This window comes from Dermochelys coriacea, chromosome 1, assembly GCF_009764565.3.
Source record: "Dermochelys coriacea isolate rDerCor1 chromosome 1, rDerCor1.pri.v4, whole genome shotgun sequence".
In the NCBI taxonomy this organism is placed as follows: Eukaryota; Metazoa; Chordata; order Testudines; family Dermochelyidae; genus Dermochelys; species Dermochelys coriacea.
Window position 1 is genome coordinate 314,887,700 of NC_050068.2, and position 104,931 is coordinate 314,992,630.

At 40.9% G+C, this 104,931-nt stretch overlaps 3 protein-coding genes and 2 long non-coding RNA genes across 9 annotated transcripts; 3 read left to right on the forward strand and 2 right to left on the reverse strand.

The window, feature by feature from the left end:
* Window positions 1–687: 687 nt before the first annotated feature.
* On the forward strand, window positions 688–5,209 carry LOC119859514 (secreted frizzled-related protein 2-like). The gene is made up of 4 exons (XM_038411772.2): window positions 688–917; window positions 1,527–1,696; window positions 2,637–2,729; window positions 4,766–5,209. Exons 1-4 carry the CDS (start codon window positions 688–690, stop codon window positions 5,074–5,076), a joined length of 804 nt encoding a protein of 267 aa, XP_038267700.1. The 3' UTR covers window positions 5,077–5,209.
* A 3,884-nt stretch (window positions 5,210–9,093) lies between these two features.
* On the forward strand, window positions 9,094–47,355 carry HDAC10 (histone deacetylase 10). Of its 4 annotated transcripts, none has more exons than XM_038386682.2 (21): window positions 9,095–9,242; window positions 10,534–10,600; window positions 11,182–11,316; window positions 13,635–13,731; window positions 14,270–14,367; window positions 14,625–14,729; window positions 14,933–15,001; window positions 18,739–18,865; window positions 21,864–21,929; window positions 22,298–22,357; window positions 22,719–22,808; window positions 24,600–24,706; window positions 26,757–26,824; window positions 31,785–32,073; window positions 32,790–32,880; window positions 34,605–34,690; window positions 35,341–35,394; window positions 41,743–41,827; window positions 42,403–42,588; window positions 43,150–43,309; window positions 44,625–47,355. In XM_038386682.2, the coding sequence occupies exons 2-21, from the start codon at window positions 10,536–10,538 to the stop codon at window positions 44,648–44,650; spliced, it is 2,064 nt and encodes a 687-aa protein (XP_038242610.1). In that variant the 5' UTR covers window positions 9,095–9,242; window positions 10,534–10,535; the 3' UTR covers window positions 44,651–47,355. The 4 variants fall into 4 exon arrangements, with proteins under 4 accessions (XP_043351861.1, XP_038242610.1, XP_043351864.1 ...); XM_043495929.1 differs by having other exon boundaries at window positions 9,155–9,242; window positions 13,640–13,731; XM_043495926.1 differs by lacking the exon at window positions 35,341–35,394 and having other exon boundaries at window positions 9,094–9,242.
* Window positions 14,889–19,077, reverse strand: LOC122456517. The gene is made up of 2 exons (XR_006275442.1): window positions 18,525–19,077; window positions 14,889–15,448 (listed from the first exon to the last, which is right to left on the reverse strand). It is a non-coding gene; the product is annotated as an uncharacterized LOC122456517 (long non-coding RNA).
* LOC122456516 lies at window positions 46,477–49,056 on the reverse strand. The gene is made up of 2 exons (XR_006275441.1): window positions 47,937–49,056; window positions 46,477–47,801 (listed from the first exon to the last, which is right to left on the reverse strand). It is a non-coding gene; the product is annotated as an uncharacterized LOC122456516 (long non-coding RNA).
* Window positions 49,057–50,306: 1,250 nt separating this feature from the next.
* On the forward strand, window positions 50,307–80,043 carry TUBGCP6 (tubulin gamma complex associated protein 6). 2 transcript variants are annotated; one of them, XM_038386744.2, is made up of 26 exons: window positions 50,307–50,617; window positions 51,591–52,413; window positions 54,452–54,615; window positions 58,073–58,283; window positions 58,833–59,006; window positions 59,753–59,874; window positions 60,454–60,529; window positions 61,748–61,857; window positions 64,082–64,173; window positions 64,271–64,410; window positions 65,322–65,471; window positions 66,101–66,182; window positions 66,273–66,361; window positions 66,865–66,980; window positions 69,085–69,223; window positions 69,312–69,428; window positions 69,674–71,081; window positions 71,616–71,671; window positions 71,756–71,951; window positions 72,220–72,388; window positions 73,309–73,450; window positions 75,143–75,337; window positions 75,680–75,812; window positions 76,057–76,270; window positions 77,478–77,677; window positions 79,566–80,043. In XM_038386744.2, exons 2-26 carry the CDS (start codon window positions 51,667–51,669, stop codon window positions 79,655–79,657), a joined length of 5,334 nt encoding a protein of 1,777 aa, XP_038242672.1. In that variant the 5' UTR covers window positions 50,307–50,617; window positions 51,591–51,666; the 3' UTR covers window positions 79,658–80,043. The 2 variants fall into 2 exon arrangements, with proteins under 2 accessions (XP_038242672.1, XP_043351888.1); XM_043495953.1 differs by lacking the exon at window positions 50,307–50,617 and having other exon boundaries at window positions 51,946–52,082.
* Window positions 80,044–104,931: the final 24,888 nt, after the last annotated feature.

Sequence of the window (104,931 nt, forward strand, 5' to 3'; positions counted from 1 at the left end):
GTAGTTGTGGTGCACTTAACGCTTCATGGGATTGGGAGAATCCCTAACAGAAGTTTCCAGACAGAATATTCTTTTACTAACAGAAAGCTGTCTCCTTTGTAGTACTTGACCACATAAAGAAAGTGCCTCTTGAAGTTGTAAAACAGTGCAAGAGACGTGGTGCAATTACCAAAAGCAAAACATTTTCACTTGATAAGTGAACCTGGGCTGTTTTTTTCTGCCAAATCAGCAATGTCTGACAACAAAAGAGACACACCAACCCCAGGAGACAGCCTGTCTGTCAAGTACTTTTCTAGGGGGTCGCTTAATTCGATTTAGCAGGCACATAGCAAAACTACCATGTGTCACAATTTAATATGCCACATAGCATGCTGCAGCACTGACATTTTCAGACTCATGAAATCCCATATGTAAATTTTTGCATTTAAAGTCATCGTCTCCACCTCCCTGGTTATCACAACAATCACTTGAATGGGCAATAAGCCCAGGTCTTGTCTTGAGTGTTTTGATAAGCTGTTGATAACGAATGGGGCAGTGAGCTCATGGTGTATATAAACCACAAGGCTTGTGTGTCTGAACACTGCGGAAGGACTTGACAACCCCATATTTAGCAACTCCAGGAGTCACACAAAGATGTTTCCTGAAGCACAGATGCTCTTTGCTCTGAGTGGCTTCCTAAGATTGACAATGGGTTTTGACATCGGATTATCCACTAAATGTGTAGCAATACCAATGGAGATGGGCATGTGCCACAGCATTGGTTATTCTGAAATGAGGCTTCCCAACCTGATGGGACACACAAGTATGGCAGAGGTTATTCCAAAATCTGCCGAATGGCAGCACTTTGTGCAAACTGGCTGCCACCCTCATGCAAGGACATTTCTGTGCTCTCTGTTTGCGCCAGTCTGTTTAGATACGTAAGTACCATGTCACGTTCTAAAATTCTGCCTTGTGTACCTGAATAGATATCAGTCTGAATGTATGTTGTTAAATCTTAAAATGAAGATAATTCTCAGCCCAATTGTTTCGCTTTTGCTGAAGAATATTTATTAACTTTTCTTTTGCCTGCCTGTTCCAGGAAAAAATTCCACACAAGAAGTGTTCTACTTAAATGTTGGTCATGATGTAAAAAAAGACAGTTGTGATCAAACAACGTTGAGTTTTATTTCGTTTGATTGCAGTGTTATTCGTTTTAATAATTTAGGGCCCAACCCAATTACTGCTGAAATCACTTATTGGACATAGAAGTAGGCCCTTATTGAGTGCCTATTAAAAATGACATACAGCTATTTTTCTTAAAACAATGCATGAATTCTAAAAGCCAGCACAAGGCCCAGATACAGAACTTTCAGCAGCACCCTCTGTCTGTGTGGAGTTGCATCATTGATGAAGACCGAGGATGTTAAACCCTGACATATAAGAAAGACTTTCACAACTCTGTACAGAATTTACTGTAGGAATAATCACTATTGTCACTGACTTCCAATAAATTTAACTGATTGGACCTGATTTTTATTTTTTCACAGCTTCATCCATCCTTGTAGGAGTATGTGTGTTGCTGTTCGTGACAGCTGTGCTCCTGTGCTCCTCTGCCATGGACTGTCTTGGCCTGACAGTTTGGACTGTGACCGTTTCCCTGCTGATGAGGATATGTGTTTAGCATCTCTTAGCAAAGAATACAAACATATTCACAAAGGTAGGTGGAATAGATGGGTGGGATTGGCTGTGAGCTCTTTTAAAATCAAGTGTACAGAATCAATCAAATACAACTTGAGGGACAAATTTCAAAAAGTCTCTTTTATAAACAGTCATTTCCATGGGTGCACATTTATTGTGCATGCATTCAGATCCATTTTGCACCCGATCCTGTGAAGTGCTGAACACCTTCAGTGTAAACTGGGCCAGATTTTAATTGGTATAATCAGTATAACTGCACTGAAGTCAAGGAAGGATGGTCAGATGGCAGGAGGAAGGCTAATACAATCATGCATATATGCAGCATAATCACCACTGTATCAATAGAGCTCAATGTATTTTATTTATTTACTGATAGGAGTGTCTATGGTCCTCACCACCATGTATTTGAGTACTTCATATACACAATAAATTTGTCCTCACAACAGCTCTATGAGATAGGGAAGGATTCCCATTTTAGTGCTGGGAAACTGAGGCACACAGAGATTAATGCCCAGATTTTAGCACCCAGCAGCTCCTATTGAAGTCACCTTTGGAAATCTGGCCATAAATGACTTGCCCAAGCTCAGACAGGAAGCCTGTGGCAGAACCAATACTATTTCCTGAGCCCTAGTCCAATGCCTTAACCACAAGATCTTCCTTCTCGTGAATTTAGCATAGCATCACCAATAGAATTGCTCCAACACACGTACCATAAATGGTAAAAATTGATACCCTTGTCACTCTTAGCAAGGACTGAAAGGGCATGGAAAATGAAACCCCTTTTCATCCATTGAAGGGGCCCATTTTCAGAGCACTGTCTGGAAGCTTGCCTATGTCACACCTGTTCTGTAGTTAAGTAGAGAATGTTACTCTTCAGGCCTGTCACTCTCGCACCTTTCATTGGCACTAAATTCAGACAAAGGACAAAACAATAACGAGACTTTAATATTTCTTATCAGAATTGCCAAAGCCTATATGCCAGACCTGCCCAACAGTGGAGGAATTCTTTACACAGAAAAGAGTACTTGATGTTTTCTGTGCCAACAATTTTGGTAAGTTTTTGTTAATAAATGTATGATTAGAGACACCAGTATTTTGATTCCTGAATAGTGGACACACTTTGTCGCTTCAGATGTATTCAAAAACTATCTCTAATATAATTGGCAGTTTGTGAGGGGACATCAAGGGCTAAATCCTGATCCCACTAAAGTCAATAGAGTTTGGTCACCGATTTCAAGGTGTGTGTGTGGATTTAGCCCCAAGCCAATATTTTCTGGAAATTCTTTCCTCTATAAACAATATACAAATAGGCCCCATGCTGATTTCTTTTGAATGATGAGGTTACCTTATTGTCTATTTTATAACCAAGTGGCTTTTTTGTTCTTGTCTAATTTGCTGTACTACAGTGTACTTTATGGATAACATCTGTGGCAAAAAGGAGTACTTGTGGCATCTTAGACTAACAAATTTATTTGAGCATAAGCTTTCGTGAGCTACAGCTCACTTTATTGGAAGCATTATGCGCAAATAAATTTGTGAGTCTCTAAGGTGCAACAAGTGCTCCTTTTCTTTTTGCGAATACAGACTAACACGGCTGCTACTCTGAAATCTGTGGCAAAGGAGTGAAGTGGCTTTTATTGGCAGTTAAAACCAAAAGAAAGCTGAGGCACTTGGCTGTTTGACATTAAAAGAGGAAAGTTCCTTACTGATTTTGTACATGTGCATTATTCCTGTTAACCACACAAAGCAAGATTCAGTAAATGCTAACATTAAAAAAAAAGGTTTCAGAGTAGCAGCCGTGTTAGTCTGTATTCGCAAAAAGAAAAAAGAGTACTTGTGGCACCTTAGAGACTAACAAATTTATTTGAGAATAAGCTTTCGTGAGCTACAGCTCACTTCATCGGATGCATTCAGTGGAAAATACAGTGGGGAGATTTCTATACATAGAGAACATGAAACAACGGGTGTTACCATACACACTGTAACGAGAGTGATCACTTAAGGTGAGCCATTACCAGCAGGAGAAAGGGGGGGAACCTCCTGTAGTGAAAATCTGAGGAACAGTTCCTCAGACGTTCTTGTCAACTGCTGGAAATGGCCCACCTTGATTTTCCTCAGACGTTCTTGTCAACTGCTGGAAATGGCCCACCTTGATTATCACTACAGGAGGTACCTCCCGCCCAGCCCCCGCTCTCCTGCTGGTAATGGCTCATCTTAAGTGATCACTCTCCTTACAGTGTGTACGGTAACACCCATTGTTTCACGTTCTCTATGTATAGAAATCTCCCCACTGTATTTTCCACTGAATGCATCCGATGAAGTGAGCTGTAGCTCATGAAAGCTTATGCTCAAATAAATTTGTTAGTCTCTAAGGTGCCACAAGTATGCCTTTTCTTTTTATTAAAAAAAAAAGTCTTATCTGATGAGGATTTGAAAGTTCTGGCTGCTGCCTCAGTGGGCTTCCACTGACAATACTTTGAGATTACAGCTAGAAGCCTCTTCCAGAACCCACAGAAGTCAATGCTAAAACTTTCATTGACTTCAGTTGACTTTGGACCAGGCCTTAGGAGAAGCGGGTGTGGAAACGCAATGATGCAGTTAGATTTGGGGAAAGAGCTGGATGGGAAGCTTTACTGAGAAAGGGAAGAACTAAAGAAGGTGGAGCAAAGAGCAGGCAGCAGTAGTCAGATATTTTGCTGGTTGATTCTGCTAAAACATGGACAAAGTCACAATTTCAATAGGACCTGCTGGGATACCTGGACTGCCTTACAAAGCTAGAATGATACCAGGGTGCTAGAACATCTGATCACCCTAGTAGTTGGACACATGTAGTGTCACTAACAATATATGACAGTGATCTTTGTGAGAATGTTACATTTTCCTGGTTGTGTGATTCAGTGAAAAACTTCTCTTATCTATCTCCCTCTTTAAAAAAATACTACCATAATCTATGGCAATGACCCAAACCAAAGGTATGGCCTATTACTTATACTGTAGAATTCACTATGGATTCCTCCACTGCTCATTAGGCAGTATTCCTTGCTACACTTAAATAGTTAAAAGAACTTATGTGTTTTTTTCTCCCTAGCGGTAAAGGTAAAGCTGTCCAAAAAGAGAACAGTTTCTGGTGATCAGGAGTATAATATTGAATGCCAAGTGGAATTCATCAACCAGGGTTTGCTCTTGCCTTATGATACTCGGAACATGATACAACAGTGGTTGCTTATGAATGAAAATTGTACTCAGAGGATGGCCCAGACCTACCGCCCCATGGTGTATCTCATTGTGGGGAATATTGAGGAAGGTACCATTTTAGTAAATCAAATTTACCGCTGGCAGAGGAGGGACTCCCAGCTGACTTTGGCCACCCGGAAGTGGAAACACCATAAATGTTTATAAATATTTATCTTATGGTCCCTGATACATGTAAAAGGTGACTACACTCCTCATACCAATGCAGTCTTGTAAATATAAATGTATTATAAATGCAATGTAAAGTCTTAATGTAATTTTTTTTAAATATGTTATAATAGGTTGAATTCAACCTGGGTGTAAGTGGACATAATTTCTGTGTGGTAAATGGTGTTCCAGCCACTTTGGCCCAGCATGTATAAATGTGTATCCTCAAATTGTTGTGAAAAATCTCGCATAATATGTATAACACTGTCATAAAACACTTTCTTATGCAAATCCTAACAATGAATGCTTCTAATGCTGTTTGAGGTGCTCGGCCCCTGTGCATCCGATGAGGTGAGCTGTAGCTCACGAAAGCTTATGCTCTAATAAATTTGTTAGTCTGTATTCGCAAAAAGAAAAGGAGTACTTGTGGCACCTTAGAGACTAACACGGCTGCTATTCTGAAACCTGTCTGTCTACAGTTTAAGTTTTCTGTATTGCCCATCACTGTACTATCTCAGTATTGACTTTTACATGCCCTAACTGCGGTTTTAGGTGCCTAATTTTAGGCACCTGCTTTGATAAAATTTGGCCTACATCTACACTAATCTACTTAATTTCTTACATTGATGGAGTGTTTTAAAAGAAGGTGGCCCTCTACTGGACATTTCTATATGGACAAAATGGTTTCCTTTTCTGTCCACTAGACATCAGTTTGAGTGCCTCAGAAGGACATGGTTGGGGTGGCTAGTTTTATTTTATAATGGGTATCACTTACAATACCATAGTATTAATATTTTAAAGCATAAGACAAGTACAGTTTTTGAAAAAGTACTTTCTTGATTGTGTGTGATCATTTTGAAAGTTCCTACTGGAATCTGAATCAGAACTCTACTGAATGTATCTAATCTGTTTTCATTTTATTAATTCAAATAAAACATTGGTTACTTTAAAAAAATCAACCCAGGTGCTTTGCCAGCTGTCTCTGGGAATTACATGGGACTAAAACAACTGCAAAAGACACTGGTAATATTCAAGAAATGTAAAACATTATACTGGCCAAATTACTGTAATTAGCCTCTTCAGTTGTAGTATGCCTGTGCTGATCTTAAAACACAGTGGTGATGGATTGGGCTCAGTTTAATTTCAAACACATAAGAACTAATTTCATAAAGATGTATAATCAGCACAAAAGCATGTAATAGGTACTGCATAAATTATCAGCTACACCAGTAATATGCTACCTGTTGTCTCTGTATATTTCAAAGGTTTAAAAAGGAATCTGGAATTTTAAAGCAAGGTCCTGTCTAAGGTCCCAACTACACCAACTAGGACATGATTCTCTACCATGCTCCAGGGCATCCTTATTAAAACTAAGCAAATAATTTTTTAGTGATTCATTAATCACTCACATGCAAAAATTTAAAAATCTAGCTTACACTTAGCTAATATATACAACTTTGTGTTCCTATCACTGTTACCCCTGGCTTCTCTCCTCCCACCATTATATCCTATCCTCACCTGTCACATCTTGTCCTTAGTTAGATCTCAATCCTTTAATAAACTCTTTGAGTCTACTCTTGCAGAGCTCATTGCGAACTGTAAGCTCTCGGGGGCAGGGACTGTTTTCTATTCCATATTGTTCAGTTCCCAGCACCATGGAGTCCCACTCTTTGCCTAAGGCCAATAGTAACAACATGGCTTCTTCTTACCAATGAGGACAAGAATATACGGGACTGAATCAGATCTTAATATATTTTAGAGCTGTTTTCCCATCCATACTGGCAATAAAAAACTATATTTAAAATGGTTATAACAGTGTCCCCTATTCATAGCAGAGAGTTGTGTACAAACATGTGTACAAGTAGTGCAGATAGACCCCAATATGAATCTTTTCTAATAATTAAAATCCATATGGCGTAGAGGTTTCTGTATATATATTGTGGAACTCTTGTTATGAATTGAGTAGTATTGTTACTGGGACAAATCCCCTTCATTAGATAGGTGGCCACAATTCCCATTGACATTAATTAAATGTAAATCATTTGCCAGAGGATGTTGTGAAGGCCAAGACTATAACGGGTCAAAAAAGAACAAGATAAATTCATGGAGGGTAGGTCCATCAGTGCCTATTAGCCAGGATGGACAGGGATGGTATCCCTAGCCTCTTTTTCCCAGAAGCTGGGAATGGGCAACGGAATGGATCACTTGATGATTACCTGTTATGTTCATTCCCTCTGGGGCACCTGGCATTGGCCACTGTTGGAAGACAAGATACTTGGCTAGATGGACCTTTGGTTTGACCCAGTATGGCTGTTCTTATGTTCTTATATACAAGCATCTGAACCAGAGGTAGCCCGTAGTTTGCTATTATGTACTGGAAAACTAATACAGATTGAGAAATATCCAGAAACTGAAACAACCTATTTTAAAGCTGTGTTGTATAATGAAGCAACTGCTTAAAAAAGCATGTCATTGAAAAGCTCAGGTCATTCTGTCCTGTGGCTTGTGTGTCAATCTCTGGTAAAATGGTAAATATTTAAAGAACTCTGTCAGTGCTTATACAAGTACCAACTCTCCCAAAAAGCTCACATTAAAAGGCTCTCTTCAATGTAACATTCACACCCAGCAGTGGGTGACCCATTTTAGAAGCAAATACCTCTCAGAATGGTCAGCAACATCACTAACCTGGTTTTGATCATACTAAAAGGTACATTTTGAGTATGATCCACAGGGAATTAGATTCATGGTTCTTTATAAAAATAAAAGGAGTTATTTCCTTAGTTTAGTTTTATTTACCTTTATATTGGGGGATTTAGTCAGGATTTAGGTTGAAAGGTTTTGTTGGATTATGGCAAAAGTTTAATAAAATACTCCTGTTTTAAACTGTCCCTGACTGGGAGTGTAACAAAGACTGGCCCAGAAAACACATTCAAAACAATCCCTGACAAAGGGGCTGATACCAATTTGCACTAACAATATGTTAGTGGGGGAGGGATAGCTCAGTGGTTTGAGCATTGGCCTGCTAAACCCAGGATTGGGAGTTCAATCCTTGAGGGGGCCATTTAGGGATCTGGGGCAAAAATTGGGGATTGGGCCTGCTTTGAGCAGGGGGTTGGACTAGATGACCTCCTGAGGTTCCTTCCAACCCTGATATTCTATGATTCTATGTCTACACTAAAAGAAAAGGAGTACTTGTGGCACCTTAGAGACTACCAAATTTATTAGAGCATAAGCTTTCGTGAGCTACAGCTCACTTCATCGTTTGTTAGTCTCTAAGGTGCCACAAGTACTCCTTTTCTTTTTGCGAATACAGACTAACACGGCTGCTACTCTGAAACCTATGTCTACACTACAAGTGCTACAGCGGAATAGCTGCAGTGTGGCAACTGTGCCACTGTAGTGCTAGAGCACAGACACTTGCTACAGCGATGGAAGGGATTTTACCTTGAAGAGCTGGTAGCTAGGTCCAAGCGAGAATTCTTCTGTTGACTTACCAGCGTCTATACTGGGTTTTAGGTCAGCGGACAGTCTCTGAGGATGTGAATTTTTCACACCCCTGGGCGACGTAGCTAGGTTTCAGGTGCAGACCAGGACCAAGTCTGTTTTACACAGTTCAGGCAACGTAAAGGGCCCTCAGAATGGATATACTTTACATAGGTTTCAGAGTAGCAGCCGTGTTAGTCTGTAGTCTCTAAGGTGCCACAAGTACTCCTTTTCTTTATACTTTACATATGTACCCACCATAAGACCTCTTTACACACGAGAGAGGTGCAATGTGGCCTTAGTGTAATGAGAACCAGGCCCTTCAAGTTTCCTCAGCGAGGTTCACACGTAGGGCCCAGCCAGCCTTGTCCCTTACACACACACACACACACACACACACACACACACACACACACACACACACACACACACTGCCCTGTCCCTCACACGCAGAGTTCCCTGCCCCGAGTGCCCAGCCACCCCAGCTCACACTCACGCACGTGCGCGCCCTACCCTTTGACTCTTCCCTCAGAGATCGGTCACGTGAGCCGCTTAAATGGCAAGGACGGAGGCGGGAGGCGGAGCAGGTGCGGGGGTTTCACTCCGGGTTCGCGGGCTGACAAAGGGAACCGGAAGTGAAGACAAAGCGGCCGCGCCGTAGCCGTGGTACAGAGACAACCCAGGTAAGGGACGCAAGGCCCCAGCTCCGAGCAAAGATACAGTAACGCCCCCGCTTCTCCTTTGCACCCGCCCCTCCCTTCCCCCGAGGGCCGCTAGCGTGAAGCCCTTTATCACCCCCACCGCCCAGGGAGGGAATGAGAAGTGCATGGCCTCCCCCGCCCGCAATTGGCACCGTTTTTTATTCCTCCCCTCCCCCCCCCCCCCCCGCGCGCCTTTATTCCGCCCCCGTGCTGGTGGGCTGCCTACAGGACTGATGCGTTCTCACCCCCTCCCCCCCCACTCCCTTTGATGTGTTTGCACTGCTGAGCCAAGGGGTCTCGCGGCCTTTCGCGGGGTGCCACTGACCTCGGGATGCTAGTGAAGCGCCAGCGCTCTCCCACCGTAACCCAAGTGTTCAGGCAACTCGCTCTTCGGATTATTTTTACTGGTGAGGGTGGGGTGACTGGATGATTTGATTTTGCAGTGGGTCCTGTTGCACACACGCGATCTGTTTAAATAATAGGGAAACCCCTTTGTAATTTACAAGTTATAAAATAAACTGATATGAGTCTGAACTGGAAAGCTGAGTTGATATGGGGAGTTCCAGGTTACATATTAACATCCCACTGGCTGATCTCTGGTCCTTGACTTTGATGACACCAGTTTATTGTTTTGCATGTGAGTGTGCTTTTGTCACTTTATATCCGTTTTTAAAATGAATTTCTTTTTATATCCGTAAGACCCATCCTTCTAAAAGTAAACCTTATAAAGGTTAATGTGATCAATTTTATTATAACTGTAATGACTATGGTCCGATGAAGTGAGCTGTAGCTCACGAAAGCTTATGCTCTAATAAATTTGTTAGTCTCTAAGGTGCCACAAGTCCTCCTTTTCTTTTTGCGAATACAGACTAACACGGCTGCTACTGTGAAACCTGGTATAAATAATAACACTTTGGTTTCACCAGTCTGAGGATTACCCAGTACTGCACAAACATACATTCAGACCAGCCCTGACAGATAGGTATGTAGCGCAATGTTACAGTTTGGATAACAGAGTGATTCTAGTGCTCTCATGGCCAACAATATCAGCTTGCTGCGTATTCAGACGATTGCAGGGCCCCCTTTGTGCTCCAGTTTCTGGATCACTGCCTCTGCTTTGTATTGTTGACTCTGTAATGTGGGCATTCACCCCCAAAATAGATTACACAGGGTAAGATGACATATGAACAGTTAAATCCTTTTTTTGTAATTTTTGTTTTCTGCCTGAATATGCAGAAATGTATCTTGGGATGTCTGTTTTGTTTTGTTTTAGCAATGGCTTCAGGAACAGCTTTGATTTACGATGATGAAATGACAAGTCACAAACTACTTTGGGATAAGTAAGTCAGCTACAGGTTTGCTGCATTTTCTATGAACAAACCATTTTTAGAGCATTTTTAGAAATGCCGTATACTAGAGTTGATGGGTGGCCCTGATTTTCATTTTGTGAACTGCATTTTCTTGGGACTCAGAGAGTTTTTTGATTTTTACGGCTTTTGATCAAAGTAGAATCCTGCTGTAAATCCCCTTTTTCTTTGCTGGCCTTGAGCATTATTTATCTCTGATACTCTTTTCATTTGAGTACTCCTGCCTTCTTTATTTTAGGGCTCGATCTCTGTTGGGTTTTTTTTTTTTTTTTTGGCTTCGTTCTTTGTTGGTTGCACTCCTGATGTTTTTAAAGAGCCACATAAAATTTCTTTTTACTCATGTATTTTTATAACCAAAAAATGTTTGTTGTTCCCCCACCTCCCCAAGTCCACAAACTGGAAAGTTTTCAAGGATCTTTTTCCTTCATTCACCCCCTACAAGAAAAATGAATCTTCTCACAACGAAATATTTAAGTCTAAGCATCCCTGAAGAGGATTTATAATCAGACTTGTTGATATTGTATTGTAACAAGATAATTATTGTTTATTTGTAGCCCTGAGTGTGATATTGAAGTGCCGGAAAGATTGTTATCCACCTATGAGCAACTTAAACATTATCATCTTTTGGAAAGATGTGTCCATGTACCTGTCAGGGAAGGAACTGAAGAAGAGATCATGTTGGTTCACAGGTTTGATATCAAGTATAATGTTAATTTAATCACCTGGATCCTATTTGATCTTTACAAAAAATGTTTATATATTTTGCTGCTATGAAAGGTCCTGACTCAAAGCTCAGTGAGGTCAATTGAAGGATTCCCCCTGATATCAGTGGGCAATGGATCAGGCCCAAAATGAAAGACTGGCTAGATTTAGGTGTAGTGGCAGCAGGTGCTGAACAAACTTCCCTGCACAAGTCTGTAATGCGCCTAAATCCTGTCTGACAATTTTCTTGCTTTTCCTATTCTGGGCTTCTTTTGAGCAGAGATTGCCAATTGTATCCAGCGCTAACTGCATACAACTGAGGCTCTGTACTTCTAAAACTTTAAAAATAATCTTTAAACAAAACTGGTCCAACTTTGCCAGAAAAAATGAACTCAGGAAAAATGGGGATTTGTATAAATCAAATAGGAAGAGATGTTGAGGGGAAGTTATCTATCTAAGATAAATTGAATCAAATAGAAAGGCATTGTACTTAATTCTGCAGAAGGCCCTGGGCCCAGAGGGACTGTGGCATACATACTCAGAGAGGGTGCCCCAGAGATGGGATTCCTGAAATCAGAAGTCCCTGGCTGTAGCCTTGGCCCAGACTTAATTGTGGCATGTTGTGTAGTGGTTTTTCTGTATGGGCAAATGTTGATTGTACATTAGGATGAAACTACCAAGTTCAATTTTATTTGTGATCTGGATCAGTGTCCACGCATGTAGAAAAGCAGGCCCCAAAGAGATCCCATGCCAACATGGTGACCCACTCTGCCACCTGCCTCCCTCAAAAGACATGTAAAGTTCTTACTCTTCCTAGAGGGTACCGCAATGGATTGGGACTCAAGAGACCTGGGTTCTGTTCCTAGCTCTGCCATTGGCCTGCTGGGTGTCCTTGAGCAAGTCACTTCACTTCCCTGTGCCTCACTGGGACAAGGATACTGACCTCCTTTATAAAGGTGCTGTATAAGAGCTAGTTAATATTTATTATGTTGAAATGTTTTGTATGTGTTGTTCACACCTGGTGCCTATGAGCTTAGGCTAGCTCTTTTTTTTTTCTTTTTCTTTTTCTTTTGTTAAATACAGTGAATTTGGATCCTGCTCCTTAGTTCTTGTGAACCCCTTCATTTTGGAGCCACTCTTTTACATCTGTCCCTATTAGGCAGCTGCCATTACTGTGTCTGTCTTCTAGCTGGAGTGAGACTGTGGCTTGTGTTGCATGACCCCACATGAGTGTAAGTGGGGAGGGTGTAAGATGCATCATATCCTAAGTCACAGAGTGGAGGACAGAACAGGTTCCACTGGGATGCCACTCCCATGCAGTTGGACAAAGAGGGGCAGGGACAGACAATGGGTAGAGCATTGATTTTGCCCTTCCAATGCACTTCCAATGCCAGCACAATTGAACCAGTGTGGAGATGCAAAAAATATAAACCTGATAAAGGGCTGATTCAAATTACTTCTTCCATGGAGCAAGGGGAGAATTTGGGACTGAACTGTGACTCTCAGAATCCTAATATCATTCCCTCATCAACTCTTGAGGCAGAGCATCTCTGCATTGTTCTTTACTCAGGGCAGATTGCAAAGGGACAATCTCCTTTGGACAGTAAGGGTGTAGAGTACAGCATGTAGAGTACAGATGTTGCATGCCCAGCTAGCACAGATGTAAACACAACTGGAAACAATGAGGTATGGCTTCGGTGAGTAGAGTGGAATGGAATGCCCAACACACCTGAACCCCAAGGTGCATGCCCTATACAGGCTCTCTATACCCAAGCAGTGCCTCCCAGTGTCCCCCACCTGCTACACTGCTATTGTTAGCAGTGTAGGATCCCACTGCCTCCTCACTGCCAGAGCCTTTCACCACTGCCTTCCCCTGCCAGAACCTTTCACTGCGATGTGTGGTTACACACCACGGTGACAAGTGTGGATGTAGCCTGTCTTTTACTGCAGCATGTAGCTACACAGGTACACGCCACTGTAAGTGTACACAGCCTAAATGAGTGGCCTTCTTGGGGGCCGATAGCAGTCTCCAAACTGAACAACACTGCAAACCACGCTTGGTTCTGCTCAGACAGGTTGCTAGCAGAAATGATAGTTGTCACGCTCTCATATGACCCAACTTCTCGGTTTTGATCCCCTGAACACCACCAGATATGTGGGATTGACATTCTGAAGCTAGGTCTCACATGCTACCACCAACCTCTCATATTATCACATAGTCTTTTGTTTTCTCTTTGCATTAGTAGAGTTTTTCAGGCCATATCTGAGCTCAGTTAACCTGCTTTCTCTTTTTTTTTAATTAAAGTTCAGAATACTTGGAAGTTGTAAAGAGCACCCAGACAATGAATGAAGAAGAACTCCGAAGAGTCTCAGAAAATTATGATGCTGTTTACTTTCATCCGGTATGTGGGCATGGCCATTTATATAAGTGTTGTTGTGTTAGAAGCTCATTTTTTATAGCTGGAATTAAGGTAGCCAACTTTTTTTCTTTTGTTTAAATATACTTGTCATTTTTTTCATGAGGTACTTTCGTTTGTTAGTTAAAACTACTACACTGATACTTGTAACAGCTCCACAGCTTCTGCTCTCTAACCACACCACACGATTGAAATATAGTTCTGGATTTTAACTTAAACTAATAAAACTAAGGAGACTGATAGTTAAGGCCAACACTTTCCTCCCATAATTCTTCCCATTTTTGCCTGTGTATTGCTCATGCTTCAGAACAGTGCATGATATACACAAATATTTCTAGTAAAAGTCACACTTGAATTTCCATTGTCAAATTCTGCTGTCAGTTACGTTCATGCAGCTCCAACTTCACTGGGGAGGAAACGCTTCAAATAATTTGTTATAGTGATGCAAAACATGTCAGTTATATTTAGTTTAAACCAGCTGGTGGGTGGCTGATGATGATAATGAGATTTTTTTTTTTCTTAGAATACTTACCGCTGTGCTAAACTAGCAGTAGGAGCAACTTTGCAACTGGTGGACTCTGTGATGTCAGGAAAAGTGTGCAATGGAATGGCATTAGTAAGGTAATGAAGTACTTAGGAGTTCTGTTAAGGGCTACTGGCAGCAGGAATCAAACATGGGACCTCTTGAGCTAAATATATGAGCTTCTACTGCTTGAGCTAAAAGATGTCTCAGCCATGGCTGTAGCCCGGTCATCAATCTGTAGCTGGCCTAGCCACCACTAGAGGGTGACAGAGTGCCACTCTAACCAGGAAGGAGTTACGTTACTTTTCAACCAAAGTTCATTCATAGTGAGTAACCATGTCAAGCTTTGTTTCAGGCCTCCAGGTCATCACAGCCAGCAAAATGCAGCCAATGGATTCTGTGTGTTTAATAACGTTGCTATTGCAGCTCAGTATGCCAAAAGAAGATACGGTCTTCAGAGGTTAGTGTATATTTGTCTCTGGGGTAGGTTTTCAAAGGCACAAATGTCAGTTAGGTGCCTAACTTACATTGAAAGTCCATAGGTGTTCGGCACCAAATTTCCTTTGTGCCTTTAACAATCTTCTCCTCTGTCTGTTACTTACTATCCTCTTGACTTGGGTTGCTGTGGTTCTTCTAGTGAATATTTCTTTTTGATTCATACAGAATTCTCATTGTTGACTGGGATGTGCACCATGGACAAGGAATTCAATATGTATTTGAAGAGGATCCCAGGTTTGTAAACTTTTTTTTTTTGCATGTCAAGTTGGTTTAATTTGGTCACCTCTCTGTAGAATAAAACCCTTCTTACTTTGAAAATGGAAATTCCTACAAAATGTCTCTCATTCTTTTAGGTACTTCATTCTCTCTGAAACTGTATTTATTTATTCTCATTTGTCAAACAAAGTGAAACAAACCTTTAAACCTAATTAAAAGTAATTTCTAAGTCTACTCTAGAAAAACTGACACAATATGAGCCCTGTGACTACCTTTGTTTGCTGATAGAAAGCTCTCTCCGCACCACTATCCAAATATTCAGTGAACAGTTGGTCTAGGCAAATGTGTTCTACGCGGTTTTCTGAAAGCTACAAACTTTGAGCCCATCAGCAAAACCCCTCTTTTGAAAATTCCTTTTCTCTGGCCCTAGAGGAGTCTATGCCAGAAACTTACAGCAAAAGTGCCCTAGCTGAATTTGCAAAAAGAAAAGGAGTACTTATGGCACCTTAGAGACTAACAAATTTATTTGAGCATAAGCTTTTGTGAGCTACAGCTCACTTCATCGGATGCATTTGGTGGAAAATACAGAGGGGAGATTTCTATACACAGAGAACATGAAACAATGGGTGTTACCATAAACACTATAAAGAGAGTGATCACTGAAGGTAAAAAATCCATTACAATCTACATACCACACAGACTACGCTGACAGCTTGTGCCACACGCTCTCAAAGAAACTGCGGAACCACCTGATCAACATCCTCTACAGCAAACAGGGAAAGATTAAGAATGAGCTCTCAAAACTAGATACTCTCATAAAAAAACAACCTTCCACACAAACTTCCTCGTGGCTGGACTTTACAAAAACTAGACAAGCCATTTACAACACACACTTTGCTTCTCTACAGAAGAAAAAGGACACTAAACTATCTAAACTACTACATGCCACAAGTGGCCACAACAGTGGTTCCCTTAACCCACCCAGCAAAATTGTTAATCTATCCAACTATACTCTTAGGACAGATTCTTCTGCTGGGCTATCTCGGGGCCCCTCCTTCTGTCCCTCCACCCCCACAAACATGATACAGCTCTGTGTGACCTAGAATCCTATTTTCGACGTCTCCCAACTCAAGGAATATTTCCAACACACCTTTGAACAACATACTAACCCACAGAGACCTTCCTACCAAGACTACAAAAAGGAGGATTCTGGGTGAACTCCTCCTGAAAGTCGAAATAACAGACTGGACTTCTACATAGAATGCTTCCGCTGACGTGCACGGGCTGAAATTGTGGAAAAGCAGCATCACTTGCCCCATAACCTCAGCTGTGCAGAACACAATGCTATCCACAGCCTCAGAAACAACTCTGACATCATAATCAAAAAGGCTGACAAAGAAGGTGCTGTCGTCATCATGAATAGGTCAGAATATGAACAAGAGGCTGCTAGGCAGCTCTCCAACACCACTTTCTATAAGCCATTACCCTCTGATCCCACTGAGGGTTACCAAAAAACTATAGCATTTGCTCAAGAAACTCCCTGAAAAAGCACAAGAACAAATCTGCACTGACACACCCCTGGAACCCCAACCTGGGGTATTCTATCTGCTACCCAAGATCCATAAACCTGGGAATCCTGGTCGCCCCATCATCTCAGGCATTGGCACCCAGCCAGACAATCCTGCTGTCAATGTAGACTCCCTCCTCAGGCCCTACGCTACCAGCACTCCCAGCTATCTTTGAGACAACACTGACTTCCTGAGGAAACTACAATCCATCGGTGATCTTCCTGAAAACACCATCCTGGCCGCTATGGATGTAGAAGCCCTCTACACCCACATTTCACACAAAGATGGACTACAAGCCGTCAGGAACAGTATCCCCGATAATGTCACGGCAAACCTGGTGGCTGAACTTTGACTTTGTCCTCACCCATAACTATTTCACATTTGGGGACAACATATACCTTCAAATCAGCGGCACTGCTATGGGTACCCGCATGGCCCCACAGCAAGCCAACATTTTTATGGCTGACTTAGAACAACGCTTCCTCAGCTCTCACCCCCAATGCCCCTACTCTACTTGTGCTACATTGATGACATCTTCATCATCTGGACCCATGGAGAAGAAGCCTTTGAGGAATTCCACCAGGATTTCAACAATTTCCATCCCACCATCAACCTCAGCCTGGACCAGTACACACAAGAGATCCACTTCCTGGACACTACGGTGCTAATATGCGATGGTCACATAAACACCATCCTATATCGGAAACCTATTGACCGCTGTTCCTACCTACATGCCTCCAGCTTTCATCCAGACCACACCACATGATCCATTGTCTACAGCCAAGCTCTACGATACAACCGCATTTGCTCCAACCCCTCAGAGAGAGACAAACACCTACAAGATCTCTATCAAGCATTCCTACAACTACAATACCCACCTGCTGAAGTGAAGAAACAGATTGACAGAGCCAAAAGAGTACCCAGAAGTCACCTACTACAGGACAGGCCCAACAAAGAAAATAACAGAATGCCACTAGCCATCACCTTCAGCCCCCAACTAAAACCGCTCCAACGTATCATCAAGGATCTACAACCTATCCTGAAGGACAACCCATCACTCTCACAGATCTTGGGAGACAGGCCAGTCCTTGCTTACAGACAGCCCCCCAATCTGAAGCAAATACTCACCAGCAACCACACACCACACAACAGAACCACTAACCCAGGAACCTATCCTTGCAACAAAGCCCATTGCCAACTGTGCCCACATATCTATTCAGGGGATACCATCATAGGGCACAATCACATCAGCCACAATATCAGAGGCTCGTTCACCTGCACATCTGCCAATGTGATATATGCCATCATGTGCCAGCAATGCCCCTCTGCCATGTGCATTGGTCAAACTGGACAGTCTCTATGTAAAAGAATAAATGGACACAAATCAGACGTCAAGAATTATAACATTCAAAAACCAGTTGGAGAACACTTCTGTCTCTCTCCTCACTCGATTACATACCTAAAGGTGGCAATACTTCAACAAAAAGACTTCAGAAACAGATTCCAACGAGAGACTGCTGAATTGGAATTTAATTTGCAAACTGGATACAATTAACTTAGTTTTACTTTGTGTAACGACCCATCCACTCCCAGTCTCTATGCAAGACTATTTCCCCATGTTTATCCCCCACCCCCCAATGTTCCTCAGACGTTCTTGTCAACTGCTGGAAATGGCCCACCTTGATTACCACTACAAAAAGCTCCCTCTCCCTCCTGCCCCCCCCAGCCGCTCTCCTGCTGGTAATAGTTCACCTTAAGTGATCACTCTCTTTACAGTGTGTATGGTAACACCCATTGTTTCATGTTCTCTGTGTATATAAATCTCCCCACTGAATTTTCCACTGAATGCATTCGATGAAGTGAGCTGTAGCTCACGAAAGTTTATGCTCTAATAAATTTGTTAGTCTCTAAGGTGCCACAAGTACTCCTTTTCTTTTTGCGAATACAGACTAACATGGCTGCTACTCTGAAACCTAGCTGAATTTGACTGTTGTGCTAGAGTATGCAGAGCTTTTCAAGTAAGTGGATGCCAGTTTGTTCAGAGATATTAGTGGAGAGAAAGATGAGGAATATTTGCTACTTAAGGCCTATTTTCATGCTTTCTGTGAAATGAGCCAGAGAGGATCAGATATGAAAAGATCCTTCATAACTTTTGTTTCAGTTGGGTTTGTTTCTTCTTTCTTGCAGTGTTCTCTATTACTCCTGGCATCGCTATGAACATCAGCAGTTCTGGCCCTTGCTCAGAGAATCTGATTATGATGCTGTTGGTCAGGGAAAAGGAAAAGGATTCAATTTAAATGTACCTTGGAATAAGGTAAATGTTGCTTGACAGCATAACAGAGGAAATTCAATAACTTTGTCATGCATTCAGGGCAATGTCGTCTTAGCAATTTTAGAAGTAATACTTTTTATGAGAAATGCATTGACTTGATTACTTGGCAGAGGTCACTCATTCTGGTGAATGGAATCTCTGCTGAGAAAATGACTTCCAGTGTGATGATTTAAACAATCTATCACCAATTCACATGTTCCTCTTCCTTTTCCTGTATGTTATTTAGTTAGACCCCAGTACAGCACAGCATTTGAGCACATGATGAAATCCATCCCTCTTCAGCAAAGAACTTAAGCACGTGCTTAAGACCCATTGAAGTTGGATGCTTGCATACTTTGCTGAATAGGGATGGATGGCTGTACTGGGGCCTTAAAAGCTACGGCTCCAGCTTTGTATTCTGTTCCTCCTGTTTAACTGTTGCCCCTGGCTTTCCCTAAAATCTTGAAGGAACTGAGACCTGGATCCACAAAGGGACTTAGGCATTGCAATGTTGAGCACTGCAATGCTTAACTTTTAGGCACCTTGAAAACCACAAAGCCTGAGTTAGGATGCTAGCCCCTTTGTACAATACTTGGGGAGAGAGAGGCACCTGAGAATGGGATCCATAAAAGCCAGCACTTTAGGTGGGCCAATGGGAGATGCTGACAAGAGGGGGATGTCCTAAGTCCCTCTGCTCTTATAGAGTTAGGCACCTAAGTCCAGCCTGCAGAGAGGCACCTGTCTCTGCTTGTGGAAACCCTTTTCTTGGAGTCAGGTGACTTCGGTGCCTAAACTATTTCTTAGGGCCTGTCTCACTCCACACAAGATGGCAGGGAAGGGAAGAGGAGGAAAGCTCCCTAATAACCTTTAGCCCTATGATTATCCCTTTTCAAATCCCTTCTCTACATCAGGTAGAGGAAGGAATTGAACCAGGGTCTCCCATATCCCAGGTGAGTGCTCCAACCACTGGGCTAAAGGTTATCGTCCTCACTGCCTATTTTGTTAGTGTTAGGCATGCTCTGAGCTTGCGTGCTGGACTTGGGTAAGATAAGCATTCCTCCATCTATCTTCTTCTCCTGGTTTGAGCATCGGGCTGGGGCTTAGCCATGAGATAGGCATCCAGATGCCTGTCTTAGGCAGCAGTGCGCATGCTTAGAGGCAGAAACTTACCTGCCTATGGGACTTTTACAGCAAAAGTTTAGGTACTGAGTGAATTTAGGTACCTGTGGGGTTAGGTGGCAGCCAGGTGGGGGTTTTGCAGATTGCAGTGGTTCCTAAAACTGGGACATAGGCATCTGTCATGGGGTTCAGGATGCAATCCAGACCAGTGAGCGGTTGTGTCACCATTTTCCCTGAAACCTTGCATGCCTTATAGTGCTTTGCTGCTGTAGCTCCCAGCCTGGGATGTTCACAACCTACAAACATGCAGCCTACAAGCATGCACGTCACACCCTGAAGTGTCTGTGCGCTAGACAGTCCTGGTTCAGCAGCTCTGACCCCAGCAGCCTGTCTATAGCCCCACTGTGTTTTCCACCAGCCTTGATTACAACTAGCAAGGTGACCCCAACACGCTCCCAATCCCAAATTTTCTCAAAGCCTGTGTGCTCTGCAATGTCCAGTCCTCACCTGGACAGTGCAGAGAAATAATACATTTCATTTGTTTCTCTAAAGACACACAAGCACATTATAGCTTATTAACTTAACTTGAGGAAATGCAACTTTCCCTTTAAACACAGCACTGAGTTGATTTATAGTAAAAAATAAAACAATTTAATTAACAACAAGACATCGGTTCAGAGATGCCAAGTAGAAGGAAGACACTTAGAAAGGGCTACAAGCAAATAAAAGTGAAAAACACACATCTAAAATTCAATCTAGCAAGGTACAAGCTTTGTTCAAGATGGTTTCTCACCTACATTCAGTTTCCAGAGACTTCAACCTCTCCTTGGTTGAAGGACCCATCTTTCTCAGCTTGCAAGAACTCTGTTCCCTTGTGTCCATCCAGTGATGGATGCTGAATATAGCTTCTATCTTTGCTTATATCTTCCAAAGTTCAATGACTTTGTTTCAAGAGGCGGGATAATCTCATGCTGTTTTCCGCTTCCTGTGGGCTTCCCACCAACCTGCATGTAAATGGGCTTCCATTGTTTTGATTCAACATGCTTAATTTACAGGAGAATAGTTTACAGGTAAATAGTTGCATTCTATCCTGTCTGGGAGGGAATCTGTTTCAACTTGTTTGGCCACAGACTTTAAAGCATAATATCATTTAAGTATCCATATTTCCTCAGATAGTGTTAGTAAATACCTTTCCCAATTATATTAATCACCAGTGTGTCATTAGCTTCCAGAAAAGACCTCTGTACACTGTATACAATATTAGTCTTATAAAACTCAGTTGATTCAGTTGCTTATCACTTGAGGTTTGCCACTCTGTGCTTATAGACCATTAAAACTTTGAAACAGATTCTTCTGAGGGTCCCCTCAAAGTAAAGTTTATTCAAGCTGTGAAGAAATCAACATGGAATCTGGTGATGAAGGAAGCTCTGTGCTCTTTTTCCCCCTCTCTTCCCCCACTTGTTAGCTTTGTTATCTAATATTTAAAAGTGGACCGTCATTGTCTTTAACTGAATACTGGGCTGGTCAGAGAATCAAATACACATTGCTTTGTGTAAGTCATTCCTGTTTACCAGCTTTCCCCCGACATACCTAATTTCAACACACTTTAGTCATAATTCTACCGTATATCCATAACTCTAAATATACACTGCATACATATATCATACAAGAATATAAATAGTCAGTGAGTTATTAATTTTTAAATTATACCTCACAAGGCATATTTTGTACAAAGATTATTACAATAGTGTGCAGGGTGTGAATACAGGCATACTTAGGATCACAGCAGCTAAAATGTTTTGAGAATCTGGCCCCTAGAAAATAAACACATTACTTTCTCAGAAAAAAGAGCTGCTTCATATCTCATGCATTGGTTTTGCAGGTTGGAATGGGAAATTCAGATTATCTAGCTGCATTTTTCCATGTGTTGCTTCCAGTGGCTTTTGAGGTAATGTTTTTGTTCTGATTTTTGAATAAAAATAATAAAAAAAGAACCTGTTACCTTTTCTAAATACTTTTTAAAGTGGTGTTTTTCTAAATATCTGTAGGTATAGGAATGCTGTATGCATTTGAAATGCAATCGGTCCATTGTTTCTACTGAAAAGAGTATCTGAATGATTGATGCCTGACTAGTGAAATATTGAAATGAGTGAGGTTTTTATTTTTACATATTCAATGTAAAAGGCTGTAATGAAAACAATACAAAGGCTAAGTCTTTACTCAGGAAAATTCTTTATTCATGTGTGTAGTCCAGTTGACAGGACTGGGCCCAGGGATTGCAAAAATGCCATATAACATATCTTTATTTTATCTTAGTTTGTTCCAGAACTTATTCTGGTCTCTTCTGGATATGATTCAGGAATTGGTGACCCGGAAGTAAGCAATTTTACAGGATTTTGCATCTTTTTTTCATTTATAATTTTATTTTAAAAGTATATTTATATTTTAAATGTCATCATTGTCCAGCTATTGATAGATATATTTCACTTTGACAAAGAATAAAACCTCATGTTTCAGGCCTTAAACTTGAACTTTTAGGAATTAGGCTGAGACGTTTATGGGTTGGTGGGGGGAGGTACAGATTTTTCCACATATTGCACATTAGTCTGAAATATCTGGTGCTGGAACCAGGATACTGGGCTACATGGACCATGGGTGAGCCACTATAGCAGTTCTTATGTTACCAGCTTTATTGACCAAGGCTTCTATTTCTTTCTAACATTTTCCTGGTTTTTAGGGTCAGATGAATGCTACTCCGGAGTGTTTTGCCCACCTTACACATTTCCTAATGCAGTTAGCTAATGGAAGGCTGTGTGCAGTTCTAGAGGTAAAGCTTTAAACGTGTCATTTTTTTGTACATTTTGGAGGGGAGAGTCTCTGTATAAGAGCCTGAAACTAGAAATAAAAAGCTCAGCAAAATAAATTCTTTACCTATGCATGTGAAACTTTTCTAGAATGTCTTTTTTGAGAACCAGGAATGCAAGAATGGTTAAGATTTTTAAGTGCTTTTGTGAGTGTGTAGAAAAACTGCATCTCTTTTTTAAACTAACATTTTGTAGTCTATACTTTTGTGGAAGAGAGAATTTATATGATGATTTTATATTCTGATTTAAAAAATATAAATATAAATAAAAAATAAAGCTTTCAATGTGCGTTCATAGTGGACATTTTTGCAAGTAAACCTTGCCCCAAAAGAGCTTTTTAAAGGCATCTGCCCAAGTACATATTTACCCAGTAATGGAGTCCTTACTGATTTCTCATTGTATTTATTAAAAAACCTCTACACGACCTACTGCCATTGAAAGCTTTCTTTTTAACTAAGAAAATATTTTATCTTTCTGAACATTTCATGGTGCATCCTTCACACTCACCCTCTCGACAGCATCCTAAAGAACTGATGGCTCTTGTGGGCATGTTGAGTTTGTAGAGATATTACTACTCACTCAAGGCATCCAAGCCTGGTTTCTTTCCTAAGACGAACCCATTTCTCATCCTCATTCTCCATGTAATTATTCCCTTTAAACCTCCTCTCTTCTCCTTGTTACAAAGTTACAGTTGCAGTCCCTTCTTTCTAGCTAAAACAGAAGCAAGCATTGTCCTCTGAGGCTAATGCCATGGCTGCTCCATAAGCAGGCTGCAGGAAACACTTTACCAGCTACCACCCAAGTACCTCACTCCTGATGGGCCACCTGGCCAGCCACATCTCATAATTTTAACAAATTCTATTTGTGATATTGCCTGGCCCTAGTTACAATCCATTAGTCTTAGCAGAGAGGCCAAGAACTGAAAGGGCATGGAAAGTAAAACACCTGGAAAAGGCTCTTGTACATCAAAATTAATGTACATTGGTCTTTTACCATTCTATACCTGTCAATGGATGAATAGGGGGTTTCAGTCTCCAGAGGTGTCAGGGTTGCAACCTTTGAGCACTAAGGTGTATATCAGAATAGATACTTGCAGATGAAAATGAGTTTAATAGAGCTCCTCACCCCCCATTCTGACCCTTTTATGTTGCGTAAGAGGGCCGGAGCAGTATAAAGGGGCCCTAAAATTCCTTGTTCCAGCTGGGTGAGGAGTCCCCTTGTGAAAGCACTCTAGGATCCTGCGAGGTGGGAGGGTCCCAGAGCTTAGGCTAAAGCCCGAGCCCAAACATCTACACTGCAATTAAACAGCCCCTTAGCCTGAGCCCTGTGAGCCTGAGGCAGGGGCCAGCTGTGCGTTTTTAATTGCAGTGTAGATGTACCTTTAGTGGCTCAGTACGGAATCTCACCCCAAGTTTCACAATTTTTTTTAATTTTTTTTTGTAAGATCATAACTGATTTCCAGTAATGCAGTCAAACCATATTATGCTCATTCGTGTCATTTCACAATGACATATTTTAACAAGTTGCTTCTAAGTGTTTTCAGACTGAAACAGAAACAGCGGACTATTTGTTTCCATAGCCCTAGCCATTAGATCCTGCTTTCCATTTAGCTAACATGCAGGCATATTTCAAAAGGTGGATGTAGAGTATTTTTAAATAAAAAAATATACTTTTCTACAAGCATGTTTTACAGATAGTTTATTTAGTATGTATTTGTTCTTTGCATTGCACAAAACATAGTTTAATTTTCCTAGGGTGGATACCATTTGAAGTCATTGTCTGAATCAGTCTGCATGACTGTAAAAACTTTGCTTAGAGACCCTCTCCCCCAGATCTCGGGAGAAATGGCGCCGTGCTTAAGGTATGGATCAAGAAATATTTTGTTTCATGCTATATGTGTCTGTTCTTATTGTTTATGGAAGACACTGATTGTACATTGAACTGGAGCTATTGGAGTGTGAGCTAGAAGTCGAGTCACATGGGCATTTCATACTATTTTTCTACTTTTATCATCAAGCCTAAAAGCGTAAAGAAAACTACCTTAACCTGTATATGGGAAACAGAACATTTCATTAAAAATGCTACAATTTCCAGAAAATAATAAAAATGCTCATTCTTTACATTTTTAATCCTGATGCTCAAAAATATTAAACAATATGATGATGATATTGATAAATGCAAATTAAGAAGTTAGGCCCCAGTTCAGAAAGATACTTAAACACGTGCCTAGCCTTAAGCACATGAATAGTTTCATCAATGGGACAGTTAAGCATGTTCTTATAATACCTTGCTGAGTCAGGGCTTTAATACGCTGCTACAATGCATTATTTTTCTGACTCTGATCACTCCCACTTCAAAGTGATCCATGTATTTCTGGTTTTGTTTTTCTTTTCTGGGATTATTTCCAATTAAGATTAAAATGTGAGTGAACTCAGGACGGGAATTTTTTTTACTATTTCTATCCTTAAGCCTCATTTCTCTATAGACATCCACCTCAGTCAAAGCTGAACTCCTAATGCCGTGACTGGCAATACCAGATGATAACAATCAGTGGGGGTGAACTATGAATGCACACAACATCTTGTCATGAATCTAGATTGTAATATCTTTGGGGCAGCGACTCTCTCTTTACTTACTGTTTGTACAACACCCAGTCAAGGGCGCTGGAGCAGGGGGGACCAGGGGCCGCATCACTTAAAAGTGGGAGGGCTGTGCCCTTCCACCTTTTTCCGACTGTAAGGGCAAGTGACGGGGAGGGGGCAGAGAGGAGCGAGCAGGAGGTGGGGCCTCGGGGGAAGAGGCAGTGTGGGGGCAAGGCCTTGGGGGAAGGGACGGTGAGAGGGCAGGGGAGAAGGGGCGACACAAGGGCAGAGGCTTACAGGGAAGAGGTGGGGCCACGGTTCAGGTGCTGGTGGCCCCCCCACTTTTAGGGACCTTCTATCACCCTTTGACCCAGCACAATAGGGCCCTGGGCCCTGGATGAGGCTTGTAGATGCTACTGTAATGTACTTGCATAGCAATAATAATATGAAAAAAAGACCTATTGCTTCCAACACAATGAAATAGCAAAGGATATATCACTATTTTCTTAGGTCCCAAAACTGTGTTGCATCTGCTCCTTGTACCTGCACAGAGCCCCACTGATTTCAAGAAGGGCTCCACAAGTATGTGCATGGATAGATGTAATTGCAGGATTGGTGTCTTAATCTGCTGAAGAAATGGAAAGATGCAAGACAATAGGTGAAATCCGGGCCTCATTGAAGTCAGTGGCAGTTTTGCCACTGACATCTTGAGGGCCAGGATTTCACTCAACATTGTACAAGTGTATACACTTCTAAGGTACCGAAAGATATGGAAAGCAATGTGTTCATGTAATGACAGGTTTCAGAGTAGCAGCCATGTTAGTCTGTATTTGCAAAAAGAAAGGAGTACTTGTGGCACCTTTAGAGACTAATAAATTTATTTGAGCATAAGCTTTGCTGTAGCTCACAAAGTCTTATGCTCAAATAAATTTGTTAGTCTCTAAGGTGCCACAAGTACTCTTGTTCATGTAATGGAACACTAAACTATATTATACTGTTCAGCCTCTAGGTTGCACTATGTGAGAAATACCTTATTCAAGCTCATCTCAGCTGTACCTGCGGGCAGAGCATTAAAGGATGATATAGTGAGCGCATCTGGTGTGTCTCTTGCTCACAAACAAGCTCTGTACCCAGTCGATAGCTGGTACAGGACTACAACACTACACATTCTCTGTGGCTGACACTTGCAAGTAATCATTCCAAGTAATATGCCCTTCTCTTTGTTTTTTCTAGAAAGACTTCAGAAACGGAGTCTTATGTTCAGCTTGGCAAGTAACCTTTCCTATATTTTCATCTGAACTGATGATGCTAATCACTTATCTTTTGTAGTGCTGTTGAGTCTATACAAAACGTGAGAGCTGCACATAAACCATACTGGAAATGTTTGATGTATGAAGGTAATTGGTCTTCTGTTTCTTTTTGCTGATGTGATTGAGAAATGTGATACATACTTGAACTCCAGAAAAGATTTATAATTAATATCCATAGGTTCAAATAACCTACCTACTTCATGGAAGTATTGTGAGGGATCACTATTTAGGGCCAAATTCTTTGCTGGTGTAATTTGGCATAGCTCATAAGAACATGGGCACGGCCATTTGGGGTCAAACCAATGGTCTATCTAGTTCAATATCCTGTCTTCCAACGGTGGCCAGTGCCAGATGCTTCAGTGGGAATGGATAAAACAGGGCAATTCTCAAGTGATGCATCCCTTGTGGTTCAGTCCCAGCATCTGGCAGTCAGAAACTTAGGGACACCCTAAGCATGGAGTTGCATCCTTGACCATCTTGGCTAATAGCCATTGATGGACCTATCCTCCATGAACTTATCTAATTCTTTTTTGAACCTTGTTATAGTTTTGGCCTTCACAACATCCTGTTTCACAGGTTGACTGTACATTGTGTGGAAAAAGTACTTTCATTTGTTTGTTTTAAACCTGATGCCTATTAATTTCATTGGATGACTCCTTATTCTTGTGTTATGTGAAGGGGTAAATAACACTCCCTTGCTCACTTTCTCCACACCAGTTATGATTTTATAGACCTCTATCATATTCCCCCTTTTCCAAGCTGAAAAATCCCAGTCTTATTAATCTCTCCTCATACGGAAGTCGTTCTATACCCCTAATCATTTTTGTTGCCCTTCTCTGTACCTTTTCCAATTCCAATATATCTTTTTTGAGATGGGGTGATCAGAACTGTATTTAGTATTCAAGGTGGAGGTGTACCTTGGATTTATATAGTGGCATTATGATATTTACTGTCTTATTAGTAAGGCTGGGAGTCTGTCATGGAAATCACGGATTCCATGACTTTCCGTGATCTCTGTGACTTCTGCAGCGGCCAGTGCTGACTTACGGGCTGCTCAAGTTGGGCAGCCCCTGGGTCAGCAGCAGCAGGGCAGGGGGCTGGGCAGTGTGTGTGGGTGCTTACCTCAGGATGGGGGGCTCCCCGGTTCCCACTGGCATGGCCCTGCAGCTCCTAGGCAGCAGAAGGACCAGAGGGCTCCATGTGCTGCCCGTGCCCATAGGCCCCTGCCCCGCAGCTCCCATTGGCTGCGGTTCCCAGCCAATGGGAGCTGCGCAGCCGGAGCTTGTGGCAGGAGCAGCGCACAAAGCCCCTATGTTTCCTCTGCCACCTAGGAGCTGCAGGGACATACGGAGCCGGGTAGTGAGCCTCTGCCAGCCCTGCCAACCATCCAACTTCCCCCAGCATCAGCGGAGGTCCTGGGCCATCTCCCCCAGCATCTGCGGCCCCCTGCCCAAGTTTTAGTTAGGGATATATAGTACAAGTCATGGACAGGTCATGGGCTGTGAATTTTTGTTTCTGCCCGTGACCTGTCCATGACTTTTTCACTAGAAATACCCAGGACTAAAACGTAGCCTTACTTATTAGCTATCCCTTTCCTAATGGTTCCTAACCTTCTGTTAGCCTTTTTGACTGTTGCTGCACATTGAGTGGATGTTTTCAGAGAACTATCCATAATGACTCCAAGATCTCTTTCTTGAGTGATAACATCAAATTTAGATCATATCATTTTGGGATTAGTTGGGATTATGTTGTCAAATGTGCATTACTTTTTATTTATCAACATTTGAATTTCATCTGCCATTTTGTTGCTCAGTCACCCAGTTTTGTTAGATCTCTTTGTAATGCTTCTCAGTCAGCTTTGGACTTACAAAATTACTCAAGATAATTAAGTTATCATCTGCACGCTTTGTCACCTCACTGTTTACCCCTGTTTCAAATAATTTATGAATATGTTGAACATTTATGAATATGTCCCAGTACAGATCCCTGGGGGATACCACTATTTACCTCTCTCTATTCTGAAAACTGACCATTTATTCCTTGCCAGAGTTTCTGCTCCTTTCTATTTTTTGCTTTTAACCACCATTTTTACTCTGTTTTTTAGCCATGGTGGCACTTTTTGGTCATCTTACTATTTTTTTAAAATTTGGGGTATACATTTAATTTGAGCCTCTATTACGGTGTTTTTTAAAGTTTACCTGCAGCTTGCAGTCATTTCACTCTTGTAACTGTTCCTTTTAATTTCCTCATTTTTGTGTAGTTCCCCTTTCTGAAGTTATATGTTACTGTGGTGGGCTTCTCTGGTATTTCCCCCCACCCTGAAGGATGTTTAGTTTAATTATATTATGGTTACTATTACCAAGTGGTTCAGCTATATTCACCTCTTGCAACAGATCCTGTGCCCCGCTTAGGACTAAATCAAGAATTGCCTCTCCCCTTGTGGGTTCCAGGGCTAGGTGCTCCAAGAAGGTATCTAGAAACTTCATCTCTGCATCCTGTCCTGTATCTAGTCAATATGGGGATAATTGAAATCCACCATTATTATTGAGTTTTCTATTTTTATAGCTCCACGGATTTACTTACTCCAGCTGAAAATCTGGTCCTCAGTGCCTCAAAAATGCTGTGACATCCTTGGTTGGAAGTGCTAATATGTACGACAGGATGCACAATCAGTATTTGGTCCCCAGTGAGCAAAGGGTTAACCTTTGCTCAGCTTCCTCCTCCCTTTGTATGCTTGCTCAGATTGGCTGCTTGAGAGACAGAGGGGCAGAGGATGCTTTTGTGAGGGTTTGGCACCAGTGTCATAAATCTGGGTTAAATCTCATGCTGAGGAGTATTGTGTGTTCTTTTTCTGTTTGTTAATTTATTTTGCTTTCTTCTTACAACTACTAGTGATATTCTTTGAGACACAAACCTTGCTAACTGCAACGGGTTTTCTTTCTGCTGAATCATTCCACCAATTCAGAGTATAAAAGCGGTACATGTTCTGAAAAATATTCCTTCCATGTTGTTTATTTTGTTCCTTCTACTGTGGTCCATCCCAGCTAATGGTACACATTGTAGGCTTTTTCAAATTGAGATTATTGGGTAAAAGCATCATATTTAGGATTCTAATCTCTTGAGATTTACAGATATTCCAGTAATGTTTATGGCTTTTATTCAAGGATGAGTATACCTTTAGGCCCCAATCCTGCAAACACTTACACATGTGCATAACTTTATGTACATGAAGAAAAGGAGTACTTGTGGCACCTTAGAGACTAACAAATTTATTAGAGCATAAGCTTTCGTGAGCTACAGCTCACTTCATCGGATACATTTGGTGGAAAAAACAGAGGAGAGATTTATATACACACACACACAGAACATGAAACAATGGGTTTATCATACACACTGTAAGGAGATTTCAGAGTAGCAGCCGTGTTAGTCTGTATTCGCAAAAAGAAAAGGAGTACTTGTGGCACCTTAGAGACTAACAAATTTATTAGAGCATAAGCTTTCGTGAGCTACAGCTCACTTCATCGGATGCCAATGCATAGGCATCCGATGAAGTGAGCTGTAGCTCACGAAAGCTTATGCTCTAATAAATTTGTTAGTCTCTAAGGTGCCACAAGTACTCCTTTTCTTTTTACTGTAAGGAGAGTGATCACTTAAGATAAGCCATCACCAACAGCAGGGGGGGGAAGGAGGAAAACCTTTCATGGTGACAAGCAGGTAGGCTAATTCCAGCAGTTAACAAGAACACCATACAAAGCAAAGCTGCAGCGATTAGCAAAAGATCTTCTAAAGCAGTTCCAAGTAAAGAATATCAGAGGAACAGTGGGGGGTGGGGTGGGAGGGAGAAATACCATGGGGAAATAGTTTTACTTTGTGTAATGACTCATCCATTCCCAGTCTCTATTCAAGCCTAAGTTAATTGTATCCAGTTTGCAAATTAATTCCAATTCAGCGGTCTCTCGTTGGAGTCTGTTTTTGAAGCTTTTTTGTTGAAGTATAGCCGCTCTTAGGTCTGTGATCGAGTGACCAGAGAGATTGAAGTGTTCTCCAACTGGTTTTTGAATGTTAAAATTCTTGACATCTGACTTGTGTCCATTCATTCTTTTACGTAGAGACTGTCCAGTTTGGCCAATGTACATGGCAGAGGGGCATTGCTGGCACATGATGGCATATATCACATTGGTAGATGCACAGGTGAACGAGCCTCTGATAGTGTGGCTGATGTGATGTGATGTGGCTGGGAATGGATGAGTCATTACACAAAGTAAAACTATTTCCCCATGGTATTTCTCCCCCCCACCCCACCCCCCACTGTTCCTCTGATATTCTTGTTAACTGCTGGAATTAGCTACCTTGCTTGTCACCATGAAAGGTTTTCCTCCTTCCCCCCCCTGCTGCTGGTGATGGCTTATCTTAAGTGATCACTCTCCTTACAATGTGTATGATAAACCCATTCTTTCATGTTCTCTGTGTGTGTGTATATAAATCTCTCCTCTGTTTTTTCCACCAAATGCATCCAATGAAGTGAGCTGTAGCTCACGAAAGCTTATGCTCTAATAAATTTGTTAGTCTCTAAGGTGCCACAAGTACTCCTTTTCTTTTTGCGAATACAGACTAACACGGCTGCTACTCTGAAACCTGTCTTTATGTACATGAGTTGTTCTGATGAACTCAGTGCAATTAATTCAGTTAAGCACCTGCAGGATTGGGGCCTCAAAGAATACAGAACAATTTATTTTACACTGTAAATAAAACTTTTAGAAACAGCTTTATTTGCTTGTCTTTCATATTAACCAAAGGAAGGTTGAAGCCATATTATTATGAAAACAAGAATGCCAAATATTACTTCTGAAAATTACATATTTCTTTGTAGCATAAATATGTTGAAATCGGCACCTAAAAATATATATTTGCACCAGCCAGGCAAATGCACGCCTCTGTGGTAAATAAATGCAATTACTGTACATGTTAATATATAACATTTTTAGTGCCTAGGAATTACACTTGTGTTTTATACTTATGAAACCAAAAAATGCATTTTTTTTTCTAGAAGCAACTCCTTTACACAATCTCATTACCAAGTCACAACAGATGATGGAGGCTGAGCTAATTCAAACTAGTACACATCCCACAGCAAAGCAAGAGGTTGGGAAGACTAACAGTGATGAAGCTATCAAAACAGACAGGTTTTTGGAATCACACATGAAAAAAATTCTCTTTCCAGTGCCTCCTGTTAAAACAGCAGCAGCAATTGTCTCTAAAGCTGATGCACATTTTCTACCAATATCTGTTCAAGTGGAGATGGAAATGAATGCACAAGAACTGAAAACTCTTTTCAGGTTGATCTTATTTATGTGGCTGTCAACTTAATGTTGCGGAGTGGGCATGGTATAGTGATTTGACCACTGGACTGGAAACCAGTGACTCTTGTCTTCTAATCCTAGTTCTCTGATACTAACTTTCTCTTTGGCCTTGGCCTTCCTTAACCTCTGCCTCAGTTTCTCTATCTGCAAAATGGGGTAAATGATATATATCTCCCATGTCAGCAAAGCTCTTTGTAGAGCTTGTCAGAACATTTGTGACTAAAAGTAATTTAATCAAATATACTGTTTTGTTTTGTTTTTTCAAAACTATAAAACATTTTGCAGAAACATACCGATTTCAATAAAGTTTGCAGAAGGAAGTTTTCTGAGGGCCAGGGCTCTCTGTTCACTTCTGACCAGAGAGAGGTAGAGGGGGACCTGAATTGAAAACCTGAGCTTTTCAATCCATAAACAACTGTTTCAACACAATTCTGTTTTGGAAAGTGTCCCATAGGGTTTTGTGAAGTGAAAACAAACTTCAAGATCTCAAAAATTGTCATGAAACAAAATTGTCATCCTCTGACCACCTCTAGTTCTTTGAGGACAAATGTGCAGCACTTACAAAATGCTTTAGAAACATTTATTAATTAACAATACTACTGAAAAGCACCCTATAACTATACTATTTAGAATATAACAGATTATTATTCATAACCCAATTTTTAATTAGTTTTAAAAAACTTATTTTACAGTGCATTTGATGCAGAACTTGTGAAGGAAGAGAGAGCTTTACTCTCTCTTCAGAATGTGGTGGCTGTCCTAGATAAAATACTAAAGAAGGAGGTAATATTAACTGCCTAGATTGTTTTCTGTTTCTTCTGCTCTTTGATTGTTTGTTTTTTTTAGTGTTAGCTCAGTATTAGTTATGTCTTTTCCTATCCTGCTAGTCTCCGTCAGATTGTATCTGTGTTAAAATTGTGACTACTTGCTAGAGTAAATGGGAAAGATGAGAGAAAATATATATGAACAGCAGCTTACTTCAGTAATTTTTTTTTATTGTGTTTGATCAAGATTGTGCCCTGCCTTTATGTGAGGGAGCAAGAATCCCCCAGATCATTGCTTTGACTCTTAAGGGAGTGCAGAGGGCTGTGCACTTGATGCTTCTTGCAAAACTGGGAGGGGAGAAGGTAGAGCCATGGCGATGCAAATGGAGTATGTTGCACCCCATAAAGGAGCGTCTCAAATAATTCCTTCCCCAGTCCACATTGGGAGTAATTTTGCCTTTTGGTCCTACCATTAGGGCAGTGCAGTTACGCATCCTCCCATATTATGGATTGCATGTTAAATGTACAATTTAGCCCTTTTATTATTATTTCTGTTGATGTCTGAATAACAGTTTACTCAGAACTGAGCTTTTCTCTATGTTTAACTCTCCAGCGAAGCAATAATCCTCTTTGTTTTGTTTAAAACATCCCAATGTATTGCCATGAAAATTAATGTGATACCCCAAATTCAGTGTGATGATTTCACTGCAGGATCAGGAACTAAGGAAAGATGGGCTTTGAAGTATCAAGACTATATTTAAACACAACTGTCATCAATAATTAGCAGAAGTGACCAGAAGAATTACAAATAACAAGCAAAACATAAATGAGTTTGTATTTTGTCATTGTATAGTTGCAAACTTTCTCTCTGAATGAACATCTCATTCTAAAGTGTAGTACTTGTCAGAAAAGTAACTATGTCAAAATGACTCCTTCATACTCGACAGGTCTGCTTCCTGCTATTGATATTTAGAGTCATATTTGCAGACGTTGTGGCAAAAGCAAGGTTTTTTTTTTATGTCTGCTAACATTACCAACCCCATGCAGCTCTGGGAGAGGGAGCTGGATTGTACAACAGTCAAGAGAATTAATAACTAAATTGCAACCTTTTTATTGTTCAAAATCCAAAAAGTTCCCATTTTGACTTTCAGATTCTAGGCTGAGCTTCCCGTGCTGGGAATTGGGAAATCCTTGTTTTACTCCATATTTATGTAGCATCTGAAGACATGACACAGACATTAGCTAATTTAATCTTTGCAGGGGGTAGGTATTGTACAGATAGGGAGATGGGAAGGTGAAGTGACTTGGCCAAGATCACAATGACAGTGACGGTTAGAACTCAGCACAGCCTGATTCCCAGTCCAGTATTTGTTCCTCTTGAGCAGTGCCTACTTGTAAACTGAACAAATTGATCTGTAAGTCATTTAGTGACAATAAACATGGAATCCCATGGTGCCATTTTTACAGAGTCACTTTTCAGCATAGAACAACACTTTTAAATAAGTTGCCAAACAGAGCAACTATGTAGCATAACAACCAAACACATCCTCTTTGCAGGTAGTGGGCCACGAGGACTTTTACCAATCTTGTTAGGCTACATCATTAATGTTCCTTTCGCACAGCTGTAGCTTTGTTTGCATTTATATATACTATATAGACAAAAACAGGTTCAACTGGTACAAATTAAAAAACGGTATGATATAGGATTTATTAGGATTTATTAATGCAAATTTTTATTTTTAGGTGTGCAATGGAATTGCAGAATCATCTCTGGCTTCTGTTTCTATGACCTTTGCACTAAAACACTGCTTTGATTTTGGATTACAAAGGTGAGCTATGCTCATTGGATATGGTACTCGCTTATAAAATTTGAAAATGTGATGCGAGTTCATAAACTACAATGGGCTGCCTTAAAAACATTCAGTTTGCCTCTGTAATGAAACATCACCTCAATATGTGTAACATTGCTTATACTAAATATAGGCAATCCTGTAAATGTGACCATAAAGCTATCTAGTTACCAAAGGCAAAACTCAACATTAAGAGTTATTGTTAAATAATAGTTTTTCTAACTCTGTTTTTTGATTGCTTAAGTCCCCATTATTTTTATCAGCCTGTTGTTTTCTTTGTTTTTTGTCCTGAACTGCCATGAACCCGTATGCTATCCCATTGTTTTTATATTGCTAATAGGTCAAATTCAGAGAAGACCCACGGTTGTTTATAATTTTTTCTGGATTGAATTCTCTTCCACACATGTAAACCCCTTAGCCAAATGGCCACATTTTCAGATTTTCTCTTGTACTGATTACTTAATTGCACTGCATGTTTTTAAAAGAAACTTATAAATGAAAGGTTTTGTGTGTGTTTTTTTTATATGTGTGTGTGTGTGTGTGTGTGTGTGTGTGTGTGTGTGTGTATATATGTATGTATATATACACACACCCACACACACATATAATTTATTCTTTGTGTTCTGTAGAGTGCTCTGCATAGTTGTTGGAGACATGGATCTTGAACTCGATTTAGATGATGGGTAAGACTTTCCATTCATTTCAGGTGATTAAATCCCAGAGGATCATTTATAAATGATTCTACGTGCACATATGTCTGAGGAAACTTGCATTAAATGACTACCCAAACGCCCAACAAACATGAGTTGTTTAATGGAGTTGATACCTAATAAAGTTGGGGCAGAATTGTACTCAGTATGTTTAGGTATATTTTGGGATGGCCTCTAAAGACAGAAGGTTGTCTTATAAGGGTTGTCTCAGGTAGGTTTGTTGTAGGTTTAAAGTATAATCCTTTTCGATATTACTGAAAATTGAGATTGAAATGACAGACTATTTAAAAAAAGGGATCTAAAAAAGAGCAATATGTGATAAAATGTATTGCTGTTAATCACAGATGCTTCATTTTAAGTCACTAAGAGCCCAGCACAGGTGAATGTGATGGTGGGGAGAAGGCACAAAATATCTTCTGCCTTCACATTCATGTGCCCGCTACAGAGGCGCCAGATACGTTCCCAGTCATTGTCTGAGGTAATGCAAGCTCCAGGCTAGAACAACAGTGAAACCAGCCTCAACTAAGGGTCAGACCATGGTCATACCCTCTTGAACAGCCAATAGAACTGGCAGCATGATTAGGAACTGTATGATGCATGCTGTAAAAGGGTTAGCGGGGGGTCATCTTGCCCAAGCTCATCTAGAACCCTAGACTCAGTGGGTCTCTATGTTGTTCTCTAGATCTGTATTGGGAGAGGAAGAAGCAGGACTGGGCAGATAGCAAGGAGAGGGCATGCATACATCATTTCCCACCCAACTCTGCAGTTTATCTATAAAATGGCTATATTATCTTTTCCATAGGGGTCTCTCCATAGCTAGGACCCCTCATTGAGGGGGTTCTCTAGCCAGCCATGGGGAATGGAAAGCTACCAGGGGCACAGAACGGCTGCAGAGACACAAGACCTCCCTGATGCTGGCCTCAGTCCACAACTGTTCCTCCAGGATCCATGTGGGTCACAGGGGACACAAGATTTCCTCCATTTGAGTCATCTCCAACGGGTGTTACCATGGGGGCTGGAGGCTTTCTTGGCAATCCCAGCAGAGCAATGGCTCAGATTCTCAAAGGTGTTTAGACTTCCACTGAAATCAATGGTTGAAATTCAGTTGATTTCAGCGGAAGCTAGGAACCTAAGTATCTTTGAGGATCTGGGCTAATATGACTACACATGCTCATCACAGAACTGTGCCTTGAAGACACAGTCTATTCCAAAATATATACAAAATACCATGTAGGACTTGAATTTGCTAAATGATATCAAACTATCTCAGTATTAGAACCTAACATGGAAGGCAAGCTTCTTGTTATTTGTACCGATGTAGGCATATTGTGTGTGTACAGCACCTAGCACAATGAGGTCCTAATTAATAATAATGCTGTGTAGAGGTTTGTGGGGCAAGCCAATTGTGACATTAGACTCAAACGTTACATGATCTTGATGGTTCCCCTCGCCCACCCACTCCTGTAATAGATCCCTAACCTCTGGCTGAGTTATTGAAGTCCTCAAATCAGAGTTTAAAGACTTCAAAATTACAGAGAATTCACTATTTACACTAGTTTAAACCTGCAAGTGACCCATGCCCCATGCTGCAGAGGAAGGCGAAATACCCCCAGGGTCTCTGCCAATCTGACCTAGGGGAAAATTCCTTCCTGACCCCAAATATGGCAATCAATTAGTCTTTGAGCATATGGACAAGACCCACCAGGCAGATCCCTGGGAAAGAATTCTCTGTAGTAACTCAGAGCCCTTCCCATCTAGTGTCCTGTCTCTGGCCATTGGGGATTTTTGCTACTGGCAGTCACCAATGGGCCACATGCCATCACAGGCAGTCCCATCATGTCATCTCTTCCATACATTTATCAAGCTCAGTCTTGAAGCCAGTTTGGTTTTTTGCCCCACTGCTCCCCTTGGAAGACTGTTCCACAACTTCTCTCCTCTGATGGTTAGAAACCTTTGCCTAATTTTGAGCCTAAACTTATTGATCAGTTTCTATGCATTTGTTCTTATGTCAACATTGGGGCTTAACTTAAATAATTCTTCCCCCTCCCTGATATTTATAACCTCTGATGTATTTATAGAGAGCAATCAAATCTCCCCCTAGCCTTCTTTTGGTTAGGCTAAACAAGCCATGCTCTTTGAGTCTCCTCTTATAAGGTAGGTTTTCCATTCCTTATTATCCTAGTAGCCCTTCTCTGTACCTGTTTCAATTTGAATTCATCTTTCTTAAACCCTGGAGACCTGAATTGCACAAAGTATTCCAGATGAAGTCTCAACAGTGCCTTATACATCTCTACCCTGATATAACATGGTCCTCGGGAGACAAAAAAAATCTCACCATGTTATAGGTGAGACTGCGTTATATTGAACTTGCTTTGGCCCCCCCCGTTCTTTGTTCCCTGTCCCCTGACTGCTCTGACCCCTCTCCACACCCCCAGCCCTATGACAGGCACTCACTGGCGGAAAGCGGAGCAACACGGCCCCAGCCTGCTCCAGTCCGCCACCTCCCAGCCACAGCGCTCCGCTTCCCGCCATCGGTGAGTACAGGGGGTGTCTTTCCCCAACCTCCCCTCGCTCACCGGTGGTGGGAAGCGTTGGGGGAAGGATCCCCCCCACACTCACCAGCGGCAGGAAGTGGAGCACCGCGGCTGGGAGCTGGTGGAGTAGAGCAGGCTGGGGTCGGGCTGCTCCACTTCCAACCGCTGGTGAGTGTGGGGGGGATCCTTCCCCCAAACCCCCTCCCCTGAGCGACATGGCTGGGGCCGGGGTGAGGGAAGCGGAGTGGGCTGCTCCCGGCCCCCCGCTAATCCCCCGGGCCACTCTGGGACTGTGGGGCCCCCAAAAGTGCCCCTCCACAGCCCCCGCCTCCCAGACCCTGAGGGGTGGGGAGGAGCCCCTGATCACCCCCGAAACCCTCTGCCCTTTATCCAACCCCTCGGCCCCGGCCCAGCCCCCTTAACATGTTGCTCAGAGCAGCATGTCAGAGCTTTACCGCGTTGTATGCAAACCCCCGTTATATCGGGTCGCGTTATATCAGGTTAGAGGTGTATAATGATACTAACACTTCCATGCTTCTACTGGAAATACCTCACCTGATGCATCCTAGGACTGCATTAGCTTTTTTCACAGCCACATCAAACTCATGGTTCGTAGTCATCCTGTGATCAACCAATACATCCAGGTCTTTCTCCTCCTCTGTCACTTCCAACTGGTAAGTCCCCAGCTTATAGCAAAAATTCTTGTTGTTAGTCCCTAAATACATGATCTTGCACTTTGCACTATTCAATTTCATCCTGTTTCTATTACTCCTGTTTACAAGTTCATCCAGATCTTCTTTTAGGATATTCTGGTCCTCCTCCATATTGGCAATATCTCCCAACTTTGTGTCATCCACAAATCTTATTAGCTCACAATCACTTTTTGTGCCAAGGTCAGTCATAAAAAGATTAAATAAGATTGGTCCCAAAACCAATCCCTGAGGAACTCCACTAGTAACCTCCCTCAAGCCTGACAGTTCACTTGTCAATATGAACTGTGTTGTAGTCCCCCCCTTAAACCAGTTCCTTATCTACTTTTCAATGCTCCATATGAATTCCCATCTTCTCCAATTTAACTAATAATTTCTCATGTGGAACTGTATCAAATGCCTTACTGAAATCCAGGTAGATTAGATCTACTGCATTTCCTTTGTCTAAAAAAACCAGTTATCTTTTCGAAGAAGGAGATCTGGTTGGTCTGGCACAATCCACCTTTTGTAAAACTATAATGTATTTTATCCCAGTTACCGTTCACCTCTGTCCTTAATTACTTTCTCTTTCAAAATTTGTTCCAAAGACTTTGCATACAATTAAGGTCAAACTAACAGGTCTGTAGTATCCAGGATCACTTCCCCCCCTTTCTTAAAAATAGGAACTATATTAGCAATTCTCTAGTCTAAGGTACAACCCCCGAGTTTACAGATTCATTAAAAATCCTTGTTATTGGACTTGCAGTTTCATGTGCCAGCTCCTTTGATATTCTTGGATGGAGATTATCCATGCTCCCCGATTTAGTCCCATTAAGATGTATGAGTTTTGACTTCCACCTCGGATGCTGTAATTTCTTCCTCCATATCCTCATTGCCATTAGCCACTCTGCCACTACCCCTAAGCTCTTCATTACCCTTATTAAAAACTGAGGGAAACTATTTGTTTAGGTGTTGGGCTACGCCTAGATAATATTTACTCTCCATCCCCATCCTCAGTGTTTAGCAGTCCCACTTCTACTTTCCTTCTTTTCTTCTTATTTATATGGCTATAGAACCTTTTACTGTTGTTTTTTTATTTCCTTTGCAAGATCCAACTCTGGTTGGCTTTTGGGAGTTCTCACTTTATCCCTACACTTTCTTATCTCCAAGAGGCTAGCTTTCCTTTCTGATCCCTCCCTTCTTCCATTCCTTGTAGGCTTTTCCGCTTTCTCTTAATCACCTGTTTTGAAATGCTTGCTCATCCAGCTTGCTCTGCCACTCTTCCCTACAAATGTTTTCCCCTTGCTAGGGATGCAGGCTTCAGATAGTTTCTGCAACTATGACTTAAAGTAATTCCAAGCCTCCTTCATCTTCAGATCCTTGAGTTCTTCAGTTCAGTCCATCTCCCTCACTAATTCCCTTAATTGTTGAAAGTTAGTTCTTGAAATCAAGGGCCCTTGTTGCAGATCTATTTTTGTTTATCCTTGCATTTAAACTGAACTAGCTCATGATCATTCAAACCAAGGCTGTCCTCTACAACCAGTTCTTCTATGAGGTCCTCACTACTCACGAATACCAAATCTAAAATGGCATCACCTCTTGTTGCTTCAGCGACTAGTTGGAGAAGAAATCAGTCAGCTATCACATCCAGGAAAATCTGGGCCCTATTATTATTGGATTGTCCTCCAATCTATATTTGGGAAGTTAAAGTCTCCCAAAATCACACAATTTCCAGTACTATTTATTTCATTAAAAACATTAAAGAGGTTCATATCCATATCCAGATTGGATCCTGGTGGTCTGTAGCACATCCCAAGCACTATGTCAGGGGAACTTCTAGAAGCTTTCTTCCCCAAAGTGATTTTGGCACAGACAGACTCTTATCTTATCCATTCCATCACTTCTAATTTCTTTACGTTTATCTTATCATTAATATACAATGCTACTCTACCACCTTTGCCTTTATTTGTCTTTCCTGAACAGCACACACTCTCTTCAATACCTGTACTCCAGTCCATGTCTATGATTCCACTATGTTTCTGTTATCCCTATAATATCTGGTTTCACTTCCTGCACTAATAGTACTAGTTCCTCCATTTTGTTACCCGGGCTCCCTGCATTGGTGAACAAATGTCTTAATTGTTGCTGCTTGGCCTCCCCGACGTTCCTTGCCCGATTGGGTACAGTCATTCTACTGCCAGTGTCACCACTATTCTTCCTCTTAAAGTACATTGTTGTACCCATTGCTGTTCCTTTCTCCATTCCTGTATCCTTTCTTACTTGATTTTCCTTCCTCTCAATGTTAAAATCAAGTGTGGAAATTACATGAGCATCTCCCCTAAGTTTCTAGTTTAAAGCTCTTTTAATGAGTTGTGCTGACCTCCATCCTAGAAGTCTGTGTTCCTCCCTACTCAGGTGGAGTCCATCCCACAAGAACTGTCCTCTGTCCATGAACGCCTCCCAGTGGTCAAACATCCCAAAGCCCTCCTTATAGCACCACTGCCTGAGCCATCTGTTGATCATCAGAATCTTGTCTCACCTTCATTCTCCTCCTCTAGTAATAGGCAGAATCCCACTGAAGATCACCTGAGCCTCCATTTTCTTAAGCTTCTTCCCCAGCCTGGCATAGTCTCCCAATTTTGGTATTGTGAAAGTAGTTATTTCTTTATTGCATACTATGAAAATGTGCTTGCTAATCATATGTGGGGTTGGGGGGAAGAAGAGTCAAATGGACAATTCTTTATCGAAGGCCAGCTTTACATATCAATATCCAACTTCTCCAGCTCCTCTTTCCACTAAAAGTGGCTTGACCATTATTTTCTTAAAAACTTTAATACAAAAAATTTACTTTATTGAGATTTCAGTTTTAACTGTATTGACCTTTTTTAATCTTACTTTTCATAATTTAAACAAGGGACTACAATGATTCAGAAGTGTTTTGCTGCTGAGATAAATTTTGAGATCAAATTTATATAAGGGGCCACGAATATCATCCAAAGAATAATTTTTAATATCCTCTTTCACTAATTTCACTAGTATTATTTATTATCTCATTAGAAGTTGTTGATGAAATAGTGAAATGTATTTTTTATCTACAGAAAAATACTTTTGATGAACATTTGCCAGAAACAACAAACTGAAAAGGCCAACTCCAAATATCATATTTCTCTGAACTGGAAAGAGGTACATTAAAAAATTCTGGAAACCAAATAAGATAAAGGACTTCTTTTTTTGTTTGTTTTTTTTAAACTAAGTTAGGATAGAATCAAGTATATTTACTAGTTCATAAAACTGACAATAGTGTCTAAGATTATCAGTTTGATTCAAGTTTTTACTAATGAAATTTGGGGGGAAATTTCAAAGATACAAATGGGAGTTAGACATCTAACTGCCGTTGGGCCTTTAAAAATCTCCCCTTTTATTTTTTTTTTTCTCCATTTGTGTACAGTGCATCTTAAGCACCAAAGTTGTGACAGCTTGAAGAAGGTTAAAATGGCCTCTGACACTAGTCCTGGAGGGGTGGAGTTGTAATAAAAGGGGAGATGAATAATGCATGATGTGTAATTAATACAAGTAATGATTCATATGAAAATAGGAACACTACATGGGATCAGACAAGTATCCTGTTTCCAACAGTGATCTATTCTAAAAGTTTTTTTAGTTGTTCTCCTTTATTTCTGTGTTTTGTTTATTTTTTTAATAAAATTTCTTGTTTTTTGGTACATAAATGTTAAATTGTTTTCTGTTTCTTGTTAAAGGATGCTGAAAGAAACAATTTCTTTTGTGCTGTACTTGGATTCATTCTTCCTGTAGCGTATAGCTATCAACCTGACTTAATGATAATAGTAATTGGACCAAACAGGAGCCTTGGTGTAAATGGGATTTCTCTGCTTACTTGTTTACTGCAAGGATTAGCTGAGTCTCGAATTCTTGTGGTAATTCAGGTAAGAAGTGGTGCTAATTGTGATTACCCTAAAATCCTTTTAGCTGACAAAGAGAAACTATTCTATTTAAGCACCATTGTCTTGAGTAGAAGTAGCAGTAGGCTGTCAGCATCCTCATTTATCAGTGACTTTACAACATTGATTTAAACTGTTAGAAGATCCCAGAAAATTTTTATAATGACATTATTGGTCAAAGCAAAATAAATCACTGTTTATTAGTGATGGAAAATTCAGTGATCTATGAAGTAAATAAGACCTACTTTTCTCTATTTTTCCATCTTTAATTCTGTGCTATTTCTTTTGTCTCATAAAAGAGTAACTGAGAGGTCATTTGTATTTGAGATAAATTAGTTTTATAGGAGTTCACAGTATGAATTCCTTCATTATCTGCTTCAGCTCCTCCATTGGTAGTACTTTCAGACTTTGAAAACTGAAAGTTACTCCATTATTACTACTGATACTGCCAACTTCATTTCAATAGATTATTATAAAATATTGCATTCTCTTGCTGAAACAAATAAAAGTTTGCTTTACCGCTAATATATATATTTTTTAAAATAGGACACAGAAATAAAACTAGTGCAAAGTGTAGCCAAAGCCTTATCAGGTGTTCCTGCACCTGACTTTGGAGCCTATGCACCTGCTTCCCAAGAAAATGTACTTGAAATAAAACGATTAAGAAACCAACTTCAACAGGAATGGAAAATGCTTCGATGTTCAGGTAAGTAATCTGTTTGTCGTTCCGCTTCAAATGGGAGTTTTTCCATTGACTTGAACGGGAGCAGGATTGAGCCCTTAAATGCCTGGTGAGATGTGTCTTCCTGGGGTTCCCATCACTGAAGTAAGAAAGCGCTGAATTCAGTACCACTGTGGCTGTATAGAACATGGAATGCAGCCACTTCAAGTACTTAACGTTAAGCACTCACACTGAAAAGTAGTTTTCATATCAAAATATTGTATATTCAGTGAACAATTCAGAGATACACAGGCTCTGAATCTGTTAATCTTTTTCAGAATGTGGCTCAGAGTCATCTATCATTTACTCACTTGCTTACTATTCTTGCATGAGTAGTCCCATTGAACTTCATAGGGTTTACTCATGTACTGAAAGTTAAGCACATATATAAGTATTTGCAGAATCAGGATCTGGGTTGGTACAGGACTCTGATTTTAGCAGGGAAATAGGCTTTCAAACTTTTGTATCCAGAAAGCTTCCTCTTAGCCAATACATGTATGTTAGGGATAGGGCACACCATAATAACATTGTGTTTATATCCAGCAAGTGGGTGGTTATGTTAACACTTTTGCTTATTTATGTCAAGATAGAGAGATCCCACAATTGTCTGCAAAGCAAAACATAGCTTTTGGCAGTAGTGAATATAAAACCTGCCACAAGCAAGACACATGAATATTTGTCTTGGTACGAGCTTAGGAAGTGCCTTCCCACCTATTGGTACCTGGAATGTGGTAAACCAGAGATAAGGAAAGGTACAGAACAAGAAGTTAAGGAACTGGTGGGTTGGATTTTAGGTAACATATAAAGTGCTTTAACTTGTAAAAAGCCATGACATAAAGGTAGTTTTGGGGAAATGTCTTTTGAAGAGCACTTACTGGGTAAGGTGAATATGCTGTGAGATAAAAATTGCTTCCTGAAATGTCTTTTGCATATTATACAATCTTGCTTTAGGCATTAAACTGGCTGAGCTTGGTTATTTGGTCTCTTGAATATTTTTAATATGAAACCCAACTGTAGTCAATCAATTGGCTATATACTTTAAACACTCTCTACTATATAACTTTTTGTTTTGGAAGGGAGGGGAAAGGGAACAAGTTTAGACAAACAAAATTAAAAATGGGGATACAAACACCCCTCACCCCCGCCACACACATACACTCAAAAAAACCTGCAGCTGTTTATGGAAGTGGGTTGAGATAATCTGACCAGTTCCTATAGATGGTAAAAATGTAATCTGGATTTTTGGGATTCTGCTGTGCAGCTGGACTAAAAATTGTGCTTTTGTTTTTTCTCTTTGTAGTAAGGGACTGGATTTCTGGAAGCTGAGGTCACTTGACTACCTTTGGGCTCCATCATTTAACACATTTCATCATCACAGAAGGAAAAAGTGTGTTGTCACTTTTTTGGTTGTTTTCTTTTAAATCAATGAACAAAGATTATCAAGACATGGCCACAGCAAGAGCCATTCACAATTGTTTTATGACTTTATTAAATATTTTTGTTCAAAAGAGCCACATTTTCAGCTAAGAGCTCTTGCTGCGTGTCCACAAAAGCATTCATGTATCAAGTTGTGCATGCAAAACCTGCATTTGCTTGTAACTGCCTGCCAAATTATGGACCCAGTCCTGCAAACATGTATAGAATTGTAGAAGTGGAAGGGACCTTGAGAGGTCATCTAGTCCAGTCTCCTGCACTCAAGGCAGGACTAAGTATTATCTAGACAAGGAGTAGTCAATAGGTGGACCGTGGGCCAAATCCGGATCACCAGATGCTTTTGAGCATACCCCGAAATCTTTTTTATGTACTTATTATTATTACTTTCTCTGGAGTCTGGACCCTGACTATATCTTGACCACGAAATTTGGACCTTGACAAAAAATAATGGACTACCCCAATCTAGACCATCCCTGACAGGTGTTTGTCTAAAACTTCTTAAAAACCTCCAATGAGAGAGATTCCACATGAATGGTCCTATTTAACTCAATGAGACTGCTCATGTGTATAAGTGTTTGCAGGATTGTGCCTATATGTTTTATGAGTGCAAAGATGGGTTTTGCACATTCAGTAAGCTGAGTGTATATGAATTGTGAAGCTGATTGGAAACTTGGGCCCAAATGGAGAGCAGGGAGAAAATGAGTGGTCATAATACAGTAATTGAGGAGTTTTCTGAATTACTCCAAAGTATGAACAAATGCTCTGCAGTGCCTTCCAGCAACATGCATCAAACCCATTTAATTCTGAATTAAACTTTTAATTGACAGTCCTCTAGCCTCCTTTTCTATCATCCACTAATCTCCTATTGCAAACTTCCATCTTACTTTCCATGGACCAGATGCTGGTACCCAGGTTGAATTGCAAAATAATTTCACTTAGGTCAATGGGACTACTCATGGCGTAAGGTTATCAGAACCTGACCATATGTTAGTAGTCACCATTCCCTACAACTCCTCCCACACAAACATAGCCACACTTTCTCTTGTTTCTTAATTTTTTTTGATCAACAGTTATCTGCCTAGCTGTTTCCAGGAAAGAATTTTAAAAGAAAAACACTTGGGGGCATATTATATTTTGAAAATATGCATCTGGTGTTGATGTTTAATATTCTGGCATATACAGCATTCTTTTCATCTTTATATTACTTTATTCAATTTATTAAGGCAAGGAGCCAGAAACTCCTGAGTTATCTTCCGTTTGTTAGTGGCTTCTTCTGTGGCTTTTGATAGTCCTCTGACCAGTCTCTGCCTCAGTTTCTCCAGCTGTAAAATGTAATAGTCCTCCCCTCCCAGGATTAAATAGTTCATTTCTATGAAGTGCTTTGTAGCTGAAAAGCACAATATAAGCACTAAGCAGTATTATTAAATGGAGTGGTTTGAATAGCTAACACTGAAGGTAGGATCTGTTTTTTGTTTCATTTGGGATATTTACATACGTGGTAGCTAGGTGAGCTGAGAAGTGTTTTGATTTGTTGATGTACTTCATTTTGCATGACAGATTTCTATAGTAGGAGGGATGAGCTGGAGTGCCAATGAGAAGCGCAATCAGGAAAGTAACAAATACTTTCCTCATGATTGTATTTTCTAAATGGACAACTATTCTGATTCTCAATTACTGGGGGACAGTCTCCACTCATTGGCATATTTTTGCTTTCCACAACCAAATCTCTGCACAACTTTTCATGAGTGATGTACCCGAGTATTCGGACTCTAGATTTTAACAATACAGTTGAGATATTATTCACCTAAATCTGGGTTATTGCTGATCATGTACTCTATGTATCATATGACTTTTAAAAAAATAATTTTGTATTTGTGGATAATCTAAGCATTATAACCAGATGTACAGACACTCTTTCCCCACCTATGTATTATATAACTTTTTTTAACATTAGCTTTTTTGGTGCTGTTAAGGCTCAGTAAGGATTGACTAGGCATAGAGACTGGACTGAACCTACTCTGCAGTTCGTGCAGATGCACCTATGCTAGGTGTAATCTAACTAGCTTGCTAAAATGAGCAGTGAGGACACACCAGTGCAAGTTTCAGGTGGGCTACCAATGCGAGTACGTACCCAGTGGGGCCAGGTGGGCTTGTACAGCCTGCACTGAAGCTCATGCCACCAAGTCCTCACTGCTATTTTAGCTATATTACAGCTAGTGCTGGTACATCTACGTGAGCTGCAAATTACACCCCTGGATATCAATGTAGATGTAGCCTTAAAAGCAGTCCTGTCCAGGTCAGGCTTGAAGCACTGCTCTGCAAGTGTCATACATGTTCAGTGGACTTTTCAGGCCAGCCTCTTTCATGAACAGAAAGTTCCCCATACAACAAAGTTTAAAAATAAAGAAAATTTAAAAAAAAAAAAGGCAGGGAGTGTAGCAGTACTAGAGTAATATGCCATCCCTAATGTAACTAAAATTAATGTATAGATTCTGAAGCCAGAAGGGACCACTGAGATTATGTAGTATGTCCCCAGCACTCGCACACATAACGAGGCAACAAAATAATCCCTGTTTGAACGGAAGTGTATTTTTCAGCAAAACATCCAATCTTGATTTTATGATTTCCAATGATGGAGAATCCACTACAATCTTTGGTAAATTGTTCCAATTATTAACTACCCTCACTATTAAAAATTTATATTTTATTTCTAGTGAAGGCCTAGGGCACTGGGATTAATAGCTTTGTTGCTTCTGAACATTCCAGGAATGTTTTGGCAGAATACACCTGCTGTGTTGTTAAATGTGGCTACCAGCCTTGCATTCCACTGTTTTCAATGAAATGTTAATGGGCAAATCCCTGCATAGCAGGGAACAATCCGCTACAACAGTAATGCTTCTTGATCAGCATTGGTAGGGAATTTAGTCCCAGATACAGCATTGTTTTTGCTTATTATTTTGTTGCTTTTAAATGCATGTTCTGCTAGGGATGTCATTTACCATATGAATTCTCTTGCTATGCCCAGCAACTTTCTACATGAATTCTAAGATTTGAATACTGTGAAGTGAGCTGTAGCTCACGAAAGCTTATGCTCTAATAAATTTGTTAGTCTCTAAGGTGCCACAAGTACTCCTTTTCTTTTTGCGAATACAGACTAACACGGCTGCTACTCTGAAACCTGTAAAATCTTTGTAGCTAGCTCATATTGAAACATGCATAATTTTAAAAGTACTTTATTCACAGGGAATTTATGTTCTTCACTCTCCCAACTAATACTGGAAATTAGTAGGGTCTGTAAATGTTAAATGCAAGAAGTAATTAAAAGAAGAAATATCATATTTAAAAATAGAGCACTTTAACTGCTAAGATCAATTTTAAATGTTCCAAGCAACGGAGAGATTGTATATTTCCTGTATATAGGAATATTAATATTTTATCATGATAAAGCGAGATGAACAAGGTGAACATTTGAAAATAAATAAGAATAGCATACTTGTTTATCTGGTGACATAGTTCAGTTCTCAGCTTCAAAAGTAATGCTTCTAGCACAATGAGATCAGAGTATTAATTCCAGGTTCTAATATAAAACAGTGTCTTTTTACTTTTCTCTACCAAGTCCATTCCTGTCACTTTGATTGAAATAAATGGTAGATATCGTTATACATGATCTTCATCCTTAAAACACATATACTTACATGGTTAACTTGCTCAAGTCAAAGGTGAAGTTATCAAAAGCACCTAAGATGAGCCACAGAAGGAGGAGCCTAGCCAGCCATGGGAGCCCCAGCAAGTTTGGTCCCTGCTAAGGAGAAGGGAGCCTAACAGCCCCCAGAGATCCAGCTCTAGCTGTGTGTTATAAAAGTTTTGCCAAATCTGCAGCAGATTTAAGAAAATATTTTGGTCCAGTGGCTCGACCTTTACTGAAAATTTCTGACTAGCTCTGCTCGTGAGTTACTTAGGCTCCTCCATCCTATTTAAAGTCAGTGGGACTGAGGCTTCTAAGTGACTTTAGGTAAAATTTTCAAAAACATCTAAAGTGACTACTTGCATGCTTAAAATTTAAGCATATCATGTGTTTGCAAGATTGGGGCCCATATGGGGATATATCACGTAACAGTATTTATGTCCTAAACAATCTGAATATCACAACTTTAAATTGTAGTAGTATTCTAGTAAGATAGGGCTTATATGACCGCTGCCGCCTGCTTCTCTGCCCTCCCAGGCTTCCTGCGCAAACAGCTGATTTGTGGGAAACCGGGGGCGGAGAAGCAGAGCGGAATGGTGCGTTCAGGGGAGGAGGCAGAGAGGAGGTGAGGTGAGGTGAGCTGGGGCCGGGCAGGGAGCTGCTGGTGGGTGCTCTGCACCCACCAAATTTTCCCCTTGGGTGCTCCAGCCCCGGAGCACCCACAGAGTCGGTGCCTAAGGCGCCACTTTTGGCCAGTTGTTAAATTTAGAAGCCCTTTTAGAACCGGTTGTCCCTCAGGGGACAACCGGTTCTAAAAGGGCTTCTAAATTTAACAACCGGTTCCAGCAAACCAGTGCAAACTGGCTGTAGCTCACCACTGCCTCTCCTCCACCCTGCCCCACTCACCCCTCTGCCCCTGGAGCATACCTGCCCCAGTCTCCCAACTACTCCTGCAGCCCCGGCTCACAGGCAGGGGGAGGGAGGTGGGGAGAGCAGTGGGAAGGGGGGGGCAGGGCCTCAAGAGAAAGAGGCGGAGCAAGGGGAGATTCTGGTGCTCGTATCTGGTTTTCACACGCTAAAACCGGCCTCCCTGTGCTAGAGCCTCCACATTTATTTATTGACAAATAACATTTGCAGACTCCTGCAGAATTTTAAAATAGCGTGGGCAGAAATCTTTTTTCTGGCACAGAATTCCCTCGGGATGGAGCAAACACCAAGTTGATCTGGAACGGCCCTGTCAATGCAAAGCCATCCCGCCTTTCGCAGCGACCTTAAATACTCCCCACAATTACCAGCAACCAGAAACCACCCAGCCCCAACAGGTGGCTTTATGAGCCCCTTCCCACGCTGCCCCCCTTAACCCCTTCTTCTCTCCCTCCCAGTGCACCCACAATGCGAGCCCCTCCCCTTCTGCTACCCCCTCCCCCTTCTATGAGCCCTCCCCCCTCTGCCAGTCCCTCCCTGAGCCTCTCCCCCTTGTGACCCCTCTGCTATCCCCTCTGCCAGCCCCTCCCCTTCTGTGAGCCCCCCCCGCCAGCCCCTCCCCCTTCTGTGAGCCCTCCCCCCTCTGCCAGCCCCTCCCCTTCTGGGACCTCTCTGCCCTCCCCTCCCCCTGCTGTGAGCCCTCCCCCCTCTGCCAGCCCCTCCCCTTCTGGGACCTCTCTGCCCTCCCCTCCCCTCCCCCTTCTGTGAGCCCTCCCCCTCTGCCATCTCCTTCCCCCCTTCTGTGAGCCCTCCCCCCTCTGCCAGCCCCTCCCCTTCTGGGACCTCTCTGCCCTCCCCTCCCCCTGCTGTGAGCCCTCCCCCCTCTGCCAGCCCCTCCCCTTCTGAGACCTCTCTGCCCTCCCCTCCCCCTTCTGTGAGCCCTCCCCCTCTGCCATCTCCTTCCCCCCTTCTGGGAGCCCCTCCTCGCCCGCCCCACAGCAGCCCCAGCCCCCTCTCCCGGTTCCCACGCGCACGCGCACAAGCCGAATCCCCCCGCCCCTGGCGGCCGGGCCCCGTCGCTCTCCCGTGACGTCCCAACGGCGGCGCCGCCGCCCCCGCCCCCGCGCTCTTGCTGGGCGCTGGAGCCGGAGCGCGGGTCGCGGGGCCGGTGGCTGCCCTCGGGCTGGAGCGGCCGGTGGGGCCGCAGGAGCGAGCAGCCCTGAGAGGCGCCGGGGGCTGCTCAGCGCGGGGTAGGGGATCGACCCCTGGGCACTGGGATGGGCGACCCCAGGCCCGGGGAGCGGGGGGCTGCCGGCTGTCTCGGGTATTGTGGAGGGGCGAGGGGGGTCACCCCAGTCGCTGGGTGAGTGCGGGCGTGCTCGAGTGGGACAGGTTACAGTCTCTATATGTTCTGAAGGGGAGGCGGACTGGTGCACAGCTTTTGGTGGGGACCGGGTGGACTCGGCCCCGCCCCTGCTTTTAGCCGCTCTTGACCACTTGCCCTGTCTACACTAGCACTCGAGCTATTACTATCGCCAGAATAATTTTGCTCTCACGCTCTTTTTACACTGCGTTGTTTGAACTCCTACTGTAGATATAGCTGAGTTGGCAGCTGAAAGTTATTTTTGTTAATCAAGTTGTTAGTGGGAAATATCCTGAAAAAAGTTAGTATTGACAAGACACTTGGATGTGTTTGACGGTGAAACACTCCTCTACCATGGTAACCTGTGTTCATTCATGTACCACGGCAGGCTTTTTATCTATGGTGTAACCTGTCCTCTTTTAATTAAAAAAAAAAAAAAAAGTGTGAGATCAAGTATGTGTGTGTGTGTGTATATATATATATGAAACAGAGGTTATGATAAAAAGAAAAGGAGTACTTGTGGCACCTTAGAGACTAACAAATTTATTTGAGCATAAGCTTTCGTGAGCTACAGTGAATGCATCCGATGAAGTGAGCTGTAGCTCACGAAAGCTTATGCTCTAATAAATTTGTTAGTCTCTAAGGTGCCACAAGTACTCCTTTTCTTTTTGCGAATACAGACCAACACGGCTGCTACTCTGAAACCAGAGGTTATGATGTAGCGGTTTGGCTTTATCTGTAACCCAGCACATATTGGGCTAACTCTCTTTTAAATTTAAGTACATTAACACATACTTCCAGAGGTTCTACATGTGTAATTAGTCACTAATGTCTCTTTTTTTTTTCTTTGTATTTTCCAGATCTTGAAATGGAATCAAAGACCAAACATACAGTTATATTTTCAATGAATTGACTTTACCACTTATTTGTGTTGAAATGGAGAGCATTACACAGTTGTTTAGTGACTTGTGTGAAGCGCACATGACAGGTTTGTCATGGAAGGTCCATCTGGGCAGACAGAAGATCAGCAAGAAAAGGGCTAAGCAAAATCTAAAAAGGGTTGCGTATAATGCCCTGTTCATGAATCTTTTTCAGGAGGAGGCCCGTAAAGTGCAGTCAAACATTTCCAGACTTCCAGTGAAAAACAAAATTTTAATGCTGTCCTTCAACTTGAGAGTTGGCGGAATGGGCACTCAAGCAGATAGGCTGGAGAAACTCGTGGAGGAACTGGAAACATCTGATTGCTTACCATTTACGGAAATTAATTCTATTCTGGATCTTCTAGTACAGCTTGTAGGAACTGGTCCTCCTCAGCTTCTACCACAAAAAAAGGACTATTTTCTGAACAACAAGTATGTTGGGAGAAATGTTAAATATCAGGGTTATGATTATTATGATGTGAGTGTATTTGAAGCTGATATACAGACTTTAATTACAAATGAAGAGTATCAGTTTAATGACACAATTCGAAAGACAGTTCAGATAATGGAGGCTGCGCCTGGCACTGGGCTTCCTGCCATCGGATTATTTTCACAGAACTACCCTGTTGGTGACAAATTTGAGAAGGAAACACGTGTCTCACTCTTTGGTGCTCTTGTCCATAGCCGTACATATGACATGGACATCAGGTTGGATCTGCCACCAGTACCTGACAATGCGGATTTGTCTGGACTTGCGATTAAAGTATGGTGTCAATTTATTTTCATTATACTTATTATTTTACTTCAGAGTATATACATAGTTCCAATATGCCTTTTTGAATTTTTTTTTTTTTAATAAACAGCCATTTCTTGTAGTAGTATCAACATTACAAAGGTGTGGATTTAAAACATTTGCTTACATCATTCCCTGCTCATAATATTTAATTTGCATGTGAGCATCCCTCTTTACATATCTGTTCTAGTATACAGTTGATCAGGTTGCAGGTTTTTTTATTTGGAGCCCTTCTTGAGATGGATTTATGTAGCTCCCCGCTACATGCAACCTTTCATTAAGCAAAGTTTCCACTATCTCTTTTTTGGTATCATTTTTCTCTTTCGTCCTGTATTGTTGTATAGCACTGATAGGCACTGCAGAAGAAGCTAGATTAACAGATTTGATTTTTTTTTTTCTTTCTGTGGATGGGTATCCTTTGCTTCTTCTGTTTTTAATCTTTCTTTTTTCTTATTTTACTGTTGCCCCTGTAATTCTCCCATTTAATAGAGAAGGCTACATGCTACTTAGGGTGAAGTTGGTCCAGTAGCACAGGGGTAGGCAACCTATGGCACGCATGCCAAAGGCGTCAGACGAGCTGATTTTCAGTAGCATTCAGGGGGGCTCTGCATTTTTATTTAATTTTAAATGAGCTTCTTAAACGTTTTAAAAACCTTATTTACTTTACATACAACAACAGTTTAGTTATATATTAAAGACTTCGAGAAAGAGACCTAAAAACGTTAAAATATATTACTGGCATGCAAAACCTTAAATTAGAGTGAATAAATGAAGACTCAGCACACCACTTCTGAAAGGTTGCTGACCCCTGCAGTAGCAGTTTCTTTTGCCTTGGATGTGTATGCTTTTGCTACTGAGCTGAGTTTGGTGGGAGCAGAGGCATGGGCTAGCACAGTGGAGGGCAACCTGTGGCCCATTAGAGTAATCTGCTGGTGAGCTGCGAGACAGTTTGTTTACATTTGCGGGAAGCGGCACGGGCCGCAGGGACGCTCTGGCCGCTGCTTCCCACAGCTCTCGTTGGTCGGGAACGGCGAACCACGGCCACTGGGAACTGCGGGTGGCTGTGCAAATGTAAACAAATGGTCTTGTGGCCCACCAGCGGATTACCCTGATGGGGCTGCAGCTTGCCCACCACTGGGGTAGCAGGTTGCTGCCTGAAACTGCAGCCCTATACACTGTAATTGCAGATTCAGCTTTCATTAGGGTTTATGACAGGAACATGGAAGGAAGGCTGGCATGCTTAAAGAAGCTGCATGCCACTTTACCTGGAGCTGTGGGTGCACGTTGTAGTTAAAGGGGTGAGTCAGATCCTGGGTCAAGGAAGCAACTCTTTTTCTTTACATGCCTGTACCCCTTCTCTCAGGTTGGAAAACACCGTATTAAATGTTCTTAGGAGCAATCTGCGTCCAATCAATTTGACCTGTTACACAAAGTTGGGGTATTACCCTGCACACTCAAGCTCCCAACAAAGTCAGTGGAGTTCCATGGTTGGGATGTTTAGAGGCCCTGATCCTGCAAACCTGTGCCTGATTTTATGCACATAAGTAGTCTCAGTGAAAACAATGGAACTGGTCATGGATACTTTAATCACATGTGTAAGAATTTGTGGGATCGGGGCCTTATTATAAGTCACTTATTTTGTGAAAAAGAAAAACAAAACAGGTTTATTGTTCTGGAGCATTATGTATTATTGGACATCTAGTTTCTGAACTGACGTTATATTCAGAGTAAAATATTTCCACTTCTAATACTAACATAGTTAATATTTTAGTTTGATTATTCCATTGGCTACCCAAAAAAAGGCTTGTCAGAAATTGAAGTGGATTTTATTGTTTTTGTTACAAATAGCAAAGTTTCAGTTTCTATAAATAATAAAGCCTGAGCACTTAAAATGCATATCTTCGATTAATTGTTAAATTGAGGCCAACAATTAAATGGCATTAGCGTAATATTCCGCAATAAATGTTGCATATATGTATACAGTTTGAACTCTCATGGTTATTTACAGGTTCCTCAAAGTATAGATCAATCAGAAGATGAGGGATTCCAGTCAGCATCCAATCTGACTCCTGATTCACAATCGGAACCCAGCATGACTCCAGACATAGACCTCTGGGATGCCGTACTTACTTATGGACCCAGCAAACGAAGATGCTGGGAAAGAATTGGATGGTATGTGTCTGATGTTAAGATGAAAAAGAATTGTATGCTTATGTATTGTTTGTATGTATTTTAGTTGGAAGTGACCTTAATTAGAATAAACAAGCTAGGAATATACCATCTGATTTGAAACATGGAGTTCAATATCTTGAGGCTCAGAAGCTTATTTCTGTTCCCTCCGAGCTATGTTTTTGCCAGATAACAGTGTAGTGCTCTATGGCATTTTTCAAGGGGTGGGACAGTTTTCCTTGCTGCCATTTAGATTTTGAGTTTTTAGTGGCATGGACTGTGTCTTCATATGTGTGTGACAGAGACTAGCACATAGTGGGTGCTATCATAATAGAAATCAATAACACTTTAGGTCGAGGGAGTATTTCTCATTTTATGAACAGCTATTCTTGTTCTAAGGGAGGAGAGGATTTGCAAGTACAAGTACTTAGTTACAAGTACTTACTTACTTAATACAAGTACTTGGACCTTATAGGATCCCATTTCCTCTTCAAAGCAATTAACAAACATTAACCACAAATTAGATAAATATTGTCCTCATTTTGCTGATGAGGAAACTGCAACATTTTCAGGGCTATGGAGGAAGCTGGTAACTCCAGTCCAGTGTTCTTTTTGTTTGTGAACAGTTGACACAAATAATCTATCAATGGGAACTCTTGACATGTATATAATCCCCTTGACCCTATTGACTGATTTCAACCAATAAAATGGCATCATGCAAATTAACAGTAGCATGCTAATTAACAGTTTTAGTTGATTGATTGGTTATGATGGTTGTCATTTTGTCAAATGACAGCATTTAAGAATGACTTGAGCTTTAACATGGCCTTGACTACCCATAATTTAGCTAATTTCAACCTATTTTCTTCAAAAGGAACCTTTGCACAAGGATTTAATATGAATTATATGGAAAATGTTAAGAGCCTGTTTTTGTTCCATTATTCAGATCATTTGGGTGAAAAAAAAGACAGGGAACACTGAATTTCAAAAAAATGATTATTTTTAAAATATTTGCGCAAGGGAATATAAGGAAGTACTTAATTCGACATTGATCTAGAATATTCACTTGTCCTGTGAAAAGCAATTATGCCAAGTCTTGAAACAAAATTCATTATTTACACTGGAAAATAGACTAAACATTAGCTGGACTTGCCTATCACGTCCATAATAACTATGTACCCACCGAACCGCTGTGCTGTGGTGGCATTCACAAAACTGTGTAGTCTGGAGGGAGTACTGGTTAGAATGGTAAATATAGATTTCCTTCTTACATGAATAAGTAAAAGAACATGGTTGTCAAAATAAACATCCAAACTGAGGTTCACTAGGTCCCGCAGGTTTGAAGGTATTGGAATCTTAGCAAAACAAGATGTGCGTGTCATTTCCTAAATAAGAGCAAATGCTTATTTTGAGGTCATGTCCAAATAATACTTTTGGATGTCTATCTAAAGAAGAATTGGTGAGATAGCATTAATCATTTTTCCTTTCAAAGGATGCATCATATTGTGAAAGGTCTAGGTTTAAGTATGTTATGTTTTCAACATGCGTATTGTGCACTTTTAAATTTAGACAAAACATCAGTGATGTCTTAGCACATTTATATGAACATGTAAGCTGAACCCGGGGTGTGAGAGATTGCATTTAGGAGGAAGTGGTTACAGAGGCACTTACGAAAATGAAAAAAGAAGAAAAGACTTGGGCCGGTGAAGTACCAATGCATGTGAAGAAGTTGTTGGGAAGGGAAGGCATTAAGTATCTTAAAGTTTGTTCAATTATATTCTTAAGAAAGAGAAAATGCCGGATGAATGGCATAGAAGATTAGTAGTGCCTATTTTTAAATATACAGGAGATATTACACTGTGTGCTAATTATCACCCAATTAAGCTGACATCACATGTTCTAAAAGTATGAGTGAAGATAATTGAAAAGTGTCTGCATGGAGTAGTTGAGATTTGGAAGAGTCAGTATGGCTTCATGCCAAGAAGGAGCAGAACTGATGCATATTTGCACTACAAATCCTCATGAAAGAGTTCAGAGAAAAGAAATGGCAATTGGGTATGGTCTTTGTGGACCCATAGAAGGTGTATGATGACGTACCATGAGAACTATTTTGGTGGATTTTATGATGGAGAGGTGTCCCAGAATGGTATGTCCATCTTATCGAAGATATGTACGATGGAGTGACTACCGTAGTCAAAACTAAATGGGGCTACGTTAGAGAATTTCCTGTAAGTATTGGCCTACATCAGGAATCAGCACTGATCCTCTTTTTGTTTGCAGTTATCGTGGATGTGGAAAGTGAGAATATACAAAGAACTGCTTTGGAAAATGCTGTTCACTGGTGACCTAGTGATATGTGCAGAAGATTGTGAGAGCCTGCAAGTCAATATTGAATAGTAGCAACATAGTTTTGAGCAGGCAGGATTTAAAGTGAACATTGGTTAGACTGTGGCTATGATAACTGAGGGAGAAGGACTCTCCATAAAGGATATCACAGGCAGAAAGCTTAGAAGAGTAAATAGTTTAAATACTAGGATCAGTGGTTGCAGATGATGGTGTCCTCCTGAGTGATATCCAGCATAATATTAAAGCTCTGTGATGCAAATGGCAGGAGCAGATCCCAGTTCACTGTGACAAAATGATGCCAGTAAAGTTAAAAGATAGACTATATTAAACTGTAAGACATAATTAAAAGATGCATCCTAGAATATTGGAAAAATCTAGTTCCTTTGCTGTATAAGATATGCTGACTTGTGAATGAACTTGTGCTTAAGTGTTGTGGGGCTAGGTCATGTGTGATTGTTTTCTAATGGCTTCTCAATGCCATTTAGCAATAGTGATTTTTATAATTGTTATTACTGGAAGCTGTGGGTAATATATGAACAGTATTTTGAATGTTTTGTTTCTGTGTTTAGATTTCAGATTCTTTTATGCAGGGACATGCCTTTCTGTTCGTTCTGTATAATCTCTAGAACACATCTGGTGCTGTAAAAATTATTGTAATTAAGAATGGGTTGGTAGTGGAGAGATTTTTAGGTTGTAGTTCAAAATTGGCTCTTGGCAGTTGCAACACTTGCGCTGCAGAACTTCACTTACTATTTTAACAAACATTATTTGTAACTTCAGCAGTTAATTTGCGTAGGTAATTTTGTGTAAGCAGTGGTAATCTTCTTCCCTTCCTCTTTGGGAACCCAACCTGGTCTTTTCACTCTTCCTGTCAGGAGCTAGTGTAGACAGGATCTTGGGGTCAAATACATCTATCGCTTTCTTCAAGAATGCCATTTCCTGCATGTTTTTGACAGTTGTCCACACAGCCTCCTTATGCAAATGTTGCATTGTAGATAATCCATGGGGGTAAAACATTTTAATGATTGTGTAAAGTTCTGAAATGTCTTTATTTTAAAGGAAAGCAGTTGATTTATTCTTGGCTTTTATTGTTTTTGTATTTTTTCTGACACAGCCCACCTGGTAAAAAAGAGGAACCATATCTTACTGAAGCTGGAAGAGAAGCTTTTGACAATTTTTATAGGCTTCGAGAAGGGGAATTAGAACTATTTAGTAATACCATTCTCCAGCTTCCACAGCTTGTGCTAATGAAAGAATTTGAACTGGTTAAAGATGTTTTGAATGTCCTTATTGGTGTGGTATCTGCTACATTTTCACTTAATCAGGTATGAAAAACTTTTCGAAGAATGATTATGTTCAGTCACATCAGATTTCATGATTTTTGGTAGAGATTTTTGCAAGAGAAATAATTTTTTTGCATTTGAAGTTTTGTGATTCCTATTAGTATAACTTAAAATAATCAGAGAACTCTTTTACTGCAGTTTAAATGTCCAAAACAGTCTCCAGAGATCTGTACAAGAAAACATGTGAGGAAGTAAATTAATGGATTCCATGAATGCTTTAAAGTGATTAAAATAATGTATAGAGAACTGTTTGGTTAAAAGATTAAGTAACAAGAATTTTAATCTACGCTTTAATATAATTATGATTTAATTTTCCTCCTAAAATTGTGCTACCTTTTATATTTATTTATCTTTTTGTCTCAGGTATTTAACTCCAGTCACCATAATATCTAAACTGTAAATCTGTGTGCCATTATTTTATGGGGATTTTGTTTTCAGGCAGTTTGGGGTGAGGTTGTGTAATTATATAGCACTGAATATATAGTTCTGAAATAAATAACTGGTACTGTCTCCCTTTCTGCACAATTCTAGGCAGCTCAGACATTTGTGATAAAGCAGGGGATATATGTATCTGGAACATCACCTGAGAGCATGAACAATCTCCTGTCAGAAGTTGCTGAATATGGAACATATTACGCACGATTGAGTCGCTTCTCTCTTCAGCCAGTCTTAGACTCCTTGTACAACAAAGGGCTTGTATTTCAGGTAATGTATTTGAATGGTGCTAGCCTGCTCAATAGTGTGTTTATTCTTTCTGTAGAGGAATGATCTTGACATGCTGTTTTATTGGGAAGTAAAGGGTGACTGTTTCTCAAGTTCTGCAGTATTGCTAAATATTTGTATAATAAATATATTAAAAATATAATAGCTCTTTTTTGTAAGTGTAAATGCACTTCACAATGTATAAGAAATAAAATGAGGGAACAGTCCACTTTAATACCTTTTCTTAGCTCATGTCAGTTTGAAATTGCATACTGCTTCCTTGTAGATATTAGTTCTCCAAATGTGACTTGGATTAAGCAATGCGCTGAATCTTCTTTGCGTGGTGAGGTGTAATTAATTTTGTTACTGTCAAATAAGTATTCTTTTTTAACCAGAGGGGCAAAGGGAATCTTCTTTGTTTGTAATACCCTATTAAAATTAGGTCATTTTTATTTTCATAGTTGTGATACATTCTCTTTTTTAAATACTCAGTGTAATTCACATTAATGTTAATAGGTGTTGTCCATATGCATGAAAAGGAAAAAATCCTGTTATCTTTCAAATACACATCTTTTCTTGTCTTGCCATTGAAACTGGACTTTTTTTCTTTTTTTTTTTTTTAGATATCTTACCCAAATTAGAATGCAGTAAATGTGTTTTAATGTTAATGTACTGTAATCAGTGTGAAAGTAAACTGAGCACTAACAGTTTTAAAAGCAGGGTGTTCTCAATGTTTTTTCTTCTACTAGGCATTCACAAGTGGATTGAGGAAGTACCTTCAGTATTACCGAGCATGTGTTTTGTCAACACCTCCCACTTTAAGCCTTCTAACAATCAGTTTTCTCTTCAGAAAATTAGGGCGACAGTTAAGGTAATATTATAATATTAAAGCATTATAGGACTGAAAAAATGAAATCCAGTCCCTTCTTTATGAACACTAAAAAGACACTACTAGAAAACCCTTCCTATTCAATCTCTGGTGTTCTTTTTGTAATATTTTCACAGAAAAAAATCTTTATTAGAGCTAGGTAGTATTATTACTACCACCAGCCTCTGGAATTTAGAGTCGTCTTCATCAGTAGATCTCAAAGCACTTTACAGATAAGCTCCTATTATATCTCCCCACTTTTTACATATGCAGAAATTGTGGCACAAGGAGGTGAAGTGAGTAAGGATATAAGGATGATAGACTAGATAACTTTAGTATAGATAGTTAGACCTAGAGTCCTGGCCAAATTCCAACTTGAGTCACCATCTGCTTATCTAAATACTTCCTATAGCTTGAATTGGAGAAATGTTCTCCACCTCCCCTCCCTATATCTGTTATAGTTTGATGCTGCAAAATGGTAGCCTCATGCCACGTAAGTGTGGCACATTTCATTGATTGCTGTAAATGCCCTGGGATACTTCTATCTGAAAGATGCTACATAAATGTAATTTTTTTGTTTAGGTATTTAGCTGAGCTCTGTGGCATAGGAACAACTGTATTGGGGATCAGCAGAGGTGCTGGTGCTTCATTTCCTACGGTGATTATTGATCTTTTTTGGAAACCTATTGTTTTAGTTTTAATATCAGTATATCCGCTTCAAATAAATTGAGTAGGATAAATAAATGCTCAGCATTGGCCTCTGTTCCCAATGAAGTCAATGGGAGTTTTAGCAAAGAACACTATTAGATCAGTGCTGAATGCTTTTGAAAATTCCACGTAAGTGTTGCATTAAATGAGAGAGAGAGAGAGAATTCATATACTGATTATAAATTGTTAAATTAGTGTTGGATATCTGTCACTGTTCTGCAAGTGTGTATACAATAGAAACTTTTATAATATAACACATACAATTTTAAGTATTTTTCTGTTGTATTAACAAAATAATCCAAGCATTAAAAGCAATGCTCAACAGAAGACAGCCTGCTACAATCCTTCCTATTTAGCTTTGCCCTCTGAAAAGTTTCAGTGAATAGATAAGACCTGAAGGTGAACATACGGGCTCAGTCAGACCAAAGAGGAAATGTGAACTTCAGCGTCTGTGGCTTTCCAATGCGAATGCTGTGCCAGCCCCAAATATTTAAATATTGGGACTTTACCCTAGTGATTTCAATGGATGAGGTAAAGCTCAAAAAAGGTGGACCCTAAGATATTCAGGACCCAAATTAAAGCCTTTTATTAGAGTTCAAAACTGACCCCTTGAATTGTCCCTGGAAACTGGTTGGAAAATAGTGCAGTCTCTCGAGCACTGATGTAATATGCTGTATGCTTGAAACTCTGCTATGTGCGTGGGCTGTTTACACTAATGAAGTTTCTATGGTAAAGAGATATGGCCCCATGTAGAGTATTGCAGAAATTCAGTATATAGAGGTGGTAAATGCAGGGACAATGGTGGTAATGTGTACATCTGGTAGGTAAGATTACAATCTCGTATTCATTAAAAGATGAGAAAAGTACTCATGGCTACAGTTGCTATCTGGGTATCCAGAAGCAATCCAGGATCCAGAAAGAATCCTGAAGATTCCAATAAAACTTTGTCAGTTGAAGGGGCATATGTCACCTCTACCATTTCCTCTGGTTGTTATTGACCCATTCCACCAATATCGTTTGTTTTATCCAGACTGAGCCATAACCAAATTTTCTCTGTCTAATAAATAGATGTAAAGATGTGTGTATTATTATGAATCTTTTTTTTACTAATACTACAATGGATTTTACAGTTTTGAAATGTAGTTGTTTCTTTTATTTTTTCTTCCAGGGAGTAAGATTGCTTTCGTACTTGTACAAAGAGGCTCTCAATAACTGTAGTAATGAACATTACCCAGTTCTTCTGTCATTGTTAAAAACCAGCTGTGAACCATATACCAGGTGGGTTGCAGACTATTTGGTTTATAATTGTGCTTAGCAGTGACTCTGTAATAATAACCTACTGGTTTTCCATTTGGGCATTTTTAATGTAATAACCACTTTGAAGAAGTGGATAACTAGGCTGGTTTAAGAGTAGCAGCCATGTTAGTCTGTATTCGCAAAAAGAAAAGGAGTACTTGTGGCACCTTAGAGACTAACAAATTTATTAGTGAGCTGTAGCTCATGAAAGCTTATGCTCTAATAAATTTGTTAGTCTCTAAGGTGCCACAAGTACTTCTTTTCTTTTAGGCTGGTTTAGTTTATATAGGGCAGACCATTAGCTTGAAGATTTTCAGAGTGGATGTGAATTATTTTTAATGATTTAAGGTGTGGTTTGGCTCTGAAAAGTGACTTCAAAAGTGGCATTGTGTGGTTCCGTATTTGCTTTCCAATAACTTCTGTATCAAAACCTTTTTTTTTTTTAACAAATAAAAGGATATTTTTTTCCTAACTGCCAACCCAACAAATTCACTCAGGGATCTGAGACTCAACCAGGGTTCAGTTTCTCTCCTTCTTGTACATCATCACCACCAGTAATAAAGATCCTGCAGCTGATATTTAATTACACACCAAAACAGGAGAGATCCCACCTCACTCTCTCATACCTGTGTTGGCTTTTCAATGTGTTAATAGAAGTTCAAAAGTAGTAAAAAAATCTTTTATATTACTAACATAAGCGTAGCTGTTGCGTAAGAAGTTGTTATCTTTAATAGAGTCCCTTGGATGTACCAGTTTCTTTAATCAATATCCACAGAACTTTGGAAATTGCTTATCTACTTCTATAGCAATGCTAAGGAGTGTATAAAATATTAGACATTTTTAGGAGCTACAATAGTAATTAAAAAAAATCAATAACAATGTGGTAAGTATAATAAAATTAAACAGGACAAAACAAACTCATCAAGATATTCTGAACTGAAGACTCCACTCACTGCCACCCTTTCCCTATGTTCAGTTCCCAGTCAAATTTTGGGCCTCGGACCTTCTCAGCTGTAAACCTGTTGAAATACTTAATTGTGGCTTCAGTTCTGCAACTTATACCTTGACAGACCGTTGGGTCTTCATTGTGTTTATTGCAGGAGTAGGACAGTAAAGTTTTAAGTACATGCATAAAAATTTGCAGGATTAAGTCCTAAGTGTGTTTGTAACAAGTCACTATGAGAACATCAATTGTTTAAGCAATAATGGTTGCCATAGAGGTCATTTCCTGCCAGCTAATATCTGTCTTGAGGATGTTAACCCAGTCATTAAATCATTAACTTCTAGGAAATGTACCACCTGGAAGTTGTTGTTGCTGTTATAAATCATAAAAATATAAGGATATTAACACACACAAGGCCTTATTTTTAATTAGGTTAAAGTTGAACTGCGGTTGCTATGGATACATTTTTCTGTTTACAGTACCAGTCTGTTCCTAGGCATTAGACCTTTACAGTAACCAGTCGAAAAGAAGGACTGGGCTGATGCTGCTATGGGACCCTGAGTTTCAGTATCTGTAATTTATGATAATTTTGTTTCCTCTGTGCGTATAGGGAGGATAACCTTTGATTCACACTGGGGTCAAGATAGTGTTTTCATAAATATATGAAAGAAGGAATATTTTCTCCCAAAATAAGAGTTCACGTTTCTCCAGATATATCAAAAGCTGCTTAAGCTCAAAGGAAAAGTTGTCTGAATTTGTATCCTAGAGTTCTATAGCCTCTCTTCTCCTTCTAAACAAGTTGCATCTAATTAAAATTCTTTCTTCCTACCCCCTTACCCATAAAATGTATTCTATCAATATGTCAGTGCAAAGGTTTTTATGCATGTCCAGATCAGTAAAAAAGATTGTTACTTGAATTAGAATGATTTTAAACTAAATGTTTGCACTTAAGATTCTCTAAAAAAGATGCTTCTTATGCCAAAAATGAGGTTTTATACTTTTGGGGAGTTAACTGTCGATGTGATTATGCTTAACTTTTATATTTATCCTCAACATGACTTGAAGATTTACCTTTTTGTCATGACTTTGACAAATATGCTGCTGATATAATATTTACAGTGTGTGCATGCATGCTCACATGTGCATCCATACTGATTGAGATATATATATGTCAAAGAAAATCTGTTGTGTATTTGGTTCAAATAAAGTAATTTTAGAAAGTAAAGAGGGACTTAACTCAGTTGTATAATCTTCATTTTTTAGGTTTATCTATGATTGGGTGTACAGTGGTGTATTCAGGGATGTTTATGGCGAATTCATGATTCAAGTGAATGAGGATTATCTTAGCTTCAGAGGTACAGTACGTATATGTAGAACTTCTAGTTCAGTTTGCATTCTTGTTATCTTTATTAAATACAATATACTTTGATCTTTCTTGTCTTTGATCTATAGATAAACATTACTGGACCCATGGATATATTTTGATTTCAAAAGAAGTAGAAGATTGTGTGCCTGTGTTTCTGAAGCATATTGCTAATGATGTATACATTTGTGGGAAAACCATAAACTTATTGAAATTGTGTTGTCCCAGGGCAAGTACTTGCTTGGTTCTTTCATGCTGCACTACAAAAACAAATTCTTAGCGTATGTTGACTGGTTCGGTGGCGAGTAAATTTAAATTTATGCTTTTATTGATAAGGGGCCCTGCCAAGGACGGATGTTGAAGAATGTTATTTAGCTGTTTACATTCAAGTATTCATGACCTCAATATTCCAGTGTAACACAGATCTTGATATCTAATTGATAAACTATGAATGTGCAGAAGCAAGTTTAAAGTACCCTTTATACAACTTCAGGTTTCATATTTTCCTTTGTGTAAACCCTGAATGTTTTAGGCCTCTAAGCAATTGTTCTCCAAGACCCAGACAACACTGATCAAAGCAGATGGCCTCCTCTCCCTAAAGACCTGAGTTTAGCCGATCTGGAGATCATACCTCCCCCCCTCCCGTCATTTTGGCTTTTTTTGCTGCACCCTTATTCAGACACACTGTAATAGTTCCACTGTACACATTTTTTGCAAAACAGATCTCTTGTGGTAGGAAGAATGCTTGAAATAATAAATTTAAAGTTCCCTTTCATTTATACTTTGATCTTTTCATCTGATTTCTAAGATCTTGTCTTTATAAACCTTTCAGGTCTCAGTCACAGGGTGTAGAAACATGAACTGATATAACAGGATCCATTTTCATATCTGGATGTATGTGTTGTACCTAAAGGCAAGCAGTGGCCGTTATTGGACACTTAATGCCATAAGCTATTCAAGAAAGTAATATGATTTAAAATAGATATTTAAACATCTGCAGAATGGCTCAGAACAAGACTCCTCATAGAAAGTATCTCAAACAGTTGAGATATGCATATACAATCATAAAGCCTGATTAGTCATTTAAATTCACAGACTTTTTTCCCCACTATGTAACTGTATAATATTTCTTATTTGTAGCATTACATATGCTGGTCAGATATCCCTGTTCCTCGGATTTCTGTTATTTTTTCCCTCGAGGAGCTGAAAGAGATTGAGAGAGACTGTGCAGTATATGTGGGTCGAATGGAAAGAATTGCCCGTTACAGTTCTATTAGCAAGGAAGAAAAGGTAAATGAATATTAAAGAAGAAATAATTTTATATAATTAGTATATTTAAAGAGAGCTCAGATTTCTCATTTGATTGTGTATGTAAAAGTACTGACATTCATGACTATAGTTTTCCTGTGGTGGTCTGCTTGCTTTGTATTGCTATCTCAGGGGAAAAAAAGACTAACATAATTACTTTCTTAGTTTTGTTTAACTGGCATGTCATTGTTGACATTTTCATGATTTTTGGAAATAGTTTTGGAGGACGTTCGGCCAGGAATTTGTTGCGTCTGCTTTAATCTATTAGGGAAGGTAATCAAGACCAAACTAGTATACTATCAGAGTCTAACTTGTTTATTAACTAATCAAATTGTTCCATTTGTTAAGTCCTTTAAATAATTTGCATGGCTAATTTGTTTTAGTAGAACTTCATTACTGTGAGCAGATCATTGTGTTAATAAATTTTACTATAACTTTGGATTTTGCGTTCAGTGATTTGCCTAATTAAGTGTCCCATTTATTAAGTGGGTATAAATCCTGGAAGCCAGCTACCTGAGGACATTATTGCTATGTGTACAGGGAATGAAAGTGTGCCCTTTAAATCGCAATGTCTGAAAAGCATAATAAAACTATATATATTTATCTCCTAGGATTTGCGCATGGAGATTGCAAAACAGGAATTAATTGTTCATGCTCGAGAAACAGCTAGTAAAGTACTAAAAGCCATTAGTGGTAAGTTTCAGTGGGGTTGTCATCTAGTGAATTTTCTCTGTTTTTTCAGTATGTTGATGTAAAGTAACAGTATTTTCAATTTAAATACAGATCAACAAATATCAGAAAGAATGACTTTGGATGCAAGGAAACGGGAACAGTTTCAGAAATTAAAAGAACAGTTTGCAAAAGATCAAGAGGTATTTCTGTTGTTTCATTGCATTGAGAATTATATTATGTGCTAAAGAAAAACAAAGCAATTACAGTTTTACAGTGAAACATCAATTATTATGAAATCTAATCTTAGGAACAACCAGTTATACAAACCATTTTTCCTGAAGGAAGGGAAAAATCCCTATGCAATAGTGATGTCTATGAAGAAAAAGGCAACTTCCCTTCACGTTCCGATGTTTTCAGTGCATTGGAAATCACCTTGCAGTGGTTTGATGGACAAGAAGAAAGTAATGCAGTGCACCATACTACAGTTTATGCACAGTACCTACTGTAATTTTGAAATGTTTAATGTTATGACCTCCTCAATCCCCAATTAGCTTATAAAATAAGGGGTTTACTACACATTCTGAAATCGCTCAAACACCTAATGACATATAGTTTTAAAAGCTCTTTAAAATGTGTACATCTATTTGACTGACTGGGTTGGTGTTGAGAGTGATTTTTTTAAGAGTTCTAAATGTTTATGTAGCGTCGACTTACGATGAAACAGGAAGAGATTGATGATGATTTCAGCTATGCCCGAGAGCTCAGGGAGAGAGAGAAAAGACTGAAAGCCTTAGAAGAGGAACTGGAAAAAAAGGCAAGGTAATGCATAAAGAAACAATATTTGTATTTAGTCTCCCAAAGGTTTCAGATCACATTTTCCCATAAGTTCTGGTTTTAAAAAACAAATAAAATACTGCTCTTCATTTTGGAATCCTAGCAATGCTCTAGAGAACAGACAGTCTACACCAATGACGAACAGACTGTTTTGTTTTTTTCATAATCATGGCTTTAGCAAAACTTTAACAAGAAAATTTGTGATCAAAAGCTGCCCCCACAGCAAAAGAATTGGATGTGTCAAATCAGATTAAAAACTGGTATGAGGGAATTAACATAGACTTCTTTTTGTTTTGTTTTACTGCTAATGTTAAATGTGGGTTATGATACTTTCTTCTGAGTCTACATGGACCCCGATCTTACTTCAGTGGGGCTCTACTTGGGCCTAGTGTCCACCAAAGTGGATCTGATTGTATGGTCAGAGCCACAGTTTATACATTGGTGAATGCTATTCGATTTTATTTGGACTATGAATAGCTGTCAGAGGTTAAGGGCTGCATTTTAATCTAAGGGCACACATTGATGGTGTCTGAGTATGTAAGTTGAAATGTATATCTCAGTCAGATCCTTTTAATTTGATATATAATCAGCACTCAGATGCAGGTTAGGTATTTCTTGGTAGTTAGTCATTAGCAGGGATTGAGCCTTGGGCTTCACCAAATACCTTCAAAATCTCCAGATGGAAGTGGTGGATTCTCTGTCTCTTGATGTCTTCAGCTCAAGACTGGATGCCTTTGTGGAAGATACGTGTTAGCCAAACACAAGGTACATGGCTCAATACTGGGTAACTGGTTTAAGTGTGTGTGTGTGTGTGATCAGACTAGATGATCACTCCAGGACATACTGTAGCCAGAAGTCATTACTGCTCCCATTAACCATCAAAAGGACAAATAAAAGATATTTATGTGATTAAAAATTAAATTGATGAGGACAGTGCCATGGGTGTGGTGTGCTATTTCTAATTGTTTTTCCTTATGAAGTAGACTTAAACAGTAATGAGCAGGAAACAAACACTTTTTCAGTGTTAAAATTGGTTCTAATTAAGGCTGCATGTCTGTCACAGAGGTCACGGAAGTCATGGATTCCATGACTTTCCGTGACATTCGCAGCGGCTGGTGTGGCTGGCTCAGGGGTTTCCCGAGCACTCGGGTAGCCCCGGGGCCAGCAGCAGCAGTTTGTGTGTGGGAGGGGGCTCAGGGCTGGGTCAGGGGCTTGGGGCATAGGGCGGCACTTACCCCCGTGGTGGAGGGCAGGGGCTCCTTGGAAGCAGCTGGCATGTCCCTGCAGCTCCTAGGCAGAAGACCAGCTTGCAGGCACCGCCTCCACAGCTCTCATTGGCTGCAGTTCCCGGCCAATGGGAGCTGCAGAGATGGAGCTTGTGGTGGGGACAGCGCATGGAGCTCCCCCAGCCTTCCCTCCCCCCGGAGCTGCAGGGACATGCTGGATGCTTCCAGGGAACTGCGCGGAGCCTGGTAGGGAGCTTGCCAGCCCCTCCAACCCCGCCCCTCACCCCAGCAGGAGTCTCAGGCCACGTGCTGCCGCCTGGTTCCCCAGCACCAGCGGGGGTCCTGGGCCGCCCAAGTTTTAGTCAGGATTATATAATACAAGTCATGAACAGGTCACGGGCTGTGAATTTTTGTTTACTGCCTGTGACCTGTCCATGACTTTTACTAAAAATACCTGTGACTAAAACGCAGCCTTAATTATAATTGATATAAGTTCTGCATAGTAATTATAGCAATTACAGCAATTACAAGCTTTGACATTACTTATCAATATATACAACTAATTGTAATTTTTCTTTTTCTATCATATTTAAGTACATTTGTTATGAAAAATTAGTCTCCTAATAACATGGTTCTACAAAAACCTATTGACAAAAAATACCATCCTATTTTCATTACATTTTCTCACCTGGCTTCTCTACTGTGGATGAAACCTCTGGTTTTTAATTTTAAAAATATATAATCTGAGAGATCCATCATTTCCTTGCTCTTCTACACCAGCATATGGTCTCAATGTACAGAGTGCAAGATGGAAAAATAAGCAGGTGGAGTGTCTGTAATACAGTATCTTTACTTTCCTTCAGGCAAGAAATAATTGACCATTATAGCAAACTTTCTGATGATGCAGCCCGTAGGGAGCAAAGAGCTTTATGGAAAATCCAGCGGCACAAACTGGAAACAGCCCGTCTCAACTTTCTATTAGAAGATCAAAAACACATTGAGGTATCTTAAATTTAAAAAAAAAATCATTTGTAGCATTTTAACATTTGATATATTAAAAGCTTTTTGGTTTTGCTATTTTGATTTTTAGGAGATGCTTGAAAAACTTCCTGATGGGAAGTACAGGAGGAAATTAGACATTATTCCGCATAAGCAATGCCAAACAGTTTCAGTTATGGGCGCAGCTGTAGAAGAACCAAGCTCTCAGGTTAGTTTATTTTCTTACAGAAGCATTGCATGACAATTCCAAGTTTTCTAATGTGAATTTTGTAAATGTTTGATCACTAAACAGAAGACTTACCATGGCAGAAATGTGAATGAGTATTACAGTATTGTGGTGCTGGCAATAAAAGGGCAGGACTGGAAATAAAATCTTGTTGTGGAAAAATAGTTTAAAATACATACAACCTGTATGTAAATAGCTGAAGAATGCAATAATTATTTGTGTTTTAGGTATCTTCTGTGGAACCTGTGCATTCTGACAATAATGTTGTCAGAGGTGATTCTGAATCTGGACTGAAGAGTGTTACTTCTGCTGAAAAATCATTGGGTTTGCCCCGGCCAGTAAATACTCATATTAATCAACATCCTGAGCAAGATGCAGCAGGAACTGAATCTCAGTTACTAAGTACAGAACAAACATGGGATCCATCGCAAAGTGCTAAGTCTCTGCCTGAATCCAGTCTAAATATTGAGGATTTCCGACCAGAATCGCAGGAAGAACAACCTGCTGCCGTTGGCTCTTTACTAGATGGAGGATCTTTATTAGATGAAGCATTTCAAAATATTAGCTCAGAACTTCCTGAAACTACTCAAATAAGTGAAAATCAGCCTCTTTTGATAGGAGCACTGCAAGGAGAAGGTAATACACAGTTACATCAGCAAAGTGAATATGATTTTAATACAATTCTCAGGCCAGCTGCTATTTCACAAGGACATGGCAGAGTTGGAGAAAATGTGTTGGTGGAGAGTAGGAGACTTCAGTGGAATATTCATGGACATGTATCCAATGCCAGCTTTAATGTAGGGGAATATGTGCCTCGTGCAGAGACTTCCCAGTCACATTCAAATCCATATGGACATTCTTCAGATTCGCACATAAAGATTGGGGAATATACCTCTGAAGTTGAATCTAGTCGGCCTCGCTGGAATATTCATGGGCATATTTCTGCAGCTCATATTAAAATTGGGGAATATATGTCAGAGGTAGAGTCCTCAAGGCCCAGATGGAATGTTCATGGACATGCCTCAGAAGCCAATATTAAGATTGGTGAGTATGTGTCAAACATAGAGCCTACGAGGCCTCGGTGGAACATCCATGGCCATGCATCTGATGCCAGTATCAAGATTGGAGAGAAAATGTCTGAGCCTGTACCATCTAGAGCTCGGTGGAACATCCATGGCCATGTATCTGATGCCAATATCAAGATTGGGGAAAATGTGTCTCAGGCTGTACCATCCAGACCTCGGTGGAATATCCATGGACATGCTTCACAATCACATATTAAAATGGGAGAGCTAGTTTCAGACACTGAACTTTCAAAACCTCGTTGGAGCCCTTTTGGACATGCATCTCAGTCAAACATTAAAATAGGGGAATGGTCTCCATCCACAGAAAGTGATCCAATACCTCATAATAAAACCATCTCTGGTCACACATCAGACTCTACAGTTCAGACATTTCAGTGCAATGGAGAGTTTTCTCCCTCTGTTGAAAGTAAAAGAGACAATAAATCATCAGAAGGCCAGGAAGAGGTCTTACCCCAATCACAGTCCTCAGACAGTGTTCCAGTCCTTTCAGGTTCTAATATTGAAGGTGAAAAGCAAGAAAACATCACAGAAGAGAGAGAGAAACAAGAAGGTGAGAATAAGACAATCAAACTGAATTCAGTTGGTCAGTAGTTTTTTAGGACCTTATAAAAATTACTATCAAGTGTGTTTGTTCTATCTGGATACTTATGAGTTAATTCATTGAGTATATGGCTAAACACTATTAGAATTTAGAGGTGAGAATTTGCATGTAGTCTTGTCTCCTGTATGAAAAGGGTGAAATATTTGTTAAAATTTTCCACTGGTTTGAAACTTTGCAGACCACTTATAATTCTAGTGTGGTTTTAAATAGCTACTTTGCACTCTGAAATTGAAGAATGTTCTGATAGTACTTTAAATATATTAATGCTAATAGTGTCACTGTGTAATGTATACAAGCATGTGAACCTAAAGTTCCCTGTTTTTCAAGTGCAGTGTAATGGTGGTTTTGTTACAGATTTTGCATTCTTTTGGAATTATGATCAGGTCTGAGATACGATCCAATGACTATAGGCAGTCAGCTGTATTTTGTATGTTCATGGGTTGGTTTTTTTTTCTGATACTGTTTCAATTTGTGTTGTTACAGTAATTGCAAAAGATGTCAGCAAAGATCTCCCTCCAGAGCTTCCTCAGAGTTCACAGGTAAGGAACACATCATTTGTGCATGGGATTTATGAGATGATCAGCTCTGAGAGAAGGTGTTACTTATTGTCTGCATTTTCTTAGACAGAGGAACCTGAAAAATCGATTGCCCTGACTGTTACACCTCAAGAAACTTTACTTTCTGAGGCGTGTGCTTCTGAGACTAAAGAGAAGGAAGATGATGATGATGATGATACGTGGAGGAAAGAACAAGCTTATCTGAAAGCCTTATCAGACCAGTATTGCCTTGAAAAGTACCAAGACAGCTATGATTTAATGTGTGAGTAGAACTCTTGAAATGGTAGTTCAGCAAGAATATGTAATTATCTTGAGTGAGAAATCAGGAGTTTAGCATAAGGAAAAGTTCTTAAATGATCTTTATCATCAAAATTATTAAGTACAGGAGCAAAACTATTTTTCTTTGCATAAAAATCTGAAGTCTACTGTAGCATGTTTTGACTTTTCTAATCTGGAATGACTTTCAGGAGATTAATTGAAATAGCTTAAGTATAACAGCATACAATTTTTATATATGTTCTTCAATTTAGCAGAGTTGCCAGTTTCCCATCTCTTGCATCATGTGATACCCAGGTCATACACTTTCCCAGTGGATCCTTTGGTACAGTCAGCAACAGATGAAACAGCTGTACAACTAAGTGAGCTTTTATCTTTGCCAGTGCTGATGAAACACTCTATTACTGCTCCACTCGTGTCTCAGTAAGTACTAATTAGGAATAACAAATCCACTTTTATTAACTCAGTTATTTTTTCTTTGATGGTTATTTTCCATTGAGACGGAGCTGCACGAAAATCTACTTACTACTTCTTCGAGTGCTGGTCCGGTCCCTGTGTGTATTCCACACATGTGTACGCATGCATGCCATGTGCCTGAGTCTGGAAGTTCTTCAAAGCAGTGTCCATTTACTCACACATACGCATTAGCTTCCCTCATGTTCCCGACCAAGGGTATAATAGGCGGCATGGGTTGATGCCTCTCCAGTTCCTTCTTAACACTGCATGGCTTTGGTTGGAATTGTGTCTTTCAGTGTATAACCTGTAAACTAAACTTGTTGTAAATTGGTTTTATATCTAGTTTAGTAAGTATAGGGTATAGGATAATTTCCTCCCGCCCTGCCTTTGGGGAAAGTCTTCCCCGGTCTCGGGACTATCCCCAGAGTTCCAGGGTTCAAGAATTGCATCTCCTGCCCTCTCTCCTTCTCTGTCAGTGACTAGCATCAAAGGTGCCTGTATTGCTTGGGTGAAGTACACATCTCTGCAAAGATACAGACATGACACTTGCTTAACCAGTCTGGATCCCACCAGATGAAAGCTTCATAAAGGGAGGTTACTGCTACTGTGTTTTCTTATGATCCATGTAGTGTCAGTCTTCAGATATGCTGGCAATTCCAATCAAACTATAGTTCTCAGTAGTGGTAGGTTTTAGTTCTGGCTCATCCTGGATACTATCTGTATATAAGGTTTTTTTCCCATTTTCTTTTGTGCATGTGAATGTCATACAAGCTTGTACATTATGCTAGATATTGAAACGTTAATTTGATAGTAATATCCATGACTGCATTTTAATAGCAAGGAAAGAATTGTTCTTAAGAGTGATTGTCACTTCATGTTTTTATTAGTGTTTCCCTTGTGAACAAAGCGATAGTCGATTACTACTTTGTGGAACTGAACATAGAGAAGCATTTTGAAGCACTAAGACATTTTTTGTTAATGGAAGATGGAGAGTTCGCTCAGTCACTTAGTGACCTACTATTTGAGAAGGTATTTTTGCTGGCTTGTTTTATAACTCTATTTGGTCATTTGCAATAGGCATGATGTCTGTGAACCTCTAATATCTCATAAAGTGATATTAAGGACCGTTCCCTATGTTGACATTTAGCTAAAAAAAACAATATGAGTAAGGATGGTAGAGAGGTGTGGGTTAAAATCCTATCTGCTATTTTGCCCCTTATCCATTTTGTATCCCCTTGTGCCAAGGCAATAAATTCTGTAACAGAGGCCCTGGTGAGGCCTTAATGACCGTGGGCCAAAATGCACCCTCTTAGAAATGCCCATGAGAGGGGCTACACGAGGCCTAAGAAACTCTGTAAGAGCAGTATATTTGGCTGATATTCTCCTGAGGAATGGGGTGGTGGGATTTGGCAGACTGCAGAGGACGCCAGGTGTATGACCTCTAAACTAAGCAGAAACTGGAGATCTTCAGGGAAGAAAACCCCCTGTCCTGTGAAAGGCTAGATTGTTTGCACTATTGCTCTGGCCCCTGCTGCCTATTGGCTGCACAGCTGAAGGACACTGTTGCCACTGGTTGAGTCCCACCACTCCCCTCCATCACGCTGCAGGGGCCCATGCTGTGAAAAGTTGGTCTACACTCCCACTTCAAAAATCCCACAGTGCACTGCTGAAGGAGAATTAAGGAGGAGAATGTTGAAATCTGCTGCAGAGGTGGCACTTATATGCCCTATTTTTGTGTCCCTGGATGAGGTTCACCTGAATAAGGTCACAGGAAGGATGGTCTGGGCTTATGTCTAGCTATCAGGACATGCATGGGCACAGGACAGTTAGCACCAACTCTCTAGAACCTGAGAGCATTTTGGTCACGATCGAGAAAAGTAATTTAGCACCTGCTTAATTTTGAGCATATGTGAGAAGTCCTGCTGAAGTCAAAGGGGCTGCTTGTGCTTAAATGTTTTGAATCCGAGTCTTATGCTCAGTACTGTCATTTTAATAGTTGCAGGGGGATCAAGATAACATAAATGAAATGTTTAAAACAACATGATTGTTGTTGTTTTTCTTTATTCATTTTGAGACCTGACACCTGCAATTCTGAATTTGCTATGTACTTCTATTTTATATTTTCTATAACAGCAGTTAAGTCTTTATATTTGTATTTTGAAAAGTGAATTAGCAAGTTCTCATTTGGATTTTCAACAAATATATTAATTTCATTAGTAAACATGTCAGAAAACACATTAAAATTGTTTTAAAGTGCTAAAGGTGAAAATTGAGAGGTTTATATCACAGTATTGATTTTGATTCTGTCACATTAATTTGTTACAGAGTAGCAACCTTGTTAGTCTGTATTCGCAAAAAAGAAAATGAGTATTTGTGGCACCTTAGAGACTAACAAATTTATTTGAGCATAAGCATATGCATCCGATGAAGTGAGCTGTAGCTCACGAAAGCTTATGCTCAAATAAATTTATTAATTTGTTAATTAGGTTGTTCTGACGTTGATCATCATGGTACTGAGCCAAAAGACTAAGGGTAAAAATTTCAAAAGCAGCCAAGTCCCATTTTCAAAAATGAATAAAACACTTGTGCCTAAGCCACTTTTGAAAATGGGACTTAGGCCCCTAGGTCATTTAGGTGCTTTTGAAAAATTTACCTTTAAAGCAAGAACATGACTTGTATGTCTCTAAAAATTGTGTGTAATTAAGATTTCTTTTTTTCAAGCTTGGTTCAGGGCAAACTCCTGGTGAACTTCTGAATCCACTGGTTCTCAATTCTATCTTAAATAAAGCATTACAGTATAGCCTTCATGGAGATACCCAGCTTGCTTCCAACCTTTCTTTTGCACTCAAGTACCTTCCAGAAATGTTCAAACCCAATGCTCCTGATGCTCTGAACTGCTTGGAGCTACGGTACAAGGTAAGAAAGCATGTAGAAAAGATTATTTGAAAGTTTCATACTTTTCTCTTATACCATAATCATTTGAGCATCCATGTTTCTTGTTTCTTGTTCTTTGATGTATAGTAATTGATGATTTACTACCTCCTAGAGGAAAAGAGTCAAGAAATTAGGCTAATCTAAATGAATTCATAGGGTTCACTCATCCTGGCCATTCTATGATACCATTTATAAATTCATTCAGTTATGTTTCAGCAGCCTATAGTACCTGTGACTGAAAGGGCTGTAAAATATTCTGAAATGATCAAATATGACATGGACAGGTAATGTTAACGCACTTGGTTTTATATATATATATTTTAGGTTGATTGGCCTCTAAACATTGTCATTACCGAGAGCTGCATGAATAAATACAACAAGATCTTCTCCTTTTTGCTGCAGTTGAAGCACATGGTGTGGACTCTCAAGGATATTTGGTTCCACTTAAAACGTACTGGTAAGATAAATTAGAAAAGGTACTGCATAAAAATGTGTTTAGCTCCATGTGCCAGACAAAAGATTGTAAACATACCATTTAAAACATTTAAAACAGGTACTTTGGTCCTTAAAAGTCAAAATTTATTCAAGTAAACTTGTTTGGAATTTGAGACAGGTTTCTGCTAATAATTTTGTCAAACCATGATTTTTATGGGAACACTCTCTAAGTGTCAACAATAATATCTTTCTGTTTTTATTTTCAGCATTAGTGAGTCGTGCATCAAATTCTGTTCAATTTCGACAGCTTCAGCTGTATAAACATGAAATGCAGCACTTTGTTAAAGTTATTCAGGGTTACATTGCTAACCAAATATTGCATGTAACATGGTGTGAATTTGGAAACAAACTGTCTTCTGTAGGAAACCTGGAAGAAATTCACAGAACACATGCAGAATACCTCAACAAAGCAATTTTCAGGTAAGCAAAGCAGAGAAACACTTGAAGTCAACTGAGCTGTTTCAGCTTACTCCAGCAGAGGATTTTGCCCACTCTTGTGTAAATATGGTATATAGCACACACACAGTCTCTGTGTGTGTGTATGTATGTGTACATGTGCATGCGTATGTATATATATTTATACACATAAAATGATTTCAACAAACATACACAGTAGTAATTATACCAAAAAAAAAATTGTGAAAACTTTGCATAGGTACAACAGAAGCATCCAGAATATTAGTGCTGTGATGAAAGGGAAGTTCATGATTTGTAGTTAATACAAATGAGTTAGGGAAATGAGTATTTGTCTGTCTGAATAAGTAGTATGTAAAAATAATCCAAATTCAAGGATTGCACAAGGGCTGTCTCTATACATTGTTTATACTTTTAATACTTATGCAGAGCTAATTTCAGGCTGCAGGATCATACCTTGGCAGAGCAGTTGTCATCTGATGTACACAAACATTGTCTCTTAAGAAAGACCACCACCAGGGTTCATGAATAGTGGAAGTAATACTACTTGCTTTATGAATCAGAGGCTGCTAACACTTTGAGCCTCATACACTACAGTTGTTACTAACACCAAACTGTAGAGGCCCTGAGATGTTGTGATAGAGAGCAAAGAGGGGAGTAATAGGATAAGGAGAATGGAGTTGAGAGGTAAGTAGATATGGGAGTGGTGGGATAAGAAAGGAAGAAATAGAGAGGAAAAAAAAAAGGTCAGAAATGACAAGGGAGGAAAAGAAGATGGCGAACAGGAGGAGTAGATAAAAGAAAAGGCAAAAAGAGTGTGTCCCACTAGAAGTGGCATCTCTTGTTAGTTACAGACAAGAACAGGTGCATCCAGAAAGACCAGTGCAGGCATTGGGAAGTGGCAGAAATGATGACGGATGCTTAATTACCTGGCAAAGTTAAGAACCAGAACATGGTACTTAAAATTTTATCTCACCACCGTAAAAGTAAAGGGCAAGTGTCTGGACTGAGTTCTTCATATGTAAATGTCAGCAACCTTGAAGAGTAGGCAAATCATACTGGACTCAAGAGTTACATAAATTCACTCCTGTAGGGTCCCATGTTTTGTTTTGAAATGATTAGAGAGGGAACCCAAAGGATTCTCTCTGCCTTCTAACCGCTCAAATAAACAATGTCTCTTTAGTTTTTTTAAAGTCTATTTTTCTTTTGCTAGAGGACTATTGACTGAGAAGGCCACCCCTGTGATGAACATTATTCACAGCATCTTCAGTCTCATTTTGAAGTTCCGCAGCCAGTTAATCTCTCAGTCATGGAACTTTGATGCTGGCAAGCAAATGGCTGTTCATCCCAACTTTGGTTTGATGCAACAATCTTATAATACTTTCAAATATTACTCTCACTTCTTATTCAAAGGTAGGAACTGGTATACATTATTGGGCTAATTTATATTGCCTCAGTCAACTGACACCTGAAAAACCATCAGTTCTTGCAGTTGTCTCTGATAGTACAGCCTAAAATCAGGAGAAATATTGAACTCATTTTGCTTAGTGCATTGCTTCTGGGAAAGCTAATCTGATGCTTTACATTAGTGGACATGGAGAGAAGTTTGAATTTCTTGGCATGTGTCCCAGAGCTGACAATAAGTATCACATTGGTGATTTACGGGGAGTAACTCCATGGTAAATAATTGCTTCTTAGGCTGATATATGCTTATATTTACCATTTATCTGCAATGTAGTCTTTGAAACCATATGACAGACAAAAGTATCTAAAATGGCAACACACAAAAAGTTCTTTGAACTGTATTTTACATCTCCCTACAAGACAAATACTACATCTTACTGAGATTGAATTTCCTGGCTCCTGCAAGGGGTTAAGAGACTAAGGCCCACAGTCCGCTTACCTGCTGCAAGATGTAGTTAAATCTAGTGCTGCAGGCAAGAACTTTGCCACTGTGCAGATTTCTTGCCATGTAGTTCATGTTCTTTTTCACAATAGAATTTCTCGTGGCTGTCACCTCAGCTTGCAGGGTTTGTAAGTTGGAGAGACCCTATCTAATCTTCTACATTTCCCAAATAATACTGGTCTTACAGACCCTTCCCGTATTTCTACCAAAAAAAAATTCACCTTTCCACGTGAATACGGGCAGCTCCTCACTTTCCTTTGTTAGCAGACCCAACATCCAAAGGAAGTGCCACTTTTTTCTTTAAATATCAGTCATTAAATACTGTTTCCACCAGATTGTATCCTTTAGGAAATGAGATGAGCTTTTTATTCATTAAGAGTGTCAAAAAGTGGTATCAAAGGACAAAAAACAACAAAAGCAGATATTTCAGGATGAGTTAGAATGGCTGCTTCCAAGGCCTATGGGAAGTCAAAACATTACTGGGCGCTATCTAAGCCAACCCTACAAGATCTATGGTTGCTTCATGGACAGAGATTAATAGAGCCTCCTGTAAGGAAATATGCAGAGTGACTTGGTCCTTTGCACTTCCCCGTATTAATCACCACAAAACAGATGTGTATGTACACATGTCCCTGTAATCTACAAGATTCTGTCTCTCACAAAGGGTGTGATCCAAAGCCTACTGAAGCCAGTGGAGAGTCTCCTGTTGATTTGAGTGGGCTTTGGATCAGGCTCTAATCCTGTATATTCTACACCTTTCCTTCTTACTTGCATGCTGTTACTGCTTGCTAATCCCCTTGGTGTATGAGATGTTTATGAAGCCAGGGCAATTTTTATTTCTTTGATTTAAGGCCATATATTGGAAAGATCCCTTCTTTATTGTGAATGATGGTTATCATTAGTAAGTTTATTATTCAGTTTATAGTTAAGATTTGCAATCATCCCAGGTGTTTGTCTCATGGTCCCTTCTGTAACAGTGGTCTTGGCATAAGAAAACTAGCAGAGCTGCTTTGTTTTACAGAGGTCAGACAGCTCAGTAGTGCCTGCCCACTGGTTAATATGATGTTATGGGAACTTAAAATTGTCCTTTTAAAAATAGTTTGGATAAAGTGTACGTGTAATTAGAAGAATAAAATTTCATTTATATGCACACTGTCTAGGATTGACTCTTCTATTCCTTGCCTTTCATCTGATTTGTTGTACAGACAGCTAATGAGAGTACTTTGTAATTCCACAAATAGAGGCAGGGGCTCTTTTATACAATATTACTGATTTGTTTCCATCTACATCAGACATCTGCAACAGGCTTTTTCCATGATAGTATTCGTACATTTAATCAACAGATAGACTTGTTAGAGGTTTAAATTAAGATTTGTGTATTTGTTTTTCCTACAGTGGTAACCAAACTTGTAAATAGGGGATACCAACCTCACCTGGAGGACTTCCTGCTGCGAATCAACTTTAACAACTACTACAAAGATAATTGAGCTCTAGTATAGTGTAAGGAATACTGCTAGCATGTAAAGAAAATACAGCTACAACTTTATGCTTACTATTTATGGAAATTGATGCTAATAACAGAGGCTTATTTTAAGAAATAATCCATTGTTCAAAACAACTTTGAAGAGGTTCCACACAGCACTTAGAAAATGATGCCATTTAGAATCTGTACAATTTACCACTTCATCAGTACATTGAGAATTGATCCCGTAATTACAGATATAGGGAAGAATGGGGCCTAGTGTTATCATGGGAAAGGGCATACATGTAAATCGGTAAATGTATAGTATACATTTTTCCTTTCAGTGTTGTGAATTGATGTTCAATGTAAATATGTTTGTGAAATAAATAAACAAAAAGATATGTTTTAAAACTTCTTGGTGTTCAGTATGCTCAAATTTGGTCCATTTAATTTATTTACAAACTGATGTACATTCTCAGTCTAAATCACATTTACATTTACTATTCTGTAATTATTACTACAAGGCTGCTATTCACAAGGAATGAATAATATGGCTGAAATATGACACTTTGAGTACAATATCTCAGCTGCTGGAAAGTGAGACTGGATTTGGAATATCTGTGAGAAACAGGGAGTCATTGGATCACATAACACAAAGCAGTTATTTAAAAAAGCGAACAGTTTGGTTGAAGATGTACATAAAATGAAATTGCTATGTAAAATGGCAAACAAGAAAGTTTAGTATCCCTAACACAAATCAAAGCTCTAACTATGAATAACCTCAAATCAGTGATTTTTTTTTTAACCAGTAGAACTAGAAATCCCGTATACTTATAAACTATTAAGTTGCAAAGATAAATCATATATTCATATTTAGTAGAGCTGGTAGAAACTCAGAATTTCCAGTTCTCAAAAATTGATTTTGTTCTGATTCACATGGTGGGGCTATCCCAAAGCCACAGACCCCGGAAATGTAGGGTTCCCAGCAGTGGGGCAGTGTGCATAGTGGGGCAGTTTTGAAAATTTGAGCCAAATGTATTTATTCTTTCAGAGTTGCATCAGGATTTTTTTTTTTGGAGTTAGTTTCTTTCCCCCTCCCCCCCCCCAGTACATTACTGAATTTTGAATGTTCACAGTCCGCATGGAATTACAGTTCAGGGAAGTGTAATGCCTATACTAGGTTTGAAATATTTTGGTTTTGAGTTACAATTTTTTACAATGTCGCTTTGTGCATGCACAGTAGAAAGACCCTAATAAAGCCTACAAGTGGGTGCTTAGCTGAACATGTGTGTTCACTATATATGCATTCTTCACACGTGTCTATGCACCTGTGTACATGCTCAGTTGATCACAAGAGATACCAGAGGGGTGTGTTAGCTGGTGAAATGGCAACCTTCTTTTCTTTCTGTGTTTCTAAAACATACCTGAGGACTTTAATGCAAAAACTTAATATTTCATTGTCACTAGGTTGTGAAATCATACATTTCAGTCAGAAAATCCCAAGTATAAAGTTGGCTACCGTGGGAGCTGAGGCTGCTCAGTTCCCTGTAGGGGCAATGCCATATTTTATATTAAAGGATTGCAGTGTTCAAATAAGGCAATGTGTATCTCTGACTGTTTCACATCTGTGTCTGTAATATACGTACTTAGTGTCTTTCTTTGTCCTCAGTGGGAGGGTGAATTCACACCTGTAGAGTTGTTATATAAATTATATAGGTTTATGCCCCCAAAATTTAGCCAGTTAATAATAAATAACTGGCTAAATTTGGAGGGAGTTAAACCTAGTCACAACAGCAATACTTTGGAGGGGAAAAATGGCAACAAAACAGCAAATTTCTGATTTTTGTCTGTCCTGGCACACAAGCCTCCACTAGAGGTCAGCCAAACAACTTTGAAAGAGAATAGTGGACCATTAGAAAAAGAGTTGCCTGAACCACACGTCTTTTTCTATAATAAAATTTCAGAAGCAAGGTGTTAACTTTCCTATGGGTTCAATCCACTTAACTCTGAGTCAGTGGAAAGATTCCCACTGATTTCAGTGGGAGTTAGATTAAGTGCTATGTTATGAAGGGAAGATAGTAATGATAGGAGAAAATTAGACATGGAAGGCACCTATAGCTTACCTAGTTCTTCTCCCAAGAGACTCTTTGCTAGTAGTTGATCTAGTTAGTTTTTAAATTTCTTGAGCACTTTTTGAGAATGATTATTCCACAGTTTAATATACTATTCAATGGCAAAAACTACATCAAAGCAGAGTTGAAGTTGCTTGGTGATAGAATCATAGAATATCAGGGTTGGAAGGGATCTCAGGAGGTCATCTAGTCAAAGCAGGACCAATCCCCAACTAAATCATCCCAGCCAAGGCTTTGTCAAGCCTGACCTTAAAAACTTCTAAGGAAGAAGGAGATTCCACCAACTCCCTAGGTAACGCATTTCAGTGTTTCACCACCCTCCTAGTGAAAAAGTTTTTCCTAATATCCAACCTAAACCTCCCCCACTGCAATTTGAGACCATTACTCCTTGTTCTGTCATCTGCTACCACTGAGAACAGTGTAGATCCATCCTCTTTGGAACCCCATTTCAGGCTATCAAATCCCCCCTCATTCTTCTCTTCCTCAGACTAAACAATCCCAGTTCCCTCAGTCTCTCCTCATAAGTCGTGTTCCAGTCCCCTAATCATTTTTGTTGCCCTCCGCTGGACTCTTTCCAATTTTTCCACATCCTTCTTGTAGTGTGGGGCCCAATACTGGACACAGTACTCCAGATGAGGTCTCACCAATGTCGAATAGAGGGGAACGATCACGTCCCTCGATCTGCTGGCAATGCCCCTACTTATACAGCCCAAAATGCCATTGGCCTTTTTGGCAACAACGGCACACTGTTGACTCATATCCAGCTTCTTGTCCACTGTAACCCCTAGGTCCTTTTCTGCAGATCAAGCCATTCAGTCCCTAGTCTGTAGCGGTGCATGGGATTTTTCCGTCCTAAGTGCAGGACTCTGCACTTGTCCTTGTTGAACCTCATCAGATTTCTTTTGGCCCAATCTTCTAATTTGTCTAGGTCCCTCTGTATCCTATCCCCACCCTCCAGCATATCTACCTCTCTTCCCAGTTTAGTGTCATCTGCAAACTTGCTGAGGGTGCAAGCCACGCCATCCTCCAGATCATTTATGTTGAACATAAGATGTTGAACAAAACCGGCCCGAGGACTGACCCTTGGGGCACTCCACTTGATACTGGCTGCCAACGAGACATAGAGCTATTGATCACTACCCGTTGAGCCCGACAATCTAGCCAACTTTCTATCCACCTTATAGTCCATTCATCCAGCCCACAGTTTTTTAACTTGCTGGCAAGAATACTGTGAGAGACTGTGTCAAAAGCTTTGCTAAAGTCAAGGAACAACATGCCCACTGCTTTCCCCTCATCCTCAGAGCCAGTTATCTCTTAGAAGGCAATTGATTAGTCAGGCATGACTTGCCCTTGGTGAATCCATGCTGACTGTTCCTGATCACTTTCCTCTCCTCTAAGATATTGAGCTGATACAGAACACTGACCTGAGTAACACAAGGAAATGCACAGTAAAGGTTGCCCATGCAACATTAACTCTGCCCTGCTTCAGCATAGCCCCAGTTTGCCCTGTTAATATACATACCTTTACTCTGCCAGCCACACAGCTGCTGAAATGTACAAGCTGTTTATTTCATTTTAAAACCCATTCACTCTCACCCACAGCATTCCATCTAACACTAGTAAACGCTATTAAAGGACAAAAAGAAAAAAAGTTTCCCACTAATCAATTGCTAATACGTGGCAGCAAAGTCCACGCAGTTGCCCTGACCAAAGCCCAAAACTGTCCATTTTTTTAACAGTGATTGTGCCCTGAATTATGCATAATGTTGCCATGACAAAATGTATCCATAACTATTTTACAGTGGAATAGTGTTGGGGTGCACTGGCAGTGCATGCCTTCCTCACCTGAGCTCCCACTGTCATCTCCCCTGCCATGCATCCCCATTTATTCCACTCCCCCTAACTCCCCTCTCCTTACTGACAGGTTTCAGAGTAGCAGCCGTGTTAGTCTGTATTCGCAAAAAGAAAAGGAGTACTTGTGGCACCTTAGAGACTAACAAATTTATTAGAGCATAAGCTTTCGTGAGCTACAGCTCTCCTTACTGCAGCCCCAAGCCCCTGACTTCCTATTCCCTCACTCCTCTGCCCCCTAATAGCCCTCCCCAGAAGCCTTCACATGTCTAATTATTTTCCCCCAAAGACTTTGATTATATTCCCCCCAAAATAAAATTGTCACCTGTAACTCCCAGCCATTGAGTTCAAAACTCCTTTTGCCTTAAAGAGAAGCTCCCAGATAATTTAGCCTTAGTTATGTTAGCTGAAAGGGGAATTTAGGGTATGTCTACACTATGAAATTAGGTCAAATTTATAGAAGTCGGTTTTGTAGAAAGCATTTTTATACAGTCAAGTGTGTGTCCCCCCACACAAATGCTCTAAGTGCACGTAGTTGGCGGACTGTGTCCACAGTACCGAGGCAACAGTCGACTTCCGAAGCTTTGCACTGGGGGTAGCTATCCCACAGTTCCCGCAATCTACACCACCCATTTGAATTCTGGGTAGAAATCCCAGTGCCTGATGGGGCTAAAACATTGTCACGGGTGGTTCTGGGTACATATCGTCAGGCCCCCCGTTCCCTCCCTCCCTCCGTAAAAGCAAGGGCAGACAATCGTTTTGCACCTTTTTTCTTGAGTTACGTGTGCAGACGCCATACCACAGCAAGCATGGAGCCTGCTCAGCTAACCATCACCGTATGTCTCCTGGGTGCTGGCAGACGTGGTACTGCATTGCTACACAGCAGCAGTTTATTGCCTTCTGGCAGCAGACAGTGCAGCATGACTGGTAGTCGTCGTCAACGTATTCCTGGGTGCTCTTTTAACCGGGCGCCTGGGCAAACATGGGAGTGACTCAGCCAGGTCATTTACCTTGTTTCGTCTCATGGCGATTGAGTCCTACCGGAAGTGCACTGTCTTTTAATTTGCAGCCAGCAGAAGATGATGGCCAGTAGTCATACTGCACTGTCTTCTGCCGAGCACTCAGGAGGTGACGATGGCTAGTGGTCATACTGCACAGTCTGCTGCTAGCATGATGTATAAAGATAGATGAAGTGGCTCAAAATAAGAAATAGACTAGATTTGTTTTGTATTCATTTTCTCCTCCCTCCCTCTGGGAAATCGATGGCCTGCTAAACCCAGTTTTGATTTTTATCCTTGAGGTTTTGAGTTCTGTCCTTGAGGCGGCCATTCAGTTTCTCGCAAAGCCACCCCCTTTGTTGATTTTAATTCCCTGTAAGCCATGTCATCAGTCGCCCCTCCCTCCCTCCCTCAGGGCAACAGCAGACAATCTTCCAAGCCTTTTTTCTGTGCAGACGCCATACCACGGCAAGCATGGAGCCCGCTCAGATCGCTTTGGCAATTAGGAGCACATTAAACATCACATGCATTATCCAGTAGTATATGCAGCACCAGAACCTGGCAAAGCGAAACTGGGCAAGTAGGCGACATCAGCGCGGTGACAAGCGTGATGAGGACATGGACACAGACTTCTCTCAAAGCATGGGCCCTGCCAATGTGGACATCATGGTGCTAATGGGGCAAGTTCATGCGGTGGAAAGCTGATTCTGGGCTCAGGAAACAAGTACAGACTGGTGGGACCGCATAGTGTTACAGGTCTGGGACAATTCCTAGTGGCTGCGAAACTTTTGCATGCATAAGGGCACTTTCATGGAACTTTGTGACTTGCTTTCCCCTGCCCCAGGCGCAAGAATACCCAGATGAGAGCAGCCCTCACAGTTGAGAAGCAAGTGGCAATAGCCCTGTGGAAGCTTGCAACGCCAGACAGGTACCGGTCAGTCGGGAATCAATGGTCAAATCTACTGTGGGGGCTGCTGTGATGCAAGTAGCCAACACAATCAAAGATCTGCTGATATCAACGGTAGTGACCCTGGGAAATGTGCAGGTCATAGTGGATGGCTTTGCTGCAATGGAATTCCCTAACTGTGGTGGGGCCATAGACGGAACCCATATCCCTATCGTGGCACCGGAGTACCAAGCCAGCGAGTACATAAACCGCAAGGGGTACTTTTCAATAGTGCTGCAAGCACTGGTGGATCACAAGGGACGTTTCACCAACATCAATGTGGGATGGCCGGGAAAGGTACATGATGCTCGCATCTTCAGGAACTCTGGTCTGTTTCAAAAGCTGCAGGAAGGGACTTTCTTCCCAGACCAGAAAATAACCGTTGGGGATGTTGAAATGCCTATAGTAATCCTTGGGGATCCAGCCTACCCCTTAATGCCATGGCTCATGAAGCCATACATAGGCAGCATGGAGAGTAGTCAGGAGCTGTTCAGCTATAGGCTGAGCAAATGCAGAATGGTGGTAGAATGTGCATTTGGACGTTTAAAAGCGTGCTGGTGCAGTTTACTGACTCAGTTAGATCTCAGCGAAACCAATATTCCCACTGTTATTACTGCTTGCTGTGCGCTCCACAATATCTGTGAGAATAAGGGGGAGACATTTATGGCAGGGTGGGAGGTTGAGGCAAATTGCCTGGCTGCTGGTTACACACAGCCAGACACCAGGACGGTTAGAAAATCACAGGAGGGTGCGGTGCACATCAGAGAAGCTTTGAAAACCAGTGTCATGACTGGCCAGGCTACGGTGTGAAAGTTCTGTTTGTTTCTCCTTGATGAAATCCCCCGCCCCTTGGTTCACTCTACTTCCCTGTAAGCTAACCACCCTCCCCACCTCCCTTCGATCACTGCTTGCAGAGGCAATAAAGTCATTGTAGCTTCACATTCATGCATTCTTTATTAATTCATCACACAAATAGGGGGATAATTACCAAGGTAGCCCAGAAGGGGTGGTGGAGGAGGGAAGGACAAGGCCACATAGTAATTTAAAAGTTTAAAACTTATTGAATGCCAGCCTTCTGTTACTTGGGCAATCCTCTGGGGTGGAGTGGCTGGGTGGCCAGAGGCCACCCCAATGCGTTCTTGGACGTCAGGGTGAGGAGGCTATGGAACTTGGGGAGGAGGGTGGTTGGTTACACAGGGGCTGTAGTGGCGGTCTGTGCTCCTGCTGCCTTTCCTGCAGCTCAACCATACGCTGGAGCATATTAGTTTGATCCTCCAGCAGCCTCAGCATTGAATCCTGCCTCCTCTCCTCATGCTGCCGCCACCTTTCAGCTTCAGCACTCTCTTCAGCCTGCCACCTCTCCTCCCAGTCATTTTGTGCTTTCCTGCACTCTGACATTGTCTGCGTCCATGCATTCGTCTGTGCTCTGTCAGTGTGAGAGGACAGCATGAGCTCAGAGAACATTTCATCGCGAGTGCATTTTTTTCACCTTCTAATCTTCGCTAGCCTCTGGGAAGGAGAAGATCCTGTGATCCTTGAAACACATGCAGTTGGTGGAGAAAAAAAAAAGGGACAGTGATATTTGAAAAGACACATTTTATAGAACAATGGGTACACTCTTTCACAGTAAACCTTACTGTTAACATTACATACATAGCACATGTGCTTTTGTTACAAGGTCGCATTTTGCCTCCCCCCACTGCGTGGCTAACAGCGGGGAACATTTCTGTTCAGCCATAGGCAAACAGCCCAGCAGGAACAGGCACCTCTGAATGTCCCCTTAAGAAAAGCACCCTATTTCAACCAGGTGACCATGAATGATATCACTCTCTTGAGGATAACACAGAGAGATAAAGAACGGATGTTGTTTGAATGCCAGCAAACATACACTGCAATGCTTTGTTCTACAATGATTCCCGAGTACGTGCTACTGGCCTGGAGTGGTAAAGTGTCCTACCATGGTGGATGGAATAAGGCTGCCCTCCCCAGAAACCTTTTGCAAAGGCTTTGGGAGTATATCCAGGAGAACCATGAATGCCAGGGTAAATTAATCATTAAACATGCTGGCTTTTAAACCTTGTATAGTATTTTAAAAGGTACACTCACCAGAGGTCCCTTCTCTGCCTGGTGGGTCCGGGAGGCAGCCTTGGATAGGTTCGGGGGGTTCTGGCTCCAGGTCCAGGGTCAGAAACAGTTCCTGGCTGTCGGGAAAACCGGTTTTTCCGCTTGTTTGCTATGAGCTATCTACAGCCTCCTCATCATCGTCTTCCTCGTCCCCAAAACCTGCTTCTGTGTTGCCTCCATCTCCATTGAAGGAGTCAAACAACACAGCTGGGGTAGTGGTGGCTGAACCCCCTAAAATAGCATGCAGCTCATCATAGAAGTGGCATGTTTGGGGCTCTGACCCGGAGTGGCCATTTGCTCTCTGATTTTCTGGTAGGCTTGCCTCAGCTCCTTAAGTTTCATGCAGCACTGCTTCAGGTCCCTGTTATGGCCTCTGCCCTTCATGCCCTGGGAGATTTTCACAAATGTTTTGGCATTTCAAAAACTGGAACGTAGTTCTGATAACATGGGTTCCTCTCCCCATACAGCGATCAGATCCCGTACCTCCCGTTCGGTCCATGCTGGAGCTCTTTTGCGATTCTGGGACTCCATCATGGTCACCTCTGCTGATGAGCTCTGCATGGTCACCTGCAGCTTGCCACACTGGCCAAACAGGAAATTGAAATTCAAAAGTTCGCGGGCCTTTTCCTGTCTACATGGTCAGTGCATCTGAGTTGAGAGTGCTGTCCAGAGCAGTCACAATTGAGCACTCTGGGATAGCTCCCAGAGGCCAATACCATCTAATTGCATCCACAGTACCCCAAATTCAACCCAGCAAAAACGATTTCAGCGCTAATCCCCTTGTCGGGGGTGGAAATCAATTTTAAGAGCCCTTTAAGTAAAAAAAAAGGGCTTCGCCATGTGGACGGGTGCAGGGTTACATTAATTTAACGCTGCTAAATTCGACCTCAACGCCTAGTGTAGACCAGGGCTCAGTCAATCAGAAGTCTGTGATTCATCTAAAGAGACAAGATGGGTGAAGTAATACCTTTTATTGGACCAACTTCTGTTGGTAATAGGAGACAAGCTTTCAAGTTTGCACAGAGCTTTTCTTCAGGTCTGGGAAATTCAGGCTTGGTCTACACTGGAGAGTTAGGGTGACTTAAGGCAGCTTATGTCGACCTAACTATGTCAGTGTCTACACTACGGCCTTGCTCCTGTTGATATAAGAGCCTTACTACACCAATATAATAATTTCATCTCCACAAGAGGCATAGGCTTATGTTGATGTAGTTAGGGCAAAGTAGTGTCTGTGTAGATGCTACATTCCTTACATTGGCTGTTGGCTATCATTCTTGTTATCATTCTTCTGGCTCCCCAGCCAGGCTGCTGCCTGTCTCTTCTCCAACCTGGGCTGCCTCACACCGAGAAGTGCCCCAGGATATGCCAGGGAAGGATGGCGGAAGAGATGGGGTGAGCTATGAAAGAACCCCCCTTCTCCCCGCTTTCCCCAGCAGCCTGGCTGTACCTTTAGAAGGATCACTAATGGAGTTGCGACCAGGGGGCAGCTGGGCTCCTGGTGGGGAGTTGCACAAAGCTGAGAGACCTGACGCTCAGCCCCCAACGCTGCCTCTCCTTAGTTGGTGGAAGTGCTCCTGGTGAGGATGCACACCACTAACAGAAGGAGGGTAGAGTGGACATCATCCACTGCAGTGGTGCACTGGCTGTAAATTGACCTAACATAAGGCAACTTAAGATTGTAGTATAGACATGCCCTAAAAAATGTACATTTTCTTAAATACTATTCTCAGTTCGGGTCCACCAAGGATTTAGTGGGTACCATGCACTGCCTTATTTAAAACTTGATAGATGGAGACCATTCTGACTTGCACCACATCAATAGTTTGATCTCTAGCTCAGAGCAAAACAAAAACAAAACTCAACCTAGAAAGGTTTCAGAGTAGCAGCTGTGTTAGTCTATATTCGCAAAAAGAAAAGGAGTACTTGTGGCACCTTAGAGACTAACAAGTTTATTAGAGCATAAGCTTTCGTGAGCTACAGCTCACGAAACTTTTTTAAAAAATGGCTATTTGGGTTATTGTTTTTTAACTTTGGAACCCCTGGCTCAAATACCTCCAAATTTGGCTCACTAACCCTACCTAGAGTCCTCCTGAGGCACACCAAATTTCAAAGAAATCCAAGTGAGCATGTCAATTTTACTTGACTTAGAAATGTTTACTTTTAAACAGATGTCGTGACACAAACTTAACTACAGTGATGCAACCTTAACTACAATGCAGCTAAAGTTTTCCTGATATTTACTCTAAAATCCTCTTAATCCTATTTTAATTAATAACTCCTTCTACTGCACTTCTTCCTCCTTGGTGTTTATACCTTTCAAAAGCATGTAGAGAGATTGTCCTTGTTTTCACTTAGCTAAACTGCAGTTATTTTAATCCTCTTTTGTAGTTCCCGCCACCCCTGTAGTTATAACTGCTACTTTACTCTGAACGTCTTCTCCTTTCTAGGTATCTGTCTAGTACTGAGGGGTCCAGAACTAAAGGGAGCATTTTAGATTCAGTCTCAGCAGAGCCTTATAGAGAGGCATTTATAGAGCCATTTACAAAACACACTTTGCTTCTCTACAAAAGAAAAAGGACACTAAGCTATCTAAACTACTATATGCCACAAGGGGCCACAACAATGGTTCCCGTAACCCACCCAGCAATATTGTTAATCTATCCAACTATACTCTTAGCCCAGCAGAAGAATCTGTCCTATCTCGGGGCCTCTCCTTTTGCCCCTCCACCCCCACGAACATGATACAGTTCTGTGGTGACCTAGAATCCTATTTTCGACGTCTCAGACTCAAGGAATATTTCCAACACACCTCTGACCAACATATTAACCCACAGAGACCTTCCTGCCAACACTACAAAAAGAAGGATTCTGGGTGGACTCCTCCTGAAGGTCGAAACAGCAGCCTGGATTTCTACATAGACTGCTTCCGCCGACGTGCACGAGCTGAAATTGTAGAAAAGCAGCATCGCTTACCCCATAACCTCAGCCATGCAGAACACAGTGCCATCCACAGCCTCAGAAACAACTCTGACATCATAATCAAAAAGGCTGACAAAGGAGGTGCTGTCGTCATCATGAATAGGTCAGAGTATGAACAAGAGGCTACTAGGCAGCTCTCCAACACCACTTTCTACAAGCCATTACCCTCTGATCCCACTGAGAGTTACCAAAAGAAACTACAGCATTTGCTCAAGAAACTCCCTGAAAAAGCACAAGAACAAATCCGCACAGACACACCCCTGGAGCCCCGACCTGGGGTATTCTATCTGCTACCCAAGATCCATAAACCTGGAAATCCTGGACGCTCCATCATCTCAGGCATTGGCACCCTGACAGCAGGATTGTCTGGCTATGTAGACTCCCTCCTCAGGCCCTTCGTTACCAGCACTCCCAGCTATCTTTGAGACACCACCGATTTCCTGAGGAAACTACAGTCCTTTGGTGATCTTCCTAAAAACACCATCCTAGCCACTATGGATGTAGAAGCCCTCTACACCAACATTCCACACAAAGATGGACTACGAGCCGTCAGGAACAGTATCCCCGATACTGTCACGGCTAACCTGATGGCTGAACTTTGTGACTTTGTCCTCACCCATAACTATTTCACATTTGGTGACAATGTATACCTTCAAATCAGCGGCACTGCGATGGGTACCCGCATGGCCCCACAGTATGCCAACATTTTTATGGCTGACTTAGAACAACGCTTCCTCAGCTCTCGTCCCCTAATGCCCCTACTCTACTTGCGCTACATTGATGACATCTTCATCATCTGGACCCATGGAAAAGAAGCTCTTGAGGAATTCCACCATGATTTCAACAATTTCCATCCCACCATCAACCTCAGCCTGGACCAGTCCACACAAGAGATCCACTTCCTGGACACTACGGTGCTAATAAGCGATGGTCACATAAACACCACCCTATATCGGAAACCTATTGACCGCTATTCCTACCTACATGCCTCTAGCTTTCATCCAGATCATACCACTCGATCCATTGTCTACAGCCAAGCGCTACGATACAACCGCATTTGCTCCACCCCCTCAGACAGAAACAAACACCTACAAGATCTCTATCATGCATTCCTACAACTACAATACCCACCTGCTGAAGTGAAGAAACAGATTGACAGAGCCAGAAGAGTACCCAGAAGTCACCTACTACAGGACAGGCCCAACAAAGAAAACAACAGAACGCCACTAGCCATCACCTTCAGCCCCCAACTAAAACCTCTCCAACGCATCATCAAGGATCTACAACCTATCCTGAAGGACGAGCCATCACTCTCACAGATCTTGGGAGACAGACCAGTCCTTGCTTACAGACAGCCCCCCAGTCTGAAGCAAATACTCACCAGCAACCACACACCACACAACAGAACCACTAACCTAGGAACCTATCCTTGCAACAAAGCCCGTTGCCAACTCTGTCCACATATCTATTCAGGGGATACCATCATAGGGCCTAATCTCATCAGCCACACTATCAGAGGCTCGTTCACTTGCGCATCTACCAATGTGATATATGCCATCATGTGCCAGCAATGCCCCTCTGCCATGTACATTGGCCAAACTGGACAGTCTCTACGTAAAAGAATGAATGGACACAAGTCAGATGTCAAGAATTTTAACATTCAAAAACCAGTTGGAGAACACTTCAATCTCTCTGGTCACTCGATCACAGATCTTAGAGTGGCTATACTTCAACAAAAAAGCTTCAAAAACAGACTCCAACGAGAGACTGCTGAATTGGAATTAATTTGCAAACTGGATACAATTAACTTAGGCTTGAATAGAGACTGGGAATGGATGAGTCATTACACAAAGTAAAACTATTTCCCCATGGTATTTCTCCCTCCCACCCCACCCCCCACTGTTCCTCTGATATTCTTGTTAACTGCTGGAATTAGCCTACCTTGCTTGTCACCATGAAAGGTTTTCCTCTTTCCCCCCCCCTGCTGCTGGTGATGGCTTATCTTAAGTGATCACTCTCCTTACAGTGTGTATGATAAACCCATTGTTTCATGTTCTCTGTGTGTGTGTATATAAATCTCTCCTCTGTTTTTTCCACCAAATGCATCCGATGAAGTGAGCTGTAGCTCACGAAAGCTTATGCTCTAATAAATTTGTTAGTCTCTAAGGTGCCACAAGTACTCCTTTTCTTTTTATAGAGAGGGGACTCTCTTTTTAAAGACAAAAATAGTTTGGCAATTAGAACATAGCTTCTAAAATATGTGAAAGACAATTGGGTTTATATTTGAAAGGTTTCTTAGTGAGAAAGTGCCAGTCTGAAGGTCTATATATTATATCAACCAACAAAAGCAAGGAAAACCAGTGCTATGGCAGACAATGTGTGTAACAAATGCTATTCCATTTAGTTCCTAATCACTAAGGATTTGATATTTTACAATAAAAATGCATGCGTGGGAACCACTGCAACACCAGTACTCTCCGTAGGAATATTTCGCAAAGCCAAGCTTTTTTTCCTACATATATGCATAGGGAAACCATTAATCATAGTGGATCAAAATGAAAGGCAACCAAATACTGAAGAACTGAATCATTACAGATTCATAGGGTCCAAGGGGAGAAGGGACCATCATGATCATCTAGTCTGCCCCTGTATAACACAGGCCACAGAACGGCCCCAAAATAATTGCTAGAGCATCTCTTTAGAAAAACATCCATTCTTAATTTAAAAGTTGTCAGTGATGGAGAATCTATCATGACCCTTGTAAATTGTTCCAATGGTTAAGTACCCTCAGCGTCAAAAATGTATGCCTTATTTCCAGTTTGACTTTCCAACTTGGAGCCACTAGATTGTGCTATATCTTTCTCTGGTAGATTGAAGAATCTATTATTAAATAGTTGTTCCCCATGCAGATATCTATAATATAGACTAAGCAAGTCACCCCTCTTTGTTAAGCTTAATAGAATGGGCTTCTTAAGTCTATCGCTATAAGGCATGTTTTCTAAACCTAGGATCATTCCTGTGGTTCTTCACTGAATCCTCTCCAATTTATTAACATCCTTCTTGAATTGTGAGCACCAGAACTGGACACAGTATTTCAGCAAGGGTCACACCAGTGCCAAGTACAGACGTAAAGTAACTTCTCGGTTCTATTTAAGATTCTGCTGATTATGTATCCCAGGATGGCATTAGCTCTTTTGGCTACACCTTTGCACTGAGAGCTCATATTCAGTTGCTTATCGGCCACAACCCCCAAATCTTTTTCAGAGTCACCAGTTCCCAGGATAGTGTCCCAGGATAGTGTCCACGATTCTGAAAGTCTGGCCAACACTCTTTGTTCCTAGATGCATACATTTACATTGAGCTGCATTAAAATGCATATTGTTTGCTTGCACTCAGTTTACCAAATGATCCAGATTGCTCTAATCAGTGACTTGGCTTCTTCATTATTTACCACTACCACACAATTTTTATGTCATCTGCAAACTTTATCAGTGATAATTTTATACTTCTTCCAGGTCATTGATTAAAAATGATAAAATATAGTTAAGAACCAATTGCTGTGTGACCCCACTATAAACAGATCCACTCAGTTAAGCTGCCTCATTTAGTTATATTTTGAGACCTACCAGTTAATCAGTTTTTAATTAATTATGCCATATTAATTTTATATTGTTCTAATATTTTAATCAAAATGTCATGCAGTAAAAGTCAAACACTTTACAGAAATCCAAGCATATTACAGCAATACTACTACTTTATCAAATAAATTTGATACCTCATAAAAAAAAGTTAGTGTGACAGGATGTATTTTCCATAAACCCATGTAATTAATGCAAATCAACATTACCGATCTTTATTAATCAAATCCCATATCAGACACTCAATTATCTTGCCCAGGATTGATTTCAGAATGACAGGCCTATAATTACTCAGGTCATCCCATTACCTTTTTTAAAAACTGGCACAACATTAGCTTTCTTCCAGTCTTCTGGAACTTCCCCAATTCTCCATGACTTATTGAAAATCAACATTAATGGTCTGCAAGCTCTTCAGCCAGTTCTTTTAAAACTCTTGGATGCAAGTTATTTGGACCTGCCGATTAAAAAATATGTACCTTTGGTAGCTTAACATCCCATAGAGATACTAATGGAATAGAAAGAGTGTCTCATCATATATAGTGATAACTATATCATCTGTGTTTTCCCCAAATACAGAGCAGAAATATTTATTGAACTCTTCTACTTTTTCTGCATTATTATTGATAATTCTACCATATCCATTTAGTAATAGACATTGTCAGGATTCTTTTTGTTCCTAATATAGTTAAAAAATTCCTTGTTCTTGTCCATAATACTGCTATCCATAGATTTCTCCTTGTGTTTCTTGGCTTCCGTTATCAATTTTCTACAGTGCTTACCTTCTGCTTTATATTCATTACTATCCAATTCCCCTTTCTTCCATTTGTGTATACACTCTCTCTCTCTCTCTCTCTTCACTTTCCCTATAAACCAGGTTGTTGTTTTTTTTAAATCAGCACAGCTGTCTTCCTTGATTGTGGCTTTTGGGGCATTTAGGAAAATGTTCTTAACTAATTCTGAATTATCATTCACATTTTTCTGATTAAATTCATTCTCACAAACTGATCTCACAGCTGTGACTAATGATAACTGATAAATGGGAGCCCTCTTCAGCTCTGGATAATAAAAGAACATGGAGTCTGGGCTATGAGCTATTGTTTTCACCCATTCAGAGGATTAATGAAGGGCCAGATCCATTTATGTTCACTTGTAGAAACCACATTAAAAGTCTGCAGCTGAGTCCTAGATAAGGAAATTAATTATATATTCTACGTTTCCTAACAATATTATGAAGGACCCAAATTTTCTCTTTGCTCCTGACAGTATGGAGGAATAGCTGTCTAATATAATTAATGGTGATCATTGAGGGTGCTGGATAATTCTTGAGCCATATACAGACTGTGATGAAGTGGAGAAACTGCCTGCCAGCACAGTAGAGGTTTAAGAGACCAGCTAGCCTCGCCTCCATTATACCTGCTGCCAATGCTAGGCCTGGATGGGGGAGAAAAGGAGAGAGCCTGGCTCAATTCAGCATTGACTGGTGAAGAGGCAGGCACTAGCTGTCTCCCTACCTGAGTGGAGGGGTCACTAGCCATCCAACCTCGGCAGCCACCAGGGAATAAGTACTGTCACCCCAACCAAGAGACACTGTGGAGGAGACGTAGGAGCCTCCAGCACATGAGGTAACTGGGTGATTGCAGCACAGAGACATTGTGTGGTTTGGCCTCACCAAACTTATGCCTGCCCCACCCAGAGGCACCTGGGACCATGGCAGGATGCTGCCCAAGGTTCATGAGGGAGCTCAGGAGGCAAGCTATGCTCCAAATTGAAGGGACAGTGGTAGGAAGTAGCCCAAGGCAGTGTATTTAGACTCTTTGCTGGGAGAGTCCCCTGTTCAGGGGTTGGCTCACACAGGACCTTGGGTTGGGACCCAGTTGAGAGGGAGGATCCCACTACCTAAAAGACTAAGATACTTCAACTCAGGGAAGCAAAGGATTGGAAGTTCGGCCTGCCAATCACTAGGCAGCCCAGTCCTCCAAGCTCCCTGTTAAACATAAAACTGAGAAGTTGCCATTCTACCACCAACTTCAAATTGGGCACAGTGCCCTCAATAAGATAACTAGTTGTTAATCACTACTGTTCTGTTTCTACTGATAGTATATGCCAACAGGTGTTTGGAGGAGATTAACCTCAAACACATACTGTAGGTGTCTGAAAATAGCTCAGTTCAAACCAAACTACCTGCTTGGTTGGGAGCTAGACTAGAATAAATCTAACAGACCAAAACTAAGATAAAATATGATTGAAATGAAAGTGTAACAGAATTTTTCAAAGAACTAGTGGGCCAAAGAAGAGCATGGCTGAGCTCAGGAAATGGAAAAAAAAACCCTACACAATTGTGTATCTGTTTCCATGTGCAGAATAGATGAATGAGCATGATAATGTCTAGCTAGAGGCACAGCTATTCACTTATGTGTTCATTCACCCAGTTATTGAACAGCTAAATGTGCTGAATTTCACCATAATCCATCCACCTCATTTTTGTTTGTTTTGTTATTCCATGCTATTTTATTTAGTCCAACATGGTCAGTTGTAATCCAGCTTCTCTTAGTTCATTTTGGATATACAATAGCTGTATACTTGCTTCCAAGTACAACAGAAAAAAAAAGAAGAGGAAACAGGATTTCCACACTTTATTGGAGTTTTACAGAACTAACGTGAAGTACATTTTACTTTAAGCTCACTAAAGAGTAATGAATGAATCCAATCCCAAGTTCCCCAGTACACTCAGTACGATCAACAGGTTATCTCAAGTGCTTATATACAAATGCACAAAGCCTTGGAAACAAGCAGGGAGAACTGGAGGTCCTGGTGATGTCAAGGAATTATGACGTGATTGGAATAACAGAGACTTGGTGGGATAACTCACATGACTGGAGTACAGTCATGGATGGTTATAAACTGTTCAGGAAGGACAGGCAGGGCAGAAAAGGTGGGGGAGTAGCACTGTATGTAAGGGAGCAGTATGACTGCTCAGAGCTCCGGTACGAAACTGTGGAAAAACCTGAGTGTCTCTGGATTAAGTTTAGAAGTGTGTGCAACAAGAGTGATGTCATGGTGGGAGTCTGCTATAGACCACCGGACCAGGGGGATGAGGTGGATGAGGCTTTCTTCCGGCAACTCACGGAAGCTACTAGATCGCATGCCCTGATTCTCATGGGTGACTTTAATTTTCCTGATATCTGCTGGGAGAGCAATACAGCGGTGCATAGACAATCCAGGAAGTTTTTGGAAAGCGTAGGGGACAATTTCCTGGTGCAAGTGCTAGGGGAGCCAACTAGGGGGAGCGCTTTTCTTGACCTGCTGCTCACAAACCGGGTAGAATTAGTGGGGGAAGCAAAAGTGGATGGGAATCTGGGAGGCAGTGACCATGAGTTGGTTGAGTTCAGGATCCTGACGCAGGGAAGAAAGGTAAGCAGCAGGATACGGACCCTGGACTTCAGGAAAGCAGACTTTGACTCCCTCAGGGAACAGATGGCCAGGATCCCCTGGGGGACTAACATGAAAGGGAAGGGAGTCCAGGAGAGCTGGCTGTATTTCAAGGAATCCCTGTTGAGGTTACAGGGACAAACCATCCCGATGAGTCGAAAGAATAGTAAATATGGCAGGCGACCAGCTTGGCTTAATGGTGAAATCCTAGCGGATCTTAAACATAAAAAGAAGCTTACAAGAAGTGGAAGCTTGGACATATGACCAGGGAAGAGTATAAAAATATTGCTCGGGCATGTAGGAAAGATATCAGGAGGGCCAAATCGCACCTGGAGCTGCAGCTAGCAAGAGATGTCAAGAGTAACAAGAAGGGTTTCTTCAGGTATGTTGGCAACAAGAAGAAAGCCAAGGAAAGTGTGGGCCCCTTACTGAATGAGGGAGGCAAGCTAGTGACAGAGGATGTGGAAAAAGCTAATGTACTCAATGCTTTTTTTGCCTCTGTTTTCACTAACAAGGTCAGCTCCCAGACTGCTGTGCTGGGCAACACAAAATGGGGAAGAGATGGCCAGCCCTCTGTAGAGATAGAGGTGGTTAGGGACTATTTAGAAAAGCTGGACGTGCACAAGTCCATGGGGCCGGACGAATTGCATCCGAGAGTGCTGAAGGAATTGGCGGCTGTGATTGCAGAGCCCTTGGCCATTATCTTTGAAAACTCGTGGCGAACGGGGGAAGTCCCGGATGACTGGAAAAAGGCTAATGTAGTGCCCATCTTTAAAAAAGGGAAGAAGGAGGATCCTGGGAACTACAGGCCGGTCAGCCTCACCTCAGTCCCTGGAAAAATCATGGAGCAGGTCCTCAAAGAATCAATCCTGAAGCACTTAGAGGAGAGGAAAGTGATCAGGAACAGTCAGCATGGATTCACCAAGGGAAGGTCATGCCTGACTAATCTAATCGCCTTTTATGATGAGATTACTGGTTCTGTGGATGAAGGGAAAGCAGTGGATGTATTGTTTCTTGACTTTAGCAAAGCTTTTGACACGGTCTCCCACAGCATTCTTGTCAGCAAGTTAAGGAAGTATGGGCTGGATGAATGCACTATAAGGTGGGTAGAAAGCTGGCTAGATTGTCGGGCTCAACGGGTAGTGATCAATGGCTCCATGTCTAGTTGGCAGCCGGTGTCAAGTGGAGTGCCCCAGGGGTCGGTCCTGGGGCCCGTTTTGTTCAATATCTTCATAAATGATCTGGAGGATGGTGTGGATTGCACTCTCAGCAAATTTGCGGATGATACTAAACTGGGAGGAGTGGTAGATACGCTGGAGGGGAGGGATAGGATACAGAAGGACCTAGACAAATTGGAGGATTGGGCCAAAAGAAATCTAATGAGGTTCAATAAGGATAAATGCAGGGTCCTGCACTTAGGATGGAAGAATCCAATGCACCGCTACAGACTAGGGACCGAATGGCTCGGCAGCAGTTCTGCGGAAAAGGACCTAGGGGTGACAGTGGACGAGAAGCTGGATATGAGTCAGCAGTGTGCCCTTGTTGCCAAGAAGGCCAATGGCATTTTGGGATGTATAAGTAGGGGCATAGCGAGCAGATCGAGGGACGTGATCGTTCCCCTCTATTCGACACTGGTGAGGCCTCATCTGGAGTACTGTGTCCAGTTTTGGGCCCCACACTACAGGAAGGATGTGGATAAATTGGAAAGAGTACAACGAAGGGCAACGAAAATGATTAGGGGTCTAGAGCACATGACTTATGAGGAGAGGCTGAGGGAGCTGGGATTGTTTAGTCTGCAGAAGAGAAGAATGAGGGGGGATTTGATAGCTGCTTTCAACTACCTGAAAGGGGGTTTCAAAGAGGATGGCTCTAGACTGTTCTCAATGGTAGCAGATGACAGAACGAGGAGTAATGGTCTCAAGTTGCAATGGGGGAGGTTTAGATTGGATATTAGGAAAAACTTTTTCACTAAGAGGGTGGTGAAACACTGGAATGCGTTACCTAGGGAGGTGGTAGAATCTCCTTCCTTAGAGGTTTTTAAGGTCAGGCTTGACAAAGCCCTAGCTGGGATGATTTAACTGGGACTTGGTCCTGCTTTGAGCAGGGGGTTGGACTAGATGACCTTCTGGGGTCCCTTCCAACCCTGATATTCTATGATTCTATGATTCTATGACTCCAGACAGCCAGCCCTGACATGTTTCTTTCATATGCCACTCTCCATTGAGATTAGCCATGCCACAGTGACTGAACCACCACCCGGAATAACCTATATCCCGGGCACAATTGGTGTATGCATGTCCACCAGTTATACATACATTGCAGCCATCATTGTCTCTGTCATAGGTAGTGAAATTATGGCCATTTTGATCCCCAAATTCTTCTGTGCCTCTGAATGCATCTCCTAAACAAAGAAAATGCTGTCATTGGAATTTCAGTGAGATGGTGGCATTCAGTGATATGGTAACCTATGGCATCTTACAAACTTTTATTTTTTTGGGGTGGGAGTTGGGGGGAGACGACGAGCGGGCAGCACTGAACTCTGCAAACCCAGAACTCCCACTGAAATCAATGGCAATTTCCTGCAGTATCTTGGAAGACCTTAGTGAATTAAGTTTAAGTATCTTTGGGATCCATCTTATTAAATGAATGGCTTATGTATTATTGTGAGCCAGGATTGTATGTAACCTCTCGAGCGGGGAGACATGTGAGACCTGGGGGTTTAAAAGAACTATATTAAACAATGTGTCAGACAAGAATGGACTCTTGGAACAACAAGAATTAAGTGTTTTTCCTGGGGAATATTTAGGGGGTGGTAAATGCAAATTCCCCACCTCCAGTTATGCAGCCTTTTGAAGCATCTCCCTGAAGAATGGGCATTGTCTGCTGATCACCTGTTACTTGACACCAAAATCAAGGGCCCAAGCTGTATAAAGGAAAAACTGAACTATTCACAGTTGTTCTCATTCTGAATCTGAGACAGGATCCGTAACCATGGGGAAATCCCAGTTGTGGGTTTTGAAGGACTGACACATACCAGAGCCTGAGGTTGGAGTTGGGGGTGACCACTGGTAAGGTTTTTTTTAGCATGCATGTAGGTTCTTTTATCGTTTTTAATATGTTTTATTTGTAATGATTTCACCTTTAGAATAAATGTGCTTTCTTAGGGCTTGTCTACACTTAAAACACAGCAACGGTTCAGTATAGACACTACCTACCCACATGAGTGGTTCTCCCATTGACATAGGTAATCCTCCTCACTGACAGGCAGTAGTTAGGTCGTTGGAAGAATTCTTCTGTTGACCTACTGGTGTCTACTTGGGAAGCTAGGTCATTTTAACTAATCCACTCAGGGGTGTGGATTTGTCACACTCCTGAATGATGTAGTTATGCTGACCTAATTTGCTAATGTAGACCAGCCCTTAGAAAGATTTGCAACTGTGCTGTTCATGGCCTCTGGAGAGAAAGCAAAGTCCAGATGCTGACTTCTTAGGGAATCTGGCTTGCTGGGGATAACACAGTGTAGTCAGGGAACTGTGCACCCTGGAAAACCTCCAGTCAGGAGGCAAAGGGATGCAGATTTCTCTCCAAGAGAGGTGATGGCTCAGGAGCCTAGAGTGGGTACTCTCGGGGGACCACAGAGGGGAAATATTGATACAGTTGCCCTGAACTGAGATGGTTATAGTGGGGGAAAAAAACATATATAATCTGGTAGGGATTTTCTACATTTTCTTTTGGGAATGGTGGGAAGTAAGGGGTCATTATCATCCTGCAACTATAGACTAATTACAGGAGCTGTTACTGTGGTACCTTACCCTACAGGATGGGCTTTTCTTAATTGGCAACCATTACTTTGCTTTATTAGTATGTAAAAAGCCAGCAAAGTAAAACAAAACCAAAACAAAACCCAAACCAAACAAAAACCCAACCTTACAGGGAGGGGAACTTTCCAGCCTCTTTTATACATTGTAAAGAAGCAAAAAAGGGTACAACTAACTTCCCCCTCCTTTAAGTAATCGCCGTTAAATCTTTTTGTTTGATTGTTCAAATAGCATTTTCCTATATGGAACAAATCCTACTTCACTGATGTATATAGCCATCCTTCCACTCATTTTTATGGGTGGATCAGGACATAGGTGAAGAGTTCTCCACTGGACTGTCCCCATTCAGAGATTTCTACCATATTTTAACTCTTCTTCCCCCGCATCTTGCACTAAGCTTCATAATTAGGATTGCTTGCTGAATAAGGTATATGCCCATCTTGAGTTAGGAAAAGGAACTGAACTAGGGGACCTTTGGTTTGATCATCCACAGATTCTATGTGTATGTTAGGAGGTGTTAAATTTTTCCCTTCCCCCCTCCCATTTTCTGACATGCTCTGGTATCTAATAAAAAGATTTTTACTGTCCTTTTAAATTTTTGAATCAGCTTGACTTCTTGGAGTACTTACCTACATTTCCTGTAAAGTTCCCTAGAGAAATTTGGTATAATTCACTTTCATTGCCAATTCTGAAGGTATCATATAGCACATACGCAAGCTCTTCTTTGCAACTTATCATATCCACTCTTAGCTGGCACACTTTGCCTGGCTGCTGGCTCTGAGCGTTAATGTAGTCCAGCCCCAGCCAATGTTCATCTGGAAGAAAGTTTATATAGTTTCTCTATCAGGATGATGGTGTCTGAGAGTTTTATTTCTATTCTATATAGTTTCATATACCACCCTCATCACCACAGAATCCTAACACCTTCCACTAGTCCATTAAGTGCCATGCCTAACATGTCTCCAAATTAAATTTTACCAAGCTAGTGATGAGCTGTCAGCATGTTAACAAGATTGTAGTTTAGGAATTGGGTAATATCCCTTTGGGAGCTGTCTAGTGGCCTTCCTGCCTTCTATTGCAGAAGCCACCAAAACCTAATAGGGTTCTGTATATAGCCTTGTATGTTTGCATATAGTTAATAAACATGACAGGTTTCAGAGTAGCAGCTGTGTTAGTCTGTATTCGCAAAAAGAAAAGGAGTACTTGTGGCACCTTAGAGACTAACAAATTTATTTGAGCATAAGCTTTCGTGAATGCATCCGATGAAGTGAGCTGTAGCTCACGAAAGCTTATGCTCAAATAAATTTGTTAGTCTCTAAGGTGCCACAAGTACTCCTTTTCTTTTTAATAAACATGGTTATTTGGAGCCCCAGCTGTGGCTGTGTGGTTTCCTGATGCTCCTAATGTTGTGTAGAGAGCACAGACACAATAAAATTCCTCTCTTCCCCCCTCCACTCAGGCTGTGGTAAACTGTGTGCGCCACGAGCATAAAGAGCAGGGAGAAACTGGGGAATCTATTCAAATATTTTTCTCATTTAAACAAACATATTTCCTGAACAATAACCAAGCAGGAAGACAGCATCACTTGGCCAACAAATATAAGAAGTGCTCTTTGCTGGAAGCATTTATGCTTGTTTCCCCCAACACAATATACAGGCCATATTATTAGTACTGTACAGTGTCCAACTTGTGATATTGAAATGGAGGGTGAGAACATGTAAAGACCTTATCAGAGGTGCAATTATATGTGTTCTCACTTTGGAAATACTTGACACTTGGTGCAAACTTGTACAACAGCAATTTAAAATGTGTGCTCTTTGAAAGTCTTTCATGAGCTGAACAGAGAAGTGAACACTGACAGAGCTGATAGATCTGTTGTGGAACTAAGTTAAAATTGGAGTTCTTGATCTTCAGATCCTAGGGAGACCCAGGATATAGTGCAGGGGGAATCTGATGGACCAAGAGCCTTCCAGGTAAGACACCATTCTTTAAGTCTTTACTAAAGCACATGGTGTTTGTCTTGTTTGGTTGGGGGGTGTTGGTAGCTACCAGCAAGTGTCTTTGATTTATGGGCAATCACAGACCTTGTTGAAGCTGATGGGAATGCTAACCATTCTTGATTCAGTCTAAATGAGGGAGCAATTAAGTGCCCGTTTATTTGGAATATGAGACATGGAGGGCTGGGAGGGACCTTGAGAGGTCATCAAGTCTGGACCTAGACTCTCCAGAACCTAGACTCTCCCTGGCAGGTATTTGTCCAACCTGTTCTTAAAAACCTCCAGTGGCAGGGATTCCACAATTTTCCTTTGTAACCTATTCCAGTACTTAAGTATTTACAGTTAGATTTTTTCCTAATATCTCATCTACAGCTCCCTTGCTGCAGATTAAGCCCATTACTTCCTGTTCTACCTTCAGTGGACTTGAAGAACAATTGATCACGATCCTCTTTGTAACAGCCCTTAACATATTTGGAGAGTGCTATCAGGTGCCCTCTCTGTTTTTTTCTCAAGATGAAATATGCTCAGTGTGACTGTGGCTTTATGGAAATATGCTTATGAATGTATATATATATGATATAACTGGAATATGTTTTATGCTACATATGCCATGTAACATATCTCTGTAGAGGTTATGATCTACTGAATCTATTAATCCTATGTGTATGCATGTATCATTTTTGTATTCAAAGTTATGAACATTGGATATGTATTGGCTTGATTTCTAAGTAACCTTAGTAGAGCATTTGGTCAGTTTCTTGAGAAAGAAATGTGCAAATACGTGCCCAATCAAGAAACACTTAAAGGACAATGACTCTTGTAAGGTTCCAATCCACATAAGAAGTCTACCTGAGGACATTCAAGGAAGCATGTGAACCATGGCTGCCACCTGTAAGTTCTGAGTCATGCATGGACATGTGATTTGCCCATGTGACTCCAAAACTCCATCTTGGAACTGGACTTTGCATAGGAGAGAGGAGGGGTCTCCACCCACAAGAGAGAGTCTATTTAAGCCCGTGGGAGACCCCTCCATTTTGTCTTTAGCTGGCTAAAGAGAGAGCCTCTCCACCCACAAGGATACCTGAAAGAAACTGGAACAAAGGACAGTAACTACAGGGTGTGTGAGTGATTGCTGGACCCGCACTAGAAGGAGATTAGTCCATAAAAGCTTACTGGAACTGGTAAAGTTTTGTTTGTATTCAGTTTTATTAGACATAGACTTTTGGGTTTTATTTTATTTTGCTTGGTAATTCACTTTGTTCTGTCTGTTACTACTTGGAAACACTTAAATCCTACCTTCTGTATTTAATAAAATCATTTTTTACTTATTAACTAACCCAGAGTATGTATTACTACCAGGAGAGCGGGGGCAAACAGATGTGCATAT

What these genes read in the sequence shown, in the direction of transcription:
- HDAC10 (XM_038386682.2), top strand. Translation starts at nt 10,536, where the DNA reads ATGGCTTCAGGAACAGCTTTGATTTACGATGATGAAATGACAAGTCAC. An exon ending in TAAATGTACCTTGGAATAAG is followed by an intron (nt 18,866 to 21,863) that starts GTAAATGTTGCT and finishes TTGGTTTTGCAG; the next exon opens with GTTGGAATGGGAAATTCAGA. An exon ending in CAGGAATTGGTGACCCGGAA is followed by an intron (nt 22,358 to 22,718) that starts GTAAGCAATTTT and finishes CCTGGTTTTTAG; the next exon opens with GGTCAGATGAATGCTACTCC.
- TUBGCP6 (XM_038386744.2), top strand. Translation starts at nt 51,667, where the DNA reads ATGGAGAGCATTACACAGTTGTTTAGTGACTTGTGTGAAGCGCACATG. An exon ending in AGTTTGCAAAAGATCAAGAG is followed by an intron (nt 66,362 to 66,864) that starts GTATTTCTGTTG and finishes ATGTTTATGTAG; the next exon opens with CGTCGACTTACGATGAAACA. An exon ending in CTCAACAAAGCAATTTTCAG is followed by an intron (nt 76,271 to 77,477) that starts GTAAGCAAAGCA and finishes TTCTTTTGCTAG; the next exon opens with AGGACTATTGACTGAGAAGG.
- LOC119859514 (XM_038411772.2), top strand. Translation starts at nt 688, where the DNA reads ATGGGTTTTGACATCGGATTATCCACTAAATGTGTAGCAATACCAATG. An exon ending in ATACAAACATATTCACAAAG is followed by an intron (nt 1,697 to 2,636) that starts GTAGGTGGAATA and finishes ATTTCTTATCAG; the next exon opens with AATTGCCAAAGCCTATATGC. An exon ending in TTTCTGTGCCAACAATTTTG is followed by an intron (nt 2,730 to 4,765) that starts GTAAGTTTTTGT and finishes TTTTCTCCCTAG; the next exon opens with CGGTAAAGGTAAAGCTGTCC.